Source organism: Cryptomeria japonica, chromosome 3 (assembly GCF_030272615.1).
Source record: "Cryptomeria japonica chromosome 3, Sugi_1.0, whole genome shotgun sequence".
NCBI lineage: Eukaryota > Viridiplantae > Streptophyta > Pinopsida > Cupressales > Cupressaceae > Cryptomeria > Cryptomeria japonica.
This window is the reverse complement of record NC_081407.1, coordinates 55,669,246-55,813,424: the sequence shown is the minus strand read 5'-3', so window position 1 is coordinate 55,813,424 and position 144,179 is coordinate 55,669,246. Positions and strand designations below refer to the sequence as shown.

The following is a 144,179-nucleotide window of genomic DNA, read 5'->3' as shown; positions in this document are numbered from 1 at the left end:
GTTGATTGTCTTTAGGAAGGGGATATGAATATTGCTTTCTTTCATCATTCTATTTAGGCTCATCATAATAAGGGGTACATATCCTCTTTGGTTACCTCTGAAGGACTTCAGATTTCTTTTGTCGGCTATGTCTCACGAGGCCCATCACTTTTACTCTGCTCTTTTTGCTGAACGTTCCCTTTCTCCTGTTGAGAAGAAGAATTTGATCATCTCTTGCATTCCCTGTTGGTCACCAATGTAATGAATGATTCCCTCATTCATCTGATTTCGTTGCCTGAGTTAGAAGAGGTGGTGTTTGGGATGAACAAAGGTAAAGCTCCAAGCCCGAATGGTTTTACTATTGAATTTTTCCAAGAGTTTTCGGATATTAATGTAGCTAGGAATCTGGAAATCATCAAAGCATATCAAAATACTAATCTAGCTCAATCACGAAAGCAAATTGCAATGATCAATCCTAACACACTCAATAAAGACATGAAAAGCAAAACATTCAAAACTAAAGACTATGCAAACCAAATGTAGATCTAAATGCTTCCTTCATGCGGCTCCATTGTCCTTCTTTCTTCTCCAAATAGCCTTTTGTTTGTGGATCTCACCTTCAAATGCACACACATGAGATGAAAGCAAGTAGACAAGATATTGGTGCAAGAGTACTTGAAGTGTGATTGATTTGACAAAATGATTAGAAATTCGATAATCTAATTAGGGATTCGATTGAAGAAATTCATCCAATTTATAGACAAATTGGAGAAATGATCAAATTAGCATGATTCAATTCAAATGGAAATTGTAAATCAAAATGTCAATTATGACAAATTATGACAAATTATGCACTTTCTATGCAAAATTGATTGATTGATAATTTATGACAAATTATGACAAATTTCTATGTCAAAATTGATTGATTGTCAGTTATGACAAATTATGACAAATTGAAATGTCATTCCCAAGAAATTAGGAGGAAAATGGGAGGAAATTGAAATTAGGAATTAGAAAATTAGAAAATTAGAAAAAGAGGGAAAATTAGGAATTAAGATAAATTAGGTGAATTAATTAATAATTTGTTATTTATTAATTAATTCACAAAAAGAGGAATAATTAGCCAATTAAATTAAACATTTAATTGCGATGAGAGGACTTCGGATAAATAAATAATTTATTAATCCTAAAGGGAGAAATGACAAACAAGGTTAAATGATTAAATCACGAAACCCTAGAAGATGAATTAGCAATGCAAGGATGACAATTAGGTCTTGATGAAAGATAATTGACTCGATCATGATTCTGATGACAAATTGATCAATGTGATAAATGATTTGATTGATAAATGCGCCAATTGACGAGGAACAATGACAAATTGATCCAAATTGAGAAAGACAATGATCGATGACAAATCGATCACAAAATGACAAAATTGACAAGATGACAAAATAGACTGCAAGACGACAAGATTGAAAATGACCACGATCGATGACAAATCGATCGCAAAATGACAAGATCGAACATGACAACGATCAATGACAAATCGATCGTTAAAATGACAAGATTGAAAATGATAAGGATTGATGACAAATCGATCGCCAGATGATAAGATTGATAAGAGGACAAAACCCTAATTAGGATTGACGATGTCCAAAATGATGACAAATGAGCACGCACATTGATGTGATAGGATAAGATCGATCAAAATCATGACTGGAGAGTGTTGTTGACAAGACCAAATTTGAGAGCGAGACGAATGAAGAATGCAGAAGGACTCAATGCTCGCAAATGATAAAAATCAAGTGCGTGACATAGGAGAAATGTTAATGCGACGCAAAAACCCTAAAATAAGGCAATGCGCAAATGTTAAAGTATGACTCCGCAAGCGTTGACCATTTTTAGGTGTCTACATTTTGCCCCTCTTTGAGACAATGCGATTTTAAGCGTTGTTTCAAAGAACAATAATGAAAATGCCTCAGAAACTGACAATGACATATGCATGCCCCCTCGAGGAATTGGCCGGAAACATGCAGAAAAGAGGCCAATTGATCGATAAAAATGATTGGATCGAACGGACTGACAATCGGAGAGGAGGAGGGAGATGATGAGGACGAGGAGGATGAGGACGGTGATGAGAATGAGGGGGATGACGAGGACGGAGATGAGGAGGGGGATGACGAGCAGGAGGCATTGCAGGATATACCCATAGAGCCGGAGACAGCTAGGACAGAGGAGATGGAGATGTGCAGGGCTACCATAGCGAGTCAGCAGGATCACATTGCGACTTTAGAGAGAGAGCATGAGCAGTTCAGAGCAGGGATAGCCAGACTTACAACGGCTCAAGATGCAACAATAGCTCAGGCACAGTGAGAAGAACAGAGAGTCACTGAATATATTGGGTCGATTCGGGATGCCAATGCACGGGAGATGGCACAGATGCTGGTAGAGACTGGAGAGGAGATACGCCATTAGAGGACACTATATGAGAGTGCAGTTCCACCAGAGCAGAGAGCAGCTTCATATCGGGCATGATCGAGGACAGAGAGCAGGGCATGCTCTCGGAGGTCATTGAGTAGCATAGGGGTGAGTGGACCTATGAGACCACCACACCCAGGACCAGGAGGGACATCATCTGCGAGATATGGCAGGGATGAGGAGGACAGAGGGAGCACCCAGTGACAGAGGCACGTGCTCCTTATGACGGATAGTGGACATTATGTAGTTTGACATTTTTGTAGTCAGCCTGCAGGCCATACTTAGGACAGACAGTCCAATTTTGTACTCCGATATTTTTGTGACATATGATATGATATGCATTGATATGATGGGATGCAATATGTTATGACTGATGTTATTTTCCATGTATGGATGACTTATGCACTATTTATGTACCATTGTGGAACATGTATGGATGTATTTTTTATGTGTTTTTGATGCATTGATAATATGAAATGGATAAAATGCTTGATGTGATGCTTGATATAATGCAAATGTACTAACCAAGTGGATGCAGGTGTAGACACCTAAAATTGTCATGATTAATTAAATAAATATTTTATTTATTTAATTATCTAAGCCTAATTCTTCTATTAATTAAATAAATCTTTATTTATTTAATTAATTCATTTATCCTCTTCTAGCCTTATTTCTCATTTAAATAAATACATTTATTTATTTAAATTATCATTTTCCTAAATTAAATAAATATCTTATTTATTTAATTATCCTACTTCTTCTATTAATTAAATAAATCTTTATTTATTTAATTAATTCATTAGCTTTTTCTACCTATGACACATGTCATTCATCTCTTAATTCCTACACTACCTACCCCTTTCATTATTTTGGTATTTCTTTTACCTACCCTCTAATCCTAGCCGACCTCTCTTTTTACACCTCTCAATCTTAACCCTCCATTTCATATTGTGTCTTCTATTTAAGAAGATGCCTCCTTCATTGTCAAACCCTAATGACTAATGACTAATGACTGATTTTGGAGTACTTGGCTACACTACGATCCTACTTACAACCACATTCCATTCTTTGTTGAGCTCTTGTGCATATAAAAATCTGAGAGCAAATATATCAAGCAAGATCAATGGAGATAGGAAGAATGGAGATCAAAACCCTATTGGACATGTGATGGTATAATCTTTGTGATTTTGAGTTATTTGCATTGTCTTAGGTAATCTTCATATGTTATGGTGGATCTTTGTTCATTGCTAGGCTAGGGTTTAGTGGTTGGATTCATTTAGCCTTTCAATATTGTTGCTATTGTTATCCATTTTCACCATATACAGTAGGATGCAGCATATGTGTGGGGAAATTGGAGTACTAGACTGAACTGACTATCCAAACTGATGGAAGAAATGTTAGTAAGAAGAAATGAGACAGAGGACAGTTAGAGACGAAGAAAAACTTGCTTTTAGTAATGCACTTTGTAGGTGAGAACCTTTATTTTAATGTAGCAAAATGGATGCGTAGCATCATGGCATTGAAGGCCAGAGCTGAAATGCAACCCTTTTTGCAGAAGACAGACACATCACAGACAAACAACAATCACAACAAAAAAGAAAAGGACCATGAACCATCCCGGTCACTCTAAATCACTCAGTGACATCATCGAGCAACATAAGAACAACAATGCTACACACAATGACAATGTTGACAACTCTTCAATACTATCAGCAGACATAGAAGAATCCATAATGAATCCTCATTTCAATAGATTGGTTGAAGAGATAATGAGGAGAGATCGTCAGTACTTTTTACACATGATGGCACAAAGTGGAGCTAAAATACCGCATGATTTTGACTTATCTCAACTTATGGAAAGTCGACCCTCACAACAAACTCAACCCAACATGGATCAAAGGAGACCAAATAGTGGAGGAAATAGAGGACCGAATAATATGATACCTGAGTCACCATCAGTTTTGCTTCAAAAACTAGCAATCCCACATACACAAGCTCAAACGTATGATACTTACACTCAAAGACCATCATAGAGGCCTTATGCAGACAAATATGCACAATTACATGCTCAAGGTATGGATCAATCAAAACAAGTGGATACTCAAAGACATCCTCAAAATTTTGACACAAGGAGACCTCATGTCAAAATTGGGGGCAACACAATGGAAAATGAAATGCCTATTGAGTATGGTATATATGCACAAAACAGATATGGGGTCCCTCAACATGAAGTTATGCCAAGTGCTCCATATATGCTGCAACAATATAGACCTCCATATGGACATGTCTACGATCAGTATCATCCATACATGCAACAAGCTCCTCCTCAAATGGGTGTTTCAAACATGGGGTATGCTACAAGAAATCAATCTCCTCCCAAGAATAATTTGGAACAACAAATTAGAGATCTACAAAAGAAGATGGAGGACATGAGTACATCAAAACCAACATACACTATGAGAGATATATGTCCTTATCCCTTTGATAAGAGCATTCCAATGCCCCCATTTTCTGCACACTTTGTGATGCCAAAATTTGACAAATATAGAGGGAGAGGAGACCCCAAGGCACACATAAGACAATTCTTCATAGCCTGCATTGAGGTAGCGGCAGAAGAAACATACTTGATGAGGTTGTTTCCACAAAGCTTAGACGATCAAGCTATGGAATGGTTTTCTCAATTACCTCCCGGTATTAAGTCATGGGGTGACTTGGCAGAGGCATTCATTCAGCATTTCTCCTACAACATAGAAACAGATGTCTCAGTTACTACCTTGTGCAATACTAAACAAAAGGAAGGAGAATCTTTCGCAACATTTTTACAAAGATGGAGAAACTTAGCTAGCAGATGCTCTTGCGAAATCCTGCAAAAACAAATGGTAGAGATGTTCACACAAAATGCTAACAAAGACATTGGCTATGATCTAAGGAAAGCTTGTTTGTCCACCTTCAAGGATGTCATTGAAAAGGGCTTAGCAACAGAAAAGGTTCTAATTGAACAGGAAGTCATCAAGATATTCAAGGAAAACAAAGATGACTTTAAAGGAAAAGACAAGCCAAGATTTTGGAATAAAAACAAGAATACAGTTAATGATGGCGTGGTTGATGCCAATACAGTGAGACCAAAGTTTATCTTTTCTGGATCAAGTTCTACAAACAATCAAGTGAACAATCAAACGACTTCTAAACCACGAACGAAGTACACCCCATTGGGAGAACCACTTGAATCAGTATTCAAAAAGCTTGTGGCGAACAAAGTGATAACAGTTCCAGATTTTCCTCCATATGAGCCAAAGGTCAAACCTAATTGGTGGAATGATGATGAGTTTTGTGAATTTCATAAGAGCAAGGGTCATAAGACAAGTAATTGCCATCGATTGAAGAACATTGTGCAAGATCTCATTGATAGAGGCGACATTGAGATTGAGGGACATTCATCCAATCAAGAACATGAGATGTTTAAGGAACCATTCCCAAAGCACGACAATGGAAAAGCTAAAGTCACAGATGATCAAGCCAACTATACTAGAGCACCTTACAACTATGATTCAACTATCAATCATATCTGGATGGACAATCATATCTCTACTATTACCATCAAGAACAAAAACCCTGAGAATCCTCCTCAGCGACCCAAGATTGTCCTAAGAGGTGTTGGATCTTCTTCCGAACCTACCTCTGAGTGTCATGTTACAACCTGTCGAGGTAAAATTACTTTGCAAGGTGCTCCAACTAAAAACACCACTTCTTCATCAACCAAACCTGAGTATGACCTTGTAGAATAGTTAGGGAAGACACTCGCGCTCATCTCCATTCTTGAGCTTCTACGCATATCCCCTGCTCATAAAGCTATCCTTGACAAAATCTTGAGAGACACTGCCGTCCCTACTGATCTGAATGTGTACCAGTTCCAAGCCATGGTGGGATACCTATCCGTTCCACACTCCCTCACATTCACAGAAGCCGATGATGCCTCCGTAAGTCAGCCACATAATGCACCATTACATATTGAAGCCTTCATACACAAACATCGAATAAAGCGAGTCCTGATAGATGGAGGAGCTGGTCTAAACATTTGTACATTGAACACCATTAAACAATTGGGATATTCTGATAAAGCTGTGAATTCTACAAACAAAATCACCATCAAGGCATATGATGATGAAGAGCGTTCATCCAAGGGCACAGTCACCTTACCTCTCAGAGTTGGGCCAGTTACAAAGGATGTGGTTTGTCAAATCCTTGATCTAGATCTCACATACAACATACTCTTGGGACGTCCATGGATTCATGAGATGAGCGCAGTCCCATCTACATATCATCGATGTATCAAGTTTCCACACAATGGAGTTGAAGTGACCATCAAAGCAGATCCAAATCCATTCATATATTGCAACAATCTGCAACCTCAATCAGAAATAACAATCCCAGTCAATCGCGAAGCTGTTCCTTCATCAGCATATGTGGATCCTGAATCCTTAAAAGCTTCTACATCCAAACAAGCAGAGCTCAAAGACAAGTTCAAGATTAAAGACATGGGATGTGGTGAGTATATCTTTCATGTTGATCAACTCCCACTGTCTCCTAAGACATTCAGTCTACAAGAACAATCTATAAACAATTTGCAAGGAATTGGGTGTGAACCACCTAGTGTTGTGGCTACTAAGTCTGAATGCAAATCTCCTCTAGTGGTGCAAGCATCTCTTGATATTGATAGTCCTAAGAGTGGTTCCAACGAAGAATCTATTGAGCATATCGCCAACCCTCTTGATAACTCACATAGCCTTACCATATCATCCACTCATTCCATTTCCACTCCACTTCCAGACTTGGATCAACAACAATTACAAAAGCCCTCACTAATCGGGGATCACAAATCAAGCTTTGAAAAGAAAAATCTAAAAGTCAAAACTAAAGAAAAGTCCTTTAGTCCAAATAAAAATCAAAAGCTATTGGACTCTGCAAAAATCAAAGTCAAGGATAAAAATCCTATGAAGCAAAAAGAGCAAGAGTTGATCTCCCCTAACACCAAAATAACTGTGGGCAAAAGTTCTACAATTTTAAGTCAAAAAGCATACTTGTTGATCCTAAGTCTCCATCATGCTATCCTACTTTCACTTCTTTTCACAATCATAAGCCTTCATAACTCTTCCACTTGTTCCACACATCCATCCCCTTCTAGCGATACATCATGGACCTTTAATGGAGCTTCCTCGAAGGACTTTGCTATCAGGGATGCCCAAACTTCTTCAGGTGACACGCATATGGGCCTACGTAGTCCACACACTAGTAATCCTATCTCAGTTCCTTTATCAAGGAAGACAGACACTCAAGCTACACATCATTCAGTCAAGAAACAATGCAACTACAATCACAAAGTCAAGCCTCGCACATTTGAGGTAGGTGACTTGGTTCTCAGAGAAAACCCCAAGAATCAACAAGACAGAGAGAAGAAGGGAAAGTTTGAACCAAATTGGCTTGGTCCCTACATTATTACAGCAGCATATGGATCTGGTGCATATCAGCTCTCAACTACAGAGGGTGAACGTTTGGAGGATCCTATCAATAGCATGCACCTTCGCAGGTTCTACACATAGCTCTTCAGAGTATCCTAATTCAAAAATACAAAAAAAATTATAAAACAAAAAAATCATTACTTGGTGAAAACCTGGCAAACAGGCGCCTTGTGACACAAAAAACATTGAAAAATCGAAAAAAAGTAAAGAGAAATAATTTCGTCCAACGGTGAAAACCACTTCGGTGGCGCCTTGGGCAAGTACCATGGTGAAAAATGGGTCACCAGCGCTATGTGTAGAGACATTGCTCCTCCCTCCTTCAGGATTTTCTTCATCATTTCACTTTGCACACACTCACAATCTATTCGTTCATAATAAACTTACCCATTCCCATCATGGCTTGTTATTGATCTACCCAAGATTGGTTAGCCATTCATAATAAACTTCCTTTTTCACCTCCCTTTCCATCCATAATAAATCAGATCCTATCTGTGGCTAAGGCAAAATCCTACGTCTAGTGATGGGTGTGGAACTGAGAACATCACATGTTTCAAGGAGTACAGTTTCTTCCAGCTTCCTTCAGTCTATCCGCGCACAGATCCGCAATAAAGCAGCATTTGCATCACAGATCCGCAATAAAGTTTCATCTTCTCCGCAATAAAGTATTAGTTTCATGGATTCAGTCAGTTTCAGATGAGACACAGCAGCAACAATGGGCTTCAACAAAATCAAATCTTTCAACAGACTCAGACAACATATGGTTCAGTGCTATCTATCCTTTTTGTGAAAGTGAACATTGTGACCACAATCAAATAAGACTTATACAAGTGACAAGAGACACTAAACTTGAGGACTACAGTGGATGTTGGTGTCGAGTCTTGGTTTTCTTTTGATTTCATCTTTTTTGGTGACATGTCTTTTAGCTTTTCTGGGATGTCTTTGACTAGAAAGGCGAGGATGGGGTATCGTCACCTATTTGCATTTGCTGTCTGTGGATTGTCTCTTAGTAATGCTATGACTTGTCCAAGGATATGAGGACACTGTGAGTCTAGTATGAACTGGGGCATTCCTTGTTTGTGACTGTCTTATCTCCATGCAAACAGGTACAATGACTTTCTGGGCCAAACATATGCCTCGATTGTCATAACCTACTTGCCATAATAAAGCTTAATGATGATAACGCACAAGAAGCTCTTTCACTTTCATATCTTCTGTGTTTCATCCCCCCTTTCTTGATTGACTTCCCTCATCCTTCTCGAGTCCGCGTAGCCTGCTATCACATGACTGAGTATAATGACACACCAAAAACATTTGCATTTCATGTAGCTGCACCTACATTACCACATATAAGCATTTCATACATACATATAGATATCACAACTGCATCACATCCTGCACACGACACCTGTTAGCACAATTTACATTTGCATTATCATATTCATCTGCATTACATACATTCACATTTGCATCATGCATACACATATAAAACATAAACGAACAAAATATATATATATATATATATATATATATATATATATATATATATATATATATATTGCATTGCATCATATACATATTTGCATCCATATCATAAGCATCACATAAGAACATCTCATCACATAGGTACACATGCATATAGCTGCCGCAAAGATGAATCATCTCATATATATATATATAAAGTGTCATGATACAATGATGTCAAAATCATATGGCTACAATCACCCGCAGGTGTCTACATCATTATACAAAATGGTACAAAACTGATACAGAGGAACTCACTGATCACTCCTGCCAACACTATTGGTAGTGCTAATCCTGTCCATGTCATGGTATCCCATGCCACATGTCCCACCCTCATCTCCAGTCTTGGATCCTAGAACACTCGTCTCAGGGCATCCCTGTCTCCGTCTCGATCGTACAAAATCAGCTCCCCATCAATTGGTATCCGCATAATCCTGTATACATCCTCCAGGGTGACTGTCATCTCACCCATCGGCAGATGAAACGTACAAGTCTCTGAGTGCCATCTCTTAGCTAGTGCAGTCAGCAATCCCATGTTCGTCCAAAACTCAGGCACATACAGAATGTATCTCAATCCCATAGCCTCAATCGCGGCACGGTCCTCAAGTGTCAACTCAGGTCGCAATCTCTGTGTCGATGGGAATCTCTCCCGTGACTCCAGCATCGGCAAGTACTCCTGCAGTCAAGCAAATCAAATCATGTCAGTCATAGTGGCATTCACTGTTTATCACAAAATGCTACTTGCTATCTAAATGCATATTGCTATTTACCCTAGTGACACTCACTGTTCATCACAAAGTGTTTCTATTTATCCTAGTGGTACTCATTGTTCATCACAAAGTACTACGTTTGTGACACTCCTGTTCATCACAAAGTGTTACTCACATTTGCACTCCCTGTTCATCACAAAGTGCTGCTCATATTTTAGTACTCCCTGTTCATCACAAAGTACTCTATCCTGGTACTCACTGTTCATCACAAAGTGCCTTGATCTATCCTAGTCTTCCTAGAGGACCTGCTTGAGTGTATCCTCTCAGCAGCTTATCCAATCGACAGCGTATGTTCATCACAGAACTGCCGATTTGACCTAGAAGATGCAAATTCATACTTTTCAAACACAAACGCGATTTCCTGACATAAACGCGCATTTATTACATTACCTAGTATGCATTAATGACAACAATAAATGCATCAAAGTACGAGGAGGTTTTGCGGTACTTACCGGCTCTCCTGCCTCTGCTGGCCTCTGAAATCGACGAACGCGGTCGAATCTGTGAACGAAGGCCATCGCTGCTGACTGCTGCTGCTCTTTTCTCGCTCTGCACTGTGATCTTGTAAGGGTGTGGATGACAATGAGGATGTCTTTTGCCCGTGGTCTATCTTATAGCCTATCCTAGCCCTCGCCTTCATTTCTCGAGTCAGTATTCTTCATCCTGTGACTTTGTCACTTTATTCGGTCAATCCCTTCTAGCCTTTCTTTCTTATCCAGAGATTGTCTTCAATCTTTTCCGACATTTTCATCCAATCTCTCGAGGGGGCATATTATTCCCATACTGGGGCAACTTTGTATCAGTTCATCTTATCTTCTTTGAAACAACGCGACAAGCCGCATTGTCTCAAAGAGGGGCAAAATGTAGACACCTAAAATTGTCATGATTAATTAAATAAATATTTTATTTATTTAATTATCTAAGCCTAATTTTTCTATTAATTAAATAAATCTTTATTTATTTAATTAATTCATTTATCCTCTTCTAGCCTTATTTCTCATTTAAATAAATACATTTATTTATTTAAATTATCATTTTCTTAAATTAAATAAATATCTTATTTATTTAATTATCCTACTTCTTCTATTAATTAAATAATTTTTTATTTATTTAATTAATTCATTAGCTTTTTCTACCTATGACACATGTCATTCATCTCTTAATTCCTACACTACCTACCCCTTTCATTATTTTGGTATTTCTTTTATCTACCCTCTAATCCTAGCCGACCTCTTTTTTTACACCTCTCAATCTTAACCCTCCATTTCATATTGTGTCTTCTATTTAAGAAGATGCCTCCTTCATTGTCAAACCCTAATGACTAATGACTAATGACTGATTTTGGAGTACTTGGCTACACTACGATCCTACTTACAACCACATTCCGTTCTTTGTTGAGCTCTTGTGCATATAAAAATCTGAGAGCAAATATATCAAGCAAGATCAATGGAGATAGGAAGAATGGAGATCAAAACCCTATTGGACATGTGATGGTATAATCTTTGTGATTTTGAGTTATTTGCATTGTCTTAGGTAATCTTCATATGTTATGGTGGATCTTTGTTCATTGTTAGGCTAGGGTTTAGTGGTTGGATTCATTTAGCCTTTCAATATTGTTGTTATTGTTATCCATTTTCACCATATACAACAAGATGCAACATATGTGTGGGGAAATTGGAGTACTAGACTGAACTGACTATCCAAACTGATGGAAGAAATGTTAGTAAGAAGAAATGAGATAGAGGACAGTTAGAGACGAAGAAAAACTTGCTTTCACTAATGCACTTTGTAGGTGAGTACCTTTATTTTAATGTAGCAAAATGGATGCGTAGCATCATGGCATTGAAGGCCAGAGCTGAAATGCAACCCTTTTTGCAGAAGACAGACACATCACAGACAAACAACAATCACAACAAAAAAGAAAAGGACCATGAACCATCCCAGTCACTTTAAATCACTCAGTGACATCATCAAGCAACATAAGAACATGACTGAAGCCAAAGATAAATCAATAAAAAGATAAGATGCACAAATTCCAACAAATCAAACAAACATCTTGATCTTCATTGTCAAAAGTTGAAAGTGCTGATAGGATGATCATGCTGTCTGGTTTCAAGGAATGTGGTACCCCGTCTAAGACAGGACACAGTTTGGTTTCGAATATACCACACCCTGTATAAGACCCATGATAGCAGAGACAAGGACAAATGATTTTGAGGTTGATTGATATGACAATTTTGATCAGTTAGAATGTCTGGTTTGATTGAAAAAGTTCATCTGTTAACGGATGATTTCATTAAAGCACAGTGTATGTTTGCGAGTGTTGTTGGAGGGATGCTCAGTGATCTGTCTTATGCACAAAGGGGATATTTTTATGTTTTGTTTTTCGAGTTTTTACAAATTTTTTTGTTCGTTTTTTCAGGACTTTATTTGACTTTTTAGAGATTTTTTCAGGACATTTTTCAATTTTTTAATGATTTTTTCAAGACATTTTTCAATTTTTTTGAATTATTTCAGTGATTGATCAATTTTTTTTTTGAATTATTTCAGGACATTTTTCAATTTTTTTGAATTATTTCAGTGATTGATCATGACAAAGGGGGCATACCCAACGCACAGCGGAAAGACATAAAAAGTGACCAGGACCAGAACATATGTACAAGAAACCGGGGTATGCAAGACAATGACGTTGACCAATAACAGGCCTGGAATAGAACATTGGGTCAAGACAAAGATAGACATGACAAACCGACCAAGAGAAAGCATAGCTAGAGGTCATGACAGATGACGGAGCAATGATCTCATCTTACACATGGCACCTGTTTGCCAAGTTTTCACCAAGGTACTTGCCCAAAGCGTCTGTTTGCCAGGTTTTCACTAGAGGGCGAATCATTTTTCCTTACTCCTTTGCTCTTTTTTCACTTTTTTTGTATTTTGCTTTTTTCACTTTTTTTTTTTTGTATTTTTTTCTTTTTTCAATTTTTTTTGTATTTTTTGCTTTTTTCAATTTTTTTTTTGTATTTTTTTGCTTTTTTCAATTTTTTTTTTTTTTGTATTTTTTGCTTTTTTCAATTTTTTTTTATTTTTTGCTTTTTTCAATTTTTTTTGTATTTTTTCAGGATCATACTTGAAGAAGTGCTGATAGAAAATTATGCCCAGTACTTGCGAAGATGCATGCTGTTTACAGGATCAGACAGAGGTTCACCTTCTGGGATGACAAGCTGATATGCCCCCGAGCCATAGGCTGCAGTCACTATGAAAGGCCCAACCCAATTAGGTTCAAACTTACCTTTGATGATGTCAGTAGACTGTGCATTCTTAGGGTTTGCCTTTAAAACCAGATCTCCCACTTCGAAGTGTCGCCCTTTGACCTTCTTATTATAAGAGCGATGGAGACGGTTTTGGTATGCTTGCAAATGTGTTAGGGCTGTCTGACGTTTCTCATCTAACATTTCAAGCTGATGCAACCGAGAGACTCTATGCATCTCATCATCAATCAGATGTTGCAAGGAAACACGCAAGGAAGGAATCTCCACTTCCAAGGGTAAAATGGCTTCCGCATCATACACCAAGGAATAAGGTGTTGCTCCCATAGGTGTGCGGATAGAAGTGCGATAGGCCCATAGTGCTGGATTCAACTGTACATGCCAATCTCGACCAGCATCATTGACAACCATTTTTAGGATCTTGATAATGGTTTTATTTGATGCTTCAGCTTGACCATTCCCCTGTGGATAGTATGGACTGGAGAGACGGTGTTGGATATGAAACTTTTCATAGAGTTCCTTGACATCTTTATTCTTGAAGGATCGACCATTATTTGTGACTATGGCAAGGGGAACCCCATACTGGCATATGATATAATTCAGTAGGAATTTTGAAATTTGCACACCAGTGATATAGGTCATGGGGATAGCCTCGATCCATTTTGTAAAATACTCTGTGGCTGTGATGATGAACTTGTGTCCATTTGTAGATGTCGGGTGAATCTTGCCAATAAGATCCAATCCCCATTGAGAAAAGGGCCACGGAGATATGACAGAATGAAGCTCTTGGGTTGGTGCATGAATGTAGTTTCCATGAATCTGGCATTTGTAGCACTTAACAAAATCATGAACATCTTTTTCTAGAGTGGGCCAATAATACCCAGCACGAATCAACTTTTTAGCTAAGCTTAGACCATTGAAATGGCCCCCACATATACCATCATGGACCTCGTGTAAAGCCGTTTGTGCTTCGTCAGAATCCAAACACTTGAGGAGGGTATGGTCAAAGGAACGACGATAAAGGGTGTCGGCAATGATGACATATTTGGCCGTCTGTCGGATTAGCGGAAAGGTTAGGTGGTAAGGTTTGTGATTTCAAATATTGATATATATCATTGTACCACGGGGAGTTGGGACCAACAAGAACACACATCACATCTGCTGTCGGAATGTCAAAAGAAGGAACCAGCAATTGTTCAACTAAAAATTCACATTTGTCCATATTGTGGGGCATATTCAATATGGAAGCAATCGTAGCCATCGCATCTTCCGACTTGTTTTGCATTCTTGGAACTTGATTGAAATGGATAGCCGTGAATTTTGTCTTGAAGAAATCTACCATGTGCTTATAGGGAATAAGCTTTTCATCTTTTGTTTCGTAGTCATCATTGACTTGCCAGATGACTAATTGAGAATCTCCATAGACTTGCAAATGACTTGTCGGATGACTAATTGAGAATCTGCATAGACTTGCAAATGCGTGATGTTCCAGTGGACTGCTACTCAGAGTCCTGTAACCAGTGCTTCATACTCTGCAATGTTATTGGTACAATGAAAAGTTATTCTGTAGGACTTTGGAATAGCATCACCTTGAGGGGTGACAAACAAGATGGCTGCTCCGGACCCGAACTTGGTATGGGATCCATCAAAGTATAACTTCCATTCATTAGAGGATGTGAGAGCAAAGACTGATTCATTTGGAAAATCGGTCAACATGGGATGATCATCAAAAATAGGAGCCTCTGCAAGTTGATCCGCAATGACTTGTCCTTTTATCGCCTTTCGCTCCATATACTCAATATCAAATTCACTAAGGATCATAACCCACTTTGCTAGGCGACCCGTCAAAGCTGCTCGGCTAAGCAAGTATTTTAAGGGATCAATTTTTGCAACCAACAATGTTTGGTGACTTAACATATAATGTCGAAGCTTTTGTGTTGCAAATACCACTGCTAAGCATGCCCTTTCAATAGTTGAATAATTTAGCTCATAGCCTACTAGTGTCCGGCTGATATAATAAATAGCTCGCTCTTTGCCGTTCTCATCTTGTTGGGCCAAGAGAACTCCTAGTGCCGTTTCAGTTGCAGAAATATATAATAAAAATGGCTTTCCTTCTATAGGAGGCATTAGGATAGGCGGCGACAGCAAATAGTCTTTGAGAGCTTGAAAGGCTGATTGACATTGCTCAGTCTATTTAAAAGCGACACCTTTATGCAGTAGATGTTGGAATGGATGACATTTGTCGACCAACTGAGCTATGAAGCGGCGGATTGACTGTAGCTTTCCTTGCAGACTGCGTAGTTGCCGGGGATTTGAAGGTGGAGGCATATCCATTATTGCTTTAACCTTGGCAGGGTCAACCTCAATGCCTCTGTGAGAAACAATGTACCCTAGTAATTTTCCAGCTGTTACACCAAAGACACATTTCTTTGGATTGAGTCTGAGCTTGTAGGTCTCCATTCAGTCAAAGATTGGGCCCAGGATGGCTAAATGACTATCTCTTGTGACAGATTTGCATAATAAATCATCAACATAGTCCTCCATCAAAGTATGCATGAAATCATGAAAAATTGTCGTCATCGCTCTTTGATATGTTGCGCCTGCATTTTTAAGACCAAAGGGCATCACGTTCCAGCAATAGGTACCCCAAGCACAGGTTAATGTTGTCTTATGTTGATCTTCAGGAGCAATGCGAATTTGGTTATAGCCGGAGAAACCATCCATCAATAAAAGCATCTCATATCCAGCAATCATGTCCACTATGATGTCTATGTTTGGTAGTGGAAAGTCATCTTTAGGGCATGCTTTATTGAGATCCCTAAAATCTGTACAGATTCTGATGCCCCCAGTTACTTTGCTAACTGCTACCAAATTTGAAATCCAATCTGCATAATCAACGGGTCTGATAAAGCCACATCCAGGAATTTTTTCAGTTCTACCTTGACCAAAAGAGCCACCTGAGGATGCATCTTTCTAAGTTTCTGTTTGATAGGCTTGGCATCTGCTTTCAATGGTAAATGATGAAGGACTAATTCTGGATCAAGGCCAGGCATGTCTGCATAGGACCATGCAAAGCTGATCTTCTTCTCAAGAAAGAAATTGACAAAATCTATCTTTTCCTATTGTGATAGAGAAGCAGAAAAATGAATGACCTTAGGGTTGTCAGGTGTACCCAAATTGATTTCTTCGGTCATTTCCACAAGCAATGTTGATTTGTCCTGACTTGATAGGGGTATGTCCACTCTTCCACCTTTGGGCGCCTCAGAGAGGTTTTCACCCATACGTACGTCTTTTATTTTTACTTTTTCATGGTCAGAGAGTGCCTTACGGTTTTCACTCAAAGACCTATTCTTTTGATTTTTTACTTTTTCTTTTCTTTTTTCATTTGGATGACTGAAAGAGGGAGTTGACTCCCCAAAATATGCTGTGGAATCTAGGTCAATAGCAAATCCTGCCTTATGATCACCTTGTGGTATGCCTTCCCATAGTCCAAGGAATTCTGCAATTGCTTCGTCATTTTGAAAACAGTCGAATGTGAGTGGTTCTTGTTGGTCATGTTGGATAAGCTGGGGATAGATGAGGGGCATGTCATCATCGGTTGTAATGAGAGAAAGGGCTGATATGGTAAAGATGTAAACATCTGTAGTGTCACTATTCGAACTGCTTGTATCTGATTCGGAGCTTGGATCCCAGAATGACTCTATCCAAGCATGAGGACATGTTTTAGGAAGAGGAGTTATTTCATGTTTGTCTTCCATAGGCAAATTATCAGGGTCAAGAAATATATTGTCAAGGGCATAGGAGCTAGAAGAAAAGGAACTTTACTCCCATTCATTGGAATCAATTTCAGGTCGGGTATCCTCAGGTGTTATTTCATCGTCAGAGTCACGCCCTTTTCTACACGTGGGCACTTTGGTAGATGAGGATCCAATTCGCAGTGGTACAAAACCTAACCCTAAAGTTGGAGGTCGCATCTTGGGTATAACAGGTTCTAGCCTTCCATTGTTGTTCAGGCCTAAGCCACTGCAGCCGTCATATCCTTTCTTTTGCAGCATAGTGAATCCTTTGCCGTATCGTTCCACTGGCAACCTGACAGGTGGGGTCTCAGTTGGATCTTTGTAAAGCCAATCTATGACATCATCATCTAACGTTTCTTTGTCAAGTTCACCCCATCTTGTAAATGTAGTGGGAGGCTGATATTGAATAACGACCTTAGGCTCCTTTTGCAATAAATGTGGTTTGCCATATGATTTTGGAGATATTGGTAAATTCCCGATGAGGAATGTTTGATCCATTGAATATTCTCCACATCCTTGGTCCTGTATCTTCAATTTTTCTTTGACAACATCTAACAATTCATTAGGATCCACATAACTATGTGATTTGGCCTCTCTATTAACTGGGACTTGCTGCTGAGGGGTATCCTTTAGAGTAGCACAAAATTGAAATGGATTAGGATCTCCTGGAATAGTTATCTTAGTTCCATTGTAAGGATATTTTAAACATTGATGATAGGTGGATGGAACTGCTTTCATTGCATGGATCCATGGACGGCCAAGAATCATATTTTAAGGGAGATCAAGGTCCAAGACCTGTAGAAAAGTGTTTTCTGTCATTGGACCAACTCTGATAGGCAATGTAATTATCCGTTTGGATGGGCGCTCAGCATCATCATATGCTTTGATTGTTATTCTTTTGGAAGCATCAATGTCATTTGCTATATAACCAAGGCCAATGACCACTCTCAAGGTACAAATATTAAGACTTGCTCCGCCATCTATCAAGACTCGTCGGATTTTGCAGTTATGGACAAAGACTTCAAGGTGTAAAGGATCATTGTGAGGGAGCTTATTAGGTGAGATATCATTATCAGAAAATGCGACATTTTGGGAAACAGCTAGATGTCCAATCCGGGCTTGAAACTGGTCAACATCAATGTCTGTCGGGACAGTGGACTCAATTAAAGCTTTATCCAGGATTGCACGATGCATGGGGGACATTTTCAACAACTCAAGGATTGATATTTGTGCAGGTGTCTTTCCTAGATGATCCAAGAGATTATACTGACTTGCAGAAGTTGGTTTGGAAGGAGCTGCAGGAGCTCCTTTCAGGACTATTTTAGATTGACGAGTGGTAACTGCGCAAGAGAGATCTTGTCCCTTTATTCTTAAGGGTGGAAACATACTCATTTGACGCATGAAAACAATTGATGACATTGTTATAACCAGTATTTGCATAATTTGCTGTTTGGGTAGAGTTTGAAGAAGACGCTTTACCCTTGTCATGATCAAGCAAAGGAGTTTTGAAAATGGCATGATCAGTGTTAGAGGTCGCATGGGGTGGATCTACCTCAATTACTCCTTGCTCTAACAAATCTTGAATCATATGTTTCGATTAAAAACATGACGCGGTTTTATGTCCTTTGGACCGATGATATTCAGAGTATGCATTATCATTCCACCAATGCAGTTTTACCACTGGTTCTGCTTTGATATCTGGTAGCTTAATAAATTTGGCTTGTGTTAATTGCTTCATTACCGACTCAATAGGCTCTCCCAATGGCGTAAATTGCCGAGGAGGCCCATCCCTTGATCGGAAAGGTTTGCATTGTTGGCTTTGTTGCTGGCCTTGTTGTTGATTATATTGTTGAAGATGTTGTTGGTATTGCGGCTGTTGAGTAACATTGCTCGCTGGTGTTCGATTTTGTTCCATAGTTGACATATTAGGAACACTCAATTTTTTGATCGTGAATGGAGGTTGATTTGTATTTACCACTCTTGCATCAACAACTCCATCATTAGTGACATTCTTGTTCTTATACCAAAATCTATTTCTGTCCCCTGAATTGTTCGTGTTGTCACTGTCTTTGTTAAGCTTAATGATTCCTTTAGCCACAAGAGCAGTTTCAATATTCATCCCTTTCTTAATGAGTTTCTCAATAGTACTGGGACTTTTCAATTTCAGTTCATACATCATTTCTGGGACCAAATTTTGGATAAACAGATTCACTTGTTGTTCTTCAGGTACATCTAGGGAAGAACGACTATACAAGCTTCGCCATCATTGCAAGAAAGTCACTAATGGTTCACTTTGCTTTTGCTTAGTGTTACATAAATCTGACATGGTCACGTCACTGTCGATGTTAAATGCAAAGTGAGATATAAACTTTTGAGCCAATTCAGACCAAGTCTTTATATTTCCTGGCAAATGCGAATACCAATCCATGGCTTGTCTCGTGAGACTTCGTGCAAATAATCGCATTAAATATGTCTCCTCATAGCTCACTTCAGTACATGCCACGAAAAATGCTCGAATGTGATCTTTTGGATTGCCATTCCCTTTATATTTCTCAAAATTAGGTGCCTCAAAATGTTTAGGGAATGGAGGCATGTATAAGCTCTTATCAAATGGATTAGGACATAAATCCCGATCTATATACAACTTCTTTGTTCCTTTAGTTTCTAATGCGTCAACTAGTCGTTGCAATTTCTCAAGTTGTTGCGCAATTGTATCAGATTTTGGAGGTCCATCATTAATCCCGATGGGTACTCTTTGTCGATACATCGTATTTCCAATTGGTTGTTGATGCTCTGAAATGGTCGTTTTTGGTGTCTCCGGCATATAATGTTCTTGGTACATCTTTGGTTGTTGTGGTTGTGCCATGCTTTGATATCGACCTTGTTGTTGTGCTTCTTGTAGCCTAGGTTGATATTGCAATTGAGTATGTTGTTGATATTGCACAGGCGCCAATTGTAGTTGTGAAGTATGATAGCTTGTTTGCCTTGGCACATATTGAGGCACATGTTGTTGATGCTGACGAGTCGGAATTTCTTGACTTTTTGCCAATTGTTGTCGCGGTGTATATCCCATCATTTGCAAAAAATTTTGTTTAGGTGGTTTTTGTTGTTTCTCCTTAAGATGGGGTATAGCACTTACATTAACTTGCTGTGTTGTTTGTCCAATCCATTGTGATGGTTGCAAGTTTGCATTAACTTGTAATGGTGCCGAAGGCACTGCAATTTGTTGTTGAATGCGATATTGTTGTTGTTGTACATTGCTTGTTTGCACATTCGATTGTACCTTTTGTGTATTACTCAATTGTTGCAACAATTGTTGTTGGTGCAAACCACTATCCGTAGCTCTTTGTGTCACCATTATCGAAGGATTTGTCGCAATAGTATTTGACAAATATATTGAACTTAACGGGACATAAGAACTTTGTTGCATCGTGGAATTGTTTTGGCCATTGGTGATATCAGGCATTCCAGTCGTGAAGCTTTCTTGCATCTTAGATGTTGATCCAATTTTATGCATGTAAGGAACCACTTCTTGTTGAGGGATAGTTGTCAATATTTGCACGGTCTTCATTTGATCTTGTTGCACAGGTGTTGTGTTGAATAATGGATTATTTATTGTTTCAAATGGTGACTTTTGAGGAATAGTCACTGTCAATGCTTTTGAAGAACGTTTACTCATCAAGGTAGGTTGAGTTTCTTGTTGCATATTTCCTTCATTTGGATGCGGAGAGAAACTTAACAGCTCACCACTTTGTTGTGTTTGCACATTGATTTGCTCACTTGAGGTGGTCACATTACTCATCATGTTAAGATATTTTTGTGGGAACATTTTAAAGACCTTGTTCAAGAATTTATCCATCTTTTTTGTCAACTTTGGATCTTGAAGGAACATGTCAACGTCATCAGAAGCATCAGAATCTAATGAAGAATCTGGTTGGACATTTGGATTCGTTTCTTGTTGAATGCCTTGATCTGAACCAAATCCTTGCGAAAGAGTTTGTTCTTCATATAATGTTTGTATTCCATGTTGCAAGTTTGGTTGATTCCAATCGAAAGGTGCATTTCCTCTTGGAGTTGGTGGAACACTCCCATGTCCTGGTTTCATAGGTACAAACACTAGTTCATATAATGGAGGTGGTCCAAGTTGAACCATTCCATATGGTGGTAATGATGTATTTGATGAACCTTCAATTTGCACTGTCTGACTAGTTTGAAACTGCGAATTTGCTATGTTGTCAATGGGTTGATACGTTGGTTCGCCCATATTTTTAGATTTTGATCTTGTTTCAACGGGCATGTCACTTATGCAAATGCAATATTTTTGAAAGTTTTCAAGGACAATATATGATATGCAACTAAATGCGAACTAAATGAATGAGAATGCAATCTATGGCAAGAATGCAACCTATGTTTTTGGTTGTTTTTCAAGATTTTGACAAACTTTTTAGAATGCAAATCTAAAAGAGACCTTTAGGAAATTGAAATGATGTCTAGACCTTAAAGGATAAAAGGACCAAGTGACAAAAGGACAAGATGACAATGTCTCCCCTATATGCTTGGATACTAAGCTAGGTTTGACGAAATGACATTGATGACAAAAAGACAAAAGGTTTGATAAGGTCTAGACTTCCTAACAATGACTTAGGGTTTATCAAAGATTTGGATTACTCAAGTATGACAAAACCTAGTTTTGACACTATATGCAAAGGGACAATTACTATGCAAATAACCCTAATATGATATGATAATGACATAAACTTAATGAAGAGACCTAGGGTATGCAAATATGAATGAATGACAATGGTATTACTCTAATGCAAGAGGACATATGCAAATGGATGACCCTAAATCTAAGTGACATGAATGTTGAGACAAGATTTTGAAAAATGTTTGACATCCATATTTGAAGATGTTTTGAACTTTGTTTAATGAAATGTTCTTGTGTTTAACCTTGTTTTGAATCAATTTGTCTTGTTCTTGAAATGAGATAAAATTCAACTTTTGACAAGCAAAGAATACAAGATATTTCAACTTAGACTCAAGACAATCATGCTCATTCCCACATTTCTTATGGTAGGCAAGGATATTAGGTACTTGAGAGGTAGACTTGTTATGGGACTCAAGGAGAATACATAGATGCTTGACCCCACGGGCTCCCCTCCACGGCACTCACTTCTCAGGGTAGCCAAGCATCAGACCCCATGGAAATCTCCCCATGGCGAACTTAGTATCTCTTCCAAGTATCCGAACTTGTCCTTCTCAAGCAACTAGAAGGGTTTTTGGCCTCTAAAAACAAGGTGTTTAGTAAGGATTTCTGTTAAGCGTTACTCCTTGATGTCACGCAAGGATGATTGAGACATTAAGCCCATCAAGATACCAAACAAATGTAGTCGCGCAAGCACGATTTAGACCGTGAGGTCCTACTTAGATGTTGATATGAGAAAAAGTTCAAGGGTCATCACTTCCCAAGTAACTGCAATTCCCACGTAACCCTTCCTTCAAAGCTTTCGCTCATTAGGTATTTATTTATAGTGAGTTAGAATGCCAAGGTATTCTAGCCGTACTCACTTTGGGTCGTTCCCTTATCATGATTATCACTTGCTTGCAAAAGCAAATGGTCGGGAAGGTAGGCCCTCTAAAGGTGACAAACAATCAAAGACATGAGCATGGTATTGAAGATCTGGATTTCTGATCACCCTAAGAAGGATGAGAGCATACTCTCCTACTCCAATGTCAAACTTGACAATCAAATCAAGCATAGATTCATTCCATCCTATTTAGAAATCACTAGGTGCCTAAATATTAATTGCAAACACAAAGTTTAGTTGTATGTCCAAGGCAACCTGCAAAACCCAAGTCAGAAGTTTGATATGTTTAGTCTTTGACTATCGAACCTGCACAAAAATGTGTTAGTAGGTTCATTTATTGTCTTTGTCATGCGTATGCCAAGGTGCTGCATAGAGAATCAGTACCAAAAACCAAAAAGCAGCAAACAGAATGCAAAACAAACAATTTTTAATTAAAACACTGCCTTTTTTTTACCTCTGTTTCTGGACTTTACATAGGCGCAGAATTCATAACACAGGCGCAGAATTCATGACACAAGCGCAGAATGTCTTTAACACAGGCGCAGGTTGCTTGACACAGGTGTAGGTTGTCTCACACAGGCGCAGAAGTCCCCAGAAAGCCCTGCATTACCCTGTTTTTTGGGTTTTTGTCCTGCAAATCAACTCAAAAGGCACTCAAGACATGATTAGAGGGTTAGTTCATGTTGGGTTCACCAATTAATGTAGCTAGGAATCTGGAAATCATCAGAGCATATCAAAATACTAATCTAGCTCAATCACAAAAGCAAATTGCAATGATCAATCCTAACACACTCAATAAAGACATGAAAAGCAAAACATTCAAAACTAAAGACTATGAAAACCAAATGTAGATCTAAATGCTTCCTTCATGCGGCTCCATTGTCCTTCTTTCTTCTCCAAATAGCCTTTTGTTTGTGGATCTCACCTTCAAGTGCACACACATGAGATGAAAGCAAGTAGACAAGATATTGGCGCAAGAGTACTTGAAGTGTGATTGATTTGACAAAATGATTAGAAATTCGATAATCTAATTAGGGATTCGATTGAAGAAATTCATCCAATTTATAGACAAATTGGAGAAATGATCAAATTAGCATGATTCAATTCAAATGGAAATTGTAAATCAAAATGTCAATTATGACAAATTATGACAAATTATGCACTTTCTATGCAAAATTGATTGATTGATAATTTATGACAAATTATGACAAATTTCTATGTCAAAATTGATTGATTGTCAGTTATGACAAATTATGACAAATTGAAATGTCATTCCCAAGAAATTAGGAGGAAAATAGGAGGAAATTGAAATTAGGAATTAGAAAATTAGAAAATTAGAAAAAGAGGGAAAATTAGGAATTAAGATAAATTAGGTGAATTAATTAATAATTTGTCATTTATTAATTAATTCACAAAAAGAGGAATAATTAGCCAATTAAATTAAACATTTAATTGCGATGAGAGGACTTAGGATAAATAAATAATTTATTAATCCTAAAGGGAGAAATGACAAACAAGGTTAAATGATTAAATCACGAAACCCTAGAAGATGAATTAGCAATGCAAGGATGACAATTAGGTCTTGATGAAAGATAATTGACTCGATCATGATTCTGATGACAAATTGATCAATGTGATAAATGATTTGATTGATAAATGTGCCAATTGACGAGGAACAATGACAAATTGATCCAAATTGAGAAAGACAACGATCGATGACAAATCAATCACAAAATGACAAAATTGACAAGATGACAAAATAGACTGCAAGATGACAAGATTGAAAATGACCACGATCGATGACAAATCGATCGCAAAATGACAAGATCGAACATGACAACGATCGATGACAAATCGATCATTAAAACAACAAGATTGAAAATGATAAGGATTGATGACAAATCGATCACCAGATGATAAGATTGATAAGAGGACAAAACCCTAATTAGGATTGACGATGTCCAAAATGATGACAAATGAGCACGCACATTGATGTGATAGGATAAGATCGATCAAAATTATGACTGGAGAGTGTTGTTGACAAGACCAAATTTGAGAGCGAGACGAATGAAGAATGCAGAAGGACTCAATGCTCACAAATGATAAAAATCAAGTGCGTGACATAGGAGAAATGTTAATGCGACGCAAAAACCCTAAAATAAGGCAATGCGCAAATGTTAAAGTATGACTCCGCAAGCGTTGACCATTTTTAGGTGTCTACAATTATTAATCTAGATCTTTTGGAGGTTGTTTGGGAATCTCTTCGTAGTAAGAAGATGCTTCAAGCCTTCAAATCTACCTTCTTGGTTCTCATTCCCCAAATGGAGGGAGTTGATAAGCTCGAATTTTTTTGACCTATTGCTCTTTGTAATGTGGTGTATAAGATTATCGCTAAATTGATTGCAGAGAGGCTCAAAACTTGTCTTCCTGTTGTGATCTCAAAGGAACAAGGGGGTTTTGTGGCTCGTAAACAAATTCTGGATGGGGTGGTGGTGGCTTCTGAGGCTATTCACTCTATGGAAACTTCAAAGGAGAGATGTATGTTCATCAAATTGGACATGGCCAATGCTTACAATAGAGTTAAATGGAGTTTTGTTCAAAAAATACTCTTAGCCTTTGGTTTTAGTCTAGCATGGGTGAGATGGACTATGAGTTGTGTTATTTCTTCATCTTTCTCGATTATTGTGAATGGAGAACCTTTAGAGCTTTTTGGTGTTTCTTGTGGCCTTCACTAAGGGGAGTCTCTTCCCCCTTACCTATTTATTATTATGGCTGAGGGTGTGGGCTGTTTTCTAAAGTTTTGAGCTTCTCAAGGATTTATTCATGGGTAGCAATGGGGCAATGGTTTGCCACAACTCTCATATCTCCAATTTGTGGATGTGTAATGCCCCGCCAGGAACCCTAAAGGAAAACAACACAACTAGGCAACTAAAGGGTGAAATAATTTTTTTTAAAGATCAAGTGTATTAATTATAACCATTGCACGTCTAATAACACAACGAAAGACTAACACATGATTTCCTAAGGGTTACCAATGAAGATTAATCGTAGAGTATATTAACACCATGGTTAATCCAATTGTCCATTTAATTAGATAAAGTAAATGCTTAAGTTCAAAACTACACATACATCTAAATTCCATAATGAAAGAATCAAGTATTCGCATGCATTCAATTTCCCATAAATCATTTATACATAAGATCAAAGCAACTGAATTAGCATACATTCCATTGACATAATATTACAATATCCATAAATACATGGCTTCCAATAACACCACGGATTACAAAGTTACAATATCAAGGTTACATAAAAGTTTGATACAATGACCACAAGGTCTCAACTGAACAATGATCACGAACAAGAGCTAGTACATGAACCACGAACCAAGAAACACCAACGAAGCTTTTCCTCACTTGAAGATACAATCCAGAACATCTGATGGGAAGTGGCACTACCACCGGACCATGTGATTCCGAAATGGAACCACCCCACCTTGCTAGGAGATAGTAGAAAACCCTCAAGCAAGCAAAGTAAGACAAGTACAAAAGAACTACATGACTCCACAAACATCCATGTGACTCAACTCACAAACACTAGTGACTCTAAGGAGAGAGTGTCATTGCATAGCTTGATGGTTACCATGGTTCCGACTTTCTGTTTTGGTAACCTCTCCCGGCTTTCGGCTCCAACTAAGTCTCATGCGGACCCTACCAATCCTTTCGTGAAGACAAGGTAGTAAGTTTGTCATTCTAGGCCTTCTCGTAACATTATGAGCCCTGTACTAGCACTTCACCTATGCATGAGGTATATTATCTTAATTAATATTTATTTCACTCCCCCCCCAAAATATTATTAGGTTATCACTTTTTAACTAACTTTCGACGGGTTATCTTGTCATCCACTTCGGGCACGACCCCCGCTCGAAAGCCACTCTCTCTCATAGGACACTAATAGGAAAGGTCTCTCTACGAGAACTCTATGGCAAAACAGACAACCATAACTAATCTTGACAAACCACAGGTGAAGGATACACAATAACTAACCCAAGATTGACCATTTGGAAAAAACACACAATGACTCAAATCAACAAGGTTATACAACAACACCTGACCAAAGAGATATGATAACATAGGACACAATGACAACTCAACCAAAATTGCAACGGAATTAAGCTTGACTGAAAACACCATTTACACAAGATCCTAATATAGACAATCTTTCCTTAAAACAGCCAAATGCATAAATAACTTGCAATTAAAGATTTTCCAAAAAATAAGAAAATGCAATTATATTAATACAAATAAATCAATTGTGTCATTTGTCCAAAAAGATTTAAATCAAGCACATAAAAATTAATCTCCTAATATTTTGTTCATGATTACTTTACAAATAAACTCGATTAGATTGTATCAATAATCTAAATTAAATTCCAAATTCCAAATATAATAATATAATATAATTACATAAATATATATATTCTACGAATATAATATTATATAATTATATCACATTAAAATATATAATAAAAAGGTGATTTATTTTGAAATATCTTTCATTTCCAAAATAACATAATTAAAACCACATAAAATATTATATACATATATATATATATATAATATATTTTATATTTTTTAATTATTATTATTGTTATTTTTTTTAATACAATAATCTAAAACAAGTAAATTCTATTTTCACCCAAAATTTATTTCCAATCAAATTTATTTATAGGGAAATTAATTAATACATAATTTCTCCAAAATAATATAATAAAATAATTTCCCTTAACTTTTAATAATACAATAAATTTAATTAATAATTAAATTTATTTCTATAATAACTAATAATATCACAGATATACACAAATATTAAAAAAGACTGCCATAGCCAAATATCGAAACAAAAATCAAACAAGAGGGAATGATTTCTCTGGTAAATCTCATTCCTCCCAAATCTTGCAATTTTCATGGACAATAAAAGTCTTGGAAAAATTTGCCATAATAACTTTTCCCGAATCTTCTCAAAATTTTAATCTAAAAACACTGAGAAAATAACTTCTTTCCATAAACCAAAAATTAACTTCAGGAATGAACTTTAGCCAAGAACAAGAAATAATCAGACAGGATTTTAGAATTGACAAACATCTTAACACACACATCATTCAGAAAGAAGAAAGAAATAAAATATTTTCTTTTAAACAAACACTTAAACGAAGCCACCCAACCTGGTATAGCTTTCCTAGAAGAAATTTGTAGAAGAGGACCAATCCTTCAACAAGCTTCCAAATAAATTTCTCTTCACCTAAATCCCTTACCTGTTTCCTGTCTATCCCTAAAATAAAGACCTATTCCCCTTTTTAAACTAAAATTCTAGGTTGAATATCTTTTTTCCAAAACCTAAATTTAGTAATAAAAGCAATTTTATTTTCATTTCTAATTTTCTAACAAAAGATAAGTTAACATGTAATAATTAAAAATCATTATTTTTTCTTTTCCTTTCTCATGCAACTCTAATTAATTTTCTAAATAAAGAAATTAAAGCAATACTTCAATTCTAATTAATTCTTTTATTTATTTATTCTTTTATTCTTTTATTTATTTAAAATTCTAGAAAACAATAAATGAAATTAATCTAATTTATTTTTCACTAAAATTTAAATAAAATATATTTCTAATATCATGCAGCCTGCAACTTAATTTAATAACTTCTTTTTAACTAACTAAATTTATAATCTCAATGCATAAAATGCATAATTCAAAAATACCAACTATGAGATAACTCCATAAATTTAATTAATTAATTAAATACACTAAAGCACACAAATTGAAGAAACCTCAAGCAAATACTCATAAAAAAATCAAACGACAAAATACGAAAGCCGAACAAGCTGGCAGGACGACCAACTGACGACACTCACACGAGTGTAACTGAATAAAATAGGGTCAACTACTATCTCCTCCACTTCCATCGGAAAATATAAGGCACACTTAGACCTATGAACCTAGGTGGAGACGATACCCCGTACCTACCCGGTACTTGTACCTGCAAAATCCTACATCATCGAACCACACATGAATATATACAATATAGAAAACACAACATACACATCGATGAAGGAGAATCGCGACGTTCCTTGTTTCACCGAAATGAGTGAAGGAAAATTGTCCCCTTGCATCCAATACACTCGTAGACACACAACATATAATTACACATTGCATAGATAAAGTAAAATGTCAGTACATAGCAATAATCCATAAAATGCCATAAATCACAAGTACTGAAATATTGCAATAAATTATTCATCTCATATCCAGATAAAGCATGAAATAATGTCATATAAGTTTGAATAACACATCATGGTAATGTATCCACTGAAAGTAAACAATAATAAAATATGAGTCTATTTAGTTCAAACAAGTAGGGGTACTACATTCTCCCCCCCAAAACTAGGCTTACTCCTGGAAGCCTAAAATAAATAAGAATACAACTCTCTCTCCTCTGGAATCTGCTGACGCGACTCCTCAACCTGAGCATGAATAGGTTGCTCAAACTTAGGCCTGTGGCCTAACCTAGCCAGAACCTCCTGAAACATCTGTCTTAGCTCTTCCCTTTTGGGAACCTGCTCTCCTGCATGCTGAGGATCCTGATGAACTGACTGTTTTGGCTCAACACTCACATGAGTGGGTGGTGGTGAAGGACTGTGACGGTAAGAACCATGGCTCCGTCCTCCACCTCTGCTTCTATTGCGACCACCCATACGACCACCTCCCCTAGCTTTCCTAGCCATGACCTAGCACTGAAAATAGAGAACACAGTTCAGATCTATGACAAGGATAAGACGAGAGATGCAAATATTAAGACCTAAGTAAAAAGGTCAAACTAGATAGGCTTACTAAAAACCCAGAGTACCCAGTGTTGAAACTTGGGCTCTGATACGAAATGTAATGCCCCGCCAGGAACCCTAAAGGAAAACAACACATCTAGGCAACTAAAGGGTGAAATAATTCTTTTTAAAGATTAAGTGCATTAATTATAACCATTGCATGTCTAATAACACAGCGAAAGACTAACACATGATTTCCTAAGGGTTGCCAACGAAGATTATACGTTAGTCTTCCGCTATGTTATTAGACGTGCAATGGTTATAATTAATGCACTTAATCTTTAAAAAGAATTATTTCACCCATTAGTTGCCAAGATGTGTTGTTTTCCTTTAGGGTTCCTGGCAGGGCATTACAGGATGACACTACTCTTATGGGATTGGATTGTCTTCGGGAATTTGAATTGTTTCAGCAAGTCTTGGATATTTACCTTGCTGCTTCAAGTTAGAAATTCAAGGTGCATAAATCTTCCATTTTCTTCTTTAATACCCCTCAAGCCATTTAGAGGCGTATTGTTGATATTATGCAGTTTCAAATTGGGTCTCTACCCTTTGTTTATTTGGGCATTCCTCTTACTGTTGGTAGACATCCCAGGTCCCCTTGGCAGATTCTGGTTGATAAGCTGCATCAAAAGATTAATCATTGGACTCACTGTTGGTTATCTATTGTTGCCTGATTGACTCTTTTAAAGCTTGTTATTCAAGCTCTTCCTATCTACAATTGTTTTATTCAAACTGCTCCCATGCATTTTCTTCGGGAATTTGATGCTCTCTCTCGACAATTTCTTTGGAGTGGTACTTTGTCGACTGCTAAATGGAGCCTTGTGAAATGGGAAACTGTATGCAAACCTAAGAATGAGTGTGGCCTTGGCTTAGGATCTTCTATATTGAATGGGCAAGTTCTTGTTGCTAAGTTATATTGGCGCTGGTGTACTAGCCAGAATTAGCCATGGGCTAGTATTATCACCTATAATTATCTTAAAGATGTTAATGTGTTTGATGTTCCTTGCTTTCCTTTGGTGTGGTGAGGTTCTATGATCTCGTATACTTTGAAATTGGGGGCTCAATTAGTAAAGAATGGTCTCTTTTGGATCTTTCATTCTTGGGATGGTCATCCTTCTATCCTTTTTACTCATCCTCACCTTCAACCCCTTTGTGATACTTTTATTATTGTTGGCTAGGACATTGTTGACCATTATAAGATTGCTCGTAATTGTGTATTGGTGGCTCGTTTTCACTGGAAAAATCTTCTGAATGGCTGCCACGAGGATCTGAGGAAGATAGAAAAGAGTTGACACAAATTATGGAGTCTCGTGAGTGCACCGCCTTGGCTAGGACTGATGTTTTGGCTTGGGCAAGTAGTGATCTGTCTGGAAAGTTTTCTATTTTTGTAGGTTATGTTGAGCTGGTGCGACAAACTTTTGGGGACATTCAGGTTCCTTGGTGGAAGCAAGTTTGTTACAAGTTCTCATGGCCCAAGTGCAATATTTTCATGTGGTTGGTGGTCCATACTCGGTGTCTTACTTGGGATGATTTATGCAAGCGTGGTTTTCAGGGTCCCTTGATGTGTGTGTTGTGTTGTAATAGTGAAGAGAGTGTCTCTCATCTCTTTTTCCAATGTTCCTTCACTAGATGTATTTGGCATTTTTGGTGGGATGTGTGGAACCAAGCTTGTTGGCATATTTCTTCTTTGGCTGAGTTTTTTGTTCGATGGGGCAAGGCCCCTATTAATTTTTTTTTTCTTCAAGTTGCTTGGACTCTTGGCCCTTTTATTATTTGGCATATTTGGTTGGAGAGGAATTGTCGGATCTTTCAAGATGTGTTGTTGGGGGCCCACCACTTGTGGTGGAAAATTCTCCTCTCTGGGAGAAACTGCTTAAGTAAAATGTGACTTGACGGAGGTTGTGGATCTGGTGATGTTATTTGCTAGAATCGTCTCCATCTTCCTCCTCCACAAGGCTATTTTAGGAGAAATAGATGTAGACACCCTCTTCAGAAGATAAATATGGTGGGTAGGTGGAGCCCTCCTCCATAGGGCATTCTCAAAATCAACACGGACGGGTCTTCGTGGGGAAATCCTGGTCCTGTTGGAATTGGTGGAGTTGGTAGAGATAGCTTGGGAGCTGTTCAATTTATTTTTCTTGTTTATAAAGGTCATCATACTAATAATTTGATGGAGGCTCTTGCTATTTTATATGTTGTAGAGCATGCTTGTGTTCTTGGATGGAGTAGGCTTATTTGTGAATCGGATTTGTAGGTGGTGGTGCATTTGTTGACATGGCAACATTCTGTAGATGTTAATTGGCAGTTAGTTTTGGTTAATCAAATTCTTAATTTGTGTGCGTCTTTGGATTTTGTTACTTTTACACATCCCTCGAGAGTGGAATAAAGTAGGGATTGTCTAGCCAAATGGGCTTCTAATCAAATGCTAAACTAGAATATTTTGGATAAGGGTCAATTACCCCTGGGTTTGTGGCAACAGTTAGATCACTTAGTGGAACTTGATAGGGTTGTTGGACGCCCTTGGTTTGTATTTCTTCTTGTTTGAATAAATTTTAACCCCTCTTTTATTAAGAGTTATAGGCCTTCTAAGGGATATTCTTGGCTATTTGTGTAGTACCATATGGTTAAATAGGTTAATTTTTCATGACAATTATAGTGCTCTTATGGGGTGTGGAAAAAAGGATTTTTGGGGATTTGGGTTGCTATGCTTGAGCATCAATTAGCTCATTTTTCTTGGTGCTTTCTTTATTAAGGTCTTCTTATAGGAATTCATCTCAACCATATGAGAATTACTAATTCAAATTATCCTTACTTTGAATAAATGTTTATCCTCAAGCTTAAGTGTCCTAGAATTGGATTGTGAGTTTTTAAAGCCTTTTCGGCCCACCTCATTTTTGTGGCGTATGGTTCTTCTTGGGGATTGACCTTGTTGTTCTCACAAGTTTTCCTTGAAATGACACACTTTTAGGGCGGAAATTATTTTCAATATTTGGAAGGATAGAAATGATACTCTTTTTAATCACAACGTTACTGACAATTTTTTTTGTACTCTAAAGATATGATTTATTCTAATATTCTTAAGAAAATCTAGTTACAAGCTAGAAAATTTATACTTGAGGTTGCACAACTCCAAGAGTTTCTAGACCACTAGGGTAATGGCCCATGATTGTTGTTCTGTTTCTTCACAATTCGACATCTCCTTCTTGTGTTGGCATGGATTTAGAAACTTTTTTCAACAAGACAATCATGGAGACAATGGGTTTCACTCTCAAGATCTTGCATCTGAAAATAAAAGAGACTTTATTAATGATGGAAGATGGGCTCAACATTTTTGTTTTGTCTCCCCTTCGTAAGCTTGTGGTTGAATTAACACTAGCAAGTATTTTAGTTTTCACTCACCATCACTCCAATTTGCACTCAACCTCCTGAGGAGAATGTAGAAGATAGTGCTCTTACTCACTAGGAGCTAGTTGATGACTCCATCCCTTGTGATGTTTGAGGATGCTGATGACAATTATTTGCATTTACCTGGTATAGCCATAACTGCTTAATTTAGTTTTTGTTGTTTCAAAGATTGACACTTATGCTAGACTCACGGGTGTTCCTTTTTACCACCCTCTTTTGTTTTGTCTATTATACAATTTTCTTAATATTAATAAAAATTAAATATGAGATATATAAAAAAATCATGACCAACATTATATACTAAAATAGTTGCTATTTACATATGTGCTCCAAAATATTAGGGAATGGTGGAAATCAATTCATGTATTTTGCTTGCATGAGGAGATAATCTTGTCTTTTTCTTGCACGAGGAAGTAATGAAGATAGAAAATAAAAACAAATGTTTATCTTTATAAGTATATGGACACATTTTATTCTATTGTAAAAGGTTCTATCTAGAATAGTAAAACAATATCCTAGTATGTTATTCTACATTCTATTTTTCCTTCATAAATATATTTAACCATGTTTAAATCTCTTCTCAATTAAAATTACATATCTGTAATAGCCCTTGCAATTCATTAGTAGTCTTGATAAAATCACATGCTTTATTTTCTTATATTTCTGTGTAGTTTTTCTTAAATAAATTTTTATCCATAAACATCTAAAGTATAAAATGTTTGGGAATTAAGCTTACATATTATGCCAATTAGATGGTATCATCATATTACTTAGTAACTGGTATGTTTTCATCTTTAATCCAATGCAAATTGTTAGGTTTACAATGTTGTAAAATTATTAATGCCTAAATTGTCTAGAACAAACTTTGTGCAATTAATTTAGTTTGTGAAGAAGTTTCAAACAAAGTATCCACTACATCACCATTTACAATAAACTTGATATTGATAGGCTTTGAATACGACATCTTTTTTCTAACCATAACTCCACTTGACATTAAGGATAATGGGGAATATTGAGAATGTATACTAGGCGCTCCTTCAAACCATAAATATATTTCTCCTTCATGATAATTTGGGCTAAATTATTTCTTAAATAACTTCTTAATAATCACTCCAAGGTTTGATAGAAATTTACTGTCCAATAGCCATATAAATTAGTAGTCTCTCATTTGAATTCATCTTTCACAAAATGATTATATTAGTATAAAAAATTTCGTTCCAAATAAAAATGATATAATTCTAGTTACTCAATAAATTGGTCAAAATTTTCTCTTTTTTATTTGAAGTATATAATTTCATCTCTTTGTTTCTTTGTTTCCTTTCACTTGATGCATTCTTTGAGGATTCTATTTTGGTTGAATATCCTCTTATATAAAATGGGTTTCACCCTTTTTCATGATCTTAACTTCTCCATGAGGATTTTTATACAACATTCTCCACGAAATGAGAAATGAGCAAAAATAGGTTATAGATTGAGGAGTCTCATATTTTTTCAAGACTTGACACTTATGTATTTATGCTTCTAGTTTACTTCTCTAAATTTAAAAAAAATAAAAATTATAAGATAATGAGATTGTTGACTTTTTCTTTTTGTGTACCTACAAATTCACAACAACATACTTCTCAATGAAAGAATTTCAAGTTAACTATAAGAAAATAAAAAAGGTAACATATAGATAAAGCATATACACAATACCTTTTACCTTATTTCACCTTCCTCGTCAAATAGAGTGAAAGTAGAGTGCACCAAAGCTCCACTTCATTTTAACTTGTAAAATGATTGCTTGCTTATAAATGTAGAGTGATCAGTAAGAAAAATAGCATAATCTTGGTTCTACGAGGGATTTGTGATAGAAAAATGATAGCATGAACTTGATAGTGAAAGAATTAATGATAATGAAGCTTTACAGATTCTATTTGTATATTCATTGTGTGAGGAATAGATGGCCAAGATATTGCTAAAAGATCAATGATTTAGATTAGAAGAGGTTTCTCAAGCAAGAGGAAGTGGATAAGTGTCATGAGAGGTTTCATTGAGAAGAATGACTTAATGGTAGAAATTGGGCTAGAAAATGAGAAATTATTGCAGGATTCACAAAAGATGCGAGTTTAACATTTCTCCTATTCCAAGAGAGTTTGGAATTTAAAAATCAAATTTATTAAGAGAAGGGAGGTGTCCCCATGCATAGTAAAACCCAAAAGTGACATTTTTCCTTAGTGGATTTATGAATAGCATGGTGGATAAATTTTAGAAGAATGTGTAAGCTTGCACATGTGAGGAGGAAGAATACATGGCAAATGATTGCAAGTTTGGGAGTTGGAGGAATATTTAATTGAAGAACATGTTAATGCGGAATGAAGAAAGGATAACTTAATTAACTAGGATTAGAAGAATTAATAGATAAATATTATGGTTGAATTGTGTAAATTAATCAGCATCACAAGAAAGACTAACATAATCAATTAAATAACATTTAATTAATTATCATAATACCAAAATATTTACTAATTAAATATTAAAATTATTTAATTAATATTGAGAATATGGTAAGGTAGTGGATCTAGTAAAATAATCAAATTAACTATTTATCCAATTAATCATAAAATGACAAGTTCATTTTGGAGTTTTTACAAAAGTAAGATCTTTTATCACCCAATTTATAAACCACTAAGGGTATTCCTGATCAGAAGAAAATTTGAAATAGTTGAAAAAAATATTTTTATTTTTTTTTAGTTTGTCTATACGTTAGTAATTGGCATTTTTGAATGCCTTTAGGGCATTTTTAGCCCTTGAAAGCCGCATGCTCTTTCAAATTCTCATCTACAACTCTTGGAGATCTTTCCAACGAGTTAAACGGCTTGTAATTTCAAGTCTCGTGTAGAAAGTTATGCCTAGTTAAAGTTAGGACAAATTTTATATAGCTTTTTGAAAAATTACATAGTTTTAGATTTTATTATGTAATAAACAAATGTGACTGTTGGACTTCGATTCTCAAGGGTTTTTTGTGACCCTTGGAATCTCATGAACTTCTATATGTTATATTTTTGAATGGAATAGATTACTTTTTGGCTTGCTTCAATTCTATGCTTTTTCGTTCTTGTAAACAAAATTTACTATACCACAGGTTCTCACTCAGGTATTGTCATTCGAATCCATAATTCGGATCACTGGTATCAGAGAAAGTTTGCTCCTGTATGTCATATCAGACGCGATCAACATATCAAAGATTGGCGTTGGAAACAAGGAATCCTTCAGATTACCTTCCTTTGAGATGTACACGATCGTAGATGGCTAAGTTGCAGACCGACGATGACATTAAAGCATTAGTTGCAAATGCACTAACAAAACAATGTGAAGAAATGATGGAGCAGTTCAAGCAAATGCCAGAAATTCGTGGGTCACAAGCAAACCCACCATTCACAGGGTATACGCCATTCAAGGTGCAAGTGAATATTGATATACCCACATTTCAAAGAAAGATCGATGCAGATGTTGTTGATGATTGGGTTTCAAAAATGGAAAGATATTTCTTTGTCAATCAATTTTCAGATGAAGAGATGATAACTTTCGCTCTCCTCAAAGCTGAAAATCATGTGAAAGATTCGTGGGAAGCAAAGTTAGCATCCAAGGCAGCAGAAAATGGCAGCACTTTTATTTTTGATCAAAAAACCACATGGGGAGAATTCATGGAGAACATAAAGGAAGAATATTTTCTTATTGATACATATGAACATAAATATATGTAGTGGCAATTGCTTCGACAGAAGAAGGACCAAACCGTTCAGGAATATACTAATATGTTCCATGGCTTAGCAACAAAGCTTGGCATCAAAGATTGTGAGAAGCACCAAGTTTTGAAATATCAGAGTGGACTCCATAGGTACATCCAAACCGAAATGGAATTCCTGAACATAGAGACTTTACCTAGTGCATATAAATTTGCTACCAAAATTGAGGAGAAATTCAAACAAAAAGGAAGGAGGGATAATTTCGCAAACAATAGATGGAAGGGTGAAGGTGGCAAAACTACATGGAAACAAACCTCTAAGGACCCCTCTCCCAATTCACCAACAAAAAAGACATGGAGTATGAAGAAGACACAAGAAAATGGTATGTGGTGTGAATTCCATAAGAGTCCCTCGCATAATACAAAAGATTGCAGAACCATAAAAAGCTTAATGATGGAGACGCATGAGACATGGCAGAATCTAAGGTAGCAGAAACTTGCAAAGAAGGAAATCATGAACAGGTCATTAAGGCTGATCCATATGCCACGGTAGCTACTACAAGGATATTGCCCCGAGAGGATGAGGAGAGATTGTTCCATTCACAACTGTGGGTTGGAGGAAAAGACCTGCACTTTATTGTTGATAGTGGAAGTCAAAAGAACCTAATATCGGCAAAGACTGTGAAGAGACTGAATCTGAAAACAACATCCCACTCGCAACCCTATTCAATGGGATGGATTAGTCAAGGAAGAGATATCCAGGTGCACCAGCAGTGTTGGCTTTCATACTCCATAAAGCCTTTGAAAGATGAGGTAATCTGTGATGTGGCTCCCTTAGATGTTTGTGATGTTCTAGTGGGACAACCATATATGTACCAGTGACATGGTGTTTGTGAGTCCAGGCCTCGCAATGTGACCATCAAATTAGGTGAGTAGAAATAGCGAATACCCGAGGTAAGCCCTGCAGACACTACCTCTTTGATTAGTGCCAAACAATGTAAGAGGTTGGTTGCCAAAACAGGAACATTCATTTTATTGATGATTCATTTTGAAGAAGAAAGGAAATCAGTTTATAATTCCCATACCATCACAAACACCACAACACTGCAGAAAATATCAATGGATCAAATTTTGATGAAATATGAAAATCTGTTTAAGTTACCAACTAGGGTACCTACACACTGCCAAGTGAGACATACTATTGATTTGATACTAGGAACTCCATTACCTAATGAACCAGTCTATCGTAGGTCAGTATTAGAAAATATTGAGATCAAGAGGCAAATACAAGAATTGATTGAGAAGGGACATATTCATCTAAGTGCATCACCCTGTGGCAGCCCCATTGTTCTAGCAAAGAAAAAGGATGGAACCTAGAGACTTTGTATTGACTATAGGGCCTTGAATAAAATTTCAGTCAAAAATAGGTATCCACTTCCCTGGATAGATGACCTCTTGGACCAGCTTAGAGGGGCTCGATTCTTCACCAAAATTGATTTGAAATCAGGGTACCATCAAGTACCAATTGAATCAGCCGATGTGTGGAAGACAACTTTCAAATCTAAAGAGGGATTGTTTGAATGGCTAGTGATGCCTTTCGGTCTAACAAATGCTCCAGCGACATTTATGAGAATGATGAATGATATACTTAGTGTAGTCACATAAATCTGTCCACTTAATTAAATGAATACTTAGTATTTATTTGATTATTTAACCATCAATTAATAATTAATTAAATTAATATTTAATTAATTCATCTTAACCCTATTCTCCTATTAATTAAATAAATTATTCAATTTATTTGATTTAATTCACTTAACCAAATTCAGACCATTAATTAAATAAATAAATCATATTTATTTAATTAAATCTTCTCTCACATTTAAATAAATTAATATTTATTTAAAACCCCCAAAATCCCACCTCTCACATTTAAATAAATTAATATTTATTTAAATCCCCCAAAATCCCACCTCTCACATTTAAATAAATAAATCATTTATTTAAATCACCTTTATCCTCTACCCACTTGTATTTTCCTACAAAAGCAAGTTGCACAATTATTTTAAATAAATAATTTATTTAAATCACCTTTATCCTCCACCCACTTGTATTTTCCTACAAAAGCAAGTTGCACAACTATTTTAAATAAATTATTTATTTAAAATCCTATTTATCCTCACCCACTTGAAACCTTTAATGGTTTCCCTTAAAGTAGTCAAACTTGATGGCTTTAAAGTCTTCAAACTTGATGGCTTCCTTCTATAGTCTTCTTAAGACTTTAATGGTTTTCCTTAAAGTCTTCAAGCCTTTAATGGTTTCCCTCAAAGTCTTCAAGCATTTTAAATGCTTTATCTTCTTTTTCTCATTTAAATAAATTAATATTTATTTAAATATTTATCCAAATTCAACTTACACCATTTAATTGAAATAAATGATTTTATTTTAATTGAAAATACCAAAATTTCTCCCACTTGCATTTTCCTACAAAATCCACTTGCATGCCTAAACCCCTTCTAGATTCTTCTAAACCCTTCCTAATTAGCCTAATCCATCCCTTAAATATTGTCACATTCCTAAGCAAATTGGAGTCACTTCTCAAAGACTCCAAAGTCTTTGAAAAGCAATTAATGCTTTGTGTGTTCAACAAATTAACCCTCAAAGTCTTGGATAACCTTTGAAAGCTTCCAACCTTCAACCACTAAATGGCTCAAAGTCTTGGATAACCTTTGAAAGCTTTCAACCTTCAACCACTTAATCCCCAAAGTCTCCAATAACCATTAATGGTTACCTCAAACCCTCCCACATGGTTAAAACATTTGTTTTGACTCAACCTCTACCCAACCCAAAGGTCTCATCAAGCCTTTAATGCTTTGACCATGATTATCTCTTAATCATTTGCACAAAGGTTTATCCTTGGATTAACTCTTAATCCAATGGGTAATCTTAATTTAGACTTGACCCTTACCTTCTAGATAACCATGAGGTCTTCTCAGGCCTTTAATGCCTCCAACCTCTTCTCTCAACCCAATCCTATGTTGAAACTTGTCACCATTTTATTGGTGCCAATTGTGCACATGGATCCCCAACTTTCAATCCTAACCCTTGTTAAGATTGCTCAATCTTAACCCTTCATTTCCCTATTTCTTCTATAAATAGAACCCTTCTCCTCAAGCAAAAGGAGAAGCATTTTAGAGTATTGTTGTTATACTGGCATTAGCATAGAGCTTTTTCATAGCATCACTATCTACTCTTGCATAGTATTTGCTTATCATATTCAACCATCTTGAATCTCCATATGGCATCCATGGCTAGTGCTAAAAGCTGAGAGCTACACTCATTTGGGACTTGGAGAGGAGAGAAACAAGGGAGAAGCATCAAAAGGCATCATGGAAGCATCTTAGGGAGGCTCTTCTCCTTTCTTTTATTTTGTTAAACTTCTTTCATGCTTTTTGAAATCTCTCTTGATATGTTTGGAATGGTTTTTAGTTCTTTGTTTTGTTTTTATGGTTGAAACTAACTTATTAACATTGAACTTTGTTGTTGCCTTGTCCCCATTTCCATGAGCATCATTTGGTGAACCCGACGTGAATCCAAACACCAAAAAGATCAATTTTATTTTTTTTTAACCAATAACATGTTTGAATGTTGAAAATGTCACACAGGTTGCGATTTTGACACTGTTTTGGTGCGTTTGGCATTATTTTGGCGCTATTCCCCCTGTTTCAGTGCTTTTTTCTTCTCTGTCTTTCCCTTTCTTTTAGTGCGTTTGTGTTAAATAGTGCCTCTGTTCAAACGCAGACTAGCGCTATTGTAACAAAACGTTGTACAAATCACCTTGTAACCAAAAAAAAAAAAATATTAGGCTTGTAGAAGCCCACCAAATAGGCGGATTTTACTAACTATTTTTCTCTTTTGTGCAGATTTAAATTAGATTAAAAAGTAGATTTATATTTTTTTACTAACTTGTTTTTTGAAGTTGGTTTTAAAAATGAATTCACTTTTTATTTTGGTTTAAAATTAACTTCACATTTCAACTTTGGGCTTTTAAAAAAAGAATCACATATTTGTTTGGGGCTCTTAAAAAGAATTTCATTGTTCCAAGGTAAAAAGAACCACAAACTTATACAAAAACAACTTTATTTTTTTTGCAAGTTAGGAAACAAACTTCGTTTTGGTGCTTAAAATCAACAAGGCAAAATTTATTTCTTGCATCAAGATAAAACTCACAATCCACACTTCCATTTTTGGTGCAAATAAAATTCACAATCAACTTGTCTCATTTTTAAAGCAATTTTACTTCATGCAAACGTATTTTTCATTAAGTTGACCAGGATTTTCAAATTCTAGTTTACTCAAACAATTGCCTTTGAAAATTAAAAAGAACACCATGATTGTTGGAGCAACATCTCCAAATAGTTAGATCACATTGCAATGATAGATTAAAAAGAACAGGTGTTTTTCGTGCTTGGCACACTTGTGCAAAGAGTTGGTCGAGTGGTCCTACTTCTAACACACACTATCCTCTCCCTTGGCTTTCGTGGTCCTAGGTGCAAGAGAAAAGTGTTAGTAACACTCACATTTTATCTTTTTAAGAGAGGCCTGCCAAGGGATCGATACTCTTGGGAACGACCTCGAGCGGTAAATCCTTCGAGCCGCTATAGAAATCAGGTGAGAGCGAAAGCTGTAGCCTTGGGTATAGCTGTTCCTACAGTGTAACTGGCCGAAAGGACAAATGGGCCCCACCACCAGTTACAAGGCTCTTAAGTGAGTCACTGCAGAATGAACTTATGTCCAAAGCCATCGAACATGACTAAACACCTTTAAGTAGTAGCCCACCTGTTCTATTGATTGAGGATATTTGAGGTATAATTTAGTGCAAGAGCATAGATGGTTTTGCTCCCAAGATACTCACCATACATATTTCCTTGAGTAGAAACATAGCTTTTTGAAAGGTCACTTGTGGCTTGATAAAAGTGGTGACTCCCCCATCATAGGGATCATCTATTTGTTATGCTCGTGCAAGACTTAGTATATCACATCCTTACCTGCCACGGCGGGATTCATAAGGTATGTAGTACCAAAGTCGAAGAAATATCAAGATGTGGGCTAAATTTATCACAACTGGCCATTTGACCTTAGGGATAAAAAGTGTTTGAAGTGTGTTCGTTTTACAAACCTAGTGCAAATTGAGCCGACTTCAGGCTTTGGAAATACACTTTAAAATAAATCTAAAGGAAGGGTCATATACAAGTCCAAAGATTGGGTTGATCTAGACCCATACTCATTTGTGCCTTTGGGGGCAACATTCTTGTGTTTGTGTGCTTGCTTTGTTTTCTTGTCAAAGAAAAATCAGCAAATCACTTTCAAAAACAAAGTACTCATCCAACATTTCTCAAAAACAACCAAACACATCAAAAACAAAGTACAAACAACAAAGAGTCAAATTTTATGACCATTCTTCACATCTTGCGAAAGAAGTGTCATCAGAATATCAACTTAAGAAGGAGACCATTAAGCTCAAAGGCTTTGATCAAAAGGAGGAAATTCTTCTATCTCAATAGACAAATCTTTGTCTCACATAGAGTCTTTCTACATCGCATGCGTCTCTATCTTCAAGGTAAAACAAACGAATTTGATTCCGAATCATTGAACCGCAGAGCTTTTATGCAATATAGAGCTCTGAGTTATCACAAAAATCAAGGAGGAAAGATTAATCCCAATTTCTTCCCAAACATTTGTATCATCTACAACATAGCTCGAGAAGTGCCACCAACACCTGAAAGGGAAGAAGAAGAGTTTGTTCCATTTGTGACACAAAGTTTTTATTGAAAGTTGAAAAACAAAACATCCATCATCTCACTCATACATCATCACTTCATCATCAATCCATCCCAAAACTCTCAAAACATTAAGAGGTTCTTGTCCCAAGATTCCTTTTTTAGATATTGCTTGAAATCAAACACATCACATCACTTTTTAGATTGTTTCTACATCTAGGATAAGCTCATCCTAAGAGACACATCTACGCAGGTTAAAACTAGTTCATGAGTGAATCCTCTCATTACTAGGTAGTCAAAATCTGTAACACATCTCAGATTTCTCTACACCTTATCACATCCAAACTCATCAAAACAAACAAGCAATTCAAAGAAAGAATTCTGGTTACATTTACCTTTAGAGTGCTAGAGATCTACAATCCACTAATCATCCATCTTTCATCGAACAACTCATCATCATCTTCAATCAACTTCAACACAAACTTGCAAACAAAATGGCTCAAACCCGATCGCGATCAAGGCAACGAGAAATAGAAATTGAGGAAGAAGAGGACAACCTCAATGAATTTCAAGAAGCACTTGGAGGAAATGTAAATGATGAAAACCCAAGTAGTCCCACTCCTTCAACAATCGAAAGGGTTCAGCATAACCCTCACTTTAACAGATTATTTGATGAAATTCTCAGGAGCAATGCGGATGCTCACTTCTTAAGACTTGCTCAAGAAGGAGCCAAACTCCCCTCAGACTTTGATCTTGCCCAATTAAGACAAGCATCAGAAAGACAAAGTCGCCATGAGGAGGAAAGACGTAGAGATCCCATCAGATATAACATCCCTCGAGGTAACCCACCACCTCCTCCTCCAAATGAAATGGAGATGTTGCGGCAACAAGTCGCGAATCTCGCCCAACAACTTCATAGTGGTGTTAAGACCAATCAATTTTCACTTAACGACATCTGTCCCTATCCGTTTGATAGGAATCTTTATATGCCACCCTTTCCACGCGGGTTTGAAACACCCAAATTTGAAAAATATAGAGGAAAGGGGGATCCCCGTGATCATGTCCGAGAATTTCATTCTGCTTGTCTTGAAGTAGCTTATGAGGACACATACCTAATGCGCCTTTTTCCCCAAAGCTTGGGAGGAACAACCACATCATGGTTTTCCCGACTTCCAGGTGGCATTAGAACATTTGAGGAACTCATCCAGAAGTTCCTATCTCATTACTCTTATAATATTGAACGCGACATCACCATGGCTGATCTATGCAACACCAAACAAAAACCAGGTGAATTATTCGCAGTATTCCTGCAACGATGGCGCCAAATGTCTAGCAGACGTTCTCTTCAGTTACCTGAACGAGAACTAGTGGAAATTTTCATTTCCAACTTAAACGAAGAAATGGAATTTCACCTGGATGTCAAAGACACAGACTCTTTTAACGATATGATCACCAAGGGTATAAAATGTGAAAGGGCACTCATCAAAAAAGGACTCATCAAAATCTTTAATGAACCAAAAGATGGTCCTCGCCCGCGATTCAATAGCGATAAACCGAACTTCTGGAACAAGAATAAGAATATCGTCAATGATGGGGTTGTGGATGCTCGAACTATCCAAAATGCACAACCTATGGTTCGATTTGCAGGACAAAATCCTCCACCTCAAAATAACACAAATGTTCCTCCTAATCAAGGTCGCATCACATCTCAGGATGAACCAAGACCTCGTCCACAAAAACAAAAACGTACATACACTCCCTTAGGGGAACCCATTGAAACAGTGTTGCGACAACTCCTTTCTCAGAATTTGATCACTCTACCTAAGCTATCCAACTATGAGCCTCAAGTCAAACCAGCATGGTGGAGAGATACTGAACATTGTGAGTTCCATCAAGGACGAGGACACAAGACAAGTAATTGTCACCGATTGAAGGATCTCATTCAGGATCTTATTGATCGAGGAGAAATTGGAATTGAAGGACATGACCCAAAAACAACCAATAATGATCATCAGATGTTCAAGGATCCACTTCCATCGCAAGATCAAAGGGGTCCTTCCACTTCCAGACGAGGTCCTGATACCACTGATTATACGCAAGCTGCGTATAATTACACTGTCAATCACCTGTATGATGCCAGTGAACAAATTGCAACTATCACCTTCAAAAATCCCACCTCAAATTGCAATGTTGTTACACGTCGTGGCAAAGTTACCATCAAGGCAGCTCCACAGGGTACCACCTCCGTCCCAAAGCAATACAATCTTGTGGAACAATTAGACAAAACGCCTGCGCTTATATCCATTTTAGAGCTATTGCGTCTGTCACCCTCTCATAAAACAATCTTGGATCAAGCACTCCAAGAGGCGTCAGTCCTTGCAAACCTGAACACGGACCAATTTCAAGCCATGGTTGGAAGTCTAAAGTCATCACCTTGTCTCACTTTTTCCGAAAGTGATAACTCTTCCTTCCAGCAACCTCATAACGCCTCACTCCACATTGAAGGCTTTGTCAACCAACACAGGATCAAGCGAGTCTTGATTGATAATGGAGCAGGCCTAAACATTTGCACACTACAGTTGGTCACAGCATTGGGCTATGCAGTAGAATCAGTGGATCCTCGCAAGAAGATCACCATCAAGGCCTATGATGATGCAGAGCGTTCATCCAAAGGAGCTGTGGTACTACCAATCCGAGTGGGCCCTGTGGTAAAGCACATCATCTATCAGGTTCTGGACCTTCCTCTTCCATATAATCTATTATTAGGGAGACCTTGGATACATGCCATGCAAGCCGTTCCATCTACCTACCATCAATGTATCAAGTTCCCACATAACGGTGTAGAGATCACAATCCTGGGCGATGCAAATCCCTTTGCTTTTTGCCATAATATCAGCCATCAACCAGAGATTACTGTTCCTAATAATAGGGAAGCCATTTCCTCCACATCATATGTAAATCCCGCCTCTCTTGCCAGTTCAAACACCCCTATACCCAAGCAAGAAAAGCTTAAAATGAAAGTCGCAGAGGAAGGTCCTGGAGAATACAACTTGAGTCAGCTCTTTTGTGTGGGACAAATGCCCACTTCTCCTAGAACACATGGTAAACCACAGCAGTTGCTCCAGCAACCACTAAACACGCCAGCATGTGCCTTAACGCCTTTCATCCTTGGAAAGAGTCAAGAGGAAGAAACACAAGATGAGGACCTAGCGGACTGGATCTATAAGGATCCCATCACCACTGACATACCGCGAGTTACACTTCCTACGGAACAATATGGCAAAGGCCTCCTCATTATGCAAAAAATGGGGTATGATGGTCAGAGTGCTTTGGGATACTGCAAACAAGGACGACATGAACCTCTGCTACCAGAATTCAAGCCCAAAGGTAATACAGGCCTTGGCTTTGAAAAAGAGATCCTTCCTAAACTCAGATTCAAAGGAAAACCCAGCAAACCATTTTGCCCACCTACTGCAAAGAGGACACCTTTCATAATCAAAGCACCATCAAGCACTATCCCCACTGCCCCATTGAGGCTCACAAACCCACCACAACCATCTACAATGCCAATCATCCCACCAAACGAACCAGTAATCCCATCAATAACACCAATAGCAGCAACAACTGTATCAGAACCAGCTGCGACATCTATGGCGCCAGTAATTCCAGCAGAAGCCACTGAGTCACCATTACCAATACTTCCAGTAACAAATCCTTTAAACCCCATCACGGTTCCTGCAGCACCGATCACCACAAAGATACATAAACCAATCACACCTGTCGTGTTCAACTCCAAAGACATCCCAGTATGGTATAGCAATCGGATGCTGGAAAGTGATTCAGAGACCGACTCACATGAGTGGGAATTTGATTCTGTACAACTTAACACTTCAGATGAGGAAGACACATCACCACCTCCGCCACGCAAAGACATCCCTGTTTACGGAGAAGCACAGATAAAGACCACTTGGGTACCTGAGCTGGAAACATCTTCCACAGACCCTATGTCTCATCCTACGCCTGATTCTGACAGGGAGAGTACCATCAACGACCTTCACCACACTGTCTTAACCCTCACTGATACATCTCCCGCACTTAACCTAATCGATGACGTAATGCCCATTGTCCACCCTGAACTCATCGAATGGAACCAACCAAATCCCCCATGTCTTGACCTCTTCCAAAACGATGAGGCTATCATTGACTTTTTGGAATTAAGGGATAATCTACCAAGCGGGGATCACAAAGCTGGATTCGCCATTCAACTTAATAGCGCAGCATACTTCGAGGCAGATGCCAAACCCTTCAGCTGCAAAAATATAACAATAAAACATGGATCTTCCAGTGAAAACCACACTGTGGCACTGTTTGATCCCACAAAAGTAAAAAGAAAGAGCGTATCCAACGGTGAAAACCTCTCTGAGGCACTTGAGGATGAAGGGTTTGACATTCTCCCTGCTAGTACACAACAGGAACGATCGACGATTCTCATTGAGGAGACTAAAGAATACAATGTGGGGACTCTTGAAAACCCTCATATCATACATCTGGCATCTCTTCTCACTCCAGAGGAACAGCCTCAATTTATAGAGTTCTTCCAGAAGCGTCAGATCAACTTTGCATGGTCATATGCAGACATGCCTGGGCTTGATCCTGATTTAGTCATGCATCATCTCACAGTAGCAAAAGGAGCCAAACCTGTCAAGCAGAAGCTTCGTAAGATGCATCCTCAGATTGCCGTGCTAGTCAAAACAGAACTCAAGAAACTCCTGGATGTTGGTTTCATTAGACCAATTGATTATGCAGAATGGATCTCCAATATTGTGCCAGTTGGCAAACCAAAAGGGGGCATCCGCATTTGTACTGACTTCAGAGATCTAAATAAGGCATGTCCTAAGGATGACTTTCCCCTACCAAATATCGACATCATAGTGGATCTAACAGCAGGACATGCGATGCTTTCACTCATGGATGGATTTTCAGGATATAATCAAATAAAGATCGCACCAGAAGATCAACATAAGACAGCTTTCACATGTCCATGGGGCACATATTGCTGGAATGTAATGCCTTTTGGTCTAAAGAATGCAGGAGCGACCTATCAAAGAGCAATGACCACCATCTTCCATGACATGATGCATACTATGATGGAAGATTATGTGGATGATTTACTAGCAAAATCACTCACAAGAGAAGGACATCTCCATATCTTAGATCAAATCTTTGATAGACTGGAACAATACCATGTTCGACTCAACCCAAAGAAATGTGTCTTCGGAGTGACCTCCGGGAAGCTTCTAGGATACATTGTCTCAAGCAAAGGCATTGAGGTCGATCCAGCAAAGGTTAAGGCAATCATGGACATGCCACCTCCAAGGAATATCAGTCAGCTAAGGACACTACAAGGACGGCTTCAATCCATCCGCAGATTCATTGCACAATTGGCTGATAAGTGTCACCCCTTCACACACCTGCTACACAAGAACATCCGCTTTCAGTGGGATGCCCGATGCCAGCAAGCATTTCAGGCGCTTAAAGACTATCTCATGAATCCACCATTGTTGATGCCACCAGATCCAAGTAGACCGTTGTTACTTTATATCTCAGCGACAAGTACAGCATTAGGTGTATTACTGGCACAACATAATGCAGAAGGCAAAGAGTGTGCTGTATACTACATCTCTCGTACACTGGTTGGCTATGAACTCAATTACACACCTATTGAGCGAGCTTGCCTAGCAGTAATCCTGGCAGCCACTAAATTGCGGCACTATCTATTAACACACAAGGTACAACTCATTGCAAAGATTGATCCACTCAAGTATTTACTCAGCAAAGCAGCATTGACAGGTCGCTTGGCCAAATGGGTAATGATTCTAAGTGAATTTGACATTGAGTATGTGGACCGTAAAGCTATCAAAGGTCAAGTTATTGCAGATCAGTTGGCTGATGCACCTCTCATAGGCGATCATCCTCTCATTTCCAATTTTCCAGATGAAGAGATATTCATGATCACAACAGCACAACCATGGAAACTATATTTTGATGGTTCATACACTAGGCACGGCTCGGGGGCAGGCATTCTATTTATCACACCTCAAGGTGATAGCATCCCGAAGTCTTACAGGCTCACATTTCCATGCACAAACAACATAGCAGAGTATGAGGCCTTGATCACAGGACTCAGATTAGCCATACAATGGAAATTACAAGAACTGCAAGTATATGGCGATTCCCAACTAGTCATTCGACAAGCAACCGATGAATATCAGACCAAAGATGATAAACTCATGCCATACAAGCAAATGGTGGACAGTCTAAAGACATCATTTACTACTATCACTTTTGAGCAGATACCAAGAGATCAAAATTGAGCTGCTGATGCCATGGCTACCATCGCATCTCTACTAGATCTTCCACAGAATTCAACACGCTACGAGTTCTTGGTAGAACAACTTTGGATCCCGGCTTATGATATCCCCGAATCTGAAATGATATGTTGCCTTGTTGGTTCTGAATCCCCATGGTACGGTGAGTTCTACACCTATCTCCGCGATCACACCCTTCCTCCCAACCAATCAAATAACCAACGTAAAACCTTCATTTGCCAAACTGCTCGATATACCATTATTGCCGAAACCCTATACCGACGCGGTCTTGATGGTACTCTCCTTCGATGTCTGGAACAAGGTGAGATAACAAAGGCTTTGGAAGAGGTACATGAAGGAATTTGCGGGACTCATTCAAGTGGTCCATCACTCGCCAAGAAACTCTTGCGAGCTGGATATTATTGGCCATCTATGGAAAAGGATTCCTACTACTTTGTCAAAAAATGCAAGAAATGTCAAGTTCATGGCGACCTGATACATGCACCGGCCCAGGAACTGCAACCAATCACAACACCATGGCCTTTTTGTCAATGGGGTCTTGATCTTGTGGGTAAAATCCATCCATCTTTATCCAATGGCCATAAATTCATTATTACCGCCACCGAATATTTCACCAAGTGGATCGAAGCTGTTCCACTTACCCAAGTCACCGGCAAGCAGATCGCCTCATTCATCCTCAATTACATCATCTGCCGGTATGGTGTACCCATGTCCATCATCACAGATAACGGTCTTCCTTTTAAAAATCAGGATGTCCGTGAACTTTGTGAGAAATTTCATATCCAACACCGCTTTTCCACTCCCTATTACCCACAAGGCAATGGTCAGGCCGAAGCATCCAATAAAAACATATTGAGGATCCTAAAGAAGACAGTCAATGATGCCGGCCGTGATTGGCATGTTCAATTGAATCCAGCGCTATGGGCATATCGAACTAGCATTCGGACCCCTACAGGTGCAACTCCTTATTCATTGGTCTATGGTGCTGAAGCTATCTTACCTATTGAGGTCGAGATACCATCCTTACGAGTTTCATTGCACAATCTCATCGATGATGAAGCATACAGAGTATCTCGTCTTCAGGACTTAGAGTTACTAGATGAGAAGCGACAAGCTGCATACAATCACCTCAAAGCCTATCAGCAGCGCATGAGTAGAAGCTACAATCACCGAGTTAGATCTCGTACATTTGAGGTAGGTGATCTTGTTCTTCGCGAAAATCCTCGCAACCAACCAAATAGAGAACATCAAGGCAAGTTTGAATCAAATTGGCTCGGCCCATATGTTGTCACTACTGTATTCGGGTCCGGGGCATATCAGTTGGCTACATCAGAAGGAGAACCGCTTGCAGATCCAATCAACAGCATGCACCTCAAAAGGTTTTATACCTAAGGTGTACAGAGCATCAGGCTCCACTGCACATCAGAAAATACCAAAAACATTCAGAAAATGTCCTGAAGAAAATACAAAAACATTCACAAAAGTAAAGAAAAAAATCATGCATCCAAACGGTGAACAACCACTCCGGTGGCACCTTGGGTAAGTGCGATGGTGAAAACCTGGCAAACAGGCGCCACTCGTAAAGGCAATGGCTCCAGTATCTTTCAGGCTCATTGCGATCACATTCATGCACACATACATCCATCCATCCAAACCATGGCTTGTTATTTGATCTGCAATTAAGAAAATACTCCATGCGTCTAGCATCCCACCTTTTCATAGTCAGGTCTACAAACTGGGGGCAATACCCTTACCCTCGTGAAGGAAGTGGATTCTACATTGTCTCATATGATTCATTACGCTCTTCATTCAGGAAATCATCAGAAAATATCAAAAACATTCAAAAATGACTCTCAAAATACCAAAAACATTCAAAATTGTTTCACAAAATCCAAAAAACATCGACAAAACCATTGAAAAATCACACAAAAACATGGCAACACCTTGTACATACTCATCCATGCAGATACCAAAACAAACATTGCGACAAACTACTCACACAATGACCATTTACCAAACAACCACACAATCCACATCAACAATCCAAAACTGTCTTTAAAACAAGGATGCATCCTTCCTTACCAAAACAAAGACAAGATGATGTTTTCTTTGACAAGAAAATTCTGTTAGGCTGTCAAATACTTGGTTGATTTGTGAGTAATTCATTTGTTTATCTGTATCGGGATCTTTTCAACATTGTTTTGTATCGTTTGTGCATTATTTCCGATGAAGTTCTGGGACATGTACTAATGGTGTCTACGTGGGAAGTTCACCAAGCTACGTGATCTTATGCAAAATGCAGTCATAGATCACTACGGCTTGCTGACTACAGCGTATACCTCGACCATATGAGCATGAACCATTACCAAGGATCCATATTCTTTATTCTTTATGTATATATTGTTTGTTTGCAGGTACAATTCTCTTTCTTTGGTTCCTCCTACCTCATCCAAATTGGATAAAGTTTTTATTTCTTAGTACGGTATGCACTTGTCTCAGGATATGATCAGCCTAAGATCAAGGAGGACATTCCAAGTCATGCATGAAAGGAGATAATCCTTATCTGTTCCGCAAGCAATACTCAGGTCAACTTGATCCATTATATCAAGTTGCTTGTATTAACTTGCTATATCAAAATCCATGTAAGAAATACTCTTGTCATCTTGAATCTTTATGTCAAGTTGCTTGTATTTTCTTCCAACATTTTAAAGCTCAATGATGAAAAATAAAGCACCATGGATCGTCATTCCATCTCATCTGTATATATTGCATTTCGTTGCATTCCATCCATCCATACATTCATAAATAGCTGCATATCATTCATACTAGTAATGACAATGGATACTCTATTTTCCTCTTCTTCCATAGGAATGTAATAGGTCCTCCATTTCTTCTATTTAACATTGAACCCCCCCCACCCTCCCCATCTCGATAATCAGCATCACATATCCTTCATCGCTTCCCATCCTCACTCATCCACAAAATTAAGCCAGTTACTCTGTCTACACAGATACATCGACTCCCACACACCTAGACTATCAACAGATACTCTGATCAAGTATCTTCGGGTCTCAACAGGTAATCGATCATGGTAATCCTAGACTACATCAGGCATTTATCATAATGACCTAGTCTCAACGGGGCTGCTATGATTCCCCACAATCATCCATCCCACGCACACACTATCAATTGATCAACCAATCAAACACAATCACAACGGACAATTACATCAATTGTCTACGTCTCAACGAGTATTTTGCTTCATATACCTTGACTTCATCGGGCAATTACATCAATTGTCTAAGTCACATCAGGTCACTTTGATTCACTTACTCAGACTTTATCATGTCCAAGCGACCAACTGACATCAACTGTCACGCTTTGACTTGACCGGGGCAATTCAACCGATTGCACCAGATTGTCCAACCAATTTTGATCAATTGTATAGCATCAATCCAAACCCCACACTACATCTGCTATGTATCTCTTGCATGACCTCAGGGTACTCGCTGGCTTGTTGTTTCTTCATATTCACTCCATTTTTTCCCATTCTTTCATCATTAGTTCTAATTTCTTCTATTCTACCTCCCCTCCACTTTTCATTCTTTTTCGAAAGATCGCCCGATTTTTCAAAAAAAAATTCGGCCCATCTCTCGAGGGGGCATACCACCCATTAAATTTACATTTTATGGGGCATTTCTTCACACCTATTTTTCTTTCTTTGAAACAATGCGATAAACTGCACCGTCTCAAAGAGGGGCAAATGTAGTCACATAAATCTGTCCACTTAATTAAATGAATACTTAGTATTTATTTGATTATTTAACCATCAATTAATAATTAATTAAATTAATATTTAATTAATTCATCTTAACCCTATTCTCCTATTAATTAAATAAATTATTCAATTTATTTGATTTAATTCACTTAACCAAATTCAGACCATTAATTAAATAAATAAATCATATTTATTTAATTAAATCTTCTCTCACATTTAAATAAATTAATATTTATTTAAAACCCCCAAAATCCCACCTCTCACATTTAAATAAATTAATATTTATTTAAATCCCCCAAAATCCCACCTCTCACATTTAAATAAATAAATCATTTATTTAAATCACCTTTATCCTCTACCCACTTGTATTTTCCTACAAAAGCAAGTTGCACAATTATTTTAAATAAATAATTTATTTAAATCACCTTTATCCTCCACCCACTTGTATTTTCCTACAAAAGCAAGTTGCACAACTATTTTAAATAAATTATTTATTTAAAATCCTATTTATCCTCACCCACTTGAAACCTTTAATGGTTTCCCTTAAAGTAGTCAAACTTGATGGCTTTAAAGTCTTCAAACTTGATGGCTTCCTTCTATAGTCTTCTTAAGACTTTAATGGTTTTCCTTAAAGTCTTCAAGCCTTTAATGGTTTCCCTCAAAGTCTTCAAGCATTTTAAATGCTTTATCTTCTTTTTCTCATTTAAATAAATTAATATTTATTTAAATATTTATCCAAATTCAACTTACACCATTTAATTGAAATAAATGATTTTATTTTAATTGAAAATACCAAAATTTCTCCCACTTGCATTTTCCTACAAAATCCACTTGCATGCCTAAACCCCTTCTAGATTCTTCTAAACCCTTCCTAATTAGCCTAATCCATCCCTTAAATATTGTCACATTCTTAAGCAAATTGGAGTCACTTCTCAAAGACTCCAAAGTCTTTGAAAAGCAATTAATGCTTTGTGTGTTCAACAAATTAACCCTCAAAGTCTTGGATAACCTTTGAAAGCTTCCAACCTTCAACCACTAAATGGCTCAAAGTCTTGGATAACCTTTGAAAGCTTTCAACCTTCAACCACTTAATCCCCAAAGTCTCCAATAACCATTAATGGTTACCTCAAACCCTCCCACATGGTTAAAACATTTGTTTTGACTCAACCTCTACCCAACCCAAAGGTCTCATCAAGCCTTTAATGCTTTGACCATGATTATCTCTTAATCATTTGCACAAAGGTTTATCCTTGGATTAACTCTTAATCCAATGGGTAATCTTAATTTAGACTTGACCCTTACCTTCTAGATAACCATGAGGTCTTCTCAGGCCTTTAATGCCTCCAACCTCTTCTCTCAACCCAATCCTATGTTGAAACTTGTCACCATTTTATTGGTGCCAATTGTGCACATGGATCCCCAACTTTCAATCCTAACCCTTGTTAAGATTGCTCAATCTTAACCCTTCATTTCCCTATTTCTTTTATAAATAGAACCCTTCTCCTCAAGCAAAAGGAGAAGCATTTTAGAGTATTGTTGTTATACTGGCATTAGCATAGAGCTTTTTCATAGCATCACTATCTACTCTAGCATAGTATTTAGCTTTTCATTTCATATTTGAAGCTTAGTATTAAATCTCAATCCTCCATAAGCATCCATAGTGCAAAAAGCTGCTGAGAGCTACACTCATTTGGGACTTGGAGAGGAGAGGAACAAGGGAGGAGCAACTATGAGCATCTTGATTAGCTATTTCATTTTATGTTTATATGCTTTCTATTTCATGCTTAATATCTCTCTTGATATGCCTGTTTAGGATAATCTTTTGTTGCTAACACTAACGTTTGTTTCTTGTGCTCTTGTGTGTGTTGCCATCAAACAGATTTTCTAATCCTTTTTGCAGAGCATCACTTAGACCATTCACTGATTCCTTCATTGTGGTATATCTTGATGACATACTCATCTTTAGCAAAACTTGGGAGGAACATTTGCAACATGTGGAAAAAATTCTCTCAACCTTACAAGATCATGGGCTTTATGCAAACAAAGAAAAGTGCTCCTTTGGTATGCAGAGTATCAGATACTTAGGATATGTTATTGACAGTGAAGGTGTCCATGTTGATCCGGAGAAGATAAAAGTTATTAAGGACTCGCCGTATCTTAGAAATCTCACAGAGTTAAGAAGTTTTCTCGGGTTGGCAAACTTTTATCATAGATTTGTGTTGGGATTTTCCCATCTGTCTTGGCCTCTAAATCAGTCATTGAGGGGGGGACACAAGCAAAGTTTAAATGGACAAGTGCTCAACAAGAAGCATTCAAGGGGCTAAAATGAAGGTTATGTTTTGCACCAGTTTTATCTCTTCCTGACTTGCAATAGTCATTTGAAATACAAACAGATGCATCAGAATATGCTCTAGGGGCAGTCCTCATGCAACATGGTCATCAAGTTGCGTATCACAGTCAGACTTTTTCTGATACAGTACATCGATATGCTACTTACGACAAGGAACTGTATGCTATTGTTCAAGCCTGTAAGTAGTGGAAACATTACCTTTTGGGTAAGGAGACTGTCATCCACACAGATCACAAACCCCTTCAATTTTTGCAAACACAAGGGAAGTTGCAGAATGATCGACATCAACGATGGTCAACATATCTTTAACAATTTCACCTCAATATTCGCTACAAGAAGGGAAGTACTAACAAAGTAGCGGACTATTTGAGTAGACCTCCAATTGTCGCCATAAGTATGGTTTTGAACTCATGTTGTCATCAAACTGAAGCCTGGGCTTGCTTGTATGAGAACGATGTTGAATTTGCAGATGTTTATAATCAATTAGTGAAGGGACAGCAAGTGAATGACTTCTATTTGTTGGTATTTTGGTATGGTTTTGTCATTGATGTCAACACCTACTAAAACACTAGCACTTTGGAGATCCAGCAACATTCACCGGCAAACAAGTAACTATTGCACAGTTACTGGTATAGGGTTACACCGGCAAGATATAATGATCACCGACACTTGTAATGATAAGGAAAATACTTGGTAATGTCGAAGACATCGTTTGGACATCTTGTCCTGGAGTTTTGTTCATTGGTATATTCATAATTGCATATTTGCTGTTACCGGCAAATAGATATAGGGTTACACGGATAGGTTTATCTTTTCCAGATCAACATGGCATGCTATGGAGATGATTAATTATTGTTGTAAATGCATTAAGCCGACATGTTCAATCGGTTATTGCATCGGATATTATATTGTTTGTAAACAGTTTTTATTGTAATATCTTGTAGAGCCGACCTACTAAAATTGGTCTTAGGTTATGGTATAAATGTAAGATCTTATTTGTAAGATCAAGTGTGAAATGCAAAAAAGGATTGTGTGAAGGTATATGCGAGTTTAAGCAGAGCTATACACGAAGAAATCATTTGAAGGTGAAGCTAGGTTTTTGTGAAAGCATATCAGCATTACATCGGTACTGAATCTAGCATATGAAGATGCATATCAGCATTACCCCATTTATGTGCACTTACTTTTGCAGTAGTATCATCTGATTGTGGGTAAGGTTTCCCACTGTGGTTTTTCCCCTTATAGGGTTTCCACGTACAAATATTGGTGTTATGTGTTAAGGATGACTTTGTGTTTATGTTTCATGCATTAATCTTTACCGGTATAGCAATTAACTGTTAACACTGTCTATTGGCATACTTAACTGGTTTACCGGTATTAAGCATTAAGTTGGTTAAGTTGTTTTTTGTTTGAATTTATTAGACAACTGATTCATCCCCCCCCCCCCTCTCAGTTGTCTCCGGGACCTAACAATTGGTATCAGAGCCTAGTCCTCTTTTGCAGAAGTTTAACAGCTTGAGGAGATCCAATGTCTACTAATTATTTCAGGAAGGACAGTCCTAAACTTGATGGAACCAACTATGGCATATAGAAGATTAGAATGGAGACACATCTAAATTGCATTGAAAAAGACATCTGGGAAGTTACAAAGAATGGTTATACTACTGCTATACTTGGTCAGCCCAGTCCAGCTAACTTGACAAAAGATGAGGAAAATGATTGCAAAGCAAGAGAAGCACTTTTGAGCACATTATCAGATCAACAAATCATGGGACTATCAGATAGGTCTACTACTAAAGCTATTTGGGATCATTTGGAAACACTGAATGAAGGAGATTGCACAGTCAAAATTGCAAAACTTGAAAGCTTCCGAGTCAGGTATGAACATCTGAAAATGGAAGAAGATGAAAGGATTTCTGCTTTTATGGAAAGAGTAAATGAAATTGTTTTGGCTATTAAATGTTGTGGAGGAACCTTAAGTGAGGATGAAATTGTTTCAAAAGTTTTAAGAGGATTGCCACCGGCAAACAAAATGAAGATTACTGATATAAATGAGTTAAGAACAATGCCTAATACATCAGTTACTAGGGACACATTGATTGGAAAACTTTCAGCTTTTGAAATTGAAGAATTTGGTCCTGTTGCTACTATAAAGACTGATTTGGCCTTTAAAGCATCAACATCATCTGCTCCATCATTTGACAAATCTGATCGGAAAGCTTTTTATGCAAGAGAACTTGAAGAAAGTAGAAAAGAAAATGAAGAACTTGAAGAACTTGAAGCACTATTTGCAAGGAAAATGCCTAAAGGTCCAGTTGGAAGTAAGTATGAAGGTAAAGCACCCTTTAAATGTTTTAACTACAATAAGATTAGTCAAATGGCTTCAAGATGCCCTGATAGACATGCTAGACTAAGAGAAGAAGCTAGAAGAACATACAAGCCTAACCCTGAATATCAGAGATATAGATTTAAGAAGAATAAAGACAAATCTTGTTACATTGCTGATGAAGGTGTGACTAATGATTCTGATGAGGATATGACAGACAATGGATGGGTTTTTGTTGCATAACTGAAGATCAACCGGCACCTACTGCTCAATCGGTAGTACAGGCTCTGGCAACTAAAGTTGAAGTAAAAGATGAATGGATCATTGATTCAGGATGCTCACATCATATGACAGGAGACGAAGGTAAATTCTTGAACTTTCAAGAATACAATGGAGGATTAGTAAGATTTGGAGATGACAAAGCTTGTTCAATCAAAGGTAATGGTACAATATCTCTTGATGGTAAGCATAACACTGACAATGTCTACTATGTTGAAGGACTAAAGCATAATCTTTTGAGTGTTGGTCAATTAGTTGAGAAAGGATTTCAGTTACAATTTAAAAATGTAAAATGCAAAATCATGAATAGAACTAGTTTGGAAATTGCAACTGGTAATCAGACTAGAGGTAATATCTTTCATTTGAATAACAATGAACAGACATGCTTAATTACACATATAGATGAAAGTTGGTTATGGCATAAGAGACTCTATCATGTAAACTTTGATTGCATGGTAAAGATCAGTACTACAAAGGCAACTAGAGATTTACCTAAAATTGTCAAACCTTAGAATACAGTATGTAAGGAATGTCAATTTGGAAAACAAGTTAGAGCTAGTTTCAAAAGTATTCCAGAAAAATCAAATAATGCTCTTGATTTGATTCACACTGATTTATGTGGTCCAGCTAGAACTAAAAGCTTACAAGGTGATAGATATTTCATGCTAATCATTGATGATTATTCTAGAATGTGTTGGGTTACTTTTCTTAGAGAAAAATTAGAAGCACTTGGAAAGTTCAAACTATTCAAAGCAATGGTTGAAAATGAAACCGGTAAGAAAATCAAATGTTTAAGATCAGATCAAGGAGGAGAATTTACATCTAGGGACTTTAATACATTCTATGAAGTGAATGGAATCAGAAGACAGCTATCAACACCTCGGACACCACAGCAGAATGGAGTTGTTGAAAAGAAAAACAAAACTATCTTGGATGCAGCAAGAAGTATGTTATCAGAAGCAAACCTACCACATGTTTATTGGAGAGAAGCAATCAGCACAACAGTCTATACATTTAACAAAGTTCACACAAAGGTGAAACCGGTAAGACCCCTCATGAACTATGGTTTGGTAACACTCCTACTCTTAAGTATTTCAAAATTTTTGGAAGTAAATGTTATATTAGAAGAGATGAGTATATTGGCAAATTTGATCCTAGAAGTGATGAAGGAATATTTCTTGGTTATTCATCTAAGAGAAAAGCATATAGATGTTTTAACAAGAGATTGCATAAAATTGTTGAGAGTACAAATGTAAAGATTGATGAACAATTCAGAGGAACTTCAAGGTATATAGACTCTAAACCGACAACAAATTTTTTGACAAATGAACCTACTCTAAATCCACCGGTATAGAATGAAGATCCAGTTACCTTGGTACCATCTGAGGATTCCACAATAATTGAAGAACAAAAGCAAACTAAGACACCCCGGTATGTAAGACTGAATCATTCTGAAGATCAGATAATTGGAAACAAGTTTAAAGGAGTTATGACAAGAGGAAGATTGGCAAATGAAGAGGTATGTCTTATTTCTCAAATTGAACCATCTTCTGTTAACGAGACATGTGAAGATAAATTTTGGATTAAAGCTATGGAAGAAGAATTAGAACAAATTGAGAAAAACATCACTTGGACATTAGTTCCCCGGCCTAAAGATAAAAATGTAATTGGAACCAAATGGGTATTTAGAAACAAACTTAATGAAGATGGTAAGGTTGTCAGAAATAAAGCAAGACTAGTGTGTAAGCGATATTCTCAGAAAGAAGGGTTGATTACAATGAAACCTTTGCTCCGGTAGCTAGAATTGAGGCAGTTAGATTATTCTTGGCTTTTGCAGCTCACAAGAACTACAAAGTTTATCAAATGGATATTAAATGTGCATTTTTGAATGGAGATCTTGAAGAGGAAGTATACATTGAACAACTTGATGGATTTTCTTTGACAGATGACAATGATATGGTATGCAGGTTAAGGAAAGCTCTATATGGACTAAAACAAGCTCCAAGAGCTCGGTATGCAAGATTGGATAAGTATCTTTTAAAGATTGGTTTTACTATAGGAAATGAAGACAACAATTTATATTACAAAATAACTAATGATGACATCTTGATTATAGAAGTATTTGTTGATGATATAATCTTTGGAGGAGAAGATGGATTATGTAAGGAATTTTCTATTAAAATGCAGCAAGAATTTGAAATGTCTATGATTGGAGAAATAAAATTCTTTTTAGGATTGCAGATTTCACAGACTGATAAAGTTATATTCTTGAGTCAATCCAAGTACTTAAAAGAGTTACTAAAGAAATTTGGGATGGAGAACTCTAAACCGGTAAGCACACCTATGACAACAAATGATAAATTATCACAAAGGGATGAATCTACACCTATAATCCAACTAGATACAAATCTATGATAGGAGGTGTACTGTATTTGACACAAACCAGACCTGATATTATGAATGCAGTATGTATTGTTTCAAGATTTCAAATTAATCCTAGAGAAAATCATGAATAAACAGTAAAAACAATTTTCCGATACTTACAAGGCACTATAAATCTTGGATTATGGTAGAGATGAAAACTTTGAATTATGTGCATACAGAGATGCAAATTGGGCAGGAGATGTGGATGATTTCTTGGAAACAGACTAGTTTCTTGGTTGAGTAAGAAACAGAGTTGTACATCTTTATCAACAGCAGAATCAGAATATGTTGCAGCAGCAACTAACTGTACACATGTACTATGGCTTAAGCAAATGTTGAAAGACATAAAGGTAAAATGCAAGGAACCTATCACTATCTATTGTGATAACACTGCAGCAATTGATATATCTAAGAATCTAGTATTACATTCTAAAACCAAACATGTTTCTATCAAACTGAACTTTCTAAGGGAAAAAGTTGAAGCTAAGGAGATAAAACTGGTTTATGTGAATACTAAGGAACAACTTGCATATATTTTCACAAAACCTTTACCTAAGGAGACTTTTGAATATCTCAGAGATCAGCTTGGAGTCATACCATCACCGGTAGAGACTTAGATAGTTGATGATTGTCATCAACCGGCAGAATTAATAGAGAAATTTTTTAGTCTGGTCTTTGATGAGGAAGCTACTTCTCAAGGGGAGTAGTTGGTATATTAAATTGATTGGTATTTTATATATGAATTTGGTATTATTGTAACTTTGACATTTGATGTCAAAGGGGGAGAGATATCTATGGAAAAACACATTATCTTTTTTTGGAGAGATTGGTATTTTTAAAAAAACTTTGGAAAACACATGTTGCTCTCAGGGGGAGAGATTGTTGTTTAGAAGAAATCATTTTCTGGTTATGATCTTTTTGGAGATTTTTGGTTTTTGATACTTGGCATTTCTGTTTTGGCACTTTGATGGTTTTTCCATGTTGTGTTGCCATCAATGCCAAAGGGGGAGATTGTTGGTATTCTGGTATGGTTTTGTCATTGATGTCAACACCTACTAAAACACTAGCACTTTGGAGATCCAGCAACATTCATCGGCAAACAAGTAACTATTGCACAGTTACTGGTATAGGTTACACTTGCAAGATATAATGATCACCGGCACTTGGAATGATATGGAAAACACTTAGTAATGTCGAAGACATCGTTTGGACATCTTGTTCATTGGTATATTCATAGTTGCATATTTGTTGTTGCCGGTAAATAGGTCTAGGGTTACACCGACAGGTTTATCTTTTCGAGATCAACATGGCACGCTATGGAGATAATTAATTATTGTTGTAAATGCATTAAGCCGACATGTTCAATCGGTTATTGCATCGGATATTATATTGTTTGTAAAAAGTTTTTATTGTCATATCTTGTAGAGCTGACCTACTAAAATTGGTCTTAAGTTATGGTATAAATGTAAGATTTTATTTGTAAGATCAAGTGTGGAATGTGAAAAAGGATTGTGTGAAGGTATATGCGAGTTTAAGTAGAGCTATACACAAAGACATCATTTGAAGGTGAAGCTAGGTTTTTGTGAAAGCATATTAGCATTACATCGGTACTGAATCCAACATATGAAGATGCTATTTTGTGCAGTTAATTCTTATTGGATTTAACCATCCAACTGTAGTCAGTGTGACTCCCATTGTGATTGAGCGGTGAGCTCTAGACTGTTGGCCTTTCTGCATGTGCAGACCCCATTTATGTACACTTACTATTTGCAGTAGTATCATCTGATTGTGGGTAAGGTTTCCCACCGTGGTTTTTCCCCTTACAGGGTTTCCACGTACAAATATTGGTGTCATGTGTTGTGGATGACTTTGTGTTTATGTTTCATGCATTAATCTTTATCGGTATAGCAATTAACTATTAACACTGTCTACCGACATACTTAACTGGTTTATCAGTATTAAGCATTAAGTTGGTTAAGTTGTTTTTGGTTTGAATTTATTAGACAACTGATTCACCCCCCCTCTCAGTTGTCTTCGGGACCTAACACTATTTGCAGGATGGAATGCTTTGTCACCTTGTCCAAATCTGTGTGCCCAATGCAGAACGCAAAAAGTTGATATGGGAAGCTCACTATAGTAAGGTTGTTGGTCACTTTGGTATAGGTAAGACTACTGCTATACTTCAGAAGTATTTCTATTAGCCAAAATTACGGAATGATGTTATTTTATATATTCAAGCTTGTATCGCATGTGCTATTGCTAAGCTTGCCAATCGTAAACTTGGGCTATACTCACCACTTCCTGTTCCTGAAAAACCTTGGCACTCAGTTTCTATGGACTTTATGTCTGGTCTTCCTACCACCAAAAGAGGCTATGATTGTGTGTATATTGTGGTAGATAGGTTCTCCAAAATGGCAGTAATAGTTGCATGTAAAAAAACAATTTTTGTAGAGGACACTGCAAAGCTATTCTTTGAATACATTTGGGTTCATTTTGGTCTACCGAATACCATTATCTCGGATAGGGACAACAGGTTTCTTAGTATGTTCTGGTCTACACTATGGGAAACGATGAACACAAAATTAACAAAGTCTACTATTTTCCACCCTCAAACAGATGGCCAAATAGAGGTAGTGAATCAGATGATCATACACATCCTACGGATGTACCACTCAAAACATCCCCGCACATGGGATGAAAGTCTTCCATATGTTCACCATAGCTACAACAAGGCAATTCACAGTTCAACTGGCCACAACCCATTTGAGGTTTGTCTTGGTTATTAGCCACTTGCACTCATGGACGTTGCCATACCACTTATTCAACCTGATCTAGTTCCACGTGTTGGTAAGGAGGAAGATAAGGCAACCCAGTTCATCGATAGAATTCATCATCTACAACAAGAAGTTCATGAAATTTTGGAACACACCAATAAGAAGTATAAGGAGAGACATGATGAGCATCGTACTCCTCATAATTTTCAAGTCGGGGACAAGGTGTGGTTGCATATCCAGAAGGAACGATTGTAGGGTGCCAATAGGAAGCTTCATCTTCTACGTTATGGGCCATACACCATCATCAAGCAAGTTGGTGATAATGCTTTTGAGCTTAATTTACCTCCATTTCTGGGTCTTCATCCAGTCTTCAATGTGGAACTCTTGAAACCATATTTTCCTCCACTATTAGATGTTGCAGATGTGGCGGAAACAATATCCACTACAGAATTGAATCCAAATGCAGCTACCCCATTCCAATGCGATCATATTGTGGACACCATGGTGAAAACACTCAAACAACAACAGATTTACTTGTAGAAAGTGGTTCGAGCAGGGCAGATTGCAAAACAAGGAAAGTGGTTTACCAGAGAGCGGCTTCAAGAACGTTTTGCTCATCTCATTCAAAGTGTTGATGCAATGGGGCCCATTGGTTTCCAAGGAGGAAGTAATGATCAGAAGAAAATTTGAAATAGTTGAAAAAAATATTTTCATATTTTTTATAGTTTGTCTATACGTTAGTAATTGGCATTTTTGAAGGCCTTAGGGCATTTTTAGCCCTTTAAAAAAGTATGCTCTTTTAGAATCTCGTCTACAACTCTTGGAGACCTTTCCAACGAGTTAAACGACTTGTAATTTCGAGTCCCGTGCAGAAAGTTATCCCTAGTTAAAGTTAGGACAAATTTTATATAGTTTTTTGAAAAATTACATAGTTTTAGATTTTATTATGTAATAAACAAATGTGACTGTTGGACTTCGATTCTCAAGGGGTTTTTGTGACCCTTGGAATCTCATGAACTTCTATATGTTGGATTTTCGAATGGAATAGATTACTTTTTGGCCTGCTTCAATTCTATGCTTTTTGGTTCTTGTAAACAGAATTTACAATACCGCAGGTTCTCACTCAGGTATTGTCATCCGAATCCATAATTTGGATCAATTCCATAGGTTAGTAACCATCTTACATAATGAAATAGAGTTGGAATTTTGGAGAATTGAATAAAAACGAAATTAATAAACACCATAGAAAAGAAGATGTGAAATTTAATGTGGAGAAATCCTTTGTGAGTACCTTATCAAACAGTATGATAAGTGCACACCAATAGTTCAAATTATTTTTATAATTGATGTTTAGTTTGTATAATTATTTGATATATTGAAATAATTTCTGAAGATCAATTACAACTCCCTACTATAAATTTTTAGTCATGAATATGAGAATAAAACTCTCATAATTAAAATCAAATCCTTTAGTTAAAATACACCACACGCAAAGCAAATAGAATTTTGTTCAAGAAATCCACATGTCGGCGTACACACTCTTTCTGTAAAAAAAATTGTTCAATGGAATTTAATACGTATTTGATAATTAAGAAAATGTAATATGGGTTTATGTTCAAGGGCAGTAGAGGGCATACATGGTAGCAATCTCCCATGATTGGACATATAAAAAATAAATACTCTTTTGAATTACGACATTTGACGACATATAAAAAATAAATACTTTTGACTTACGACATTTGACATAACGTGTTCAAGAAAAAATAGAGAATAATAATGTGAATTCTATTTATCAATTTTTTTAATATATACTTTGGATCACATACATCTTTCTTATCTATTTAGCAGAATGCATTTAATAGTATTAATCGTCGATGGCTTAACACTTTTTGTGCCAATAGATGCTACGTTTGGAAGTGGAGAACATGCGAAAGAGGATTACTTTTTTAGAAAAAACATACAAGTAAGAATTTAGAATTAATTTTATGTTGAAAATTGTATATTTATGTCATAGGTTTCAAATTATAACAAATCTTTTTACGTAGTTTTCTAATAAGATTAGAAATATTTTAATGATAAGAAATACTATTCTATTGAAATAGACATATGATTGGTGAAGATTTGGAATCGTCAAATTTTAAGGAGCTGCAATGTCTTGAGAAGCACATGAGTTTGGGTGCTAGAAGGATATGGACCAGAAAGGTAATTATAACCACTTTTAGATTTAGTTTAATATTTCGTAAATTTCTCCATTTATGATTTAAGTTCTATATTTACTTTCATCAAAGAGACATAATTCTAGATTAGTATTATGCATACTTCTTTGAATATTTTCTCTTTTGTAGGAAAAAGTATTCAAAAATATGAAATTGAGTTATAATATGATTTTCATGCATTAATTTCAATCAAAATTACATTATCTTATTGAGAGCATGCTATTTGAAATTGCAGGAAAAAATGTCACTAGAGCATATTCGATCTCTAAAAATGAAGGTATAATATAATTTTCATTTGAATAAAATCTTATACTTCATTATTTTAATTTAATATGAACTGTTATTTTGTATCAATTAAATAAACATAAATCATATATATTTTGTCTAAAAAATGTTACATAAGTCATTGGATTTTAAACTACAACTAGACTCAGCCTCTAATGGTACTATATGGGTGATCCTACAATATTGAGTTACATGTTTTGATACATCCTGATTTTTCCCGAAATCTCACATTTTAAAAAAAGTATAATGATTTAGACCTTTTGACGTCTCATTTCAAGAAATTAATTTAAGAGAGTTAGATCAAAGCCTCTTAGATCAAACTCCATTGGATAGAACCTCTCTACTCTTAATACCTGCAATGGAGTCTCTTACACATCTATCAAAATGTTGACACAAAACCACTTTTACATTGGCTCTTTGGGCATCAAATGAGCTCATTTAGAAGTTTTGTTTTGTAAGAATGTAGTCCTTGTTATAAGCCACAAAGAGTTTTAATATATTAAATTTCATTAATATATTTATTTTTTATTTCTATGAATGTAAGTTTTTCATCGAATATTAAGGACTGTGTTTGCGCATGTGGAAAAAATGAAAAATAGAGAAAAAATTATATAAAATATCTTTTCCATAGGTATTGATAGCCTTATTTCAACACAAAAAAGAAGTTGATTCAAATGGATACAAAAAAGATACACAATAGAATGCACCTATGTCCAAATTACAATTACTCACATTAAAAATTAACTAAAAAATATATATGTAACATAAAATTATGAAAAATTATCTATCCACTAGATATTGGTGTGACAAATTTGAATTTAATTCTTGCTATAAAAAATATTATGCACTACACAATAAATGTCACTTTTGAAAAATTTTGATTACTATAAATAGCAAGTTATTAAAAGTTACGTAAAAATATGGACAATTCATTTCTAGTTTTAAAAAATAGTAAGTTATTAAAAGTTACATAAAAATATGGAAAATTCATTTCTAATTTAAAAAAAGAAAATATTTAGAACCTACATGAAAAATCTCAAACGTTGATTTTAGTGTCAAGTTTGACCAAAAAGTGTAACCCAATATTATGGGATCACCCATAGGATATCAAATAATTCTTTCCCTACTAGTGGCTTGATCTTGTGTCTTTTTCCTTTCTTATGAAAACTGAATTTAATATCTTACTTTGATGAGATTAAATTTTGGTATTTCATCGAGCTTAAAGTAAGCCTCTTGTTGTGTACGTAATTTATGTAGGAAGAGATAAATGACAAAATTATGCAAGATGCTTGAATGTTTTGATATGGATGGTATTTAACTTTAAGTATAGATTCATAGGTAGAAAACTTAAAATATTTGGACACAAGTTGATAGGGAATTATCATTTTTTCAAATTTAGTCTTGCAACATGATATTAAGATAAATTTTGAGGAGGACAAGATCACATCTATATTTTTTTTTCAACAAATATAATTCCACCCATGATATCAAATAAGGTGGGGGAATAGGTAAAATATGAGTTAAGTACAAACTACAGTGGTGAATTTGATAAAAAAAGGCTTTGGAAGAGACTAAATTTAGTAACCTAGTGAACTATATTCCATAAAATTAAGCACTAGGTTGTCACGCATAAATGAAAAGGCTAAAGTTAGTAAAAAACACATAGAGATGAGTGTGAAGTATGCACTTTTTTTCTCCATATTTTCTTCTCATTTGTATATATGTAGGAACCAAGTATCCTAAATTAATATAGGACTAAGTAAAGTACCAAGCATGTTTCAAATTAATATACATTTGGAAGATGATTGTTTCTTTCTCTATGTTTTTCCATGAGTCTAGATCTCAAAAATTCCACACATGGGTACAATAAAGCATGAGCAAGACAATAGTAACCATAAAAAGACATACACATCACAATGTATGTGTGCTTGAATTCAACATATTATCTCATTTTGAAAAATAAATGATAGGGGAGGACAAATGAAGATGTTGTTAACAGGGCCCTAATAAAGACATGCGAATAATATGTGAAGTGAGAAAGCATCAGGTTTCTAGAGTTGTTGAAGGGTTAGTATTGGTGTGGTCCCTAGTTCTTTACATAAGACACATAGAGAAATGTTGTTAGCTTAGTGTGTGAAATTTATAATGTTAAGAACATGGATTTATAAATTGCCTAAACAGAAAGGCTTTCTGTCTAACCTTTCCACCATTTAGGATGACACCTCAAGTGTTAAAGATAATTTATGTTGGTGTAATAATCTTAAAACATGTCTTGTGTGATATAAGCATTAAAGAGATGGATTTATGTATAAGTGTACCTTTTATAAGTAAGATAATGTGTTATTATATGAATATTATCTTAAGAAACATACAACTAGAGATATCATATAAAAATATGATCACAAATTTATGATGGTCTATTCTTTAGATTTCTTTTCAAAAGAGGAAAAAAAAATCACCATAAGGGTGGTGTAGGTGCCAAGTTGAGAAAAGTAGTAAGTTCCATAGAATTTAATCAATATTTATATAAAAGAAAAATATATAACTAAGAGGAGCCTAAATTACCGGGGACATGTACCTAGATAAAATTGCTTTGTTCGGGGGTGGAAACTCCTGAGAGGTGTGGGGACACCTTTGAAGTGTCCCCAACCATCCCCCAAAAGTGAAATTTATTTGTAATTGTTTTAGGTACATCCCTAAATACATAAAAAATATAGTCCAACGTCCATTGATCGTCCCAAGGACAACTAGCCATCCCCTATGCCACAATAAGGAAAAAGTGGTTCATAAGTAATAAAAAATAGGGATGTGGGGGCCAAATACGCTGCCCAAATTTTTCAAATGCATTCTATTTAACTTTGTTGGCAATTAACTATAAAAGAAAACAATATTTTTCCCACACCTTGTGAATCCAAAACTGTCTAATTGTGAGGTTGGTTTTTCTAAATCAATTTTCTGATCATAACTAGTAATGTATAAGTATATTGAATGTCTCAAGGTCTTGTTACCAGCCAGTAGAGTGTTTGCTAAAATTTAAAAATATATTTTTTTAATCACATCTAAATTTATCTACGATAAGTTTGAATAGTTTTAATCTTGGTGTTTGATCAAAGTGTAAATATTATATGAACAGATTAAATCTATGTTTTTTAGGTCCTTGGATACCTTAATTGATTTTGTGGTTAAGTGTTGCAGTAAGGAAAAGGTTGTCATTTAGTTGGTTTCGCATTTTTCTTGTGTTAGATTCTTATTGTGATTTTATATGATAGATATTCAATTATTGGCTTGTGGCATCTCTTACTTAGCATGGTAATGAGTTCAATGTATTTTATGTGTAGTTGTTTTAGAAAACTATGATTTTTTAGATGGAGATGACTAGGAATACACTCATCTAGATTCTCTATATTTTAAAAATTTTCTTATTTTTAATATTTGTTTCCTACCATCTCCTAAAAAATGTCCCCATCCTATCCTCGTCCTTGAAATGTGTCCCTCATTCCTACTCTATCTCATCCAAAAAATCTGGAGTCAAATAGAGAGGAGTATAACAATCAAGACATAAAGAAACGTTCTGATGTGTAGCTTATAAAAGAAAGAGATAGGAGAAAGAATAAAGTAAATATTCTCAAGAGAAAGTGTATTAAAATAAATATAAGGAGAAAATAATGACATGATGAAATGGGTGATGAGCGCACAAATAATTTTGGGAGGTGCGAGTGGGGGGGGGGGGGGCGCGGTGGTGAATAAGTATAATGCAACTTTACTTATTAACCAATTAACAATGATAGAATAAAAAATAATAGAAACATATAACATCCACATAAGAGAGAAAGCAAGTTTTATGTGGAAACAATGGTGAAGGATTCCTTGGATCTACTATCCAAATCTAGTTTCATAAGAAATAATAAAATCCCCACTTATAGAATTTACAACCACCAACCTCCTAGATACACAAGTGCCCACTATTGAAAATCAAATCAGAAAGAGAGATCAATTTCATCTTCTCTCAAGAAGCTCAAACCTTAGGGATACAAGATTTCATCTCCTAGTGTAGCTTCTTCAACAAATGATGAACACTTTTCTCTTCTCTACTTTTCTTTACTCCACTCTTCTCTACTTTTGATATGTATTAATTTTTCTATTATTTTTTCTACTACATGACTAATTTTATATTTTATAAAAAAACACATCACTTAATTATAGAGAGAATTAATCATTAAAATGATTAAATCAATTCATAGAAACATGTATGATGTCGACCGATAGAGATAATTTAAAAATAAATTTATTAAACACTTGATTTAGCCATTGCAAAATAAATGGCTATGCAGAAATTAGGGCATTGTAGATTGAGGTTTAGTCATATTGCATTTACTAGAATGAATGAAAATAGTGAATAGTGAAGATTCGTTAAGGGTCATAGGTCAAAGCTTCTTCACACGTCTTCTATTATTAACCAAACATATTAATTGGACATGCCAATCATTAATCACCGAGAGGATAGACCATTTTAGTGGTTGGAAATCTGAGGTTCACCTTAACCTCGACAAACTTAACACTTGGAAGAGTCGATCATCAATAGGATAGACCTTTGTTGATGTTAGGGCTTGGAGGTTCTCTTTAACCTTTACAAACTTAACACTTAGTTCAAAGACCGAATCATCATCTTGTTAAGCTCACATATATACTAAGAGGGGGGTGAATCTGTATATACCAAATTTAACTTCAAATCCAGTGTAACATTAGAATCATTATTGTATCTCACTATAACATTAAAGAAGTTTAGAAAGAGCTAAACACAATTAAACATCAACACATGATAACACTAGATATACATGGAAAACCAGAAGGAAAAATTAACATTGAGAATAGCTGCTTCGTTCTACAAGCCAAATTCATCCTCACAAAGATAATAAAGAACTTACAATATTTTGTATGCACCAACCCATTGTTGGCAATAGACACTCATCTGGTGACTTTCGGTAGTTGCTTATTGGTCTAGGGTTGTCATTGATGGCAACTCTTCTTGATGATTCGATCCGACGATCGTGATTCATCGTATCCGGAAGCAGGAGTTAACAAGTAAAACAGGGCTATCTTGGTAATGTTTTGGTTTGGAATGACTTCCGATGATTGTGGTCATTTTGGTGGTTGATCTTGTGTTTTTGGTGAATGGGAAGATCCTTAGGAAGCATGTGATCATGCTCTTTTGGTCTAGTGCTATGTTTTGTTCGAGATTGAAGCCAACTTGGAGCTACACGTTACACTTCTTGAAGACGACTTGGAAGAGATTATTTTTATGTAAAGACCGGATATATAAGATCGAATTGGAGATTGGTTTTTGGTGTAATATAATTATGGTTATCTGTTTTGGTGCGATTGAGCACAGTGTCACGTGCGTATTTGGTTTACAGATAATCTGGTAGCTGACTGAGACAAAGATATAGTATTTGTAGAGCGAGGACAGTCAGAGATCTAGTGCTTAACCATAACTCATTCTTGCATTGTCAGATGCTATCTCAGAGTTCATTTCATTGCAATCAAATTGTAAGTCGGTGAGACTTCCCTGAAGGTTGTAGCCTTTCGGGTCATTGTAATTGAGCAGTGAGCCTAAATGCAAGTGCATTCCCCATCTATGTAATATTTATGTATTCCTGGCCATAGTATATGAATATTGTGGGCTCCAGCCCCACCGTGGTTTTTCCCTTTTCGGGTTTCCACGTCAAAATTTCGGTGTTGTGGATCTGTGGTTTATTTATTGCATGTTTATGCTCTTTTTTGTTATGCATTGCTAACCGGTGGATAAAGAATTAGTTTGTGGATATTATTTTCGACAGATCATTGATTCACGCCCCCTCTTAGTGATCTCTAATTATAACTGTTACTGAATTTTCATAATAATTACAATTTAATGGAAAATTCAAGTACCTAGGCAAAGATTACAGTTACATGAAAAAAATTTCAGAAAATCTTTCAATTGTTTTCAATTTATTATATTTCATACAGTTGAAAAGATTAAGAGAAAGTAATCTGCAAAATAAATGTTTCTCTCACACAAGACCGTGAGAGTGATCTTTATTTTCCTATGTTTAGAGGAGATAAGAAGGGAACCAGCCATTGCCTGGGGGTATATGGCTAACATAAGTCTGTTTCTGAACTTGTAGGTTTGCATTCCCGACATCTTTTGGCCTCCAGTCACCTCCTTGTCCTGAAAAAAGTCAAAAAAGTGGTTTGGGTTAGATCCAAGGGATCCAAGCAATGACTAATTTCCTACTAATCTTGCCTATACATTTGTAATATTCAATCATGATCCCTTTTTGACAAAAAAATAAACATCATGGAAAACCAAGAGGAAAAGGTCATTCGCATTGCTTTGGAGAATCATTGTTTTTCTGACTGTTTGTTTAATGTGCAGAAACAGGTAATCCAAAATTGCAGATTTCAGAGGTTTCATTTATGAGTGGGATTAAATGAGGCTCCCACAAGGGTTGAGCCCATCTCATAGAAACTATATGATTGTTCAGAGTGTATTTGTAGATATATATAGGATGTACTGTGGAGAAGATCTTTGATTCCAAGACAGGAAGGGGAGGAAGCATAAGATGGGATAAAGGCATCATTAATCCAAACAGACCACAACTGATGAAGTTTTCAGCTTGGTCCAACGGTGTAATGGTTTTGTGATGGGGTTTTCTCATTTTCATTTTTATTTTTCCCATGAATTCATTGCAAATTCAAACCAACAGAAGGAATGCTACAAATATGTGAAGAAAGTGGGACAGACATAGCACAAGCTGTGCGAAAGGAAATATGCCAACAAAAAATATAAATTCAGTACAGATTGTAGAAATTCCAAAGTTCAAAAAACTATATACATCTGCATGTGCATGAAAAACCACCAGCATTGTTTCATTCAACAAAAAATTACAGAGATTTCTTCTTCAGATATACAATAAAAAAAATAAAAAATAGAAAGTTGCAGAGAGGGTTTCGTAAAAATGCAAATTGCAGAAATTCCAGAGTTCTGTGCGTAAAAAGCCATCAACATTTCGTGAAGGAGAAATTTCTAGAGATACAGTGAATGAAACCCCATTGGCGCCGTTTCCCGTTTTTGCATTTCAAAGCAAAAAAATGGCAGAGATTTCTTCAAAATATAAATAGAGTTTTCCTTCTTTCGAAAAATGAAAAGAAAATTACAAATGTTGTCCGAATTGAAAGAAATTCCCCAGAAAATGGAAAAACTATATACAACTGCCTGTGCATGAAAAACCACTAGCATTATTTCATTCAACAAAAAAATACAAAGATTTCTCCCTAAAAAATGCAAAGTTTTCCTTCTTGTCTTAAGAAATATGCAAGCAAAACCTACAAATTCTATTTGAATTGCAGAGATACATGAAACGTGAGAGGACGTGAAGGATATTTGTGCAAAATTCTTTGAAAAGCAGAGATTTATTCTTGAAAAAATGCAGGCTTTTTAAATGCAAGCAAAAATAAAAAAATTACAAAGATTGTAGAGATACAGGAAACGTGAGAGTTTCGTGAAGGGAAAAAATGGCAGAGATTTCTTCTTCGAAATACTATCAAAACTCATTCGAAATGCCGAGTTTATAGTTGAAAAACAGTAAAAATGTAAAATGTCTCCGAAAATATGCAATCTGAAGGAAATACCTCTCATTTTTTTGCAAATGAAGAAATGCCATGGTTTTTAAAGAAAACCCTATGAATTCCAAGAGTGGAGCAGACTGAATCAAGTCTCAGAGAACTGCTGAAGAGAAGGAGTCATCACACAACTTCCATTTTTCATCTTCGGTCCAAAACCCTAACAGTTCGGCAGAATACCTCTTCACCGAAAGTTACAAATGCAAATGAATAATAATGTTCAAGTTGCTGCTGATATTGTTGGCATTATAACAGACAAGGGAGATTGTTGGCATTTCAATAAGGATATTGAGAAGGTTGTTGATGATTATGGATATAACTGCTAAAGGATGTTTACTGTCTTAATATTATTATTTTGTCATTGATGTCAATAAATTGATTTTCTAATTCAGTATGATGTCGCCATATCTTGAGAAGTATGAACTGATGAGTATATAGATGTCGCTAAAAGACACAGAAAGAATGTGATGAATAAGGGGAGGAATAAGTTATTCAATGGGCAACTATTACCGAGTTAGACAATGATGAGATCATGATGTTTAGATTGTTTTGATATCCTACATATGTTATTGATTGTAAGGTTAATACTATACTATGTTACTGAGCAAAGAACCTAGTCAGTAAACCCTAAGGTTATCGCTATCGGTTAATGAAGGCAGTATGTCTACCGAGTGAAGTTCAGTATTTACCGAGTTGCAACCGAGTAATAACAGAATGCATTGAATGAATAAAAGCATTATTTAATGAAGGAAGCTGATGAGCTGGTTATGATTAAATGATTGGTATGTCGTGAATGAAGTTTGTTAAAGAATCTATGGCAAAGGAAAATCGGCAGGAAGATCTACATTGCAGATTGAACCGCTATACCCTAGCACAAGTTCCAAGAAATGTATGCAAGTTCCAAGGCGGGGTAAAACATTTTCAGATCGAAGGATACATTGAACCTGGTCAAGTTTGAAGATCTGATGGCTATGATTGATCATAGGAAATGTGATCAAGGAGATTAAGCGGTTGGCAAATTGTTTATAAATAAGGAACTGTTGATAAACAATGTATGCAGGCAAGTGTATGCACACGGATGTTGCATAGTGATTACTGAGTACAGAAGCTTGAAGATCTGTTTGAATAACAGAGTATAGAGCTCAGCAGATGGACAAGATAAGTCCTATGACTAAATTGCATTGAGCAAATAAGAATTTGCTTTAGCATTTTAGATGTGAAGTTGCAGATAGATTTTTATTACTGTTATTTTGTAAAGTAACAAAAAATCTCTTAACCGAGTGGACTTAAGTCTTATTTGTAAAACCCTCTAGCAAGGTGACATTTTGATTGAGTGTTTGAAATCCTTTAACAAGGTCACTTCTAACAAGGTGAAGATCCTAATAGATCTAAGGGAAATCCCTTAATCGGGTAACATCTAGCAATGTGTTTGTAATCTTTAACAGGATTTTCTTTTAACCGAGCATACTCTAGCAGAGTATATTTCTTAGTGGGTCCGAAATCCCACAGTGGTTTTTCCTTATTTGGGTTTCCACGTTAAATCTGGTGTTATAAGTGTTATGATGTTTATGTGCCTATGAGTTTGAATGTTTAGTAGTTTTGGTTATATTGCTGAAGTATATGTTACCGAGGTTGAATCTGTTGTTTTTATGGAAGATTAAGTTTGTATGATTCACCCCCCCCCTCTCATTTTATTAGCTTGGCATCTGTACTTAACATTAAGTATCAGAACTATCAGATATATTTCCCTTGCTTTGCTTTTTCCCATTTTTATGGGATTGTATTTCATTTATCTAATACAAAGTAATGCATACATGGTGGTCGAGTTTCCCCAAACTCCCACTTATGTTATGAAGTATCATTGCCTAGCCGTGGGGAGGCTTTAAAACCCCTAAGTCTTTTAAAGACTTATATATTTAAAGAAAGATGTAAATTAATTTTTAATAATTAGTTATTATATGAATGTTGTAAAAAATTATATTTCTTAGCAACATTAAATAATAATTAATTATTCAAATTAATTATTTTTTGTATATAGAAAATTTCCTAGCACCATATTCTATAAGGAAATTATTTTTTTGCATCATTTTAGCCTTTTGGATTCAATATTTTTCACCCATCGACACATTGAAACTATAAAATGAATATTCTAATTGGATTATTTGTAAATCCAATTAGTTTTTATTATTTGTGTCTTTAATGTTTATTTCCATTATGCATATGGAGGGAAAAAATTAAATCCAAAAGAGGGAAAGTTATCTCATGAGTTTGGGGTCGTATTTGAGCTTAAGGTGCAGTTGTCCATGAGTTTGTGCCAGTTCTCTAGTAGTTAAGACTTGATTTTGAGTGTTTCATGGGTCAACCTTCAGTTGACCAAGAGTTTACACTAGATTTCACACATTTATGTAGAATTTGAAGCCTTTTTGGGGGGGGGTTTCTTTCTCTACTCAGATTTTGGAGATATTTTTGACTTGGAGATCACTTTTGTATGTTTTCGGTTGACTTGCAGTCATCTTATCCTTGCCTTTGGAAGGCATTTTTTATAAAGGAAGCAAGGATTTCATTAGAGGAGGTTCGGGATTTTTTTCTCAAGTTTGGCAGAGATTTCTTTCTTGTAACCCATTTACAGTTTTGACAATGAATTCAATAAAATATTAGTTTATGCCTTCACATTTCTGTGCTTATTTTTCATTGTGTGATTGAGAGTAATTATCATATTGTGTTATTCATCAAATAACCTTTTTGAAATTTCTATCTCATGCATGAATCACAGGTTATGCATTGCGATTTTTCAGTTTAATTGTTTGAGAAGGTCATTTCCTTTCAATTTTTTTCTGAGTAAAGATCTTTTGCATGAAACATTTTTTGTGGTATAGATTCAGAGATGTTATGCGTGTAAAATAGGTGGCTTTAGAAGAGTTTCTCTATCATTTTTTCAGATCATATGGTGTATCACTCTATTTAGGTTGTTAATTTCCTTTCCATCTTTATTTTTTTCCCTTTCCCTTTTCACAAAAAAGCTTTTTTCCAAGGTCTTGTTAGAATAGGTGATCCATCAGTATCAGGAACGGGCCTATCCGGAGGTCCAATCATACCAATAGTTTACCCACAGACTTATGATTGTTCCCATGTTATCCCAAAGTGCTGGGTTTTAATAACTTAGTTTTCGGGTGCACTTTTGGGCCTTAACAATAACACTTGGTATCAGAGCCTAGTTCCTCTGAGGAAGCTTATCCGCTTGAGGAAGATCCGGGAGATTGATTCTATGGATTCCGGTTTTCAGAGACAACTCAATGTGGCACATGAGGATCTTGATGCAACTAGAAATGAGATATGTACCCTGAAGAAGAACTGGAATGTTGTTGATGAATTCATTAGTGAGCTGAAGGATCAAGCAAGTGTCTGCAGAGAGAAGAGGAAGGAATTGATGGACAAGTTGAAGGAGAAAGAAGATCAGATCATGGAATATAAGGACAAAGTTGATGAAGTTAACAAGCTTGAGAGAGAAAATGTTGCCTTGAAGAATGAGATGCAATCCATTGTAATGAGGCTGACCAAGGAAATTGAGGAATGGAAGAAGAATGAAGAGAATCTTGCACAATCATTGAAGGTTAAGAGTTGATGAATGCTTCAGGCTTACCTATGAGAATGATCAATTGAAGCTTGAGTTGACACAATCAAGGAATATTGGTCAAGAACTTGAAAGACAGATTGCTACCTTGAGAGATGAATTTGCTACTGCTAATGAGTACAAAGACAAATTCAAAGCTAGCTCAGCAAGGCTTGATGAGATGCTGGAAAGTCAGAGGCATGGAAAGGATATGTGAGGCCTAGGATTTGAGAAAGGTGAATCGTCTGAATCAGGACAAGGCAATGCAAAACCTGATCAAAAGAAGAGCAAGAATTCTCCAGTAAGACAACCTAATGCTCATAAATTCAATGGTAGATGTTTTACTTGCAATAAGTTTGGTCATATGGCAAGTCAGTGTTGAAGTAGGATGAATAATGGAATTATGAACAGTAACACTATGATGAACAATATGAATAATATTCCTACCTTTACCGGTCAATGTTTCATATGCAATAACTTTGGACACAAGTCAAATGTGTAGAGCAGTAATGAATAACTTTCAGAATAAAAGATGCTATGCTTGTGAAATATTTGGACATATTGCTAATCAGTGCAGGACAAGACCAAATCAGATGAACTTCAAACATATGCAGAATAATGTTATTTGCAAAGCATGCATCAAAACCAGTCGCATTGCAAAGTAGTATAGAAGCAAAAATAGTGCTCGAGTAGACAAGAACAAATCAGATTAAAAGGGAAACGAAAAGGTAGATGAGATCAGAGATCAACATAAGAAGATGTGGGTAAAGAAGGATGAATCTAAGGCAGATAATGGATCTGTACCTGAATCCGATGCAGGACCTTCACCCGGTAGCTAGGGCTTTTGGCCTTAGGGGGAGGCAAAGCAAATTCATGCAAATATTTAGTACCCTTGATGAGATCTATAGTCAATGGATTACAGATGGAAGAAATTGAATTTCAGTTGATATCCGGGATTCAGATGGGTGATTTCGGCATCCAGTAGTTAAACAGGTCATCCAGTTGGATATCTAAGGCGCATTTATTTCAAAATGAAATTAGGGCTTGTAAAGATAAAAGGACAAATACGAGGGTTATTATTCACTTTGCGAATAGTGTTTTTGAGCTGCAGAACCAAATGACCAAGGCTTCCAGGTGATCAGTGAGCTAAAAGTGATCCGGCGACTGATCTAGGGCATTCGACAATTAGTTGAGGTATTTTTTGAAGAGCATTTCTGAGTTTGGTTTTTTGAAAATTTGAAATGGCATCCTCATCCTCCATTGCTACTCCACTGGTTGTTGAGATCAAGGATAGACCCCGTCTTGTGTTTAAGAAGCACCCTTACAAATCCATGAAGGTCGACTCAGTTGGAGCCTTCTCATCCATTCTGCATGAAGTTTTGTATATAGATGATGTACGAGCCTAGATTCACTATGAGATCAAAGAAACTAGCACTAAGGATATCTTGGACCTATATACCGACAGCATCATGGATGAAATTGACAACCCTAAGCCAAAATTTATGCAATTGCAGAGAAAGGGTTTTACTCAGTTTGTGAAATTTACGTCATTCGATAAAAATGAATGGGTGAGGTATGTATTGAAGAGAATTAATGCATAATTTATATGTCTAGACCAACCCTATAAAATCAGTTCAGAAGCAATTAGGGTGGTAACTTGTTTGAATCAAACCGGTGACAAGACAGGGTTACTCAAAGTCACAAACCCTACCGTCAACAAGTTAACCAGTGCAGAGTTTTATGGCAATGAAGATCAACACAATCAAGGAAGATGATGTTAAGTTTGCTACAATGGTAATTGGTTACAAGGTATGTCAATCTAATCGACTGAATTTTATATCCGGCATTGCCATCCATGCGGCCTACTAGATGGTTAAGGAAGATGCTCATTATGATATGTGTGGTGTTCTGTTGGAGGAATTGAAGATAAATTTGAAGAAAATTAAGCAAGATAAAAAGTATGTCTTCAGATTTGGTTCCTTGGTTATCTGTCTGACACTTTACTTCATGAATCAGATCCCCAAAACTAGTAGTGCAGTGGGATTTTGACAGACCAGTGGCCCAACAGATTAAGCAGGGTCTTGGCAGACTTGGTAACAAAGACAATAAAAATGCTGCATTATGGGCATTCTTCAAGACCTTTCAGGACAAGATGAAATAGAGTCAAAATCCCCAAGGAAATTGTGAAGAAATATGAAGGGACAATCTGTTTCATGGTAAATAAAGATGAATGTCTCATGGAATTTGTTCAACCCCAGACAGTGTGGATAATGCCTATGGGCCGAGGTTGGTGCAAGGACTTTGGATGCTTAGGCACAACACCTGCTTAACGCTCTAGTGGATGCTAAAGAAGAAAGGTTAAAAAATTGCAAGGAAAAATCAATGGAATTGCACACCAAGTTCACCGAACCGGCTAGGAAAAGAAGTTCCCAAGATAGTAGAAGAAATGCTTGTTGAGGAAGGTCACCCTCAAGAGAAAGTCAGGGCTACAAGAGTTACAAGGGATGCAGTTGAAAAAGTGAAGAAACAAAAGATTGCACCTACTCCAGTCAAAGTGAAGGTGACAGGGTCCTCTCCCGCTCTGGTGAAGACACCTCCTACTGAATCAGAACCCTCCAGTTCATCTACAAAAGGGAAAGGTGTTCTGAGGAAGAAGCAAAAACCCCAAAGGAAGTATGTGGCAGTTTCTCTGGTGGCATCTAAAATGGATTCAAATGCGGACATTCCAAAGGTGCAAAAGAAAGGAGAGTTTGCAAGAGTAATTCGGAAACCCTAATCTGGTGCTGAGAGGAAAGGGCTAGAGGAGAAGAAGGCAAAGTCTAATCCTCTACGGGAAAGCAAGCCTAAGCGAGGAAAGAAGATAAAATTTGACTTGGATGAGGCAATAGAATCTAGTAAGATGAAGACTACCCAAACAGAGTAACATATTATTCCTTCTTTGTCTACTCAAGAGTTAATTGATGAAATTATTAAAGATGGAAATTTGAAGAACATTTCTGTATATTATGAAAATATGGATGATAAGGATAAGAGATAGATTGAGGAAGCTGTAGTTTTGTACTTGGATGTATTTAGTAAAGCATTGATTGAATTAGAAAAATATCTTCCAAAAGATTTGTACAGTTTAATTGACGCTAGGAGAAAACCTGCTAGTCAAATGGATAGAGAAATAAAGGAGAGTGAACTGGTCAATCAGTGCACGAGTACCACTATTGAGGAAATTGATAGATTAATTTTGTTAGCGACTAGAAAGGAATTTAGGAGCAAGCACAGAGTCAATAGCTTGATGGTTGGCCGAGTTGGAGAAATAAGGAGAGAAACCAGTGCAATCTTGAAGAAGTTTCTAACTTAGAACTGGCTAGTAGAAATTGTTTCACAAGATGAAGCCACTTAGTCAGAAAATCCTCTGGTAAATGATGTAAATGAGGTCACTCAGGATGTTGCAGAGCAACAAATTTTGGATTATGTAGAGGTTGAGCCTGTTAAGGAGAATGTTAAATCAACTAAGGTAGAGGATGGTGCACCAAATGGTGACACCGGTGCACAAGAGGCACCCAAAGAAGACAAAACCAGACAGGATGCGGCTGAGAATAAGGTAGAAGAAAAACAGGAGGAATCGGATAAAGGGAAGGGTAAGGTAACGGAAACTCCGATTCTAATGGAAATTGACACATAAAAAATTCAAAGCCAAGGGAGCTTTCCACAGTTTAATATTAGTTTTGACAAACCATTCAATCAGATGTCTTTGACAGAAAGGATGATTGCTGCTGTTGCTCTCCAAGCACAAGCTAGTCAGGAGTTAGCACAATCTAAATCAGAAGAGAAGAGACTCATTGAGAAAACAGTTTCAGTTTTGAAACATATGGTACCAGAACTACAACTTGATGCTGATGACAGTTCATCTGGTAAGCTTCCAAACTTGATAGATCATATATCCACTCAGTTTGATTCTTTGACCAAGGCATCAGCCAGGCAGGCTATGGAGAAATTTAAAGATGCCAAAATTCAAACATTTTTGCAAATGATCAGCAATGATAAGGCTCAACTTGAAAAGGAATTAAAACTAATTGATGAGGTCTTAGTGGAAGGTAGTAAAATTTATAAGTCTTGTCTAGTTTTGACAAATTTTACTAGTGAAATAGATAAGCAAATAGATAATTGTAGAGGTCAATTAGCTTAGATTTCTTAGGCTTGTGATCCTATAGCTAACTTAATCGACAGTATTGAAGGCCAAATTTTGACTATTATGGAGCATATTAGAAATTTTGAGAAGGAGAAGGAGAGAATGGTTAGGTAGATAGGTGAACTCCGGAATCTAATTAGTCCCCGGTTAGACACCTTAGTGTACCATAGGATGGAATGTATTCAAAACATGTCTCAGGAGACTCCAACTGAGATTGCAACTATAGAATTTCATGCTTATATTTTGAATGGTTTTGTTTCAATTTTGGAGAAGTTGCGGGCAAGTTGGAACACCTATATTGGGTTCCTTAAGATGGCATATGCAGACATACTCAAGCATGTATAGATTTGATCATCTGGTATGTGTGTATATATGTACAAAATATTTTGTTGCACACCCTATCTTTGGCATTGCTGTCAAAGGGGGAGAGATGAGGCAAAAAATGTACAAGCTGATTGAGTATACAATTCACTGATGCAGATTTTTTGGTTATTGATCTAAGGGGGAGTCTTAGAATTCTTTCATTTTTTATCCGGTGTACATGCTTCATAGGTTTCAACACTTAGGCATTTTTCACAAGTGTTTCCATCAATGCCAAACGGAGAGATTGTTGGCAATTGACACTCATACAGTGACTTCTGATAGTTGCTTATTGGTCTAGGGTTGTCATTGATGGCAACTCTTCTTGGTGATTCGATCTGGGATCGTGATTCATCGTATCTAGAAGCAGGAGTTAATTGGTAAAACAAGGCTATCTCGATAATGTTTTGGTCTGGAATGACTTCCGATGATTGCGGTGATTTTGGTGGTTGATCTCGTGTTTTTGGTGAATGGTAAAATCCTTAGGAAGTGTGTGATCATACTTTATTGGTTCGGTACTATGTTTTGTTCGAGATTGAAGTCGACGTAGAGATACACGTTACACTTCTTGAAGCCAACTTGGAGGAGATTATTTTTATGTTAAGACCGGATATATAAGATCGAATTGGCGATTGGTTTTTGGTGTAATATAATTATGGTGATCTGTTTTGGTGCGATTGAGCACAGTTTCATGTGTGCATTTGGTTTATAGATAATCCGGTAGCTGACTGAGATAGAAACAAACTATTTAGAGAGCGAGGATAGTCAGAGATCTACTGCTTAAATGAAACTCATTCTTGCATTGTTAGATGCTATCTCAGAGTTCATTTCATTGTATTTTCTCATTGTAATCAAATTGTAAGTCAGTGAGACTTCCCTGAAGGTTGTAGCCTTTCGAGTCATTGTAATTGAGCAGTGAGCTCTAGGCAGTGATCCTAAATGCAAGTGCATTCCCCATCTATATAATATTTATGTACTCTTGACCATAGTATATGAATATTATGGGTTCCAGCCCCAGCATGGGTTTTCTCTTTTCTGGTTTCCACGTAAAAATTCTGGTGTTGTGGATCTGTGGTTTATTTATTGCATGTTTATGTCCTTTTCTGTTATGTATTGCAAACCACTGGATAAAGAATAAGTTTGTGGATTTGATTTCTAGCAGATCACTGATTCATCCCCCCCCTCTCAGTGATCTCTGATTCTAACACCTATAGGAATTATAACACAAGATGGAAACACCAATCGTCAATCCCTTAGCCCAAAGAACTGAGAAGGTACTCAAATTGTGATACATAAATCTCAATATCAATAAACTATATGAAAGAATTGTCATGTGGACCTTCAAAGCTTATTGTTTAATATCTTTATGATCTTCTCTACTTCAAAACATTCTCACACTACATGAGACTTGTTGAACCCAAGGTAGGACTGAGAGGGGGGGGGAGGGGTGGTGAATTAGTCTGAAACTTCAAAATAGATTAATTATAAACAACATTCAACCATTCAAAACACTATTGAGAAAAACTTAGTAACCATCAACACATGAACACTATATTTTATGTGGAAAATCTAAACTAGGAAAAACCACGATGAGAATCTAATTCACAATATGAGTAACAATGGTTACAAAGTTTTAGGCTCATTGCCAAGGAGCAACAATACCTAATGGACTTGCTAAACTAAGCCACACAACCAAAGACAAGATACAAAATAAGGACTTGCTCAATTGAGGCTCATTACTTTTGGGAAAGATACAAACATGGTGCTAGAAGACCCACTATCATATAGCAATTGAAGAAATACTAGAATTGGTATGAGAAGGATCAACTAATGTTTATTGCTTCTGAGAAAGATACACAAATGCTACTAGAAGACCCACTGTCATCCAACAACTAAAGAAATAGTAGAACTAATATGAGAAGGATCTCTTAAACATGAAATTATCTTTGAACAACATAATAAAGAAACCAATATCATGCAAAACATCTCTAAACATAGTCTCTATCTTTGCACACTATATTCCTCTTCACAAATTGACTTTCGCACATTCACAAACTCAAATCTGCTTGCACTCCTTGAATATGAGATATTGCACAAAATAAGCCACTCGGACCAAAAGTACTAAAAGTGGTACACTCCAAGAGAAAGAGGGGACCCAAATACATCATAAGACATACTTTCTGTTATCTAAAATTTCATTACCCATGTAATTTTAGCCAAAGGATGCATATTTATCAACTGATTGCATTTGCAAAAAGTACATTGCAGTGTTTAAAAAGGAAAAAAGGCTTATTTTTCATTTGTATTGAACAATGATAGATTACAAATTGAGTTCATGCATCTGAAGCATATTTATATACACTGAGTTTCTTAAAACCTCACACAAGCCGTGAGCTTAGCATTTCTATCTTTCCTACATATCCAAAACAGAAAAGGATAGAATCAAATAGTGAGTGTGAGGATAACCAGTTATTGCCTTGGGTTGCTTTGACTGGTTATTGGCTGCCCTGTTGCCCTTATGAATGTTTTCTCGATCTTCAGACTCTGAAAAACCCCTACTTTCCTGCACAAAAGAGAAGAGGTGTTAGATCCAACAGATCTAAGCAATGAAAGATTATCCTACAACATATCATTTATCATAGCCTATCATATTTCTGTTTTGAAAGGGCGAGAAAGATAAAGACACAAATCACTGCTTCAGGAGAAAGAAATGTTTATGCTAATGTGTTTGTTTCATGCGCAGATAATTAGTTACTCTAATTGGCATGTGCCCCTGACCGAGGCTCCCTTCGGGTATGAGCCCGACATACCTTTTAGAGTAACTAATCTCAGAATATCAAAGTGGAATGATGAAGAAACCAATTGAAGTATCAAAGGGACATATTTGTTTTAAATATGAAACCTTTTACTTTACTATTCATGATATGCATAAAAGGAAAACATTAATGGATAAACTGTTTTAAGGGACATATTATTTCAATGTGAAACCTTACAGTATTTAAAAGGGTCAATACCACATAATGAAGATAAACAATTCAATGCAATAGAATCAACTGGTAATGAAATGAATGTCACGAGCCCGTGCTCGAACTTCATTTTTACATAAGATCAAAATGCACAGTCAGGAGACATGAGGTAGCAATGGCATTTTATGACTAATTGGAGCAAGGAAAATCTGCACTGGTATTCAATCTATGTTGAAGTTCGGGAGAAGCTTGTAAAATGAATGCAGTTATTACAGCATACAGAGGACATGAGTACCTTCACAAACCAGTCACATTATTTTACCAAATGCAACTAACAGGTCTCCAAACGAATCATTTCACATTTGCCAGCGCACTCACAGCAAGTGCCAAGAAGGATGTTCTAAAAACATTGTCTCAAATAATAGACCTTGACTTTGGGACTGACATTGTTTCATGTGGTTTTGTAAAAGACATAGAACTGGATGAGATCTCTGGAGAGGTTTCATTTAGATTCGAGCTAACGACACCTGCGTGCCTCATCAAAGATATGTTTGAACAGCAAGCAAATGATGTAGTGGCTGCATTACCGTGTGTGCAAAAGTTGCAAGGGAGGTGTAGGTGACATACAGTTGACATTATGCCAGGTAGTTCCTTTAACGGCAACTGTGATAGTGACAACTCCTCAAAAGTTGGCATTCATTGATGTTGCGAAGGTTGAGAACTGAAAGAAATTATCAATCTGGCTCAGAATTTGGTTTTTTGTGTTAAAATGGGCAATAGATTCCAGTTCATTATAACAGATTTGAAGGATCATTTGTTTGGGTCACTTGACACTTCTTTTGCTGGAGCAGTACTTTTTGGAGTTCAAGTTGATTGGCACATAATTGTGGATGTTTTACTTGTGGCAATGATTGTTTTCTTACTTTTTCAGAAGAGTTATCATCCTGAAAAGCGTCCTCTTACACCAAAGGAAATTGATGAGCTGTGTGAGGAATGGATCCCAGAGCCACTCCATCCACCCATTACAAAGGAGATGGAATATGAACCTCCTGTTTTAGAAAGTGCATCGGGTCCACGTACCATAGTAAGTGGCAAAGAAGTTATCAATTTGACTTCAGCAAACTATCTTGGACTAACAGGGAATGAGAACATAGTGAAGCATGCAATGCATCCATTAAAAAAAATCTGCATCTAGAAGTGAAGAGTATCGGCAATTATTTCATCTTCCACCAGAGGAGGTTTTAGTGAGGGATTTCAACTGTGCAGTTCAAAAAAATATACTTCTTTAGGGTCACATGTATTTATTTGTGCGATATGTTTGTTTCTATTCCAATATATTTGGATATGAGAAAAAGAAAATAATTCCACTTCGAGACATTACCTCTTTAGAGAAGGCAAGAACGGCAGGAATCTTTCCAAATGCCATAGAGATTGTAGCATGGGGGAAAAAGCATTTTTTTGGCTCATTTTTATCTCGAGGTGAGGCTTATCGACTAACATGGATGGATGCAACATAGTGAATAACATGCAAAGTCATTTTTGAACTCTCAGGATACTCCAATAATACTTAACGGTCCAGATGGGACATTGTGTGCTCAACTGGAGGAAAATGAAACCCCACTTTTGATAACTTACCCAAATATGGACTTTGTGGGAAGAGATCTTGAGGAGACACCCCCAGAAATAGAAGAGTCCAGTAATGAAATTGTCACTGAAGATGGAGTCTGCAATGTAGTCAATGAAAAGATTTCAAAAAATTCAGTAACAAATAGACTAGAAGATTCCACTGCTGAAAAAGTATCACCAGATGTGTGCACTTCTATATGGAAAGTAGAAGACATGTATGCTCCAAAAGTACCTGAACAATTCAAGATGGTTGATGAATCAAAATTTCCGATTGATGTGAAGGAGTTTTTTCCAGCTGTTCTTTTCAAAAGATGCTACCAGTTTTGCTCAAAATTTTCATAGAAAGTGTGGAGATGAAGATTTTCAATGTACTCCATGGAATGAGGATAAACATTTTGGGCATGTTCGTGATGCCTCATTTCGACATCCTATTAAATTTTACTTTGGTTCAAAGTTCACACATTGTCAAGAAGTGCAACGGTTCAGGGTGTACAAAAACAGTCATTTGGTGGTCGAAACAAACACAGCGCGTTATTTTCCTGGTAAATATGTATGCAAAATGTAGTGTATGCAAGATGTAAAAAACGGACACAGTAAGTTTCCTGGTAAATGTGGTGCGAGCATACCTGTAGAGAACACGATTTGCATTTGGAGAGAAGACTCAGAAAGCCCAACACCCTTCGTCAATGGCGGCACCAAACCCTCGAGAACCTTCTTTGCTGTTCGCATTTTGCAAAATGAGAAATATGATGGAGTGCGAAACTTTTAGGGTTACAAAAACCCTTTGTCATTTTTTATATTCTCCCTCAAGTCCGTTGGGCTTTATTATATGCAATATAATAAAAATCAAACATATTCGATAAAATAGATGTTGATTAATATATCAAATATGTTTTATTTTTATTATATTTTTGTTTTCATTCTTGGTCAAAAAGCTGGTATTTCTTTGTAAAAGGTATTTAATTACAATGCAATTATAAATTGTAATTGAATATTATTATTCGAAATGTAAAAGGTATATCCATATGCAAGAAGGAGACTAAGTATTTTGACTTAGTTTTGAAGGAGGAGTTAATTCAGGAGAGATAAGGCTCTCATTGAAGAAGTCTTTTCAGTTTGGAGACATAAGGAGAGCATATAGGATCATGCATAACCACTTGGGAAACATTCAAAAGGAGTTGAGATAATTTTGGAAACAAGAACGTTTTTATAGGAACATGAGGTTGTTTAAAACCAAATGGAGTGAATCTAGGGAGGTTGGAGCACTTTTAGGTAAAGGGTCGAAGTTGGACTTTTCCACCATTTTGGGGAGCTTTTATTACTTGGTTAAGTGTTTTGAGGTTATTTCTAGTGATCTTTTGGGTTGGTTATTTATTAAGGAAGACTTTTCCAGGTTTATAGCCCTCTTTGGTGTCTTCTAGACTCCTCTTTTTGAGGCACTTTTCTTGCATCCGACCCAATCAGTTGGGGATTTTTGTACTTAATGCGTGAAGACACTTCATTTGGAGTTAGTTCAGATTTATGCAAGAATAGTGTTTTGAGAGACTTTTTTCTTGTCCTTAGCATTTTCTTTTGCACAGATTCTGTAACTCAGATTTGGAGATATGATATATGAAATAGCATCTTTTGGAGCGATTTTCTATGGAATCAAACCTTGTCATCCTTCCAATTTTTTGTGTACAAGCATGATTGATGAAGCTAAATTTGTGAGTTATATTACTCCTTGTTTACTTGTCTCAGTCAGTACCTTAATATAGGAACGTATGTATGTTTGCAGGTCATAGTACGTGTTTTAAAGTTCAAAATTTTTGAGTGAAACATTATTATTTCCTCATTGGTTCGTCTCAAGACCTTATTATGAAATACTTATGCAAACGTATAACAGGAAAGAAGTGTTTATCAATTAAAGTAGAATATTGCATACCGAGATCGGTTTTTATTATTTGTCTCTCACATTTTGGTGTATCACCAGGTTCTAGTTAATTTTAGTTCAGTTTTAAGTACCATTTCTGTAATTTCTTATCCTTTACCCTGCAAAGTTAGTCCAATATTAGAGAGTATCAGGTGATTATCCAATAGGAACCGGCCTAGGAACCGGAGGTTTCATTTCAAGTTGCGCATTGCCCACATGCAGAAGTGAATCCCATGTTAGGCCAGATTGCTAAACTTGTAGTTTAGTAGGGTGAAAATTTGTGCCTTAACACTTTCAAGATATATCCAATGATCTACACATTCTAACACATACTTCAAGGTCAACACCAAATGTAATGTGTAGAAAGTCATTAAAGCTTGTCAAATAGTCAGCCAAAAAGATATCTTCCGATGCAAAATACTCCATGTAGATCTCCACACACTAAGGTGAGTTCCATAACAATATCCCAACTTGTCATCCAAATCATATCTAGACCAAAAAAATGATCCAAATAAGATAAACCAATCGAACATACTTAACCACAACATAACATAATATATCACACTCAAATCAACCTGACTTGCAAAACACAATTGCCACAAGAGAATCATATTGAGAATAGTGTAAGAACCATATAATCATGTCCATTAAACTGCAACAAAAACTTCAACATATTCAAAGACCACCAAAGACGTTTCGTACTAGTCTAACAGACATTGTTCATGTCAGAAAGTAGTAACTACTGAAATCTGCGAACCGCGAACATAGAAAAAGGAGGGGCCATAACCCCAAACTTTTTTCCGGAGATACTCAAAAGTATCCTTTGCCAACACCTTAGTGAAAAATGTCTGCAACTTGCTCCTTTTTATAAATATACTCTAATCTGACTTCCTTTTCTATAACTTTTTCTCTTGAGAAATGCTATCTGATTGAGATATGTTTAGTTCTTGAATGCATCACTGGACTCTTTGAAATGTTTATAGTATTGATATTATCACACATAATAGGAATAGCTACATCATACACCACTTTGATATCTCTAAGAATTTGTTTCATCCACAACTTGAGTACAACAAGATGTTGTTGCAATGTATTTTGCTTCTGCAACATATAAAGATACTTAATCCTACTTCTTAACTAAGACACCAACCTATCTCCCATGAAAATTGCACCAGCACTAGAACTCTACCTACCATCAATACTTCCGACCCAATCAACATCTATGTGTATTTTAATTATGAAATCTCCATTCTTCTTGTATCATAGTCCAAAATTCAAAGTCCCTTTCAAATACTTGAAAGTCCTCTTCACAGTTTGTTCATGAGTTAGTTTCGAATTAGCCTAAAATATAGCAACCAAGAAAACGGCTTGCATGATATCCAATCTAGTGCCATTCAAATATAATAGTCCTCCAATCATAGATCTATACTTCTTCTGATCAACATCTGAAGATACATCATCATTGCTCAACTTATAGGCAATGGGGTTGTTATAGGTTTACAATTCTTGATTTCAAATTTCTTTAGCATTTCTTTGACATATTTTGTTTGAGAAATACAAATTTCATCTTCTAACTAAGTAACTTATGGACCAAGAAAGAAAGACAACTCACCAATCATTGACATCTCAAATTCCCTCTATATTTCTTCTGCAAATTCTTTACATAGATCATCACTTCCACCAAATATAATATCATCAACATAGACAACAACAATCAGCAACTTGATACCTTCAAATTTGAAATATATATTGCTATCTGTAGTACCTTTACTGAATTTTCATCGTAACTGATATATGTCCAATCTAGCATACCAAGCTCTATGCATTCGTTTGAGTCCATATAACACTTTCTTCAATATACACACCATACCTGGTTCTTCTAACAATCTAAATCTGCCTGGCTACTCAATGTGTATTTCTTCCTTAAGTTATCCATTCAAAAAGGTTGACTTAATATCCATTTGATACACCTTAAAGTTCTTAATAGCAGAGAAAGCAAGATACATCCTTATAGATTCCATCCTAGCCAATGGGGCAAAATTTTCTTCAAATTCAATACCTTTAACTTGTTAGTATCCTTTACATATCAATCTCGCTTTGTTCCTTGTGACTTGTCTTTGTTCATTTATCTTGTTCTGGGACACCCATTTAGTTCCTCTCACATTTATGTCCATTAGTCTAGATACTTATTACCATGTTTGATTTTTCTATATGTGATTTAGTTCTTCTTCCATTTCTCTTACCCAACTCTCTTCTTTGCCTACTTCTTATATGATTTGGGTTCCACCAATGAAAGGAAATAGTAATTTGTCTATTCACTTTCTTTTGCAACTCTTCTCCTTTTCTAAAATCCTTTGCGATTATCTTCACTTATCTGATTTTCAAAATGTTTCTTTTGCACATATTTGTTTGGGGTTATCATAACTTTCTCTGGTTCTTCTTTTTTTTCCTCTTCTTCATGACTTGTCACTTTCTCTTTGCCATCTTTTGGATCATTCTTTTCTTTTGCAACAACTGGGGTGATCTCAAAATCAGTTTCGTAAATAGGTTTAGGAGGAGTTTGATCTCATACTTCACATACTTTCACATTTTTACTTCACACTATTTTGTTCAGTCTCTTGTTGTAACATTGGTAGGCTTTGTTGTTTGTATCATATCCCAAAATTATCCCTTCATTTGCTCTTGTATCAAACTTTCCAAAATCTTCTTCACCTCTTCTAATGTAGCACTTGCTTCCAAATATTCTAAAATACTTCACCGTAGGAGGTCTTCTTGTTCCACAATTCATAAGGTGTCTTAGTATGATTCACCCTTATCTGTACCTTATTAAGAACATAGCAATATGCACAACTTCCTTCCAATACACATTAGCCAGGTTAGCATCCTTCATCATAGTTCTATCCATCTCAATAACAGTCCTATTCTTCCTTTCTACTACTCCATTCTGCTGAAGGGATCTAGGGCAAACAAGTTCCTTCTAATTCCATGTTTTTAACGAAAAACATCAAACTCATTTGAAGTAAATTCTCCTCTATAAAATCTCAAACACTTGATTTTACCATCTACTTGATTTTCAACCATTGACTTGAACACTTTAAATCTTTCAAAATATTTTAGACTTATCTTTCAACAATGTAACCCATGTCATCGTACAAGTCATTAATAAGCAACATAAAATAACTTTCTCTATTGAGTTCTCTTTGTTAGGCCCAATATGAAAAGCTAATGTACTGAGAGGGGAGGGGTGAATCAGTACTTCAAATCCTTTCTTCAAAAATATCTTCACTGACATGCATAAACCAAAAGCTGATGTAACATAACATAAAGCTAAAACAAATAAATGACAATCATACATGATTCACTCCATAGCACATATATTTTGGTTATGTAGAAACTCTTGGTTAGAGAGAAAAACTGCGGTGGGGATGGCACCCACAACTTCACTAATGCAATAATAAAGGTTGCTTGGTTAGAGCTACATAATCTGCTATTTCTGATAGCTTACCCTATTAGGAGTATCAAGATCATTAGATCTACCTTGCTAAAGGATTTTACAACACTTATTCTAATGCTGCACCTGGTTAAAGGCTTTACAATTTATAGACTTTGTTAGAGTCTTTTACCTTGTTAAAGGTTTCTCTTACAACTTCAAAATATTACAATAAAATCTTTACAAATATCTGCAACTTTACATTTGGAATGTTATAGCAGATTCTATGTGCTCAAAATGAGATTACCTTGCTTATAGCATACCTTGGTAACCCATAGAATAACTCGGTAAACCCTTATGTTTACTCTGTTCTTTCACTGTTCTCTGAAATCCTTCTCGGTGACCTCTGTGTCTCTATAATAGTCATAACACTCAGTGCTTTCTTATGTCAGCTAACAGTGAAATTAGTCCATTTAAGGTGCTTCCCTCTTGCTGAGTGGATAGGGAGGTAGCTTTGTTGATCTGCTCTTGGACGGATGAAAGATGAGGAATGAATAATGTTTGAAGTGTCATTATGTCCATCCTTATCTTGTGTTCTTCATTCCTTAGTTCCAATTGTTGAGCCATGAGCTTTTGTAACTTTGTATAAAAATGCTGAATAGAATATGGCTCAGTGGTCAACTTATTTGAGAGATCGGTGATCTCTTTCTCAATTACTTCAGTTTTATTTTTGACATCTTTAATGAATAAAAAGAATGTATAGAGTTTCTGAAATAAATAAAGAATGTGCTTGAGTTGAGGGGACAACTCAACAATAAATTTGACAAATTTAACTTTGCCAATAGCAATAGCTATCTGTACCTCTTCAATCATTTTAGCAGTGAGCTCCTTGTCTTTTAACTTGCTCAAATATTTAGATGCATCTACTTCGGATGTCTCTATCTTGGTTAGGAGTTCATCCAGTTGAATGTGGATGGCGGCATCTTTTGTCACTGTTGCTTCAGGTAGCATATCGATTAAGAGTGCTTTCACCTTCTGAAGTACTTTATTTTTCTTTTGAATAGCCATTTGCTTCTCCTGTTCGGCTTTGGCTTTGCATAGTTCACCGAATTCAATGAGTGCTTGCCCTTTTAAATTGGATATATCAACATTGGGCAACACTATTGGTTTTGACAAATCTAATTTGAAACTATTCTTTTTGATCTTCTTTTCTTTACCTTTCATCGGTTGAACTAAAACAATGGCTTGGGAGGCTTGTTGACCCTCAGTAGGTTGCTCGGTAGAGGCAACACTTTGGTCAGTTTCTTTAGCCTCTGTAGTGTCCTTTGGTGTCTCTGAGTTTGGTGTCTCGGTTGTAACATTTTCAGTGCTAGATGGAGCTTGAGAGGTTTGTTCTTGAGAAGTAGCTTATTCTGCTGTTGACTTGTGTTCTTCTGTACCTTGTTTCGTATCTTGAGGGGCCTCGATTGAAACAAGCTGATTGACTGGAGGATAGGGCTGAACTTGTTCCAAAACTGATTCACTGGATACAAGTTGATCATAAGCATTCCCTTCTATCATTTCTTGTTCTGGTGCCTTGGTGTCCATGATATCCTCATCAACTTGTATAGTGTCAGCAGGGTCTTGCTCGGTGATATCAGGATCTTGCTCGGTGACATCAACTATTTCAACTTCAGCTTGCTTACCAACATTCTTGATTCGAAATATTTCTTGCCATTTTTCTTTGGTCTCATTCTCTACATCCAAGTAAATGCCATTCATCAATTTCAAGGCTCTTTGCTTGACTAGGAATTTTGTGTGGCAGTTTTTCAGATGTTCGATGATCTCATCTACCGACATGTCTGGGAAAATATGTACCAAACTTCTTTCTCTCATCTGTTTCTCTAAGTCCATGGCATACTTCCACCTGTTGTCAATATGCAAATATAATTCATTTGGAAGAGATTTAGATACTTCCAATGGGACCAATCGAAATTTCAGTAGCGTGCAGATGACAGCTTCTTCTATTTGTCTCTTTTCATCATTAGATCTGGATTCATATTTTACATATCTGAATGATCCAAATCTACCATATTGCTTCAGATTAGCACAAAAAATTTCAACACTATGTACATTTACCTTTTTACTCTTGACAATCTGAAATTTGTTTGCATCTTTAGTTTCAGTGTCAGTAGACTCTCTAGCCAAAATGAGTCTTCGAGTAGATTTCTTGTAAGTTTTTGTTACCTTTGGTGCGGAAACATTCTTTGGTTTCTTACTTGGTGATGCTGCAGATGCTCTTGTGTTAGGTCGCTTTGCTGGAGGAGTCGATGATACTTTTGATGTATCTTGTTTCTTTCTTTTCAAAACTTTCCCTTTAGACAATTCGGTGCTCAGTGTTATAGCTGCCTCTTGGGCTTTAGATTCCTCTTCGGTGATGGCTATAGTGCCCTTGACAGGTGTGGAGGAAGAACCTTCTCCAAATTTCTCCGTTAATACCTTGATCATTTTTGTTGCCTTCCTTATAGCCTTGGGTACTACAATGCTCATTTTTACTAATTCCTTCACTTCTTCATATGTTCCATACCTCAGCTCAGTAGCATGCCTTGGTAATGTAAGAAAAGCATCTATCTGCTGTTGTGTGATGTCAAAATCAATCTCATAACCCATAGGTGGCAAAGATTGAGTTCTCGGTTCCACAACATTAACATAGCAGTAATCAGTACCCACTTCAAAACATATGTCATCCTTGTATCTCTCCACTAACTTGGGTGGAATTCTATATCTGTTATGCATCTTCTCCTGAAACTTGCTGAAATAATCATCCATAATATTATTAAAATTATCACCTAGCTTCTTGATGAAGTCATTGATTTGATGGGTGATTGGTTGGTGTAGTTCCCAAATAACTTTACCGACTGATGGAAAGAATTTCTCAAAATAGAAAAACATGCATACCAGAAGTGATCCAAATTTTAGTGTATTAGCTGAATTGTTCTTCTTTGGCTTCCTTATGGTATTGAGATTCTCAAACAGGTTTTTCAACAATACCTCACATAAATCAATTTTCATGCCTTTCTTCACAATTTTATATGCTAAGTCGACTGCTACACAGGGTACACTGTTTTCCCTTGCTGATTGGAAGAAACAATAACCTATTACTCTAATGGCAAATTTTAGCTTTGCATCTGTGACATTGTTCAATTTCAGTCCCCTGCAATCAGATTCTACTCCAGTTAAATTGATCAATTCCTTCTGTGATATCATTTTCTGAGCCCGGGCATGATCATAAATAGGGTAGCCGGTGATCAAATGAATGATTTCCTTGGTGATCTTAAACGGTTGCTCTTCTAGCCACATGAAGTCATCATGAACTCTGCTTAGAACAAACTTGACCCATTGGGGTTTGAAGACACGGGGATAGGTTAGGGCTTCGGTCAATCCCTTGATTTTGATGTGTTCATATTTGCTATCCATTTTACCATCGGTACACAATTCATCATATGTGTCTTTGATCTCAACATGACCTAGTTACCTAGTTCCTCAACTCGACACTTAGTGAAGAATCTCACATCCTCGACTAATAAAACTCTATCCGGAATGAGTGAAAATGCAGTTTTGTCATTCGGTTTAGATGCAATTTTGGGAGTTAAAGAGTATTTCAGTGAGGGCTTTTCAATGTTCTCAACAACAACGGGCTTCTGGATCTTAGGTGCCATTGCAGATTTCAGATAAATACTAACAAAAGATCCTTAGGGTTTGAAGACTTTCAAACGATATACACTTCCCACTTAGCAAATGATAACAACTTGATATTCACAACTGATGTGATCGGTAAGCTAGTCCTTAGAAATGCTTGAGATCGATGTGTAAATACCTTGAAATTCACTCGGGAGGTAGTTTGATCGCCTTTGATTCACTTTGCTCTGCTTTCCTGAAAACTTGGTGAGTGAAAAATGACCGTGCAATAGCTTTAAGTATTCATTGTACCTCATCGGGCTTCATGCGGTTAGGTCAGAAAACATTAAATGCACTTGGTACCACTACTTTTTTTTATGCTTTTACTGAGTAGCCAGTGTTTCTGCATTTACCGACTTGACAGGCTTCCAAAAGACTGATAAAATTTCAAATTTTCTAATGCATCTTTAATTATGCAGATTTTGAATTAAGTACAAGATGAAATAGGAACTGTTAAGATTTGACCTTTGAGAGAATGCAGTCCCTTCATACCTTTATCGATTAATTTGGAATAGGTGCACCTAACTCGGTAGGTAAGGTGCTTTCTTCATTTGACACAATTTCCTTCTTTCTCTAAATCATCTGTAATTTTTCTTTTATTTCCTCAGTGTCTCCTCTAGGTTGATCTCTGCAATCTCTAGCCAAGTGTCCAACTTTATGACAATGAAAACATGCCATACCAGGATTTCTCCATGATCTTCGGTTGTTCATTCTAAACCTTATAAAATAGTTGGCACTTATATGTCCATATCTTCCACAACATTCACACCATATCCTTGTATTGTAATCCCATGGTACTACAAAATACTATCGGTAAGGATCTGTGTGAGTTCGGTAGCCTCTAGTATTTGCTCGGTGTGTAGACCACATATAGTTTTTCTACTTAAACCAACACTCCTCGGTACTATGTCCATATCTATTGCAATTTTTACAAAACCCTTTGAATTTTGCCTTCTTATAATTGCTAGTAGATTTTGTCCTACATTGGTTAGATGTGTGACCATATTTGTTGCAATTGTGACAATAACCATTAGACCTAGTGACATTCGGTTGCTTACCTTTTTTGATTTGGCACATGTTAGCAGTGTGACCTTGTTTTCCACAGTAGTTGCAAACAGGTTTCTTTCCTTTGATATTCTTCTTATTTCCAACTTGCTTTGATGATTCTCCTCTCTCGGTTGTATGAATTCCCTTCTCGGTAGAGTCTTTTCCTTTGTAACTGAGTCCTGCATCTTTGTTGGGTCTTCTTGTATTCAGTTGCTCATCCAACATCTTTGATGCTTCATAACTTTTTTTTAGTGTTTCCTTGGATTTCATTTCTGTTTCAAGTTCATTGGTCAACTTTGATACTTCAAGTTTCAATGCTTGATTCTCATCATCTTTCAGATTTGCTTCATGATGTGCATAGCCCAATTGATCTGACATATTACTTTGTATTCCAATCATCCTAGTGATTTCATCATTCTTTTCAGATACTAATGCTTCAAGCTATTATTTTTCTCTTTCTAGATCTCTTACTTTATCTTCAGCTGTCCTCAATGCATCAAGATTCTCAGTCATCTGTGTGCTGAAATTTTTATGTCCTCTTTTCATTGCTTTTAGCTGATTAGTCAGTGCTTTGTTCTTCTCCTTCAGTTCTTCAATCATCTCTTCAGTCTATTCAGATATATTGTTATCAGAAGATGTTTCAATTTGTTCCACTAACTCTTGAGAGTCCTGCAAATCATCAGATAATCTCCTTCTAACTTTCAATGATTTCTGCATTTGTCTTTGCATGTCTACAATCACTTCATTAGCATGATCCAACTCTTCTTGCAAATATACAATTCTCCGAGATTGTTTATAGCTTTCCATTGATAAGATCTTTTTCTTTAGGCTGTTAAACCCTTTTCCAAGTTTCAAGCTCTGATACCAATTGTTAGGCCCAATATGGAAAGCTAATGTACTGAGAGGGGAGGGGTGAATCAGTACTTCAAATCCTTTCTTCAAAAATATCTTCACTGATATGCATAAACCAAAAGTTGTTGTAACATAACATAAAGCTAAAACAAATAAATAACAATCATACATGATTCACTCCATAACACATATTTTGGTTACGTAGAAACTCTTGGTTAGAGAGAAAAACTGCGGTGGGGATGGCACCCACAACTTCACTACTGCGATAATAAAGGCTGCTCGGTTAGAGCTACATGTTCAGCTATTTCTGATAGCTTACCCTGTTAGGAGTATCAAGATCATTAGATCTACCTTGCTAAAGGATTTTACAATACTTATTCTAAATGCTACACCTGGTTAAAGGCTTTACAATTTATAGACTTTGTTAGAGTCTTTTACCCTGTCAAAGGTTTCTCTTACAACTTCAAAATATTACAATAAAATCTTTACAAATATCTGCAACTTTACATCTGGAATATTATAGCAGATTCTATGTGCTCAAAATGAGATTACCTTGCTTATAGCATACCTCGGTAACCCATAGAATAACTCGGTAAACCCTTCTGTTTACTCTGTTCTTTGACTGTTCTCTGAATTCCTTCTCGGTGACATTTGTGTCTCTGTAACAGTCATAACACTCAGTGCTTTCTTATGTATCACACATGTCTTGCTTCATACGCCTCTATGTGTCTCTGTCTGATCTCAATCCATGTTGTATAAATAGATCTCTGATGTCGGTGATCTGGTTCATTGCTTCGATCTTACAAACATGATTTATTGAATGAATAACCATACAAAATATTTCATGGGATAAATGACCTCAAAATCATACACAATCCTTAAGTGCAATTTCCAATGTGATAACGGTTCTATGTTCCTCGATCTTGTAACACGTTTCCACATGTGTGTCTAGTTTCAATGAATCTGGTAACACGATTCACTCGGTGTATATCAACTTGGTGTATCATTATTTCTGCTTGGTAGACATTGAATGTTACTCGGTAGACAGCTCGGTGAATACTGGGCTCTGTGACTACTTTCTTCTATAATTGACTGTTTTGTGCATACCGACTGAATGTTTCGGTAGAGGTAACCGACTAGAGTATATAGAATGACTTTGGATATAAAACTAATGGCAACTATAATAAATAGTAACACTCTTGTCCTTGTAGGTCCACAAAGTCTTGTATGAATCAGCTCTAGGAGTTTAGAAGTAGAGTACTCCTTGTTCTTGAAACTCCTCTTTGTCAGATTTGTGAGTTGACATTCCTTGCACAAAGTATCAATAGGCTTGACAATCCTTGGAAAATCTCTCACAGCTTTAGTATTGTAAATATTTATCATCTTATCAAAGTTGACATGTCCCATCCTTCTATGTCATATCAAACATTCATTTATTTGAGTTGAAGAACATCTGTTTCCACTTCTATCTTTTATATAATAAGCATTTTTACTTATCCTAGTGCCTTGTGATACCAACTTTCCAGTTTTTCTTCTTTTGATATACATCCAATATTGTTGAACACAACTTCATAACCTCTATTACACATCTAACTAACACTCAATAAGATATATCCTAAACATAACTAGTTTTATGTTTACCATTAATTGAGATGCTTCATATTCCACAAATAGGTGTAGCTTCCTCTCCTACAAATTTCATTGATCCATTGTCATACTTTTTAGGATTATTGAACTTTCCTTTGTTACTTGTCATGTGATTTGAACATTTAGAGTTCATGTTTACGATTTTGATTCTACCTTAGCATGAAGGACAATCTTCTCATCATTACTCTTTCCTTACGGTCTTCTGGATATATCCTTATTCTTCTCCTCTATAGCCAAGAACAAGGATTCATTTGAGTCTTCACCCTCTTCATCCTCTAACAAATGTGTCTACATAGAACAAAGTTATTTCTTTCGTTTATCATCTGTCTTCTTCTTGAAGTCATTGTTAATCTTAGAGGATCCGGTTAATACTAAGAGGGGGGTGAATCAATATTAACAATTATTTGAAATCAGAAACTCAGACTCATAAAAATTTCACCAAATCAAATATAGATCAACACTAGAGTCATTTACAAGTACTGATATCTACTAATAAACATTTGCTAAACTGATATATCAATGTTGCACATTAAGTGCTCATTAACCATGCATAAACAAAAAGTAAAGCAAACCAACACATAGAAAACATTCACCATATGAACACCACGATTTTCATGTGGAAACCCAAATAGGGAAAAACCACGGTGGGAAGTTGGTACCCACAAATATTTTGCACTCTTTCGGAATGCGCCCTATTTGGTGCCAAGCCCGGTTAGAAGCTTACAATGATGCCCTGTTAGGAGCAGCCCCTGTTAGGAGTCACCTAGTTAATGGATTTACCTCAGCCCTATTAGGAGATTTGATCTATTAGGATCAACCTCCCAAGAGGATTTAGAACTTAGATATTGAGTCACCGTGCTAAGAGGTTTTAAAATGTGAGGCCTGTTAGGACCTACCTGGTTAAGGGATTTTAGCTGTTGTAATTGTTAGAGAACAACAGTGAATGATCTATGTATAGCACTCAACTGCTTGCTTGATTAGATCCAATTAAGTTCTAAGTCAACATCACTCTGGTAGATCTTCTCACACACCCTAGTTTGGCTTCACACACTTCTCAAAATCATCGACACTTCAAAACATCAACCTTACCGACATAAATAACCTTCACAACTAGGTCTACATCAAAACCCTAAGACTTACTACATAGATCATCACAGATCTTTACAACTCATTACAGATTATCATATGGATCATTACAATCAATTACAAATCAATATCAGTCGTTGAATGATCATAAATCGTCACAGCAAGTCGATCTGATACAAAGTCAAACCTTTAGCTCATTCCGCTAAGCTCTTTGTACATTCCCAAGAAATTCGCTCTCCAAACGTGCCAAAACATCTTTCAAACACATCGCACAGTTTGTGCTGCGTTATCATCAACATGTGAACTTGATGTAGATCACCGCCAAACTAAAAATCATTGTCGGTCAAGAGAGTTCTCTACCGGTCCTTAAACCCTTCTTAAAACCTGGCAAAAACTCAATATAAATTATAAACATAACTTCCGGTTGTCACAACATGATGCGGTTCCGGTCAGATACATGTTACAATGATAGAAACCACAAAGCCTTAATCATCACCAATCGCCAGATACAATCAGAATATTTCTTCGTTTATTGGCTAAGGTCCTAATTCTCAATTTCTTGATTCTTTACTAGTAAGCCCTCTCCGGTAGACCAAAAGATTTAGATGACACAAAACAACATAAGTAAACATCAGTAGACATGAATAAACATTAGTTTCGATCAATGACAACATAAATAACTGATCAAAGTCATCTATCATGCAATCTCAATCTCTTCATCACAATGTCATCTCAAACAGTCTTGTCCCGGTTCAGTCATCATTCTCCATTTGTATCAGTTATGCCAAACATACCAACAATATCCCCCTTTGACATTTATGGCAACACTAAACATCAACATACTCAACTTATACTGTTCCGCTCTGTTCTAGACCATCTCTGCAACTCTTCTCTTCTCTGTTGCACCTCATCTGCCGATTACACTTTATCTTCAATTACACATTTTCTCCTCCCGACCATATGTCTTCTCTTATGACTAATCATATTTCTTCTCCCCCTTTAACAACAATGCCAAAGGTGCATAAGCATCACAAATCATCAAATCTATTGCTCCTGTCTTCAACATGTCTGCAAACTCATCTAAGCTGCTCCCCCTGCGGAGGAGCCTGCATCTCATCAATCCAAAGTGAAAAATAGTCATGAAGCTCACTGGATCGATGCATCCTACATTCTAGTTCTTTTTTAGGTGTCTGACCCCTAATTTATCTCTCAGATACTCAAAGGTTTTCTTCGGAAATGCTTTTGTGAAAATGTCAGCTAGCTGCTCTTTGCTTGTCACATACTCCATTCTAACTTGTTTTTCCTGTATTCTTTCCCTTAGAAAATGATATTTCAATTCTATGTGCTTTCTTCTTGCATGTAACACAGGATTTTTTGAAATATTAATTGTACTAGTATTATCACAGCAAATAGTTACCAGTTCAGACATATCAAATATGAATCCTTCAAGCACATGTCTCATCCAGATTATCTGCATGCAATTCATTGATGTTGCAACATACTCTACCTTTGTTGTTGACTGAGAAACACAAGTTTGCTTCTTACTTGTCCAAGCAACCAATCTGCCTCCAAGAAGAAAAGCTCCACCGGTAGTGCTTTTTTGGTCATCAACATTGCTTGCCCAATCTGCATCAGTAAACACATTCAAAGAAAAATTTCCTTTATAAGGATACCATAAACCATAATCTATTGTGCCTTTCAGGTATCGAAATATCCTTTTCACCGCTACCAAGTGAGACTCCTTGGGATCCTTTTGAAATCTAGCAAACAATCCAACAACATTTGCAATATCCGGTCTGCTATGAACGACATAATGCAATTTACCAATCAGAGACCTGTGTTTTTTCTCATCAATAGATGGTGAATCATCTTGTTTAAATAAATTGCAGCCACTCACCATTAGACTACCAACCGGTTTACAATCCTCCATGCCAAATGTTTTCAACACCTCTTTGACATACTGACTTTGATAGATAAAAATTCCAGCATCCAATTGCTAGACCTGCAACCCAATGAAAAATTTAATTTCACCAATAAGAGACATCTCAAATTCCTTTTTCATCTCCTCAACAAAATCCATGCATAAGTCATCATTATGACAAAAAATTATGTCATCCACAAATAGTTCAGCTATTAATACTTTCTCTCCATCAATCTTCAGATATATGTTATTGTCCTCATTGGTATGCTGGAATCCTATCTTGATCAGGTGTGCATGCAACCTTTCAAACCATGCTCTCGATGCCTGCTTCAATCCATACAGTGCCTTATGTAGTTTGCAAACCATATCTTTGTCTTCAGACAAAGCCAATCCATCCGATTGTTCTATGTATATTTCTTCTTCAAGGATGCCATTAAGAAAAGCTGATTTAACATCCATCTGATAGACTTTAAATCCTTTAAATGCAGCATAAGCAAGTAGCATTCTTACTCCTTCCAATCTCACCACAGGTGCAAAGGTTTGACCATAATCTTCTCTTTCTTCTCGTGCATATCCTTTGCAAACCAATCTTGCTTTATTTCTCACAACCTCGCCTTCTTCATTTAACTTGTTTCTAAAGACCCATTTAGGTCCAATCACATTCTTGTCTTCTGGTCTGGGAACAAGTGTGCATGCCTTGTTCTTCTCTATCCGATCCAACTCCTCATTCATTGCATTAATCAAGTCATCATCCTTTAATGCCTCTCTTACTATTTTCGGCTCAATAGTAGAAATTAGACAGAAATTTCTCTGATTTTCCTCCTTGTTTGTACTCCAACATTTTTATCTCCAATTATTTATTCTTCTGAGTGATTTAGCCTGGCATACCTTGGAATAACCGGTTCCGGTGCTATGCTTCATGCTTCATGTTCTTCATCTTCTTCATCGCTCTCTGCATTTACCAGTTGAGCACCTATTTCTGCAACATTTTTCTCATTAGTCTTCTGCACTTCCGGTTCTATAAACACAAGTCTTTCTTCATCTTTCTCAGGCTTTGATCTGTTGTCTCTCTAGATTTCTCAAAGAGTTCATCTATCTTCAAATTAGTACTCTCAATTATCTTCTTAAGTCTCTTCTTATAACATTTAAATACCTTACTCTTTGTATAGTAACCAAGAAAAATGCCTTCATCACACTTAGCATCAAACGTTTCAGTGTAATCATCTCTCTTAATATAACATTTACTCCCAATTTTTTTGAAATAACTTACACTAGGAGTCTTTCCATGCCATAATTCATAAGGTGTTTTGTTATTACCTTTTTTGAAGTACCCGGTTCAAAGTATAAACATCAATGTTGATTGCTTCTCTCCAAAACATCTTCGGTTCTTCACCTTGAATCATCATGGTTCTAGACGCTTCAACAGCTGTTTTATTCATTCTCTCTTCTATCCCATTCTATTGTGGAGTTCTAGGAGCTAACATCTGCCTCTTTATTCCCTGTTCATCACAAAACTTCACAAACTCATCAAAAGTAAATTCACCTCCTCGATCAGATCTCAAACAATTTAGATTCTTCTCGGTATCTTTCTCAACAAGAGCTTTAAATGCTTTAAACTTACTGAATGTCAGAGACTTTTCTCTCAAAAAAGTTACCCACATCATTTTGGAATAATCATCAGTAAAGATCATAAAATACTTATCACCAAAATAGCTCTTCGTCCTCATAGGACCACAAAGATCAGTATGAATCAGATCAAGAATATTCTCTGAAGAGAAAGACTTACTCTTAAAAGATACAAAGGTCATCTTACCCATCTGACAATCCTTTCATAACACATTGTCCGGTTTCACAATTTGGGGAAAACCTCTCACAATACTTGACTTACTAACTTTAATCAAATTGTCTAAATTGACATGACAAAATATCTTGTGTCACAACCAGCTGTCTTCAATCTTCGCCCCCAAACAATCATTTACATTAGTATTCAGATGAAATAGATTACCTCTACTCTGCTTCCCAGTAGAAATCAATTCTCCATTATTTCGAAGAATCCTGCACACTCCACTTTTGAATTCAAGTAGATATCACTTATCATTAAGCTGTCCAACACTCAAGAGGTTATGTTTTAGTCCTTCAACCCAAAAGACATCATTTGCATTACTCTTCCTAAATGAGGAAATTGATCCTTCACCTTTAACAATGCAGGGAGAGTTATTACGAATTATTAGAACTCCTCCATCAAACTCTTCAAGGGATAAGAACTTACTTTTGTCACCGGTCATGTGGTGCGAGCAACCACTATCTATTATCCATTCATCATTGTTATCCAGGTGAGACACCAAAGTCTTTTCATCAGTCAGATCCTCCTTCACAACAACAAATACTATCTCCTCATTGTCATCTTCTTCTGATTCATCATCAGTCACACCTTCATCCACTGCAACATGACAATGTTTCTGGCCTTTTCCTTTGAATCTCCTAAACTTCTCTTTCTTATCAGTGTTAGGGCAGTTAGCAGCTATGTGTCCAATTTTACTACAAGAGAGACACTTCAAGGGTAATTTACTTGTTACTCTAGGGAATCTTTTAGCCAGTAATGCCTCAAGTTTCATCAGATGATCTTCATCATCACCATCACCTCTGCTACCGCCATGAATAGATCTGCAGTCATGATTATGACAAACATCTTTTCCTTTCCTTGCTGATGTATCGGTTACAGAAGCCTTAAAATCAGATTCAGAAGGTTTGGAAACACTATTATCAAAACTGTTTAGTTCAAACACAGTTAACTTTACAATTAGAGAATCAACGGTGACTTTATCTTTTGAAATGGATCTCAGTTCTTTAATAGCAAACACTCTGATAGAATACTGCGGTAAAAGAGTTCTGAGAATTTTACTAACAATAGTATCATCTTCAATGTTACCTCCGACACTCTTTATACCACCTACAACTTCCTTAATCCTTTGTCCATATTGAGCTATGTTCTCACCATCAACCATTTTCATATCATCAAATTTTCCTCTCAAACTCTCTTCCTTTGCCCTTTGTACATGTTCATCTCCCCCATAAATTAAATTAAATTTCTCCCATACCTCATTTGCAGTTTCTAATCCATAAACATCAATATACTCAGAGTCAGACAAAGTACTTACAATTACTTCAAGAGCCTGAATGTTTTCCTGTTGTTCTTTGAGTTCATCCGATGTCAAGGGACTGGTAGTAGGAGCAACATACTTGGTTATCACATAATTCCAATACTGTGAACCCATTCCGTTAATGTAGATCTTCATCTGATCACTACATATCCGGTAGTTGCCCTTGGTAAACTTGGGACCCTCCTTCATCATCTTTCATAGAATCTTTCTCTCAAGCTGTTAGGCTTTTTGCACACAGAGGACCAATGCTTTGATACCAATTGTTAATCTTGGAGAATCCAGTTAATACTGAGAGGGGGGGTGAATCAGTATTAACAATAATTTGAAATCAGAAACTCAGACTCATAAAACTTTCACCAAATCAAATATAGATCAATACTAGAGTCATATACTAGTACCGATATCTACTGATAAACATCTACTAAACTGATATTTCAATGTTGCACATTAAGTACTCATTAACCATGCATAAAATGAAAGTAAAGCAAACCATCACATCAAAAACATTCACCATATAAATAGTATGAACCAAATCAAAAATATTCTCTGAAGAGAAAGACTTACTCTTAAAGGATACAGAGGTCATCTTACCCATCTCACAATCCTTGCATAACACTGTCCGGTTTCACAAGCTGGGGCAAACCTCTCACAATACTTGACTTACTAACTTTAATCTAATTGTCAAAATTGACATGACAAAATCTCTTGTGCCACAACCAGTTGTCTTCAATTTTCGCCACCAAACAATCATTTACATTAGTATTCATATGAAGTAGATTACGTCTAGTCTGCTTCCCAATAGCAATCAATTCTCCATTATTTCCAAGAATCCTGCACACTCCACTTTTGAATTTAAGTAGATAACCCTTATCATTAAGCTGTCCAACACTCAAGAGGTTATGTTTTAGTCCTTCAACTGAAAAGACATCATCTACATTACTCTTTCCATTTAATAAAATTGATCCTTTACCTTTAACCATGCAGGGTGACTTATTACCAAATCTTAGAACACCTCCATTAAACTCTTCAAGGGATAAGAACTTACTTTTGTTACCGGTCATGTGGTGCAAGAAACCACTATCTATTATCCATTCATCACTATTATCCATGTGAGACACCAAAGACTTCTTATCAGTTAGATCCTCCTTCACAACAACAAATACTATCTCCTCATTGTCATCTTCTTCCAATTCATCATCGGTCACACCTTCATCCACTGCAACATAACAATGTTTATTGCCTTTTCCTTTGAATCTCCTAAACTTCTCTTTCTTATTAGTGTTAGGGCCGTTAGCAGCTATGTGTCCAATTTTACTACAAGAGAAACACTTCAAGGGTAATTTACCTTTATATTTACCTATTACTCTAGAGAATATTTTAGCGAGTAATGCCTCAAGTTCCATCAGATGATCTTCATCATCACCATCACCTCTGCTACTGCCATGAATAGTCCTGCAGTCATGATTATGAAAAACATCTTTTCCTTTCCTTGCTGATTGACCGATTATGAAAGTCTTAAAAGCAGATTCAGAAGGTTTGGAAACACTATTATCAAAGCTGTTTAGTTCAAATGCAGCTAACTCTCCAATTAGAGAATCAACAGTGACTTTACCTTTTGAAATGGATCTCAGTTCTTGAATAGTAGACACTCTGATAGGATACTGCGGTAAAAGAGTTCTGAGAATTTTACTAACAACAATATCATCTTCAATCTGACCTCCAACACTCTTGATACCACCTACAACTTCCTTAATCCTTTATCCATAATGAGCTATGTTCTCACCGTCAACCATTTTCATATCATCAAATTTTCCTCTCAAACTCTCTTCCTTTGCCCTTTGTACATGTTCATCTCCTCCATAAATTAAATTAAATTTCTCCCATACCTCATTTGCAGTTTCTAATCCATGAACATGAATACACTCAGAGTTAGACAAAGTACTTACAATTGCTTCAAGAGCCTGAATGTTTTCCTGTTGTTCTTTGAGTTCATCCGGTGTCAAGGGACTAGTAGTAGGAGCAACATACTTGGTTATCACATGATTCCAATACTATGAACCGATTCATTTAATGTAGATCTTCATCCGATCAGTCCATATCCGGTAGTTGTCCTTGGTAAACTTGGGACCCTCCTTCATCATCTTTCACAGAATCTTTCCCTCAAGCTGTTATGCTTTCTGCACACATGGGACCAACGCTCTGATACCAATTGTTAATCTTAGAGGATCCAGTTAATATAGAGAGTGGGGGTGAATTAGTATTAACAATAATATCCCAAATTACATTTTGCAAAGTCTCCAAATAAGATTCCATCCTATGCTTCCAGTAAGGAGAATTTATGCCATCAAACAATGGAGCCTTGATATGTAGTTCTTGCACCATTTTTGATCTATCGCAAGTGTTTAATCTTTCTAAAGAGGAACCTTTCTCTGATACCAATTATTGAACCTAAGGTGGGATTGAGAGGGGGGGGTGAATCAATACGGAACTTCAAAACAAATTATTAATAAACAACATCCAACCATTCAAAGCACTACTGAGAAAAATTGACTAACCATTAACACATGAACATTAGATTTTATATGGAAAACCCAAACTGGGAAAACCAAAGGTAAGAACCTAACTCACAGTATGACTAATAATGATTACAAATTGTTAGGTTTATTGGCAAGGATAATAATGATGTTCCTGTAGATTTTATTCCTAACGATGGTGTTTATGATAAGGACTGCATTGATCTTGTTTTTGACATCACTCCATCTTCTCCTCCTACTCCACTTGTACCGAGTCGACCTTTATGGGCTTGTAGAGTTCTTGAGGATGTTGGTCCTCTTGTTGGTGATCCAAATGGTACATGCTGCACTCTTTCCCATACTCCAAGTATTAGTCTTTTGAGTCATGTAGTTTCTGCTAATCCTCAAAACAAATTCCTCTTTTTCACTTTTTCTGTTTTAGCTTTTGTTTGTTCTCTCTTTTGGAGAGGATTTTTCTTACATGGGGTTTTTCTCCTTTTCTTTGGTTGTGAGAGATTCACTTTGCATTGTAGTTGTACATGGGTACCTAATATTGCTGATGTGGTTGGGACCCATAATGCTTCTCTTATTGTATTTTTATTTGCTTAGTGCAACTCTTGCATATTTCTCCCTATGTTGCACTTAAGGGGGGGTGTTGGTGTATGCATTTAGGCTTTACACAATTTCTTAAGTTTACATTGGGATAGTTAATCTTATAGATGCATGGTTGTCTATTAGCTATCAGGTAAGGTATGCCATTTTTTGTGGAGTGGTTATACCTAGATCTTTTCTTGATTAGTGCATCTGTCCTCGTTGTCTATACACTACTCTCCTAAATATTGCTTTATAAGCATGGTTTCCGTACATTTGTAAACATGTCATTCTCATCAATAAATTGTGTACGTTGATTGGTGAAATATCTTGTGGTTGCTTCTCGTTGTATGGGGCAGGTTTTGTGTTTTGGCTTGCAACACAGGCTCCTAGGTGCGTCAATAGTAGAAGCTTAGGATAAATCATCATCATAGTCAGTATTTCTGCATGTCCTTAGATAGAAGTTCTTTTATCTATAGAGGAAGGTTTCCATTAAAATTTCAGTATTCTATTCATTGAATTAGAAACCTTGATTAGCCAGAGCATTGTCTACTTTATTCACTTCTCTGTAAGAGTGAAGAATTTTTATATTAGAGAATTTAGTATGCAGGCATCTAGCTTTTTCAATGAAGTTCCATAGTTTCCAAGGGGGAGGAGTAGTGGACTTTAATAGAAAGCTAGTTATAAGTTTTGAGTCATATTCTAGAGTCCAAGAGATTAGGTTCTATTTAATCTCCAGCAAGAAGCAATATCCCCCACCTCATTGTTTGTCCTTAAGTCCATATTCTTTGTAAATCATTCTATTACATGATTTTTTTCATTTCATATGATCCCCCTTGAGGCACGAGTTTTGGGGTTCCATTGCTACTGCTATCAAAATTTAAATTTATCTAGCCTACATCTATCTTTTTCCATTTAATATATTTTTGAGATTCTTTTAAAGTGTATGATTATATCCATAGGTTTAGTAATACCCAACTAATGCAAATTTTCATCTCTTGGGGGATGGGAGCTTATGGGCTACTTTTAGATTAGCCAAATTGATGTTTTTCTTGATTCCATTTAAAACCATATTGGAGACTCCTCTACTATTTTTGGATTCTTCTCTAAATATTGTATTGTTCCTCTCTTTCTAGGTACCTTAGGCTACGGAGGAATTTGATTCCATGACTCTCTAACAAGGAGATGGTATGAAGATGGTAAAAGGGAGAGTAATTAGTCCAACTTTCCAAACTTCTCAAGTAAATCTAGAATTCAAGAACAAATGATCTATAGATTCATCTTCAACAAAATAGAGAGAACATCTATTAACCAAGTTTAACCCTTTATTAACCGAGTTATCCTTTGTCAAGACTTTATATGGGTAGCAACCCACCAAATATAGTCTATTTATGGGGTGATCTTATCATTCCAAAAAAATTTCTAATTGAAGGGAGACAAAGGAACATCATTCATTATCATGTCTTAAAAAGAGGCAGGATAGTAATTACCTAATGGATTTTGTGACCATATAGCTTCATCTTCTCTAGTAGCACTAAAGAAAGTACATTTTGCTAGTCCTTAGTTCTTCATTCCCTATGTTCTGAAATAGATTTAGAGGCAACTCCTTCCAATTAGGTTCCCTACCTTGTCGGTTTAATGTAGTGAGAAAAATTAGTGCCGTACACGTTGATCAAAGGAGCATTGATGGCAAAAGAAGAAACAACTGATAGTTAAAAATCGTTACACCACTGGTCTTCCTAGAAGTAGGTTTTTCTACCATTTCCCACTCTCCATATAGTCCCTTATTTTAGAAGCCATATTATTTAAATATTGTTGTCCTTTACTACTGAACCTTTTGGGATTGGGAGGGTAAGTTGAAAGCTACTATTGTCTTCATTACATAGGTATTTAGGTTTTACAATTTTAACCCAACCTTTTTCATTGGAGATGACATTCCATTCAATTTTAGATAAGAGGGCTTTATTGGAATGTTTTTTTTTTTTAATACCCATGCCTCCAAACTTCTTTGTTTTGCAAACAATGTCCTAACTGACCAAGGGTAGTCTCTCCCTTTTCCTCTATACCTATATATAAAAAAACATTTTCTAGAATTTCTCAATATTTATAGCCATTAAGGAGGGGATTTATTTTAACTTATAGATAATTAACTGGAATATTTTGGAGAGCCACCAAGAGGAGTTGAAACTTCTTATCTTGGCTTTGGAGTTTGCCTTTCTAGCCTGCACACTTTTTTTTTATTCTTTCAAAAATTGCATTCTAATAGTCTTGAGGTAGCTTTTTTTGGAGCTAGAGGTAGTCAAAGTTAGTGTGCAAGGAGAATATATTTTCGGTAACCTAGAATGTAAATTTTTTATTCTAAATTACTTCAAATTTTTAAAGATAGAGAAAATGCTCTTTCTATAATTAATGTGCTACCTTGATAGCCTAGCATACCTACTCAATAAATCTTTCTAATGATTAGCTTTTTGAATAGAGAAGATGCTTAAAAGGATGGTTTCATCAATGAATTGTTGGTGGGAGGAAGTACAAAGGGATGTAATAACTTTTGGCATTTGGCATAACTGATGCAGATCAGGTGATGCAGTTGAAGCTGGATGATTGCACCGGTAAAGGATAGAAGTCTATTTGTGATGAAGAGATTGAGATTCTATAAATAGCTGACATGATTAGTTATTTGTGTTGTCATTGCTGGCAACTGATGTTCCTGATGTTTTGTTTTGTCATCTAAGTGATTTGGTTTACCAGCAGACAGGGTTTACCGGCAAAGAGCTAAAGTCTGTGAAATAGGACTTTAACCGGTAAAGCTGAATTGTTTTGATTGGATCGGTAGATTGGCGATGATTGTGATATGTGGTTTGGATGATGAACTTGTATCATGGGAAGATGTATCTTTCTGGAACCGAAACTTGTGATGATTATCGAGAGGTGTGTTTCAAATTTCTGATAAAGTTTTACTAAGGTTTTAGTAGGGTTTAAGGACCGGTGAAGAAATCACCAATCCAGTAATGATTTCTATTATGACGGTGATTGACAGTGAGTCTACATAAAGTTGGTAACACGGCACAACCTGCGTGGAAGATTTGATAGCTGTTTTAGCACAATTTAAGGAAGATTTTCTTGGGAATCAGCAAAATACTTAGTAGAGTGTTTTGAGGATACAGATCAAATTTTTGTGATGAGTTATGATCAACCAATGGTTGATATTGCATTATAATTCATTGTTATGATCTAGATAGCGATCTATGATGATCTTTTGAGATCTTATTATAAATTCATGATGTAATTAGGTTGTGGTTGACCTAGTTGAGATGGCTATTTAGGTTGACACAATTGATGTTTATTGTGCTGGTGGTCTTAGAGAATGTGTTAAGCCATCCAAGTGAAGTGTGAGATTTGCCTGAGAGTTGCAGAGTGTTGTGTATAACTCGATCTGATCAAGCAAGCAGAGAAGTGCAAGAAAACAAATCGTTTTCTTACTGTTATTTCCTAATAGTTGAGGCAGGTTAAATCCCTTGATCGGGTAGGTTCTAATAGGCCTTAATTATTTAAGTCCCCTAATAGGGCAGCTCTCAAAAGAGTGTTAAATCCTCTCACGAGGTTGATCCTAACAGATCATCAAGCTCATAATCAAGTTGCAAGGCAAATCCCCTAACCAGGTGTATTATAAGCTCCTTACAGGGCATACTTCCAAAGAGTACAAATATTTGTGGGTGCCAACTCACACCGTGGTTTTTTTTTCCCTATTTGGGTTTCCACGTCAAAAATTTATGGTGCTCATTTGTGGGATTTTTTTCATGTGATGTTCCTGTTTATATTTCATTTCATGCATTATTTTTGAGACAACAGTTATGATGTTTTATCAGAAGTTTATCAGAGGTTATCGGTATTGATAAGAAGTTGTTTGAGAAAGTATTTGATCTTGTTCATAAGGTTAATGAGTTGGAAATTGATTAATTTTATATGATTACTTTGGTGGTGAAAGTATTGGTAAATGATTTGATTAATGTGTTAAGCAAATCTGATAAAGAGGTTATTAGATCTGATTATAAAAGTTGAGATATTTGTTATATGGTTTCAGATCTGAGATAAGCTGAAATAAGGTTGATTTTGGTTTAAAGTTTGAATTGGTCTTAATACAAATTCACCCCCCCCCCCCCCCCCCTCCTGCCCTCCTCTCAGTATTAACTGAATCCTCATAGGATTAACAATATAATGGATGTCTTTGATTACTTTTTGGAGGATTAACTCTTTAAGATTCCTCCCTAAGACTTCAACCACCAAGATGAGTAGATGGCATGAAATAGGAACCCCTTGTCTCAAACCTCTTTCACTAGGGAAAAATCCTCTAGGTACCCCATTAACACACATAGAGAACATTGGAGTACGAAAACATTGTATGATGATATAAATTATTCTTTCTTCAAATTCGAAATTTTAAAGGGTGGCTAAAAGAAAGGACCAAGAGACCCTATCATAGGCTTTCAAGATGTCAAGCTTCAAAGCCATACAATTTTTCTACTATTTTTCATGAAATGGATTACTCATGAGTGCAGATAACATCTTAAATTTCTTTACCTTGGATAAATCTTTTTTGCTTGTGGGAAATGAGGGTGGATAAGAAAGAATTAATTCTAAACACCACTAATTTGGAGAAGATATTATAAACAGTGTTGCAAAGGCTTATTGGTCTACCATCTAGCAATTTATCATATTGGTATTTTTAAAGAACCAAAGTAGTAATAATATTATTTAATTATTTTAGAATATCACCTATAGAGAAGCAATCATTTTACGTAACAACAAGATCATGCTTGACAATCTCCTAGAAGATCTGAAAAAAGATTGGAGGAAAATATTCCAAGCCTAGGGCATTATATTCTCCCAAGGAGAAGACAACATTTATAATTCTTCCTTAGATAGTTCTCTAACCATTTTCAAATTCTCTTCCACCATCATGAATTTTAGGATAACTTCAAAAATATCATTCTAGGACTTGACAAATACTTGTGTTGTCTTTATATGCTTCTTGGAAGAAGAAAACAAAAAAAATGTATATTATAGGGCTTGCTAGTTTCTTTAAGTTTTGAAAAAAACCAATCTACATGGAAGGGTATGCTGATTTCTTTGAAAGAAAATGAAAACAAATGTTTAAAAGAAAACAATGTAAATTTCGCTTATAAAACACCAAAAAAACCAAAAAAAATCTATCTTACCTCTTAGAACAAGGTTGAAATTAAATGCAACCTCTTTTCAATCCTCTCTAACAAGCTCTTGATGCACCAAATGTAATTATTACACTACCCCAATGTGATTTGCTGAAGAAATTTTGCTCCTCCTCCTTGCTGGTTGCCCTACTACGCACTTTTTGTTTTCCTCACAACTCACTCTTCTCCTCCTTTTTTTTCAATAGAATGAAATGAGATGAGTTTTACACCATAGAAGCAAATATAAAATTAAAAAAAAAACAAGTTAAAACACTTTTAAATTTTTTTTTGTTTGTCTATCCATATGCTACCGCCGACCGAGTCCTTGCATTGGGACTCGCCAGGTCTGGGCCGGGTCAGCAAGTCCATGGACTCGCTTGGACTTGCCCAAGACTCGACAAGTCTGGGTCCGAGCCCCTAGGACTCGCCTAGGGTCACTCGGGACTCGTCGAGTCCTGACAAGTCTAGGCGAATCTTGGAACTTTGGTTAAATCCCATGAAAGGAAACATGAGTGGCAAAGTATGGAAAATATTTCAGACAAGTGCTGGGAAAAAATAAAGAAGAAAACTAATATAGGGTACCTATTCATAGCATTCAAGTATGCTACAAAGTTGTCTTCAAATTGAAAGGGTGGTCCAACTACTCAAATCCATTTGTGAACTATGCTCACAAACTTCTTACTTGGTGTGTCTAATGCAAGATTATTTGGGCTCACAAGCAATCTTGCATCAGCAAAAAAATAATTTCTTTTCATGTTCATTTTCTGCATTTTTGTTATAGGTTGGAGATTTAAGAGTTTATTTTGGAGTTTTATAGGATAAAATATTTATTTTATCTAAGCTTGGCTTCCATTTAAAAAATTAGCGGCAAACAAGTCATTTAATGTGATTTTAAAAGTATTATATTGCACAATTTCAAAGTTTCAAGGGTTGAAGGGATTCATTGGCATATTATAAATTAAAAAATTAATTAATTTACTCAATTTGGATGATGCCTAGATAAGTTTGCAAAAGACAAATCACCTTTTGCATTCCATTCTTGTCTTATTATTTCAATTCATGTGCCTAAATGGAGAAAAAAGCTAGTGATTTTTGAGAGAACAATTAAAAAAACTTAAATTTCCGAATGAGAATGACTTGGTTTATCATTTTATTCATTAAATTCCAAAGATATATACAGCAGAAAGGTGTTGGATATGGTGAAACAACATTGACAACACATTTTTGAAGTGAAACTATGTTTTTATTTCATTTTTTAAAGAACATCAATGGTCATGTTATGAGAAACAAAAGAGTAGATTTGGGTGCCTCTTTTTTGTGACTCAAAAAGGTTGTGAACTCTATTAAATATAGCATTTATTGGTGTTAAGAGGTAGCAATCAATAGCAGCAAGTTTGAAGAAAGGATTTGTAGGTAGCTGTAGAGGATTGCTTGAGAGAAGTGTAGGAAATTAACTTGCCAAGAGGAGAGGAATAGAGGAAAGAGAAGAATGAATTTGTAGGTGTGTTGGTGGTGTTCAAGGAATCCATGAGAGTTGTAGAGTGAAGTTAAAATCAGATTTTAAAAGAGGAGTGAATCTGTGAGCATGTGAAGGCATGGGGGAAAAACTTAAAGGCATGAAGTGCCTAAAAATATTATAAAATTTCTGAATTTTGTTTCTTATTAATATCCTCCATGTATATAATTGCTCATGATGTATTCTATTGCATGAATGTATAAATGAAAGTTACAATAAAGATGTTTCATATTTTATTTTCATATAATGAATTAGATGACATGTTAAGGTTGCAAGATAGGTAATTTTACGAGACCCCCCAAGCTTGTCTGCATCACTTACCAATAGCTTCATCATCTTCAATAATGTCTCGTCCTTCAGTAATCAAGTTTCTTATCATGTTTCTCCTTTTATGCATTTTTGTAGATTGATGGAAGAAATGAATATATATGTCTCCTTTCGTGAGACGCTAGACTTTGGATTTCTATTTCTAATATATTTCCTCTTGTTTCAACTTTTGTAATTCCTCTCTAACATAGTTCTCCTTTGAGTAAGTTTCCGTATCATTAGACCCAACAAGCATAAACTCTTGGATCTCTTTTATATCCATCAACTTCATTTTCTTCAGAAAGATAATCCCATAGGATTACTTATTCCATCCTTTGATCCCATTTTTAACCAGGTTAAGATTTTAATCCAAGAAAAACATAGGGGTGACCTGTATGGGGAAATTATATATAGGGTAATTATAACAATCAAAGATAGTTTTTAACCAAGTTAAGATTTCAATCCAAGAAAAACATAGGGGTGACCTGTATGGGGGAATTATATATAGGGGAATTATAACAATCAAAGATAGTTCCTTTTAAGTTTGGGTGGGAGGAATACATGATTTCATAGCTAAAAGGAAAAGGTCCTTCTCTAGTAGGAGATTACCATTTCAGCAGGAGAGCATTGTGATCAGAGCACACTATTGGGAGAGAAATAATATACAAGTCAAGAAGGGTATATTCCAACCGCTAGAGATCAAGAATATATCCAGCTTGACTTGGATTAAATTATTTCCCATATGTCTATTGGACCAGGTGAACTGGGTATCTCTCAACTCCACGACTGTAACCCTGTTCTATTTATTTAGAAAATCTGCAAAGTTAAGCATATTGTCAGAGTAATCATCTTGGCCTCCAAGCTTTTCCAATGGGTACAAAGGGGTGTTGATGTCCCCATCCAACATCCAATATCTTTTTGGGAATCGAACAGCAAGGAGAGGTTGTCCGAGAGCTAATTTTCTAATCAGATTTAGTATTGGGGGCATAGATATTAATGAGATTCCAGTTGAATTTGCTCAAAATATTAGTGAGGCTAGTATTGGGGGAATAGATATTAATGAGATTCCAGTTGAATTTGCTCAAAATATTAGTGGGGCGTACTGTTACTCTTTTCTTGTAACTTCTCACTTTAACCCCCATAAACGAAGAAGGGTTCCACATTGTAACCATTCCTCCTTAAGCACCTTCAGACAGTAATACAAAAAGTAGCAATCGGCCAGATTTTAGCAGCTACCAAAGAAAAATTTGATTCTACTATTACTAATTCTTGAAGGAGAACATCTATCTCGTTATCTAAGATGCACCATTTTAGTTTGTGCGGCTATTTTTCCCTCTTATATAAGAATCTTCATGATCAGAAATACATAAGTAGCAATCGGCCAGATTTTAGCAGCTATCAAAGAAAAATTTGATTCTACTATTATTAATTCTTGAAGGAGAACATCTATCTCGTTATCTAAGATGCACCATTTTAGTTTGTGCGGCTATTTTTCCCTCTTATATAAGAATCTTCATGATCAGAAATACATAAGGTGTTCAATTAAATGAAATATTTTAATCTTCAGTCAATTTTTTTCTTCATTCAAATGTAATAATTTTTCAGTATTGGATTGTCTCTTCGATTTCTGATGAAGACATAAATGTAGTGACCACTCAACTTCTTTGAAAGCTTATACATAAACTCAACTCGAATCCAACAGACAGAGTGATAGGCATACAATTTTTAGGACGAGTTTGTCAAGCTGTGACATACATCTCGTCTGTCGAGTTAGCTAATTTGTATCAGCTCTCATGAAGTCCACAGGCATACATCTCTTTCATGAGTTTGCCTAACTTGTATGGACTTGGGCATACATCTCTATCATGAGTTTTCCCAAATTGGATGGATTTGAGGGCATACATTTCTTTCACGAGTTTTCCCAAAATTGTATGGTTTTTGCATATATTGAATGAAATGAAGCTTTCACATGATTTATTAAGTATTTTTACAATACCACCAATTCTTCTTTGGTTATTGTCCCCTAAATTAGCAAAATAATTCAGATCAGTGGTAGCAGAGCCTCTTCGATCCTTTTAGGTGCATCTACAAACAAGTTTTTCGCCGTTGGTAAGACATGGATGTTCTTCCTCTGCTCCACACGGTCATTTCCCTCTCCTCATGCTGCTCTCATAACAAATCACCTTCCTTCTGAGTTACTCACTCACCACATCACTCTAGACCATGGCAGATTATGGAAGCCCTCTTAAAAGAGAACATAACTTGGAACGCAACAGGTGTGGAATTCTTGTCATCTATTTCAGCTCTCCATAATCCCCTGTCATTACAAGGATGGCAGATTCAATGGTCACAAAGAAAAATGAGATGGATGACAGTAAAGATGCAACTGCTCACAATCTATGCAAAGCTCACCACCAGATTGTTTTCTGCTACCATTTTGGTAATGTGGAGTTTCGATTGCACAATGTTCTGGAAGATTCCCATTGGAACTCGTAATAAGTTCTTAAAAGTGCCGGCAATTTTGGATATCATCATAAGCTCTAATCTGAGATCAATTGATTTTTTTATGAAGGCTTATAATATAAAGCTTCAATCATTTTGAAGTTGGAATACAAAGGCTTGAAAGGAATAAATGAAAGGAAATCAAAAGGTCATAGAAAATAGAGGTTCCTGTTCTAGTTATTGTTGTACCTCTGATAAGCCTTTTTGATATTTAAAAGAGGAATGAAATATAATTTGATGCACATTATAGAACCTCCCTGTCTCCTTCATTTATGTGAAACACCAGCATCCAATGTGAAGGAAAAGTCAAGTTGTGTAATTTCTGCATTATGGGGTTATTGATTCTACACAACTCTAGTCCGTCACACATTATAGGTGCCTTCTAACTATAGTTGGAGGATCAATTTGCTCGAATAAATCTTAATTAAGTTATTTGATCATCTATATGATCTTATATATATAGTTAGGTCAAGTTTAATTGTATTCATGATATAACTATAGTATATATAGGAAGTATTGATTAGTTTATTATTATTATATAGTGAATTATATTTTTGAAACTTTTGAAAGATGACCTCCTTAAAATGATTTATTATTATCAAGCATTTGTAACTTATTTACTCCTCTATTTTTGTCCCATGCAAGTAATTTTACTATAGGTATTTTTGTGACCCCTTTAAGCTCTCAAGTTATGCTATAAAGAATGTTGATGTAGCTATAAAATTATTACAAAACTATATATTTATTACTTTCTAAATTTAAATTATATATAAGATTGATTTTGATTCTTTATTTGAAAAATATGCTTTCACTTTATTCTTATAGAATTACACTCCTTTGTCCAGTGAAGTGTCACCTCATCCTTAAACAATTATGCCTTAAAAAATAAGTTATGGCTCCCATCTCTTTAGAATTTCTATAAACATAACTCTCTTATATTTGTTTTATATATTTTATAAATAAAATAGTAAAATTTAATTTGTTGCTGATGAAATTTTTATTTTTTTAATAACTTAATTATTCATATCTTTAGCTTCAAAATCATTTATCTTGAAATCTTAAACCACTTTAGGGCTTAAATATGTATCTTTTTTGCAAGACAGACATTTGTCATTTTTTAATCTGAACTCTTCTAGTTGGAGATGGTCCACTTCTACCGATCAGTCTGACCTAGAGTGGACTGATTCCAAGTGAAAAAAATTGTGCTCCTCAATTCACCAACCGAAGGGTCAGATGAACATGGTTAATATTTCCCATTCACTTTTGTTTGGTTTTCTCGACATTTTATGCATTTTAATCTGGAATTAAAATACACTGCATAACCGAAACTGCTGTAAATTCCTCACTAACACAACTATACTGAAGCTATTTTGGTAATGGCTGATGATTTTAATTGTTACGCAGGCAAAATCACTTATAGTAGAAAACGCTAATCTGTTTAAAAAGGTAACAGGCTGTCTATCCAAATTCTCATTGCCATCATAATGCTTCTTTTGCTTTTGGCATGAATATTAAAACTGTAAACTTGCTACAGATTGGTAGAAGTCGCACGGAATGGTACCTTAATAATGACATCATGGAAGGAGTCAATAGTAGTTTGGAAACAGATGCTGTAAATCACCAAGATCTGCCTCAGACTAATCTCAATCTCGCGTAATTATCATCATCATAATTTCTGGTAAACAATTCTTCTTTATTGCTAAAGATAAAATTTAATGAAGAAAATGTGTGTGTGTGTGCAGCCTCTCATGAATTCAAGGGGTCTCTATGGTCAAAGTGTTTTTTCTTGAACTTATTTCAGGCACAGTGAAGTTCCAACAGTATTCAAACAGATCATATAAATTAAGAAGTCAAGTATTCCATTAATGTTCCTAGACTCGCACCTCTCACTTTCTTTGTTGTCTATGCTATGATTTGAGCTTGACGCTTAATTTTTTAACATTAATTTTACCAAATAGAAAATAACTTCTAGATTGAAATAGTATACAAAGTTAAATAACAGAGCGCCTTATGTTATCTTTAATGTAAAGAACAGAATCTGGAACATTCAACAAACCACAACCCATCAAAGTTTCCTTAAATTGTTTTTCTCCATTACAAATTTTTAGCAGTTTACATTTCCCAAATAATAATTCAGGAAAACTTTTGATTCAATATCTGCTGTGCAAGGTATGTATTATGGTGTCATATAATGTACGCGTTGTTCTTCAAATGCTTTGTTTTTACTGTACTAAAAACCTCTTGTATTCACAACTTATTAGTTCAAAAAAAAATGCATATAAGCAAAATCGGTTAGACGTATATACACAGAAAATTATAATAGCTGGTGCTGTTATTTTAGCTCTGCATTACATATAGGAAATGGAGCAGCAATATTTAATGATAAAGAATAATGATTTACAAGCCATATACTTCCATATGCATTATGAGGGGGATTTTCTATCATATAGAAAATTATACAAGTAATTTGAATGAAAATAATATATAATATATATTTCAGATATTGATTAATCATGTTTTACAATACATGTAAATTATACAATGAACATGATTCTTTCATCCTTATTCATAATAAAAGGTAGAAAAAATATAACCAAAAGCTTAAATATAAGTTTCAACTTCTCTGCGTATTCTGAGAGGAAATTTTTTATTATATAAAAACTTATAAAAGTAATTTGAATTAAAATAATATGCAATATACATGCAAATTACTGATTAATTATATTTTACAATATATGTCAATTATACTCATTAGAACCATTAGAAAAAATGCAAAGCAAAGCTTAAAGTGTAAGCTCCAATTTCTGTGTGTTGTCTGACTGGCAATTTTTGTTTTATAAAAAAATACATAAATTTTTTAAATTAAAATAGCATTTAATATATATGAAAATTACCAATGAACTATATTTTATGATACATGTAAACTATATAATGGACATAAGGGAACTGCCAAAGCAAAGCTTAAAGTTTATGCTTAAAGTTTATGCTCTAACTTTTATGTATATTTGGACAAAGAAAATTTTATGTTACATATAAAATTACACAAGTAATTTAAATTATAATAATAGAAAATTATTGACTGGTTATCTTTTACAATACATGCAAATTAATGAGTTTTATTATTTGATTATCAATTATACTAATCATTGGAAAAAACTCAAATCAAATCTTAAAACATAAACTTCTCATGAGCTAAGATAATATAAAATAGCAAGCAATCCTTGTTGAACCAACTCTGTCTCAATATGCTTGGTGTTATTGTGAAACATTAGCTTTTTTCCCATTAATATACTAATTTGGTTATGACAATAAAATAAGATAGTTCCATGTTGTATCTTTCACATATTCTCTTATAATCTTGTCAACCACATTGTCTAACAAGTTGCAAATGTGGTAGCTTTGACCTTTACTATGAAAAGTGATAGGTTATTTTATGGATTTCAAATAAAATAACACAAAATAAGAAGTAAAGAATAACTTAAAGTACACATCTTGAATTTGTGGAACATTCCCAATCTGAATCTAGACATCTAATTGATGTAGTAGTGTTTTGGCTTTCAAAATTTTATTTCATTTTTCAAGACTTTCACTCTTAAAAGAGATCTTATATACTAATGTGTAGTCTTCAACACCATAAGAATTAATATTTATATACTAACATACAATCTTCAACACCATATGAATTAATATTTGGGTTCTCTTAAAAGTTATTAGCATATATGATAACATTTTTTATTACGAAAAAAGAAGGCTTTGAAGGGGCCTCAAAACCCTTTACAACAAATTATAAAAGAGATAAAACATGAAAGTTCCAGCTAGTAAACACATAAACAACAAACAGATACGCTGGCAAAAATAAAAAGCCAACGAGAGATCCAAGAGTAACAAAAGGATAGCACAGCGACACCCAAGGGATAGCCAAAAGCACAGGCCAACACAACTAAGAAAAATTCTTAAGAAGCTCCATAGCTTCTTTCTCCAACTGAGCCATAGAGGCAACAACACTCTTGAAATCATCCAGTTCCTTAGCTTGTTGAGCCATCTTCTTCGTATTCATTCGTGTTCTTTTACTAGGCTTAGTAGCCACACCTTCAAGGGTCAAGTCCTTGTCCTCATAAGTATCAATCGTATTCTTTTCCAACTGGAATTGTTCCAGTTTACTGATCAACACTCTGAAATTATCAATCGAAGCTTTCAAAATTTTGTTACTTTGTTCTCCAATCTTCTTCAGGGTTTCCTCATGACTATAAACCCTCTTTTTCAGCTCATTAAATGTAGCCTCCACAGATTTAAATTGAGATCCATAAGCTTGAGTAATAGCCTTCGCATCATCGATGACTTTTGTTAATTCCTTCAGATATTCAAGAAAAGAGCTAAGATTACCCATCTCGACAGCGTCCAAAATGTCCACTTTCTTAGAAGAGTTTAGACTTCAAACTTTCAATCTCCGAGTAGATCCATTTTATAGCCTTATAAGTCTCCATCACCCCATTCTTCGTAGTGTGAAGCATAGCTATGGGAGAATCATTGCTATCTTTATTGAATTATAAAAAATCAACATTATTCTCAAGGGTTTCCACCTCAACAATTGTGACTCTGTCTTTAGGAGGCAGAGTCTCACCTTCCGCCACATTCTTTCCCTCTTTCTCAACACCACAAGTCCGTTGATTAGGATCCAAAGGAGGGGGGTGGGGGTGCATTGAGGTACCAACCTCCTTCTTCGAGTTGATTTAAGTGATAGCAGGACTGCGTTTACCTTTATTTTTTTCTTAGGCGGTGGGGTGGCATTTTCACTTTCAGTCTCCATACCATTATCATCCTCATCATCTTCTTCAAACCAATTGTTCTCCTCCTATACCTTTTTCCTATTTCCCTTAACCCCTTTGTCATAAGTCTTTCTGCCAAATCCAAAACCAATATCTTTATCCTTCCCCTTTCCAGTTCCCTTGCCGAAGGTATCCATGTCAAAATCACCTTCCAAATCTGTATTAGACCCCTCATCATCACTGTCATCTAAACTCTCAGATTCCTCTTATGAGGCCGAAAAATTAGTGATGGAATGTTGAACAGAAGTGGCCTTAATATGATTATATAAAATAAAAATAAAGCCTTCATACATGGGCGGATTGCTATCGAGTCAGCCCTAAAATCCTTTAAACTAGTGTTCAAGGAATAAAACAGGTAGAAAGGAATTGACACCATATCCTTGTGGCAGAAGTGATTCAAGAGAACAAAATGATAACCATAAACTCAAGAGTATCTACCATCAAGAGTAACATATTGCATCGCCGCAAACAAAACTCCATTTCCATACCTTTTTAATCACCTTCGGCGAATAATAGGTCTTGGTGGATTTCACCAATTTGGCTTTCTCAAAGTCTTCCTTTGAGAACTGCTTGATGGCTGCCTTTGTGAGCTTTCTATCCTTGTAGAATTGTTTTCCCTCCATAGGCATCCTAGTAACTTCAGCAATCATACCTTCATCAATTTCCACCTTCCTCCTACCTATGGTGATTTTGCCCTCCTTCCAATTCTTCTTGAATAGCTTGGTAATAGTGGGGTTATTACCAAGAATTTGCTCCATATATCCTGTCATTTTTGCAGCTTCGAGGATAGGCTACGCTTTCATTTTCTTCTTCCATTTATCACAAGTAAGTGGTTCAATCCTCTTCCTATTGCCCCCCATTACAACCACAACAAAGTTTCTAACACCTTTCATAATGCAGAACATAACAAAAACAGGGGCCAAAATGTAAAGAATAGAAAGCCTTGAAAAAGAAATGGACACCCAAAAAGCGTGCAAGGTCTTATCCGCATTAAATGCCAACTTGTCCTTCAATCGTTGCTCTTTCCGATTCATTATATCAACTTTCATTAATAAGTACGTTGTTATCATCACTTATCACTCCCTTTTTTCCATGCACTCTATCATAAATGAGGATGGCACGAGCATCATTAGGAAGATCTAGCTCGCCTCTCCAGTAGATCATTTGATCAGCTCGAACAACCATGTTGGCATCCTAGTCAGCCATGGCATTGGTTTCTTTATAATTATGTAAAATAACACACCGCTCAAAGGAGTTAATTATCTCTTTGGTAGAAGATATAATATTTTTGATAGTCCAAGATGGGGAGAGAGACCCTTAAGACATCTTATGATGTTATTAGAATCTCCCTCAAGCCAAACATTTTTATAACCCAAGGTTCTGGCTAGGGTAATAGCTTGGTAAGTTGCCATGGCTTCGGTTAAATGGTTGGTCTGAGATTCCATGGGGAGTGCCACCACTGCAATACAATAACCAACTTCATTTCGTATCACTCCCCCACACCCAACCGGCCCTGGGTTCCCCTTGGACGCCCCATCAAAATTAACTTTGATCCAACCACTTGGAGGAAAAAACCATTTGTTGCTATCTCTTGGAATTGAAGGAATCCAAGAACACTAAGAGGGGGGGTGTGAATCAGTGCTCTACTGGTAATATAAGATTTAAACTTATTATAACATACACATATAAACTGGTAAATGAAGAAACATATAACATGAATGAACATATAACATATAAACTTATTATAACATATAACATATAACATATAAACCAGCCACATGAATGAACACCATAACACACTGAATTTTATACATGGAAAACCTCAAAGAGGAAAAACTACGATGGGATTTGTGACTCACAATATCAATTCATTGGCCATGTGAAATATATTACATAGCATGGAGGCCTGCACATACAGGAAGGCACACTGCTCAACACAAAAGAGTCTCACTGACTACAAGCTTCTACTGAGATAAAACAATAATGATGAACTCAAAAATGCATTTGCAATGCCAAAAAGAGTTCTAATTAAAGCTCTATTCTGTACTGGTTCATAAACCCTAAACCCTTTTACCGGTATCTCCTTTCCTCTAAGAATGCTTTACAAACCATCTACTGACCATTGCATGATATTACTTTTGCATACAAATGATCTACATACATATCCTTTGCGTCATGTTTTCTCCACATTCGTTGTATTCATTGTCCTATATCAAAATGACCTAATAAAATGACTTATATAGACTTTACAAACAATATGCCTTATGTTGGCTTACAATACATTACAACAGATATTCAATGTCAACCCTATACAATAATTACAAAATGATTTTACAAATAAAATCTTTCGGATCCCAAACTGATGTCAGCTTCACTGAAGTGTTGGATGTCAGTGTCGGTGATGACACTGATTATTCCAATGTCGGTATTTATCCATGTATGCCTCCAATGTCAGTATCTGTCGGTATATGCCTTCTATAGAATCTTGTTGCCATCAATGATAATATATGAATCCAATGAGTGTTAATTGCCAACAATCTCCCCTTTTGTCATTGATGGCAACACTCATGTGAAAAATGGATTCCCTGCTAGTTCAATTGAAACTGAAACATGCTCCCCCTGAGCCGGTTGACCACTTGATTCATATACTCTCTGTCTGATATCCTCCCCCTAGGATTATATACATAATTTTCTTTTCATTTCATTTTTCACATACAAAAACTCCCCCTTCGGCATCAATGTCAAAGACCGGTGAAATAATTGTTAGGAATCTGTGCAAAAGAATGAATAATTACATATTACTTACTGGAGCTTGACCAATTTCGAGATTTCCAGATAATCTTTCTCTAGTAACTATAAATAAGTATCCCAGGTAGTTTTGAATATTCCGGATATGGATACAAGTCCACTCAGTAAATATGCAAGCGATTCTTTCTCAGTGGCTTATGCCGGTGTGGGCTTCGCAAGCATATCCATGCATTCCCTCTTATGTACACTAAGTGAATCCAATCTTGGACTCACCAAACCTCTGAGACTTCTTGCTCTCCGAATGATCTTATCTCTTTCCTTTTCAAAAGCAAAAAATTTGGTTCTCCAAAGTCAAAATTTGTCCATCAATGGATGTTGTAAGCGAAATTAGTCCATCAAAATAATTAGCAATATTAGCAGTCTTCTCTTGTAACTCCTTCATCCTCCTATCTACATTTGTTGTAAGAATCTCTATATTACAACAGACCCTGTAGATGTTACTACACTGTTTCAAAGAATTTTCAATAAGTATAAGTTTCTCTTCAATTTTCTTTTTCTCTGTGTCAATAATCCAATCAAAAGTGGCTTTCTTAGCCAAAGTGAATCTTTCAAGTGCTTGTCGATCAGAAATTTGTTGTAATGATTGAAAGTTTTTTAGAGATGTGCTCTGTCAATGCCTTAAGCTTGCCAGAAGGGCTTGCTTCATTTTCAATCATACATTTAGAAATCAATCTGTGCAAAACTCTTATTGACTGATCTATTATTCCTTTGTCTGCAGATCCCTCCTTCATTATCTTTTGAGAAGCCATCATCATTAGCTCTGTGGGACTCATCTCTGTGATTGATTTCTTCTCAACTTGAGAAGTGTCAATTGTCAAAAGTTTTGTTGAGGAGTCAACTGCCAATATAGTACTGGGTGTCTTATCAGTCTCCTTTTCCTTTTCTTTCTTTTCCTTATCCTCTCTTGGTGTATCCCTTTTCTCATCCTCTTTTGCACCCGGGGCTTCGCCACTTGGTGCAGTATCTGTCACTGCAAGTGGATTATTATCCACAATATTATCTGTATCCTGTACATTATCTATTTTACCTTGCTCAGACTGTACAAATGTTGTTTGTCGGTTTAGCCTGTACACTCTTATTATCTACCAGCTCATTCAAAATTTGATCTAAACTTACCAAAATTCCTTTTCCTTTGGTTCTATCCGGAATGGTGGGAGTTGTTGCCTTAGCAAATTCTTCTTGGGAAGTAAGGAAATCAGGATTCTTTTGGAAGAATTTGGCCCAACCATCTCTGGTCTCATTTATTATTTCATTGACTTGACCCATCATTAAGCTTATTTGCCGGGGTTTGCTACCAAAGATTGTTCTATTTGCAACTTCTATACATCTTTTCATTTCCTCATTATTTATAGAACCACAAATACCTAAAAGTTCAACTTCTTTAATCTCTTTGTCCCTCTTAACTGCATCTAATCTCCTTGCATCCAACTTACTATACAAAGATAAAGGAATTTCCTTCAAAATTTCTACAAAAGCCTTCTTATATATGTCTAAATGTAACAAAATTGCTTCTTCCATTTCATTTTTATCATTGTCATCTAAATGCTCATAAAAATTTGACACATTCTTGAAAATTCCATCTTCAGTTACCTCATCAATTAATTTTGCACAGGTCATATTACCGGATTCAATTGCTTCATCTATCTCACTCTTTTTCTTCTTCTTGCCAGGGGTTGTTGGAGTGGATGGAGCTAGCTTCCTCTTCTGAGTAGGTTTCCTTGTTGGAGGTGTGGATATTGTTGTCACCTTTCTTACTATCTTTCTCCTTGGCTCCACCTTCTTCTCTTCTACTGGAGGCTTGTCAGCTTTCTTTCTTTGTACCCTTCTAAATGCAAGAGGTTGTTTATCCTTTGTATCAGAGTTAAAAGTGATAGAAGATATGAAAGTTGCTGGCCTCTTTACCTCAGGAGCACTTTTCACTACAGTTGTTGCAATTACCATTGCCAGTTGATCTACCGGTTTAGATCCAGAACCTAGTTCTCTATCTATCTTGTGAATTATATTTTGAACGAATATAGACATTTTTTCTATTTTCTTTTCCCTCCTTTTCTTGTTGAAACCAATTTTAACTTCAAGAGCCTTCTCCTCGGTCATACCAAAGTGTTCAACCTTATCATCCAAAGGAGCATCAATCAACATTTTAGCATATAGTTCCAAGATGCAGTCATCAACTTCATAACCTAATTCAATGACCAATATTGTTCTTGGTTCCACTACTTCCATGAGGGTCTCATTTGTTTTTACCATGAAGTAGATTTCAGTGGAGTATTTCTCCATAATGTGTTTGGAGATTCTCTCCCTCAGTCTCACGTTCTCTTGAAAATATTTAAAGAAGCCCCATAACTTCTCATCCCTGTTGTTACCAAGACCGACGATTGCATCTTTAATCTACATACCTACCAGGAAGTCATGAGCCCATCGTTTCTTTCCCAAACCTGGTAGCTCATTCATGAAATACAACATCAAGAAGACAATAAGATTGCCAAACCAAAATGTTCCTTTCTTAACACCTTTTATTTTTCCAAGATTTATCATTAATTCATTTCTTAACCATTCACACAAATCATACTTTCCATCATTCTTTATCATTTGATATGCAACATGGATACAAGAACTGGCAACAAAGTTCAATCAACTTGATTGTGTTGCCTTGTAGCCGATGATCATGCTGGCAAATTTTACATATGTATCTTTAATGGTACTGATCCTCATTGACCTTCCATCATGGGTTGAATTGATGAGCTTTTCAACCTCAGTGTCGGAGATCTTCTTCCCAGGTTCTTGTCCGACTTTGGGTAAGCCGATGACCGCCTGAATTGCTTCTTTGGTGGTCATGTGAGGCCAATCCAGCCAGAGGAATTCATTATGGACCCTTCTTAGAACATATGTAATCATTTCATCCTTAAATTCCAGTATATACAAGATTCTGGTTAACCCTAGGTCTTCAATGATTTGATATTCCAGCTTGATTGTTCTCGAGCTGCCTAGTATCATAGATTGATACATTCCCTTGATTTCCTCAATGCCTAAATCCTCCAAAGTGCAGTGAATATAAGCTCTCACATCTTCCACATATGCTACGCCATCGAGAACCCTCGAAAATGCACCAGTAGAGTCTTCCTTCATTGCTATTTGAGGAACTTCCTTGAAAATAGGTCTAAGCCTATCCTTAACGTCAACTACAGTGGGATTCACAATGAAAGTAGGAGCAGAGGATGATCCGGATGCCATTTCAAAGAAATACCTAGATAACAATCATCGGTTTGAAAGATCTTGATCACTTCTCAAATAAGTGTTGGAAATCTTTAGAATACCTTTGCTCACATTTGATCGCCTATGATTCGCCTCTTCTTTGCTCTGGTTTTCTTGAGTGTTGGGTGAGTGAAAATGAATCAATTTTCCCTTTTTATCAGCGAGTAAACCCTAATTCTTCACTGTCATAAATGCTTAGTGGTGCGCCCTATCGGATGTCAGTTTCACAGTTTTATGCCGGATAAACCTCTATCAATGATCAGTACCACTTTCTAGATCTCTTCCGGGGAATATGCAAGATTTGAAATGAATTTGCCAACCCCTAAGGCGTCTGCCTCAGTTACCAGTTGATTTTCCTGTCGGTGCAGGAATGCTCTATTCGACTGATGGAGTTACTGGTGCAGTTATAGGTGGAGTTGAATCTCCACTTAGTTCTTTAGACTTTCTAATCCATCTCTTGATATGATCTTGATGTAATTCATCTACCTTTTGCTTTCCTTTCTCATTTGCTTTGTCATTGCTAACCAATTTAGTCTTGCTTCCACAGTACTTAGCAATATGACCTATTTTGTTGGATGCATAATATGTAGCACTGTTCTTTTGAATTTCTTTGCCATATCTGGTGTCATTCCTTGATCTGCATTGGTTAGCCAAATGTCCAAAATTTCCACATGCATGACACTTAACATTTATTCTGCAATCTTCTGACTTATGACCATATTTCTTGCTATTTGTGCATTGACCGGGAACTGAATTGTAGTTTTGATTTGCTCTATTTCTACATTGTTTAGTCATATGCCCAAATTTATTACAAACAAAGCATCTACCATTAAATTTGTAAGCATTAGATTGCCTTACCAGTTTCCTCTTATCTGGTGAGTTTTACATATCGGTTGTCTGATCTTTATTTCCAGTACAGGACCTTTCATCTTGTTCAAATCCAAGTCCTCGAGAATCATCAATTTGCCTTTGTATTTTCAATAAATCATCCAGCTGTGCAGCACTAATCCTAAATTTTTCTTTATACTCACTTGCAGTAGTCAGATTATTTCTCAGAGTCACTATTTGTCTTTCAAGCTCTTGTTCATTATTTCGGGATTGTACCAAATTAGTTTTCAACATATCATTCTCAGAAGCCAATCTGCCACATTCTTCAAATTTGTTCTTCAGAGATACAAAAGATTTTATTCCTTCTTCTTTCTATCCTCAACTTCTTTTGACATCCTCATAGCTAGGTCTCGCATTTCATTCTTCATGATCATGTTTGCTTGACTCAACTTCTAACATTGTTCCTTAAGTGCAATTTTCTCTTCATCATCTTGGTTTTGCAAAAGTTCCTTCCTCCTAGCTCGAGTTGATGATAACCTTTCTTGCAGAACAAGAATGAATTCACTAGCAGAATTCAATTCATCTTCCAGCTTTAAGTTCTTCAACCTTTCAGCATCATAATCCTCAAATGCCATCTCAGGTTGCTTCTCCATAGCCATATTTAATGATTTCAGTTTCAGGAACTTCCTCAAGCTGTTAAACTTCCTCTGAGGCACCAGGCTCTGATACCAATTATTGGAATTGAAGGAATCCAAGAACACTGAGAGGGGGGGTGAATCAATGTTTTGCCGGTAATATAAGATTTAAACTTATTATAACATACACATATAAATCGGTAAATGAAGAAACATATAACATGAAGTAAATAAACTAGCCACATGAATGAACACCATAACACACTGAATTTTATACATGGAAAACCTCAAAGAGGAAACACCATGGTGGGATTTGTGACCCACAATATCAATTCATTGGCCATGTGAAAGATATTACATAGTACGGGGGCCTGCACATACAAGAAGGCACACTGCTCAACACAAAAGAGTCTCACTGACTAAAAGCTTCTGCTGAGATAAAACAATAATGGTGAACTCAAAAATGTATCTGCAATGCCAAAAAGAATTCCGGTTAAATCTTTGTTCTGTACTGGTTCATAAACCCTAAACCCTTTTATCGGTATCTCCTTTCCTCTAAGAATGCTTTACAAACCATCTGCTGACCATTGCATGATATTACTTTCTCATACAAATGATCTGCATACATATTCTTCGCATCACTTTTCTTCTCCATATTCGTTGTATTCATTGTCCTATATCAAAATGACCCAATAAACTGACTTATATACCCTTTACAAAGAATATGCCTTATGTCGGCTTACAATACATTACAAAAGATATTCAATGTTGGCCCTATACAATAATTATAAAATGATTTTACAAATAAAACCTTTCAGATCCCAAACTGATATCGGCTTCACTAAAGTGTTGGATGTCGGTGTCGGTACTGGTGATGACACTGATTACTCCAATGTCGGTATCTGTCGTTGTATGCCTCCAATGCCGGTATCCGTTGGTATATGCATTCTATAGAATCTTGTTGCCATCAATGACAACAGATGAATCGAATGAGTGTCAATTGCCAACATATCTTTTATCCTTCTTGTCGTTCTTGTATAAAGAGGTAGAAACATTCCAATTATTGAACAAATCCAACTCATCCTTGTTCTTGAAAAGAAGAGATTTACCATCAGCTTTTAGATATTCCAAAATGGCTCGCTTGATTTTAGTAAAAACCGTTTTGGTAGAGGAGTAGGAGTCTCTGAAGATTTTTTTGTTCTGCTCTTTCCAAATTCCCCAAACCACATGAGGAAGAATAAAATCCCATAATTGGTTAATAGAATTATTCGAGGAGAGGCATCTCCACCCAATGAAGAACTCTTGAATAGAACCAGGAAAGACCTTGTACAAATTCCACAACTACAAGACCTGCGACCAAATAGAATAGGAAAAGGAATAGTGGAGAGAGATGTGGTTAACATTCTCTTCCTCATTTAGGCAAAGGTAACAGCTATTAGGGAGATGAAAGCCTCTTTTGCAGAGATTATTGATGGTGAGAATTTTGTTCTCCAGAAGAATCCAAAAGAAGATATTGATCTTGGGGATAAGGCCATGAATCCAGGCTTTATACCAGCAGGAGGATCTCTTGAAATGGGACCACAAAAGAAAAGTTGAAGCAACCGAGAATTTGCCAAAATAAGTTTTTTGCCCAAATAATCCTATCCTCAAGCATTGGGTCTAACAAGACAAAATTAAGAAACAACATCAAATGGTTGAGGGTTGGGTCTATGGAATTTAGATTCACCCACTAGTTATCCTTCCAATAGTCAGCCACCTTAGATCCAAATATGGCCTTGCATGCATGGATAAAAGGAGAAAAACTATCCATGTTGGAAAGAGGGGTCTCCAGCAACTAAGTATCCTCCCAGAAATTGACTTTTCTGCCATTACCAATAGCCCATCTTTTACCAATCTCAACCACACATTTAGATTGAACAACATTATTCTAAATCATAGATCTAGAAAGGGCTTCAAAGGACGTACGAAACTCATCAAGAGACGACTGAGAATGCAACTATTTAGCTTTCCTCCAGATTTGCTTGGTTAGGAGAGCTTTATTAAGGGTTTAAATGCTTCTCAGACCAAGGCCACCCATTTTTTAGGTCTACAGACTTTATCCCAAGCAATTAGAGAAATCATTTTCCTCTCCTCAACCCCTGACCAAAGAGAAGACTTTTGATTCTATTCAATGGCATCAACAAACTTGCTTGGATTCTAAACAAGCTTAAGGCATACACAGGTAAACTCTAGAGGGAGGATTTTAATAACTGGGTCTTCCCAGCTTGGCTAAGAAGAGCTCCTTTCCAACTGACAAGATTTTTGTGGAACCTATCCACCAGACTGCTCCAAAACGAATCAAGAGGTTTTTTGCATAGAGGGAGACCCAAGTAGATAGAAGGGAACAAAATGATCTGACATTCTAAGATTCTGGCTATTCTCCTTTGCCTATCTTTGGGATTTTTGAGGAAGAAGATGAAGCTTTTCATCTAGTTTATCAGCTACCCCGAAGCTTGGCAATAGTGATTCAGGGCCGATTTTAGAGATCTAGCTTTCTTGATAGTCAATGATCCTAGCAAAACTATGTCATCAACAAATTGTTGATGGGAGCAAGCCCTGTCAGCCAACAACAACCTGAGATCTTTTAGATGACCTTCAAAAACAAGCTTGTTGATGTATCTACCCAAACTTTTAGCCAAAAGAGAAAACAAAATAGGGGATATAGGATCCCCTTGTCTGAGGCCCCTGAAGACTTGAAGAAGGTGGTAGGAGAACCATTAATAATAACAAAGAGAGCGGGGGTATAAATTAGTTGAGAAATCAATTGAAGCACTCTCTCACCTGATCATAGGCCTTCGACAGATCAAGTTTCATTAGAAATCCCTAATTTTTTTAAACTTCCAAAGAATGAATGTTCTCATGGACTGTGATGATGGAGTCAAGAATCTGCCTTCCAGGAATAAAATGATTCTGCTGAGGAAAAATAATATTAGGAAGGAGGGACATCAGTCTTAAGGTGAGAACCTTGGAAATGATCTTATAAAAGGAGTTGCAAAGGATAATAGGTCTAAAAAGATTCATAGCATCAGCATCTGGGACATTAGGGATGAGAACAAGAAAAGTGGCATTGATCTTCTTTAGAATCTTCTTAGAGCCAAAAAATTATTTTACTCCCTTGACAATATCTTCACTAATAATATGCCAGAAATACTAAAAGAAGAACATTAGGGAACCATTTGGTCTAGGGGCTTTACTGCCTTCAAAGGAGAAGACCGCCTTCTTAATCTCTACTTCAGAGGGATAGCAGAGAGAAATCTATTCTGGTCATGCCCAATCATATTTGGGATCACATCAAGGAGTAAATCTTTAGTAGCTTTATCCCTGTAAAGCGGAAAAATCGAACCCTAGTCGTCCTCCCCTCCCCAACTCCAAGGAGAGAGAAAGGAGATTCACTAGGGTTGATGGTTTTCACTTAGGAGGGACTTTACATTCAAAAGAGGGGTTGAAACCCACAAGATCCAATCCCACGCAATGCAAGATTGGATTCTATATGAGTTTCAAGGGTTGTGATAGCAAGGATACCCTCTTTTGTAAAGAAATGTAGATAGAAAGATTGAACTAGGAATGCATCTAAAGTGGGAAATATTCGCTTATAAACAGAGATAGGGATATGATATGAAGCTGTGGACCTGGAATTAGCAGTAAAATGTCGAGACGGCGTTGTCCTGCAAATTTGAGCAAAAGTTGATGGGACGATGGCGCCCGGCATGCACACGGTCCTCCAAAAAATCCGCGAAACGAAGGGGGATCTGTTCGTCTCTGCACAAGGATTCCAGATCTTCAATTTCAGCCGCGTACCTGCAACCTACACACAGAAAAGCGAAGACGATTGGGGGGTTAGGGATTAGGGGTTTGCCCTTAGGTCAAACCCCGGTTTTGGAATTAACCAAGAAATGAGAAATGCTGTAAATGTAAATGACTATAATGTAAAACAAGTACTAGTACCTTGTTGTAAGGATGTTTGTATCCTTATATACGAAGGTATAGATGTTGTTGTTTGTTGTATGTTGTATGTTGTAGCATGTGATCTCCTCTTCAATGGTTGAATCCTTGTCTTGAATGCAACACTTAGCCTTGAATGGAGACTTAGAATGATCAATTGTTTGAAGGAATGTTTGAATGCTTGAATGTTTGAATGTTTGAATGTTTGAGTATCGTTTCCACGCCTTTTTCCCTCATACCAAAATGAGAGAGGAAAAGTAGTTTATATACTTGCCAATTAGGGTTAAAAGACTGATTTTCCCGACCTTAGGCTGACCAGGAAATGTTATTTTCCAAATTGCAAACAAAAAGGCCCGAAGTCCCATAGGAGACCGGGCCCAAAATAGGGCCAGGGACAAGGGCGCTGGGCACCATGGTCCTGGGGGACCAAGGCGCTGGGCGCCCTAGTCCTGAAGGACCAAGGCGCTGGGCGCTCTGGTCCCACCTCCCGAGACAGCAGGGTGCAAGGAGGATCAGGCCAGGGTGCTGGAAAAATGCAGTTTTTGATGTCATGACCAAGTTTCGGGGTCTCCATTTAGGTCCAGTGTTGCGTCGCCATCGTGAAGACCCAAATGCAGTCAAAATTGCAAGTGTCGCAATTTTAGGACGCTACATTTAGCCCCCACTTTAGCGGGAGTATAAGCGTACGCTGATACTTCTGGTAAAGTACAAGGAAGCAATATTGAAAGACTTTCACCACGTCAAGGAGGCAAGATACACCAAGCCCCCAGTGGACTAAGGATCTTACGACTTCGATTGACAAAGTAAAAGGGAAGATCACGAGGGAGAACCATGACTGTCAGTAGTAGGGTTCCCTCACTATGAGTTATGCAAGAAAGATATCAAAAATTTTCAAGGCAAAGCTAAATTTGTCAAGAAATTTTCAAGTATCTTGAAAAGATATGGACGGGATGTATGCCCCCCTACGTTAAAGCGATCACACACGCCTTACTGAGGGTGATTGCTTTAAGGTAGTGATACATATAAGAAATGAGAAAGGAAAGGAGCACGTTATCGCAAGGATTTAGCCCCCAAGTGTGAGATAAGCCCAAGGATAATAGACACAAAACACAAAGCACAAGGTGACTTCGCTTTCCTCGGGGTCAGTATGCTGTATGATAATTCATGTATATCATATGTATGTATGCATAATTGTTCTTCATTCCCCAATCAAGGAAGGTCACCTAGAAGAAGGGAACACATGTGTCTTTTGAGTCAACATGAGAGAGACCAAAGAGATCTCAATGCTTTGCATCGTCCTCAAGTAGACAACACTAAGGACAACAAATAGAAGAATGAGAATAACACATAGAAGAAGTAACAAAAGGAGAGGAGGAGAGAGTCTGCTATGCTAATGAACTAGCCTAGCACGTCATCTACCCCTCGATCTTGCTGATCAATATTTCGGGAAGGTAGGGAACACGCTAGAGGAGGAACATCCAACACAATAGATGGAGCTATCACAAGATCCAAACAAGGGCTATGTTCATGTTCCAAGCCACGTTGTTCTTGTCTAGGAGCTAGGATAAGTGCTTTAGAAAATTCATTAGATAAATGGTTATCAACATCAACAAGTTCATATTCACTATCAGAAGCAAGAGAAGTAACATTTTCATCTTGAATAACATTTTCATCTATATCATCATCAAGATTTATAAAAATAGGATCTTTAACTCGCACAGGATCAAGACCATCATGCATCTTATGTTTAGGAGATTTTGGCTCAATTTCCGGCTGAGGAGAAAATGGAATAATGCTTGTTGAAGGTGTTTTGGGGATTGCAAAGTTTGAGCTCTAAGATGACGCTTTCGCCGGCATTCACGTGTAGAACAATTTCGTCTAGTCTTAGTAGAAAGTTGCGAAGATTGAGGAGGAGGAATGTTCTCATCCTTATCACTTGGGTGTTTAGGTTGTGGTCTCTTAGGTTGAACAATAGGAGAAGAGGAAGTCTCTTCTCTCCATAAGAGGAAGGAGGAGGAACTGCTCCATATAAGGGAGGAATATTTGGTTTTGGAAGGAGACCAAGTCCATCATGACGAGGAGGGATAGGTCTACTTTTGGGAAGTTTAGTAGATATAGGCATAGTCACATCCATAGGGATGGGTTGGGAATCTTCTTGAGGAAAGACATTAGTTTTATCTTTCAAAGGAAGAACTTCCTTCTCAAGAATGATAGGAATGTCAAGTTTGGGTGTTCTAGGTTCACTTAGAGAAAGGATCATATCTTTTTTCCACTTTTGATAAGATTTGAAAAGATGATCACTTCGCGGAGGAAGGGGTTGGAATTGTTTAGGCCAAAAATAATCAAGAGGAATGCTAGAAGTTCTTTCAACTGGTTTAAAGAGACTATGATTGACAGTAACAACTTCACCATTATGGGGAAATTTCAAACACTTGTGAATAGGAGAAGGAATAGCTTTCATGGAAGATAGCCAAGGATAGCCAAGCTTCACACGAAATTGTTCGGAAGATGGAATAATAGAAAAGTTCACATCAAGGGATTTGTTATGAACTTCAATAGGTAATGTAATAGAACTAATTGCAGGAGAAGAAAATGCGTCAAATAATTTCACAACCACATCTGTTTCATCATAGATTACTTGATTCAATTGCAAAGTAAAAAGAAATTCTTCAGTAATGATATTAACCATATAAGAAGGATCAATAAGCACTCCACGGCAAGGTGTATTTTTGACTTTTACAACTATATATAAAGGACCATCAGGTGCCCTGATAGTTTCACTAGAATCAAAGGTGATGGAAAGTTCTTTAGGGATTTTCTTCTGCTCTAAAAAGTTAATCACATTCGGAGTCATAGACATGAGATCATCAGGTGAGACAAAGGAATCAGTAGTATCAATCGCATTAGAGGTATGAGAAGGCAATGGATCAGTGAAAATCTGAAGATTTTGGTTAGGAGGAGCTACAGATGTATTGCCTTTATCATTCACTCCAGAAACAGAGATAGTATTATTATCAATCAAATCTTGAATTTTACCCTTTAAAGCAAAACATTTTTTAGTATCATGCCCAGGTTGACGATGAAATTGACAAAAAGATTTGTTATCAAAATAGGGTGAAGTAATCTTTGCAGGATCAATTTGCCTTATAGGAGGAAGAGTAAGCACATTTTGTTCCAATAACTTATTCATAATACTATGCAATGATTCATTCAAAGGAGTAAACTTTCTTTCTTTCTTGAAAAACTTAGAAATAGGAGGCACACCTGGTGCTGCATTCACATTGTTGTTGATGATGTTTTCATTGATTTTAATGGACTCTCTGTTCGGTTTAAACTTCCCAAATGGTTGTTGACTACTATCACCCTTATCACTCGGAGCCATAGGATGTGATTGTTCCATTTGACTCACAGTCAGTTGATAATTGTGAAGAGTTGCGCACAACTGTTGGAAAGAAGTAAACTCAGAAAACAGGAGTTTTTCTCTAATGTCTTTTTGTAAATTAGAAATAAAGATTCTTTGAATATCATTGTCAGGCACTGGAAAGGAAATTTGAGCATACAAATGCTTATATGTACCAATGAAATCAGTCACTTTTTCTTTAACACCTTGTTTACAATGCATTAAATCAATCAAAGTAACCTTAGGACTTATATTGTTTTGAAATTGTTGAATGAAAGCATTTGCAAGTTGTTCGAAAGAAGTAATAGAATAGGAAGGCAACGAGCAATACCATTGTAGGGCTTTGTCTCTTAATGTTCTAGTAAACAGTTTTGCAAGCAACCTTTGGTCATAAGCAAAATCAGTACATATTGTTTGAAAGGTCTTAACATGTGTTAGAGGATCACCCTTACCATTATAAAGTTCCAAGTGTGGAATTTCAACATGTTTAGGGGGGATAGCTCGAACAATGTCAAGAGAAAGTGGGCTCACAACATCAAATGTGGGCACACTAAACTTAGATTGGTTCATAGAGGCAATTTGTTGCTGTAAAGAAGAGACAGTTTGTGCAAGATTGTTAATGGTCGCTTCAGTCGAAGAATTCATATTAGACGTGTTAGATTGTGATGGAAGTGTTATGTTATTGAAAGAAGGTAGAGAGTAAGGTGGTGGGACACTATGATAGTTAGTCATAGGAGATGATTGGACAGGAGGAACACTACAAGGAGGAATGGAAGGGTTAAATGAATTGCCCCCTTGTGTCATGTTCATTTGTGGAGATATAATAGGAACACTCATTGAAGGAATGAATGAAGAAGTCGGATTGAATGAAGGAAGAGGGTTAATTGAAGAAGAAGGATTGCCCCCATGATTAGTGATCATAGGAGGAATGTCCTGTATTGAAATATTCATTATGTTTGATGTAAAAGTAGGTATACTAGCAATAGGAGTCGTCAAAGGAATAGAATGATTGACTTGAGTAGGAGGTTGTGTATAGCCCAAAGTTTCGACACAACTTTTCATAGGCATCACATTCAAATCCACAATGTGTGCAATACCACGCAAAATATCAATTCCATTCTTATCACTTTGAAGCATTCGTTTTAGACCCTCAATTAAAGGAAGAGCTTGACTATCAGGGTATTCTTGAGACATCCATTGTCGAAAATCGTCAAATTGGTTATCCAATTTTGAAAGTTGTTCTACAGAAACCTCATGGAGAGCTTCTTCATCATTAAGAGGATTAGAGGAATTACCCATGTCCTCGTTAAAAAGGCCATTCAAATTAGGTTCCATTTCCTCAGTAATTAAACCTTGGAAAGACTTAATTCTAAGGCTTCGTCTAACGGGAATAGTGTAAGTAGGACTTATTGTTGTAAAACTCATGCACTAAAGAAAGAGAGAAGATTTTGAATTTTAGAGGTAGCAAATTTCAGTAAAACCAGTCAATCTTCTAGATTTGAGCTGTTAAATACAATCAGGACAATCTCTCGAAATTTCAGAAAAAATGTCCAGGATCGTGGCGCTCGGGGTGCACACGGTCCTCGCAACTTTTTTCGAAATTTGCAGGGATGAAACTTATGATGATTTTACAACTAACCTGAAAAAATTGAGTGATTTTACGATCTGTAGATAGGCCAAATTAAAGTTGCAATCTCAAAATTGAATCCTACCAAGACTGTCGAAAAATGCAAAATTTGAATTTTGAAAAAAGGAGAGGGAAACTAAAATTTTGAATTTTATGATTTTAGAGGGAATACCCAAAGCAATGCAAGTTTTGAAATTTGAAAGTTGACTCAATTTCACGCAAAATTCAATTTTGAAAGCGGAAATCAAAGTTGTTGTAATTAAGCACTTAATTTCAAAAGTCACAAATTGCAAAAATTTGAATAAATCACTGAAATTTCGAATGAATGATAACACACTTTTCAGATTTAGGACTGTAAGAAACACAATTTTGACACAAATTTCAATTTCAACAATTTTTGAATGATTAGAAGCCTCAATCCAAGCAATCACTAGACCAACTTTGACTGTAATTTTGAAGGTGTTAAAATTGATAAAATCAGCCAAAATTCTGGATTTTAGCAGAAAAATATAGTAAGATCTAGCTCCCGAAATTTCGGAAAAAATGTCGGGGGCGATGGCGCTCGGGGTGTACACGGTCCTCGCAACTTTTTTTGAAATTTGTAGGGATGAAAGATATTGTGATTTTATTGCGGAATCCAAAGTTACAGTTGATTTGGAGATGTTTTGATCAGTGAAATTGTTGGACAAAGGTTGAATCAAGAGGGTTTCAAAAATTAGGGTTTTGACACTTAACCACTTAATTTTCAGAATTAAAGCACAAATATGAATTGACAATTTGTAATAGAAGGGCAGATCTAAAACAAGCATTAATAATTAAACATTTCACAAGTTTAATTACTTAAAAAGAAAATTTAGGGTTTTTATGCAATTAACTTCTAAAATTTTGCAAAAGATCAAACATGGAAATGTAATCAAGGAATCCAATTTTCAGACCTAACTATGAATAATCAGAAAGGATGTTCACGTCGGGTTCACCAAAATGTAAAGCGGAAAAATCGAACCCTAGTCGTCCTCCCCTCCCCAACTCCAAGGAGAGAGAAGGGAGATTCACTAGGGTTGATGGTTTTCACTTAGGAGGGACTTTACATTCAAAAGAGGGGTTGAAACCCACAAGATCCAATCCCACGCAATGCAAGATTGGATTCTATATGAGTTTCAAGGGTTGTGATAGCAAGGATACCCTCTTTTGTAAAGAAATGTAGATAGAAAGATTGAACTAGGAATGCATGTAAAGTGGGAAATATTCGCTTATAAACAGAGATAGGGATATGATATGAAGTTGCGGACCTAGAATTAGCAGTAAAATGTCGAGACGGCGTTGTCCTGCAAATTTGAGCAAAAGTTGACAGGACGATGGCGCCCGACGTGCACACGGTCCTCCGAAAAATCTGCGAAACGAAGGGGGATCTGTTCGTCTCTGCACAAGGATTCCAGATCTTCAATTTCAGCTGCGTACCTGCAACCTACACACAGAAAAGCGAAGACGATTGGGGGGTTTGCCCTTAGGTCAAACCCCGGTTTTGGAATTAACCAAGAAATGAGAAATGCTGTAAATGTAAATGACTGTAATGTAAAACAAGTACTAGTACCTTGTTGTAAGGATGTTTGTATCCTGATATGTGAAGGTATAGATGTTGTTGTTTGTTGTATGTTGTATGTTGTAGCATGTGATCTCCTCTTCAATGGTTGAATCCTTGTCTTGAATGCAACACTTAGCCTTGAATGGAGACTTAGAATGATCAATTGTTTGAAGGAATGTTTGAATGCTTGAATGCTTGAATGTTTGAATGTTTGAGTATCGTTTCCACGCCTTTTTCCTTCATACCAAAATGAGAGAGGAAAAGTAGTTTATATACTTGCCAATTAGGGTTAAAAGACTGATTTTCCCGACCTTAGGCTGACCAGGAAATGTTATTTTCCAAATTGCAAACAAAAAGGCCCGAAGTCCCATAGGAGACCGGGCCCAAAATAGGGCCAGGGACAAGGGCACTGGGCGCCATGGTCCTGAAGGACCAGGGCGCTGGGCGCTCTGGTCCCACCTCCCGAGACAGCAGGGTGCAAGGAGGATTAGGCCAGGGTGCTGGAAAAATGCAGTTTTGGCTGTCATGAACAAGTTTCAGGGTCTCCATTCAGGTTCAGTGTTGTGTCGCCATCGTGAAGACCCAAATGCAGTCGAAATTGCAAGTGTCGCAATTTTAGGACGCTACAATCCCAATTGCAGTCAGCAGATAAGAGAGAAGAGAAATAAGATCTAGCTTCCTTCGTTATTTCCTCTTCCTTAAAAGACAGGATCCCCCCTATAGATATTCTTGAAATTCTATTAGCCGCTTTGTGTTTCTTGGTAGTCATATGGAACAATCTAGTATTTTTATTTCCCTCCTTAAGACAAAGAGAACGAGAGCATTGCTTCCTGTAATGTGGAAAAATAGTGAATGATAGATCAAGAGGAAAACTACCCTTTCCCTCGAAGGAGAGATGAGAGTTTCACTATTGATTACCCTTCAAACACTTTTCACCAAATTACATTTGGAAGAGGAGAGCAGAATTCACTAGATTCAACCTTCAAAGATGAAGATTGAATTCTAAATGAAATGGGAATGATAAGTTGATACCCTCTTCCTTATCTAAAATGGAAAGGAATTGATTGAATTATGTAGTGCAAAAGTGACAAACTGATTATAACTTAAAATTGGAACATGGGATGAAGCTGTGCACCTGGATTTGGCAGTAATATCTTGAGATGAAGTTGCCCTACGAATCTGCAAAACAAAAAGGGTTTTTCTGCCTCTGCAAATGGAGCCTGAATCTGAAAGTACAGTTGCACACCTGCAACCTACACACAAAAAAGAGAGGAAAATGGGTTGGGATTGGGGGTTTGCCTTTAGGTCAAACCCGAGTTTTGGAATTAACCAAGTAATGAAAGAAAGTACTTGCAAGTAGATGTAAATGAAAGACTGAATTGTAAATCACCCAAGGGAGGTTGTGGTAGCAATGTTGATAGAAGTTTTTGTGTGGAATTGAATGTTGGAATCAATCTCCTCTTCAATGGTTGAATCCTTGACTTGAATGCAACACGTAGCCTTGAAGGGAGACTTGAGAATACTCAATGCTGGAAAATAATATTTGAATGCTTGATTGCTTATGCAACATGACCTTATCAAAATTCCACCTTATTGAACTTATGCAAATGAGAGGACAAATACCCCTTAAATACATGTTAGTGGATTTTATTTTTATCACAGGTCGACATCGGGGGAGTTGTTGGCATTTTTGATGTTTATGTTGTGATTGCCATTGATGGACATACACTTGTATTGAGGTCCCCTTTATATGTATGAGCTCATACTCAACCAGTATTTGTTCCAATCGATATGTTGTATTCTAGTATTTAGACTAGTAGTGATTTTGCAGAATGCGTTTCCCGGTCTGAAGCGGCATGTCAACCCCAAGCGGTTTGCAGATCACAAGCGATACGAGGGTGCAAAGCGGAACAACACATTCTTACCAGTCTTCATTTTTGTCAAACCGGCAACCGGTATTTTGTATGAACCAGTAATACTCTGTGATGAGTTACCAATTGGCATTTTGTGATGAGTCACCAATCCACTGATTGTTTGAAGGTGCCGACACATTAACGATGATTCTTGTGTCGTGTTACTAAGTATGTCTAGGTTCATTGAACCTAGGAAATTGTAAAGAAATCCTATTGGACTGACATGAAATCAGATTCCTTTAAAAGGGACATCATGTCTAGGGTTTTAGGTTGTTGCAAAAAGGGTTAATGTTGAGCTAGGGTTTAAGGTGGATGTTGAGTTGTTGGAAGAGCAATCTTATCTGAGAAGATCGAGTTGTAACTGAGAGAGAGATAGCAAAGACTGAAGTAATGCTGGAATGCATTAGTTGTGAGCAATACTGGATCTAACCAAGCAGCTTGTGCTATTAGATAGATCAAACACTTGTTGATTACTCACATCTTTAACAAGTCAGTAGCCCCTAACCGGGTAGGCCTCAAAGCCTTTGTAAAATCCTCTAACAAGGTGGTTCACACATGTGAATCTAAAATCCTCTAACAAGGTAGTCTTTAATCGGACTTATCTCCTAACAGAGATTGAGGTTCCTAACAGGATCTGTTTTGGTGAAGAACATTGTAAGACCTTAACCGGTCTGGTTTCTATTCTGTAGATAGTGACTTGTGAGTTCCATCTCACCATGGTTTTTCCCAGTTGGGTTTCCACATCAAATATCTTGTGTTATGGTTGTATTGCTTTTGTGAGTGAATGTTTTATTCACATTTTGGTTTGTATGTGTGGTAACCGGTTTGATTGTCAGACTGCTTTACCGGTTTATCTTTAGATTGTGTAAGTGTTTTAGTGCAAAGATTTTTGGCATACTAATTCACCTCCCCCTCTTAGTATTCATCAATTGGTATCAGAGCCAACCTTTCTATAAGTTTAACCACTTGGAAAGAGATATGGGGGAATACACATTGAGGGAACTTACTCAACGGCTCACTAAGTCTGAGCAAGCCTTTGATGATCTTATGGTCAAATACAAGGCATCTCAAGCAAAAAGAAGAGACCATGCAGAAAAGCTGATAGAACTATCTGAAAGTAGTTCTGAAGATGAAGCTAACATGGAAGCTATGATTGCTGAAGTGAATAAGCTGAATGATTCAAACTCCAATCTGAGAAAGGAGTTGGAAGGACTGACTATTCAGTTCAGTCAAGAGCTTGAGAACCGGAGAAAAGGTGAAGATCTGGTAAAAGATAGAGATCATGAGATCTCCAAGTTGAAACATGAGATTAGTGCACTAACTGCTTGCCTTCATGAGAGTAGAATGGAAAAAGAAGACATGCAAGGAGAACTGAACATTGCCATCTTTGAAAATGCAAGTCTTATGGAGACAAACACTGCTATTTCCAAAGAACTCTTCGAGTCAAAGGAAATACTTGCTAAGTTTGGCAAAAGTACAATCAAGCTAGAGCAAAATCTTGAGTCATCTAGACTGGCAAAGAATACCAATGGTCTTGGTTTTCCTGGACATGAGGAAGGAGAATACTCAGGAACAAATGCTGAAGTATCAAAGAAGCATCCGACACTCAAAGGAAAAGGTAAGAAAAAATTCAAACTTGTTTTCTTTAACTGTCTTAAAAAAGGACACACTGCCAATGTATGTAGGAGCAAAGCCTACAATAATTTTCCTTATTTTATCAACAATGTACCTAGATTCAATAAGTTCAATGGTCATTGTTATGCATGCAACAAGTTTGGGCATAGAGCATTTGAATGTAGGTCTTTAGTGGATAACACTGGAAGATATCCTTAGAGGACCCAAGGAACTGGTCCTGAATCTTTTATGAACCGGAACCACAACCGGTTTAATGACTTCAATCATCAGTCAAGAAGCGGTGGTCATTAAGCGGCAACCGGATGGAGAGAAAGTTGTATGATCTGTCATGGTCATGGTCACACTA

At 36.4% G+C, this 144,179-nt stretch overlaps 1 protein-coding gene across 1 annotated transcript; it reads left to right on the top strand.

The window, feature by feature from the left end:
* The first annotated feature begins 64,909 nt into the window (after positions 1-64,909).
* Positions 64,910-119,500, top strand: LOC131874563 (MADS-box transcription factor 14-like). The gene is made up of 6 exons (XM_059218055.1): positions 64,910-64,993; positions 65,133-65,232; positions 65,482-65,523; positions 118,751-118,792; positions 118,881-118,999; positions 119,089-119,500. Exons 1-6 carry the CDS (start codon positions 64,932-64,934, stop codon positions 119,096-119,098), a joined length of 375 nt encoding a protein of 124 aa, XP_059074038.1. The 5' UTR covers positions 64,910-64,931; the 3' UTR covers positions 119,099-119,500.
* The last annotated feature ends 24,679 nt before the right edge of the window (positions 119,501-144,179 follow it).

Excerpts from the sequence above, each read along its gene's own strand:
- LOC131874563 (XM_059218055.1), top strand. The coding sequence starts at position 64,932 with ATGCTACGTTTGGAAGTGGAGAACATGCGAAAGAGGATTACTTTTTTA. Across the intron at positions 65,233-65,481 it reads GAAGGATATGGACCAGAAAG|GAAAAAATGTCACTAGAGCA; the intron begins GTAATTATAACC and ends TTGAAATTGCAG. Across the intron at positions 65,524-118,750 it reads TTCGATCTCTAAAAATGAAG|GCAAAATCACTTATAGTAGA; the intron begins GTATAATATAAT and ends ATTGTTACGCAG.